This window comes from Microcebus murinus, chromosome X (genome assembly GCF_040939455.1).
Source record: "Microcebus murinus isolate Inina chromosome X, M.murinus_Inina_mat1.0, whole genome shotgun sequence".
Classification (NCBI taxonomy): Eukaryota; Metazoa; Chordata; class Mammalia; order Primates; family Cheirogaleidae; genus Microcebus; species Microcebus murinus.
Window position 1 is genome coordinate 114460969 of NC_134136.1, and position 144179 is coordinate 114605147.

The 144179-nt window shown below is 45.0% G+C and overlaps 2 pseudogenes; both read right to left on the bottom strand.

Moving 5' to 3' along the window:
• Positions 1-15919: 15919 nt before the first annotated feature.
• On the bottom strand, positions 15920-17047 carry LOC105880623 (Y-box-binding protein 1 pseudogene; annotated as a pseudogene).
• Positions 17048-18408: 1361 nt separating this feature from the next.
• On the bottom strand, positions 18409-67638 carry LOC105880616 (ADP-ribosylation factor-like protein 6-interacting protein 6; annotated as a pseudogene).
• Between the last annotated feature and the right edge of the window lie 76541 nt (positions 67639-144179).

Below are 144179 nucleotides of genomic sequence, written 5' to 3' on the forward strand. Positions count from 1 at the left end.
TTCCATTCCCAGGCCCTTTGCGCCTGCCCGCTGGCGCTGGAGCAGCAGTCGCAATCAAGGCTTTCCGCCTTCCGGGTCTTGTTCAAGTACAGCCAATCCTCATTATTTGTGGAACCTGAATTTGCAAATTCACCTACTCACTAAAATTGATTTGTAACCTCCAAATCCATACTCACAGTGTGTTTGCAGGCACTCTCAGACAGAGCTGTGGAAAACTTGAGTCACCTCACGCTCGTGTTCCCAGCTGAGGCCGGGCAAGGTGCTCCTTTGCCTTCTTGTTTCAACTTTCGTGCTGTGAACAAGTGTCATTGTGGCAGTCTGTTTAGTGTCATGTTTTTGTGCTTTCTGTTGGTGGTTTCCCTGTTTAAAATGGCCCTGAAGGCCAGGCGCGGTGGTTCACGCCTGTAATCCTAGCACTCTGGGAGGCCGAGGCGGGCGGATTGCTCGAGGTCAGGAGTTTGAAACCAGCCTGAGCAATAGCAAGACCCCGTCTCTACTATAAATAGAAAGAAATTAATTGGACAACTAATATATATAGAAAAAATTAGTCAGGCATGATGGCGCATGCCTGTAGTCCCAGCTACTTGGGAGGCTGAGGCAGGAGGATTGTTTGAGCCCAGGAGTTTGAAGTTGCTGTGAGCTAGGCTGATGCCAGTGAGACTCTGTCTAAAAATAAATAAGTAAGTAAACAAAATGGCCCTGAAGTATAGCATTGAAGTGCTAATGTTCCTAAGCTCAGGAAGGCTGTGATATACCTTATGGAGAAAATACAGGTATTAAGTAAGCTTTGTTCAGGCATGAGTGATAGGGCTGTTGGCCATGGGTTCAATGTTAATGAACCAACAATATATATTAAATAAGGTGCCATTAAATAGAAACACACAAAACACAAGGTTATGTATTGATTGGTTCACAGAAATATCACCAGAAACTCTCAGGAACCTAACCCTGTATTTCTCCTAGGAGCAATGGTTCAGTGCTGGAGGAGACTTATAGAACATAACTACTGTGAATAATAAGAACCAACTGCACTTCCATTGGTAGAATCTAACTAGTAACCCATTGGACAAGGAATGCTGGAAAACGTAGTTCCCAAGCTTCCAGATGCTGCAATACATGGAAGAGCATAGAAGGGGAAAATGGTGCTAAGTTGCTGGCAGACAATCCAGCACAGTATGTTAAACCATTTAATGCTTTAAAAACGTTTTTGATGGTTGCCACAGGCTTTGTAATACACATGTTTAATTAACTAATGTCAAATAATATTATGTCATTTCACATGTAGTATTCATGTAAAGACCTTATAAAAGTATACTTCCAATTCCTCCCTCCCATCCTACATTTTACATGTACATAGCCTAGAAACACAGAATACATTGCAGCTATGCTGGTTTTAGACAGTTATCTTTTCAAGTAATTTCAACATCTTTAAATGAATTTTTTTTTGCCTTATGTGTTCATTTCTAGCCATCTTCATTTATTTGTGTAGCTCCAAGTTTGTATCATAGTTCTTCTACCTATACCATTTCTCATAGAGCAGTTCCACTGGCAATTAATTTCTGTTTTTGTTTGTCTGAGAGGTATTTCTCTTTTAATTTTTAATTGAAAAAAAATTTTATTTTTATTTATTTTATGATTATTTTTTTGAGACAGAGTCTCACTCTGTTGCCTGGGCTAGAGTGCTGTGGTGTCAGCCTAGCTCACAGCAACCTCAAACTCCTGGGCTCTATTTTTAGTTGTTTGGCTAATTTCTTTCTATTTATAGTAGAGACGGGGTCTCGCTCTTGCTCAGGCTGGTTTCAAACTCCTGACCTTGAGCTATCCTCCCGCCTCGGCCTCCCAGAGTGCTAGGATTACAGGCGTGAGCCACCATATCTGGTCGGTGTTTGGCCACCCCTTTGAGAAGGTCTCTCAGATTAGGGCCTTCTTCATGTTTCAAGCATGCCTCTGTCATTGTACTTGTTGGGCTGTTTTCTGATGAGCAGTCTCTTCCACAAGGCTTTACAATGCCTCGTGTGAGTGTAGCACCCACTGCCAGTGTCCCATATCCTCCCAGCACTTACCATTTCTGTGCGCAGCTCAGGGCAGGAAAGTGTTGGGGACTTAATGCCTCCTGAGAGCCGCTCTCCACCAATGAGTGGTGGGAGTCGGCATATAAATACCCCAGCTCCTTTGCTCCTTGGGTAGATAACACTGAGGCACGTTCTCTACACCATTGCGCAGAGGTTCCCCGTGGGAATGAACTCCCGTGCCCACAGCGGTAGCCAGTAAAGCCCATCTTTTCCTGGCTGATCTCACTTTCTCATCTCACTTCTCCACTTCCCTTTTGGTGTTCCTTGCACCTCCCAAATAAACCTGAAACTAGCATTCATCTGCTTATCTCAGGAGCTGCTCTGGAGAAATCCAAACATGGTGGTACATGCCTTATTTGTCTCTGCAGCTTTCCACAGCACCTAGTTTAATCCCTGACCCAAAGCAGGTCCTTGATAATAATTTGTCCACTAGCTGACTGCTGTGTCTGTGTGTCTGACTGAATAACCGAACTAAGTAATGGTTGGAATGACCACTTTTCTGGCATTATCCCTTATCCCTCTTGTAGTAGACAGAGATGTGTCACCAGAACTACCTTCAAGAAAATTCTTGTTGCCCATTCATGAGGCGTGCAAAGAGCAGACAGCCGGTCTGTCTCAGCTGCGGAGAGCCACCCCACTTCAGGTCACACCCTCCCTAGGGCAGCCTACAGCTGGGGACGAAGTACAAAGGCATGCTTTAGTAGAAAGTGTAAAAAGGGTATAACGGTCAGGAAAACGCTGGCGGATGAGCCTTGCTCTGGAGCTCTCTGCTGGGTTGGCCGAGGCTTCCTCAGGCTTGCATCAAAGCTCGGCTTGTCAGTAGCCCTATCCTGCCTTCCTTCATTCCTTTCACAGCCTTTAATCCCTAATAAACATCTTGCACCTCAAAAGCCATCCCTTCATCTGCTTCTGGAAAGTCCAACATATGGACACTCGTCTTCCATAGTGGATTAGTCAGGATTTTCCAGAGAAACAGAACCAATGGGATATGTATGCATATGTACCTATGTATATGCATATATATGGAGATTTACTTATTGTGGGAATTGGCTCATGCAATTATGGAGGCTGAGAGGTCCCGTGATCTTCTGTCTGCAAGCTGGAGACGCAGAAAGCTGATGGTGTTAAGTCCTGGTCTGAGTCCAAAGGCCCAAGAACCGGGAGTGCCGACCATCCGAGGGCAGGAGAAGATGGATGTCCCAGCACAAAGTGAGAGAAAATTCACCCTTCCTCCACCTTTTTGTTCTCCCCAGGCCCTCAGTGGATTAGATGATGCCCACCACCTTGGTGATGGGGGAATCTTCATTACTCAGTCTACTGATTCAAGTGCTAATCTCTTCCAGAACACACTCACAGACACACCCAGAAGTAACATCTTACCAGCTGTCTGGGCATCTTTGCGCCCACTCAAGTTGACATGTAAAATGAGTCGTCACGCATAGATTCCATGCTTTAGTCACCCCAATTCCCTGATTCACTGTCATCTCCATACACCACACACTTTGTGCTTTTCTGCCTCCACTCCATTTTTTGTACTTCTGTCTACTCTCTACCATGTCATAATATCTGGATTGTAGTCATAATATCTGGATAATGCTTTGTACATACAAAGTATTTCCCCAGACAACGTCAGAGTTAGTCCTCACGATAGCCCTGTGAGGTAGGTGTTCTTATTCCTATTTTTTAGCCAAGGAGACTGAAATTTAGAAAAATATAGGGATTTGCCCAAGGTTCCCAGCTTCTAAGTGGAAACTGGAACCAGAAACCATTGGCAAGTACAGGAATGTCGCAGATGATCTCCTTCCCTCCTGGTGGGCCTCCGGGATAGGGGTCTGGCATTGCCTAGTAGGTGGGAACTAAATTGCCTATCTCATGCCTCTGTATTCAGACATTGAAGATCTCTGTGGAATATTTCCTGGGAGCAGTGATGGCTCCTAGTCACTTAAACTGAATTAACACGTGTGATTTGCTAGGAGTCATCTATGCAGAAAGGGCCAGGGCTGCAGGTTTGGCGGAGTTGCTGGTGGACGCCCCCTAGTGCTTGTGGGTGACGGTGGGCACTGAATGGGAGGAGGAGATCTGTCGTGACTGTGTGTTGCCCCTGCCAGTGTCCCAGCAATCTCTCCTGCCGAGCACTGCCCGGTGAAGAGGAGGTGGGGGGATTCCTACCTGGAAGCTGACAGTTCCTCCCTCAGTTGACACAGGGGAGGGTCCCTGTGGAAGTCAGGTGGCAACTCTCCCCCTGGTTGCTCCAGACCTAGGATAGATTGATGCAGAAAATGTCGGGTGCCAGGACACGGCGGATTGCAGCCTCCCCGGAATGCTCCAGGCCCAAGTGCTGGGGCCTGTTTCTGGCCACGCTGCTTAGGTGATCCTGATTGGGTAATTTTTGAATCCCACTGTTTTTGATTGGATGATAAGGCTTGTTGTTGATTGGATGTTGAAGCCTGTTGCCGATTGGATGTTAAAGCTTATAGTTGATTGGACGCTTCTTGAGCCCTACCAAGGGTATAAAAGCAGAGGCAGAAGGACAGGAAGGGAGAGAACATCGGGAGGACATGCGCAACAATAGGTGTGCTAAGCTTGCTGTAGAAGAATAAAGGCTGATCTCCAACTCTTGGTGTGCCAGGGTTCTTTCCCTGGTCAAATGAATAAGAGCTGTAACACTGGTTGTACATACTGCTGCAACAAGATGAATGGGTGACCTAGGTTGGGAAGTACCCAAGCAAGCATCCCAGCTTAGATAAAGTCTCACAGAGGGTAGCTTCAGCCTGATTTGGGGGTGGGGGGGACTGTGAAGTGTTAGTTGCAGTTCAGGGGGGTCCCACGCTGAGGCAGGGGAGCTAGCTTTGTTACCCCTCCCTCCAACCCGCCAGTCATTGGCTAAGGACTGCACTGCCCTGGGGAGATGTAAATTTCCAGACAGTTTCAGCTGCTTCAGTATCCAGAGGGCAGGCCTTCCAGGAAGTGACGTACAGGTTTTGGAAACAAAATTACGAGGAAGCCAGGCGGGGCTCAAAAACATATAGAGGTACCCAACGGAATCCAGAGGCAGCACAGACATTTGCAACAGTAGTTCCTTGTAAGGAACAAAAGGTTGTGCTGCACCCCCTCAGCATCTCTGACTTGTTAGAATCATCTTTACTCTTGCTGTGAGCTCCCTGGGGGCAGAGACTGTGCAACTTTGTATCCCCAGTATGGGCACAAGGCCTGGTATGTGGTGTGCTGGAATAACTGTTGCCAGCGGGTGGAAGATGGAATGTTTTGTACAACAAGAACATAAACCATGGATGCAGGGGGTCAAGACTGAAACATAGTTTTCTGGTACAAGGCAAAGGTGCAGGGCCTGAAACTCAGCTGGCTCTGGAGTGATGGTTTTGAACCTGGGGCCATTCAGCAACTTCTCCCTATATACTAGCCTCTGCATTCCAATGAGTGATGCCTTGTAGGGATGTGAAATATCTGTAGTTGTTGATTTTTTGTGCACCAGATGGGGTGGAGGGTTAAGGAACAAAGGTGCCTCCCAGCAACCCTGGGAGAGCTCAGGTGTTCTGAGCTTACAGAACAATGAGATCTTCAGGGTCAGAGGGAAGCAGACTTTTAGGTTAGGTGAGAAGTCTCCAGGGCAGAGCTGATTGAATTCTAAAAATAGCTGGGGGAGGAGTGTAGTGGATGCATTAACCAATGCTGCATGCCACCCCCCCCCCATAGTCCCTGAAAGTTTTTGTGTCTTAATCTTTTTAGGCCTGATTGTTACTCTCTTTCAGAAACAAGAACCGCCCCCCCCCCCACTGACTCACGTTAATTAAAATCACATGAGATTGGTATTAAAGCCCCGGGAAGTCATTATTAATTTATAGTGAGAAATCCACTCGTTTCTTCATTTATTTATTTCATAAATATGCATTGAGTGTTGACCTAAGCTAGCTTGGTTATGCATAACCCTAATGTTCTTTCTGGAAGGTAACATAGCTTCCTATATTAGGCAGGAGACAAAAACCACACCAGTTGTTTAACAGAGAGGATTTAATATTGAGAATTGTTAGCTAGGTATAAGAAATTATTAACTAGTGACTGAAGAACCAAAAAAAGCAAAAAGAGAACTCTAAGGTATCACAGAGGTAGCAATTTTAAGAAGCAGCTACCACCTCTAGGGAAACAAGGGGGCAAGAGTTGGAATGATTAAAACCTAGAAACTTGGAGGAAGGATCACATGGGGATGAAACTCCGAAGTCTGAGGAAAGGGTACCTGCTGGCTGGCACTGGTGTCTCTGAGCTCAGAGGAGGGGGCCTCATGGAGGTGGGACCCAGACCTGTGAGGAGGGGTCTTGGCCAGCTGGCATCTCTGGGGCAGGAGGTGGCGAGGATGATTCTGTGGGTATCGAAGAACTGCAAAGCAGATTTAGCTGCTGCTACAGGAAGGAACTGCTGCTGCCGGGGTGAAGAAGCGTGGCATTGGGGGTGCTAACAGGAAAAAGCCTGAGGAAGCCAGCAGAAGCCCAAAGGAAAAAACAAGTCCCTTCTTCCTCCTCTATCCTTGTGTCTTCCTCTAACACCTCCTATGGGCAGAGCCTAACAGGGAGCAGCTGGCAAGGCAGAAATGTGGTTCGCAGAGTCCTGGCCCCAGCCTCATAAAAAGGGGTGAGTTTGGAGCTGAGACAGTCTCTTCATTACTGATACATCTCCAAAGAATCTTGAGGTGAGCAAGGATTAGCTACCTTCCCCAACACCTCACCACCAGCTCATGCAAAAGTCTCTGACAAAATTCCATCACGTTTATTAAACGAGTGTTCATTAGCAAACTGGCACAAAACTCATGCAACCTGTTCTTTAGGCCTGAGGAGGTCCCAGCTCTCACCCTTGCTTGAAAGTCCACTCAAGGCAGATTCAACATCCCAGAAGCATCAGGGAACCAGAAATTCTCTAAAACTAAAGGTTGAATCAAGCTTCAGGTGCCATCTCTAAGGTGCAGGGCACAGGCCTTGCTAGATTCTGATAACCTCTTCATCTAAAGATAAATATTATCTTGAACATATTTAAGTGAATCCATAGATCCTGAATACAGATTTCACCAAGAGTCTAACATTCATCATGTTAATTAACAAGCCACCAATTTCATCAATGAAAACCCATTTCTGACTTTCACTTTGCTAATTAGCAAAGCCTCAGGTATTGATGAAGCCCATGTGATCTTGCATTCGGATGTGGCCTTTCTGATACAAAGCTAGCTGATTAGCTGGAAAGGGGATTTTTGATGAGGCCACATGACGGTCCCTGTGTAACCAAACTGAACTGGGTCTGTTTGTGTGCAATGGAAAGCCAAACACCAAAGCACCAGTTTTTGTAAGAGAAATTTATTACAAGGGTGCTGAGCAAAGAGACAGGAGTCTATCTCCTCCAGTTGGAGGCTGAGGCAGGTTTTATAGGCAGAGGGTAATGTGGCATGATCCAATTGGATCTTGCAATGAGATAATGCTAGGAGGCATGATCTGACTGGATTATACCCTGGGGTGATGCCAGGGCTCGATCTGATTGGATCACAGATCATGCCACGTGGTGTCCGCTTCTTAATTCAATCCCTATTCCATGGTCTGAACCCTTAGGTTCTACCCATGGTTGTGTTGCAGCAGTGTGTACAGCTAGTGTTTACAGCTCTTGTTCATTTGACCAGGGAAAGAACCCAGCGGCACACGAAGAGCCGGAGAACAGCCTTTATTCTTCTAACAGCAGGCTAAACACACCTAGTGCTACAGCTCTACTTCGTGTCTTCCAACGTTCTCCCCTCCCTGCCCTTCTGCCCCTGCTTTTATGCCCCTGGTAGGGCTCAAGAAGCATCCAATCAACTACAAGCTTTAACATCCAATCAGCAACAGGCTTTAACATCCAATCAACAACAAGCTTTGACATCCAACCAAAAACAGTGGGATTCAAAAATTACCCAATCAGGATCATACAAGCAGTGGCCGGAAACAGGCCGCAGCACGCGGGGGTCCGGGTAGGCTGGGCGCTGCAGGGCCTGGCCCTAGCAGCGTGCCTCTAACTGGCCACGCGCAGCACTGGCCCCCGGAGATGCGGAACTACGGGGAGGTGGCAATCGGCCGGAGCCCGACATTTTCCGCATCAGTTGCACACTTGGTTCATCTGGGCATGCTCAGGTTACTTAGCTTGCAACCTAGGGATCCATGGCAACTGAAAGACAATTCACCATTTTATTACACAAAGTTGGATCAGATTGGGCTGGTTCTGCAGTTACACCTGGAATCGGAGTTTTAACTAACACAGGCATAACATCACATTGTTCAGGTGGAAGTACTTCAAAAATAAAATGCAGACATTGTAACAAGTACTGTTTATACCAGATGCTACTGTGGTGGCAAGACACAGTCCTTGCTCTCAAATGGCTCCCAGCCTGGAAGAGAAACGCTAAACAGGTGATTGCAGTATGTGCGGAGGGCATGGGTGGGGGCAAACCAGCTGGGGCTGGGTGCCTTTCAAAAAACATCAGGAGGACCAGGTTCTGCCATTCAGTTGTCAGCGAACTTTCCCTGTAGGTCGAGTTGCCAAATAAAATACAGAACGTCCAGTTCAATTTGCATTTCAGATAGACAATGAATACTTTTTTAGTATAAGTGCTGCATTTTATGTGCTAAATCTGGCAACTCTACTTCTAGGCAAAGCTAGAAGGAAAGCCAAACAGGGCAGAAGTCAGCTCAGTGAGTGTGGCAGGAGAATGAGATAGTTTTAGGTTCTGTGCCTGAGTTATCCATTTCCATCTGCCTCCTTGGAGAAGCCCAAATGTTCTTGAAGACAGGGGGTCTGCTTCCCTGAGCAGTGCTGGTCCCAAGCCATGTGTGATCTCTCCGGGATCCCCTTTTATAAATGCCATACACGCTCTTCTTGAGCAGATGCTGCGATGATTAATTTTATGTGTCAACTTGGAGGGTGTTTTTGCATGAGATTGACATGGAAATCGTGAACAGACTGCTCTCCATACTGTGGGTGGGCCTCATCTAATCAGTTGAAGGCCTGAATAGAACAAATGACTAGCCTCCCTGAGCAAGAGGAATTCTCTAGCAGGCTGCCTTCAGACTTCATTGGCAGCATCAGCTGTCCTGGGTTTCTGCTTACTGGCCTACACTGCAAATTTTGGACGTGCCAGATTCCGTAATCACATGAGCCAATTCCTTACAATGAATCAATCTCTCTCTCTCTCTCTCTTTCTCTCTCTTTCTGTATATGCTTTTGGTTCTGTTTCTCCGGAGAACCCTGACTAATACAGACCCCAAAACAGCTGATTATGTTTAAGCTTCCATAATGATACCACCATCTTGTGTCCTTCTTCTAAACAGGTCCCCTGAATGGGATTTGTTTGCGTATAGCCTTCATCTTTCCCCCACTAACAGCTGATATCATTTTTCCCTTAACACACAGGTTAAGAGACTTGCCCAAGGCTAGCCAGCTGGGACTTCATCTCAGAACCTCTGGCTTCACAGCCTGTGCCACTTCTGCTGTTCGGTGTCAGTCTGTATCTTGGAAACTGTTCCTCGTCACAGGCAGGTAGCTATTGGGTAAAGTAAAGGATGATGGCGCTTGAGTCAGAAGACTTGGACCATGTTCAGTAGCGGAAACATCCCAGACGGGGTCAGCATTCTAGGGAGGGCGTTGATGCTTAGGAGCTACACAAGTTCAGCAAATCCTGTGGATTGATGCAACAGAACCTCTTGATAAACCTAAACTCTGAGCATGCAGAGCAAGCCAAGGCCAGGCCTCGTTAGTGATGTCCCAGCCCCAGGTGGCACAACAATTAAAGGAGCAGCTTTCTGGGCCAAAGGCAGGAGATTCTGCCAGTGGGAGCTTAGGACAGGTGAGGATCCTACTCGATCTCTGCAAAACCAGCTCCATTATTCTTGCCCTGTCCCCAGGCAATGCCTATGCTCATCTGGAATATTCAAGGGGATGGAGGGCAGATTCATTATTCTAAGGCATCACAATTCACAAATCCACCAGACTGGGATCAGGAACCCATGGCAGGGAGGGGGCTGGAGTTAAATGAACACAGTCTTAATGGCCAGCCAGGTGGCAACTTAACATTTTTCTTTACTAGCTGTGTTCTAGGGTATCATGGACTAAATGTTTCTGTCCCTTCAAAATTCATATGTTGAAGCCCTAACCCCCAATGTGATGGTGTTAGAAGGTGATTAGGTTTAGATGAGGTCTTGAGGCTGGGTCCCCCATGATGGGATCAGTGTCCTTATAAGAAGAGGAAGACCAGAGTGAGTTCTCTCTCTGCTATGTGAGGACACAGTGAGAAGGTGGCGATCTACAAACTAGGAAGAGACCCCTCACCGGAGAACTGAATAGACCAGCACCCTGACTTCGGACCTCCCTGCCTCCAGAACTATGAGAAATAAATGTTTGTTCTTTAAGCCCCCCAGCCTGTGGAATTTTGTTATAGCAGCCCGAGCAGACTAATATAGAGGGTGACTACACAATCTCTCTTATTAGCAGTTTTCCTGTGTCAAAATATCTTAGAAAATGTGCACTGCTTTGTGTACATGTATGCTCCTTTTATTTTGAAAATCAACTTTATTGATGTATAATTTACATGCAATAACACATACTTATTTTAAGTGCACAGTTGGATGAGTTTTGAGAAATGTTTACACCCACTTAACCACACCCCATTCAATGATATAGATCATTTTCGTCACCATCAAATTGCTCGTGTTCATTTGTAGTCAAATCCTTCCCTCCACCCTAGCCCTAAGCAACACTAATCTGCTTCTCCCGCTGTAGATTCGTTTTGCCTGTTCTTGAATTACATAGACATAAAATCATACAGTGCCTACTCTGTTGTGTCTGGCTTTTGTTTAATATAATGTTTTTGAGATTCATGCATGCTATTATATGTATCAATAGTTTATTTCTTTTTATTGCTGAGTAGTACTATATTATATGAAGATAACACAATTTGTTTATCTGTTCTGTTGATGTATTTTTTTTTTTTTTTTTTTTTTTTTTTTTTTTTTTTGAGACAGAGTCTCGCTTTGTTGCCCAGGCTAGAGTGAGTGCCGTGGCGTCAGCCTAGCTCACAGCAACCTCAAACTCCTGGGCTCGAGTGATCCTTCTGCCTCAGCCTCCCAGGTAGCTGGGACTACAGGCATGCGCCACCATGCCCGGCTAATTTTTTATATATATATCAGTTGGCCAATTAATTTCTTTCTATTTATAGTAGAGACGGGGTCTCGCTCTTGCTCAGGCTGGTTTTGAACTCCTGACCTTGAGCAATCCGCCCGCCTCGGCCTCCCAAGAGCTAGGATTACAGGCGTGAGCCACAGCGCCCGGCCTTCTGTTGATGTATTTTAAATTTATGTATATTCTGTTATATATCTCGTTCTGGTTTTTAGATTTTTCACGAAGCATAGCTTTAAGATTCACCCATGTGGCTATAGGTACGTCTAATCCATTGCTACTAAATGCTTTGTTTTTTGTGGTTTTTTTGAGACAGAGTCTCACTCTGTTACCCGCGCTAGAGTGCTGTGGCATCAGCCTAGCTCACAGCAACCTCAAACTCCTGGGCTCAAGTGATTCTCCTGCCTCAGCCTCCCGAGTATCTGGGACTACAGGCATGTGCCACCATGCCCGGCTAATTTTTTCTATATATATTTTTTAGTTGTCCAGCTAATTTCTTTCTATTTTTTTTTAGTAGAGACAGGGTCTCGCTCTTGCTCAGGCTGGTCATGAACTCCTGACCTGGAGTGATCCTTCCGCCTCGGTCTCCCAGGGTGCTAGGATTACAGGTGTGAGCCACCTAGCCCGGCCCATGGCTACTAAATGCTTTGCATTACTCCATGGTGGGCAGCCCCTGGATTAAAACACTGTCCTGAGCATGTTTTACATGTACCTTGTGAATCTCTGAATTTTCATGGGATATATACCCAGCAGGGGAATTGCTGGGTCATTTTCCATGTTCTTATTTAATTTATGTCAGAGGTGCCAGTTTCTTCTCTAGAATGGTTGCACTAGTCTACATTCCCACCAGCAATGCAAGAGGGCTCCATGGCCTCACAGGTTCCCAGCACTCGGCATTATACGGCCGTCTAACTTTTGCAGTAGAACATACAAAAAAGTGATATCTCATTTTTGTTTTAATTTGCATCTGTCTGATTACAAATAATTTTGAGCACTTCTCCAAGTGGGTTTCTCTTCTCTAAACTGCCTGTTCGTATTTTGGGGGGTGTGGTTTCTCTTTGTGTTTGATTTGCAGGTGTTTCTCACATATTTGATATGTTCATTTTTCATTGCTTTTATACATTGAAAACATTTTGTTCCATTTTGGCCATATATCTATTCCCTTTGTGGTGTCCTTCAATAAACAGAAATCCTTGATTTTGAAGCCATCAAATTTCCTCTTTTGCTTTATGAGTTGTGCCTTCGAAGTTTTATTTAAGAAGTCTTTTCTCTGACTGTAGAGATCATAAAAATATTCTTCTACATTTTCTTCTATTAACTTTATAGAAATAATAATTAATAATTAATAATAATTAATAATAATTAACTTTGTAGGTCCTTAATCCACAGGGTCTTCATTTATTGGTGGTGGTAGATTGGGATCCAGTTTTCATTTTTTTCCATTTGGCACACCGGTTTTTTTTTTAACTTCATGTGGGTGATCTCCAAAACCTTGCCTCTAACATGAGTAGTTTGAAAAAAGAAATCTCTTATTTAGAATTTGTTTGGACTTTTTATTCAAGTATGGCATACATACATAAAAGTGTTCAAATCATAAGTCATTTGATGAATTTCCACAAAGTGAAAACACAACTAAAATAGAATAATGCCTGCACCGCAGAAGCCTTCCTCCTGCCCATTTTCATCCAATACCCATCATAAATTGGTTTTGACTTTGATTTTTTTGTGTGTGTTTTGTTTTTTGGCTCATATAAATGGAATAATGCTTTATGTGCTCTCATGTCTAATAGCTTTCATTCAATATTATGCTTGTAAGATCACCCACACTTTTGCATCTAGGTGCAGTTTGTTCATTCTCATTGCTGTACAGTGTGGCATTACGTGATTATACCACAATTCATTCATTCCACTGTTGATGGGCACATGGGTAGTTTCCAGGATTTGGCTATAATAAACAGTAGTGCTATGAAAACTCTTGTACACATCTTTTGATGAACTTATGTGTACATTTCTACTGAGTCAAAAGGTATGCATACATTCAGATTTAGTAGTTTCTGTCAAAGAATTTTTCAAAGTGGTTGTGCTAATTTACCCTCTACCAGAATGGCATGAGAGTTCTAGTTGCTCCACATCTTTGCAAATACATAGTATTTTCCACCTCTATTTCATTTTAGCTATTCTGGGGGTAGGGGAGAAGTATAGTAGTATTCATTGTGGTTTTAGCTTGCATTTCTCTAATGCAATAATGAAGTTGAACACCTTCTCATATATTTGCCACTTAAACATCTTCTTCTTCTTCTTCTTTTTAATAGAGATGAGGTCTTGCTTTGTTGTCCAGGCTGGCCTTGAACTCCTGGCCTCAAGCAATCCTCCCACCTCAGGCTCCTGAGTAGCTCTATAGGTACACACCACTGCACCTAGTTTACTAACATCTTTTTTTGTTTGTTTTTTTGAAGTGTCTACTTAAGCCTTTTGCCCATTTTTCTTTCGGATTGTCTTTTTCTTATTCATTTGTAGCGGCTCCTTGTATAGCCTGGATATGAATCCTTTGTCTAATATATGTACTGAAAATATCCTCTTTCACTCTGTTGGTTGCCTTTTCATTCTCTTAATGTCACATAGTCGAACTTACCATCTTTTACTTTCATAGCTAGTGCTTTTTGTGTTCTGTTAAAGAAATCTTTGCCCACACTAAGTCATGAAGATGTTTTCCTGTAAAAAGCTTTATTATGTTGTCTTTCCTATTTAGATCTACAATTTTTCTGGAATTGATTTATATGTATGGTGTGAGATAGGGATCCAGAATCTTTTTTTTTTCCCATTTAGACATGAAATTAACCCAGTACCATTTATTTAAGAGACTATCCTTTTTTCACTGTAATAAATCAGGTGAACTGAATGTGTGTCTGCTCTAAATTCTTGATTCTTTTTCATTGGTCAGTTTTTCTATCCCTGTGCCAGTACTTCACTGTATTCTCCAGAGATGGCTTGTGTATTCTTGATTAAGTTAATTTTAGACACTATAGTTTTGTAGCTATTGTAAATAATTTCATTTTTATTATACTAATATTTTGTAGATTCTGGTTATTTCTGGAGTAAAGAGCTGCTACTGATTTCTGAAGGTTGGTTTTCTAGTTAGAAACCTTATATACATCTCCTATTAAAGAGTTTGTTGATTGTATTTTTATTTCTAGATAGATGATCATATCACTTGCAAATAGCAGTTTCATCTTTTTCTTTCCAAAAATTATACCTCTGTGATGGTTAATTCTATGTGTCAACTTGGCTAGGCTATGATGCCTAGTTATTTGGTCAAACACCAGTCTAGATGTCACTGTGAAGCTATTTTTAGATGTAATTAATATTTAAATCTACAGACTTTGAATAAAGCAGATTACCCTCTATAATGTGGGTGGGCCACATCCAATCAGTTGAAGGCTTTAAGAAAAAAAGAATAATATCCTCTGAGGTAGAGAGAATTTTCCCTCTAGATTGCCTTTGGACTTGAACTGCAACATCAGCTCTTCCTTGGGTCCCCACCATGCTGGCCCACCCTGCAGATTTTGGACTTGTTAGCCCACATAATCCTGAAAATCCTTAAATCCTTAATCAATCTCTCTCTCTCTCTTTCCCTCCCTCCCTCCCCCCCCATCTCTCTCTCCCCCCCTCCCCTCCCCCTTGCTCTCTCTCTCACTATCCACCTACATACTATTGGCACTGTTTCTCTGGAGAACCCTGACTAATACAACTTCTTAATTATTTTCATTTTCTATCATTGGCCAGGATTTTCATGCTATATTAAACAGCAATAATGTCTAGGACATCTTAGTCTTATTCACAGTCTTAAAAGGAATGTGTCTAAAGTTTCTCCATTAAGTAATTTGCCATAGGCTTTGATACATAATCTTTTTCAAGTTAAGAACATTTCTTTACATTCCTAGCTTGCTAAGTATATTCAGTATACTAATACTGAACCATTGTTGAATTTCTGGAAGAAAACCTTTATCATGATGGATATTTTTTAAAAATCCTGTTGAATTCAGTTGTACAAATCCCAAACAAAATATTTGCTATTTGTTTTCATAAATGAAAAAGCCCTATAAGTATCTTTTTTAAAAAAAATTGTCACTGAATGGTTTTGGGATTAAGATTATACTGGCCTCAAAATGAGCTGGATAGCTTTCACTCTTTTTCTAAACTATGAGACAATTTGTAAAACAGGAATTAAGCATTTCTTGAAAATTTCAGAGAACTCACCCATAAAATCACTGGGGCCTGATATCTGGGGCATGAGCTATCTTTTGACTACTATTATAATCTCTTCATACTTGTTGGCCTAAAATTAGCTATCTTCTTCTTGATCAAACTTCGGCATTTTAAATATTTATAGAATTTTTTTCTTTTTTCTTTTTTTATTATTTAAGACCTTTATTAACAGGTGCTTGCAGTTTATTGACTTTTTTCAAAAAATCAAGTTTGTGAACTTTTATTACAAATTAAAAATGAAGTTCTTAAAAATCTCAACTTGACCAGATATGAAACAATTTAAAAACCTTTAAAGGCATAGAGAAAAACCAGGCTTTTTTAAAAAACCACATTTGTTATTACCAAAAAAGACATCTTTAGGTAAAAATAATAAAAACCCCATGCTGCATAGATAATGGAGATAGTTCTAGTTATCTGGTCAAGGGGCAAAAAGCAAGCACTTAAGGTCTTCAGTTCCAATCTTTTCTTCATTTCTTATTGCTGGAATTTCATATTCATTTCTTGTTGGATGACTAAACCGGACGATGGCAGAGATGGTAAGCCGGCATTTACTCAGCCCCGCCCTGCTCAGCCTCGGGAGCGGACGGATTCTCAGCTGGTGGATCGGCTGCTTTTGTCTCTTTGCCATCTTGTGGTTTAGGGTTTTCTGGGCGTCTGCGTTGGTAATTGAAGTTGCGGCGGTACCGACGTTGAGGCGGCTGCTGACCTTGGGTCTCATCTCCTTGATTCTCTTTATCCTCTTCATTGCCGTCCTCTCTGGGCTGTCTTTGGCGAGGAGGGCCCCTGCGGAATCATGGTCTGTAACCCCATACATGTTCTGTCTTACTGGTGGTCTACCTGGTTCTCCTGCACCCTGGTTTTCAGCGCCCTCCATCACTGCTCCCTGTACAGGAGGGTTGGAATCCTGTGGTCGACGCCCATGGGGTCTCCGCGTGTAGTAAGGTGGGGACCTTCGCCTGCGGTAGGGCCGGTGCTGTTGGGCCTGGCCTTCAGGAGCACCCTCCGGTCCCTCATTCTTTTCCCCACTGTCACTGTTCTGATAATTCTGCTGATAATTGCGTAGAGGACCCCTGCGACGTGGATAGCGTCTATAATGGTTACGGTCTGCTGCATATTTACTGCCTTGAACTGGAATTCCACCAGGGCCTGCGACATTTGCTGCCTCCGTGTCCTTTTCTCCTTTAACAACATCAAACCCCACAGTCTCTCCATCCCCTGCACTGCGAAGGTCCTTCCTGGGGTTATTCTTCTTTATGGCAGTCTGGTGCACAAATACATCTTCCTTGGTGTCATTCCTGTTGATGAAACCATATCCGTTTCTTACATTGAACCATTTTACTGTCCCTAAAACCTTCGTTGCGATGATCTTTTTGTCCCCAGCGGCAGGCGCCACCGATGTAAGGCCTCCCGGGCCACCGCTCCCTGCGCCGCTGCCCGTGGTGCCCGGCTTGGTGTGGGCCGCGCTGAGGGCGGGGGCCCCGGGCGGGCGGCTTCTGGGTGTCGGCGTCGCTGCTCATGGTTGCCGGGATGGTGACTGGGGCTGATGGTGACTAGGCCGGCGGCGGCGGTGGGGCTGCACAGGGCACTCTGGGGTACACTCTCTGCTCCCACTACCGATCGAACTCTCTTTTTCTTTTTTCTTTTTCAATTTTAGTTGTACAGAGTTATTCATAACGCTTTTTTCTTTTATAAATCATCACTTTTGTGTCTGTGGTTATTCCTTCCTTTTCTTTCTGTATTGTATTTATTCATATATTCTCTCTTTTATTCTTTTTTCAAATTTCTCAATATTTCAGTGACTTAGATAATTTACCCTTTTCAGTCATTTTTTGTTAAAAATAAACTTACTCAATTTTAAACGTAGGCCATGTGCTTTTTTGCTTTTTCTTAAAGGTGGGTTTGTACCACTAAGAGATGATGTTTATAGTTGTCTAGATGTAATAATTTTAAAAAATACCAATTCAATATATATAGTGGAAAATATGAAAAAACAACACAACAGGAAATGCCCCATAAAAAATGAATTCACCTTCTATTGATTATATGAATATCAAAAATAAATATTTTGATTTAAAAGTAGCTTCTATAAAATGTTGGCATAGTAGGCATCTTTTACTTCCGTAACATATAAATAAGATATTTGTATCTCAATTAAACAGTAATATTAGTATCTTAGCAAAAAATGTGATACACATGTGGAAAGGTAGGCATTGTCCTGGATTCAATTTTTTTAGTTTTATTTCCATTAAAATGTTTTCTACAACTTATAAAAACTACACACATAGGCCGGGTGTGGTGGCTCACACCTGTAATCCTAGCACTCTGGGAGGCCGAGGCGGGAGGATTGCTTGAGCTCAGGAGTTCAAGACCAGCTTGAGCAAGAGCGAGACTGTCTCTACTATAAATAGAAAGAAATTAGCCAAACAATTAAAAATAGAAAAAAAAATTAGCCGGGCACAGTGGCGCATGCCTGTAGTCCCAGCTAACTGGGGAGGCTGAGGCAGGAGGATGGCTTGAGTCCAGGAATGTGAGGTTGTTGTGAGCTAGACTGACGCCATGGCACTCTAGCCCTGGCAACAGAGTGAGACTCCGTCTCAAAAAAAAAAAAAAAAGCTACATGCATAAAAGTAAAAAGATGAGATAAACATCTTATACTTTTAAGAAAGTACTTAAAACTTAACATTCAGATATTCCCCATTCCTAGACTCTAGAACGATGCTTTAAAAGGTCCTCCTTAATGATGATGATTATGACACATATCTGAACCACATAATGAACAGCAGGGTTTCTGGTCTTCTGAGTAGGCAGTGATGTTCTCTCTTGTCGTTACAAAACAATCATGACTAAGTAGTATCAACAATATTGCTTCACTGTGGATTTACATAAGGCACCGTGCTCCAGTAAGGGCAGCTACAATCCCATTCCAAATTGCCATGCTATATATAGCCCGTGTGGAAAGAATGACCAGTCAGTTTCTGGAACCTGGCAGGTAAACATGGAGTAGGAGGAAACATTCCTGGTTCAAAAGAATCAAAATAAGTCACTGTCCAAAGAAAGCTGCAACAGGAAAATCCAGCAGCTACGGATATCATAAGCAGAGTCCAGAATCCTGATAGCCCAGTGTCAATGTCATCTTCACTCTTCAAATTCTCAGCATGCAACTCTTTAACGATCAGACAGGCGGCGGCGAGGAGGAAGGCCAGAAGGATGGCGAAGAGCAGCGAACAAAGACTAGAGAGGACCTGGACCGGCCACCAGCGAGCCTGGGCTGGGATGCCCATAGCCGCCAGGAAGATGCCATTGCACTTATTGGGCAGGACAGGCGACCCATCCCCGTCCGGAGGGAGTAGCGAGGTGCTTCAGGGCTCTGATGACGCCCCGGCCAGAACTCCGCACACAGATCGCGGGTCACTTGGTCGCATCCCTCCTCCTTGTCAGCTGTCCCCCTGAGCAAAGGTGAACTCCGAAGGCGGAGGGAAAGGAGCCAGGAGCCTCCTGCTCTCCACAAACGACCTGGCAGGCTCTCTTTTATTACTGATAACTCTTGCTGGAGGTCTGTATTTAAAAAAAAATCTTTTCATAGAACCAGCTTTTGTCTTTTAAAATAATTCCCACAGTTTTCATTGCTGTTCTCTGTTTCATAAGAGTTCTACCAGGGTATTTGCAATTGTTTTCATTAAGAGTTGAGCACGGAAGCTGAAGGTCAACTCCGGTTTCAATTTATCAATAATTGGTAACTATGTCTGTCACAATATAGTCTCATGAAAACCATAATTATTCTAGAAAGATGGTCAAATTGTTACCTTGCCCACAGTACATTTAGATAAGGGAACTGTTCACAGGAAAATATGAGGATAGATCCTAATACCAGAATGACAACAATATTGTTGATACTGAGTTTCCCCCAAAATAAGACCTACCCATAAAATAAGCCCTAGCAGGATTTCTAAGCATTTGCGCAATAGAAGCCCTACCCCGAAAATAAGCCCTAGTGATGGGCGTGGCTACGCAGCGCATCCGCACAACCCATGCATTATGCTGTGGAGAAGTAAAGAATACAAGCAGCCCTTCTCATCTGCCCCATCGTGACAGCTACTATCCCAGAGGTGACTGGAAAGGTGCGGGCAGCCCCACCAAGGTTGGCTCCCCCTGTCAGGTCCCAGCCATCCTGTGTGTGCTGCAAGCTGAGGCTTTGAGGGGAAAATAACACATCCCCTGAAAATAAGCCCTAGGGTGTCTTCTTGAGGAAAAATAAATATAAGACCTTGTCTTATTTTCAGGGAAACACGGTACATGCCAGGGCTTGCAGTATATTTGGCAAATGTACCTTCTTCTCTTTAGGAAGGGCTGTGAAATCCCCAGCCAAGAATTTGGTAGGACCAATCCAGAGACATGACTTTTTATGCTCATTGTTCCATCTAAGACCCCTGCTTTCACGTGCTTAGGTCTTCAATGAGTGATTTATAGTGTGGGCATTGCAACTCACTTATCTCTGCAAATGGGTCTGCCTTTGCCCCAGTTGAATATAGAGGATTTACAGACAGAAACCTTATCCCACTGTCACGATCCTCCCCCATTCCCCAGATAAGTGGGCAGATGAAAAGGCTGGTACAGAGCACTAAGGATGCTCTGAAGGAAATTACTGGAAAGATGAGCTGTAAGACATGCCAGGTTTCTCGCTGCTCAAAATGTCACACACTATTCAACTTTTACAGCCAGTCCTGCTGAATTATTGTGGGACCATCCATCAAGAATGGTTTCAGCTGTCTCCACACAGATAAATAAGAATGACATCTGAATGCCATTCTGTCTCCAAGTGTCTTTTCCTTATTTTACCCTATGAGTTAGTCTTGTGGGGTTAGGCCCAGGGTAGAGGCTGCTGCTACAATAATTAACACGAGGACCCTCAGTGCAGCTCGGTCGGATTGGCGTTGTCTAATTGATCAATGGCGAAATCTCCCTCCCAGGGTAGCTAGAGGAAGACAGACCAATAGAAATGTCTCCTTCAGAGTCGCTGGTGTTGATTTTTCAGACTCATGAGGATTCCTCAACGCTGTAAGGGAGGAAGCAATAACTCCTCAGCACTGCAACTACACCCAGTATTTCACTTGGGTAGTGCCCAAGAGTACTACTGTAAAACAGTTTGTCACAGGCCTGGTTTCCTGGGAAACAGACTCCGAGACAGAGATTTGCATGCGGAAAGTTTATTGCGGAGCGCTGTCAGGATCTATCTACACCTCAGGGGCACGAGGGATGCAGAAACAGGCAGAGAGAGACGTTGAACTGTGATGTGGTTGCACCCAAGGCTCAGTTGACCTCACGGGGAGCTCTGGTGCTGGGATGGTCCTTTAGAATTGTCCCCAATTGAGAGGAGGGAGCCAGGCCTTTGTACTCCCACATTGACCTGCCATTGTATATATGAGCTGCCCCTGGGACGGGGACGCGAATGAGGCAGGTATATTCAGCTGAAGGCGGTCCCCAGGGAGGGACTTAGCTGCGAGCTGTCAGCTGCCAACACTTCCAGCAGCAGGGGGAATGGGTGCTTCAGTTCTGATGTGGGACATTTGGGCAGTGTGCCACAGTGCACAGCATTATGCTCAGACCCACTTGCTTCCTAGAACAAACGTGGGCGGCAGCAGCTTCAGCACTCAGGTGGGCTTCGTTTCCTGGAAGAACTTACAAGAGCAAGGTTGGTGAGATAAACAACAGACCCAGCTACTACAACTGGTCTTGAAGGCTCAACTGATATTTGATGTCTCCTTTCTCTACTACCCATTCTAGATTCTCTTCGTCCTTGGAAAGCAACTGTTGGTGTGGGTGGCTTACCTGGTAACACGATGCAGATTCTCAACCCTGAGGGGTCTGAGCCCTGGTCACCGTGCCCTTTTCAGGTCAGGGTTGCCACACTTGTCTATTTCCTATCAAAACTGAGCAAGGAAGTATCAAGAGATGGCAAAGAATATCATCTGAATGTCAAATATAATCCTCCTATCTCCATTGTGTAACGGAGCCCTACCTCCTCGTGAAGATTAAAGTCAATTAAACCTACCAGGACAATGACTCTTGTTGCCTGCTTGACTCTTAGAGTGTGAAGCCTAAAATGACTGGGTAGAAGGGATAGTTGAAATTTTAATAGGACTTTTTCTGAGCCTCTGATGGAAGAGTTACCCCTTTGGGAGCCAGAACCTCTAAACCTGCAGATCTGAGAGTTGCTGGACAAGAAGCACAACTTCCCCAAGTGGGTTATGGAGAGTAATGGTACACAGGGCCACTCCTACTTTCACCCTTTCTCATTGGACTCTTATTGTTCACTGACCGGGGACGCAGCAGCATATAATGGTCATTAATTTAAGGTATATGTAGCATCCTGGAGGATGACAGAGTATCATTTCTAGCACCTCAGCTGTGCCTTCAACAAGCTGTTCCATTTCTGTATCAGGCCAGCAGCTTCTGGGGGGTTCAGTATGTGATAGGACCAATGGATGTCCTTTACTGTACCTCCTTTACTGCAAAGTGGGTCCCCTTGTTCCAATGCAGTGTTCTACAAGACCCCATGTTGATAGATCAAACATTCTGTAAGCCCTCAAATAGTGATGCTAAGACCCTGGAAGGAGGAAAGATAATTCCTTATCCTGTAGATGCATTGATTCCAGGCAAGATAAACTGCTGTGCATTACAGGGTAAAAGTGGTCCAATGTAATCAATTTGACACCCAGTGAATAGTTGGTTTCATTGAGGAGTGATGTTGTTATTGGGGTCTCAGCATTGGTCTCTGTTGTTGACAAGTTGGACATTCAGAGATGGCAGTAGTATGATCAACCTTGGTGAATGGGAGCCCATGCTGTTGAGCGTGGGCATAATCACCATCTCTCCTACCATAGCTACTCGTTCATGTGCCTGTTGTGCCAGTACTGGGGTAGCAGTACAGATTCATGACAGAGACTGGCTGACATCAACTTGTTGAGTCATTCTGTCTACTTGTTTTTCTGGTTCCTCTCCTGTAGTGCATGTGCTCTGGTGAGCATTAACATGTGCTACAAAGATTGTCACACTTTGTGTCTACCCCATATGTCCATACACATGCCTCTTCTCTTGACTTCCTTATCCTTAATCTTGTAATCTTTCTCCTTCCACGAACCAGTCATGGAATTCATCACTCCTACGAGTCCATATGTATTCCAACCAGGGACAACTTCCCTCTTCTCAGGAAGTGGATGAGTAGGTGCATTTCTCAAGGTCTACCCTATGGAAAGATTTCCCCCTTTTATTGAGGTGAAATTCACATAACACACAATTAAGTATTGTACAATTTGTTGGCATTAGTGTATTGAAAATGTTGCACAACCACTACCTCCCTCTAGTTTCAAAGCCTTTTTATCACCCCAGAAAAACACCCTACATCCATTATACAATCATCCCCCATTCCCCCACCCCCTGGTGACCACTAATCTACTTTCTGTCTCTATGTATTTCCTATTTTAGAGATATCATATAAAAGGCATCATACAACACGTGACCTTTTATGTCTGGCTTCTTTCACTTAGCATAATGTTTTTGAGGTTCATCCAAGTTGTAGCATGCATCATACTTTTGTTCCTTGTTATGGCCAAATAATATTCCATTGTGTGAATATACCATAATTTACTTGTTAATTCATCCATTGATGGGCATTTGGATTGCTTCCACCTTTTGGCTATTATGAATAATGCTATTGTAAACATTCACGTACAAGTTTCCATGTGGACATGTTTTCATTTCTCTTGAGAGCATGTACACAGGAGTGGCATTGCTAGGTCACATGGTAATTCTGTGTTTGACTTTTTGAAGAAGTGCCAAAATGTTTTTTACAGCACCAATACCATTTTACATTCCCACCAGCAATGTATTTTAAATATGAGTATCCTTATTTCTCCACATCCTTGTCAACATTTGTTACTTTTTAAAAAATTAAATCCATATTAATGATTGTGAAATGATATCTCATTGTGGTTTTGATTTGCATTTCCTTATTGATTAATAATGTCACACACATTGTCATGTGCTTTTTGTATATCTTTCTTTGGAGAAATGTGTGTTCAAATCTTTTGTCCATTTTTAAATTGGGTTGTTTGTCTTTTTGATTATGAGTTATAAGTGTTCTTTATATACTCTAGGTGTTAAACACTTATCAGATACATGATTTGCAAGTATTCTCTATTATCTTATAGGTTATCTTTTCACATTCTTGATAATGTCCTTTGATACACAAAAGTTTTTAATTTTGATGAGGTCTAACTTACCTATTTTTTTCTTTTGTTGCTCATGTTTTTGGTGTCAAATCTAAGAACCTATTCCCAAATCTGATGTCATGAAGATTTAACCCTAGGTTTTCTTCTAGTAGTTTTATAGTGTTAGCTGTTATATTTAGGTCATTGATCCATTTTGAGTCAATTTTCATATATAGAGTGAGGTAGGAGTCCAAATTGATTCTTTTGCATGTGTTTATCAACAAAGCACCATTTTTTGAAGAAACTATTTTTACTCATCAAATGGCCTTGATATCCTTTTTGAAAAATAAATTGGTTGTAGATGTTTGAGTTTATTTCTGGGTTCTCAATTCTTCTCATTTATCTTTATGTCTGTTCTTGTGCCAGTACCACACTGTTTTGATTATTGTAGCATTATAGTAAGTTTTAAAATTAGGAAGTGTGAGTCCACAAACTTTGTTTTACTTTTATAATGTTGTGGTTATTCAGAGCCCCTTGCAGTTCCATTTGAGCTTGAGAATCAGTTTTTTTCATTTCTGTCATTGGAGGTCATTGAAATTTTGATAGTTATTGCATTAAATCTATAGATCTTTTGGGGGAGTATTGCCATATTAATAAGACTTAAGTCTTTCAAACTATTAACATGGAATGTCTTTCCATTTATTTTGGTCTTCTTTAATTTATTTCAGCAATAGTTTTTAGTTTTCTTTACTTTTTATAACATGGGATAGACAGATTAGGATGAGTGCAAATGCAGACACAGTTTATAGATTTAGTGGAAAGATGATGAAGAAATTCCAGCCTCATGGGATCCATTTTTTTAATGAGATATGAGGCCAGGCTGTCCGTTCACAGTGGATGTGTGATGTCAGAAGAAGGGACAATAAACAGAAGAAAGGGACAGGGTGGGGGTGACCAACTATCCTGGTTTGCATGAGACCAAGAAATTTCCTATGACTTGGGACTTTCAGTGATAAAACCAGAATAGTCTCAGGCAAGATGGGAAAGGATGCTTATTCTAGAATCTGGGCAGGGTGGAGGAGGCATGAAATAGTCTTTGTATAGAGTAAGGGTAAAATTTACTAGAGAAGAAAGTAAGATTGCTAGTGTTGAATTGCCCAGTCTAAGTTGGTGACTATGAATTTATAGTGTTAACTGTATATTGAGTAAGACTTTGACTTTAGACCACAAATAGTGCCTCAGGTGGAAAGGCTCACAAAGTTTCTTGGTTCATGGTACACATTAATTTTTTCACTGTATCCCCTAAGCAATTGTCTGGTCTACTTGTCTCTCTGCTCCACTAGACTCTGTTAGGGACTATGACTGTCTTGTTCATTTAGCATGTATTAGAAGCAAAAATATAAATTGAATTGAATTGATTTGTAAATTGTAAGGATTAAGTTAAATAATGCATGTGAAGCTCCAAGTTCTCAAAGAACGATAACAAAAAATATCTATTGTTATTCATATTTGTATTGTGGGCATAGCTCCTGGCTTATACACATTTGGATTGCAATAAATACTTGGTTTTTTTTGTTTTTGTTTTTGTTTTTTGAGACAGAGTCTCACTTTGTTGCCCAGGCTAGAGTGAGTGCCGTGGCATCATCCTAGCTCACAACAACCTCAAACTCCTGGGCTCAAGTGACCCTCCTGCCTCAGCCTCCCAAGTAGCTGGGACTACAGGCATGCGCCACCACGCCCAGCTAATTTTTTCTATATATATTAATAGGCCAATTAATTTATTTCTATTTATAGTAGAGACGGGGTCTTGCTCTTGCTCAGGCTGGTTTCGAACTCCTGACCTTGAGCAATCCTCCCGCCTCAGCCTCCCAGAGTGCTAGGATTACAGGCGTGAGCCACCACGCCTGGCCAACACTTGTTGAATGAAAAGTTCAGGCTGGAAATAAGGTCCTGAAATATGTCTACCGGCAACGAATCCCTCAATTGTTGGAGATTTTACTTTTACTCCCCTAAATGCTGTCCTCTGAAACTCCAGCTTATGTTGTGCTCTTTAAAAAAATAAAAAGAAAGAAATAGAAAACAAAATCCAAGCAAGTAATTGTAAAATGCCATTACAGAATGGGGTTTTGAAAAATAAGGGTAGTGGGAAACCATAGAGATATTCTGAGATGAGTAGTAATACGTTAATAAGAAATTTGGGCCAGGCACAGTGGCTCATGCCTGTAATCCCAGCACTTTGGGAGGCTGAGACAGGAGGATCACTTGAGGCTAGGAGTTTAAGACTGTCTCTAAAAAATTAAAAAAATTAGCCCACCATGGTCGTGGCGTGCACCTGTAGTCCCAGCTATAGGAGGCTGAGGTAGGAGGATCGCTTGAAGCTTTGAGGTTGTGATGAGCTATGATGATGACACCACTGCACTCTAGCCTGGGCAAATCCTGTTCTATCAGAATGTCCTTCTGAGCTGTGGTTGTTCTAGCGTTCACTTGTAAAGGCACTGGGACACTAATCTGTTTTGTAGTTTTCAATGTATAAGTCCTTGGTTAAATTTATTTCTAGGTATTTTATTTTACTTGTAGCCATTGTAAATGGAATTGTTTTTTGAGTTTCCTTTTTGGATTGTCCAGTGCTGGTATATGGAACCACAATTGATTTTTTTTTAGATTCTCTGTGTTTGCTATTATAAGTTACACTTTCAGTTTTTTATCTGGTCCTTACTTTAATGAACATGCCTTTTTTAAACATCTCAAATTTATTCTCTTAAAGTGATGGAGATCAAAAGTCCAAAATGAGTTTTGTAGGGCTAAATTCAAAGGGTAAGCAGGACTACATTCCTTCTGGAGGCTTTAGGGAGGAATACATTTCCTTACCTTTTCCAGCTTCTAGAAGGTGACTCCAGTCCTCGACTTGTGGCCTTACCTCCATCTTCAAAACTCAGCAGTGTAGCATCTTCAAATCTTTCTCTGTCTCTGATTCTGTTTCTACTGTCATACTTCCTTTATCTCGGACCCTCCTGCCTCTTCTTTTTTGTATTGTGGTAAAATATACATAATATAAAATTTGCCATTTAAATAATTTTAAAGTGTATAGCTCAGGCATTGAGTACATTCACATTGTTGTGCAGTCATAACTGATTTTTGTATGTTGATTTTGTACCTGGAAACTTTGCTGAATTTGTTTATTACCACTAGTAGTTTTTTGTGTGTTCTATGGGATTTTCTATATATATTATCATCATCTGCAAACAGAAATAGTTTTACTTCTTTTTTTCTAATTTGAATGCCTTCTATTTCTTTTTCTTGCCATATTGCTTTAGCTAGGACTTCCAGTACAATGTTTGATAGCAGTGACAAAAGCAGCATCCTTGCCTTGTTCCTGATCTTATGGGAAAAGCTTTTAGTCTTTCACCTTTGAAGTATGAGATTAGCTGTAGGTGTTTCACAAATGACCTTTACCATGTTAAGGAAGTTCCCTTTTATAATTAGTTTGCTGAGTGTTTTTTTTTTATGAAAGAGTGTTGAGTTTTGTCAATTTTTTTGCAGCTATTAAAATGATCATTTTGGTTTTTTTCCTTTGTTCTTTTAATGTGATGTGTTATTCTATATTCTTGTGTAGAACCACCTTTGCATTCCAGGGAAAAATCCCACTTGGTCATGGTGTATAATCCTTTTATGTTCTGTTGAATTTGTTTTGCTAGTATTTTGCTGAGGATTTTTTTGTTTGTATTCATAGGGGATATTGATCAATAGTTTTCTTTTCTTGTGGTATCTTTGTCTGTCTTTGTTACCAGGTATTAACCTGGTTAAATGTTAGTAACCAGGTTAAAGTGTTCCCTCCTCTTCTATTTTTTGGAAGATTTTGGTTAGGACTGCTGTTAATTTTCCTTTAAATGTTTGGTAGAATTCACTACTGAAGACATCTGGTCCTAGACTTTTCTTTATTGGGAGGTTTTTGATTACTGATTCAATCTGTTTACTTGTTAAAGATCTGTTGCTATTTTATATTTTTTGTGAGTCAATTTTGGTAGTTTGTGTGTTCCTAGGAATTTGTCCATTTTTTCTAGATTGCTTAATTTGTTGGTGTACACTTGTTCATAATATTCCATAATCCTTTTAATTTCTGTAAAGCAGTTTTAAATTTTCTGATTTTAGTTATTTGTGTCTTCTCTTTTTTTCTTAGTCTAGCTAAAGTTTTGTAAATTTTACTGATGTTTTCAAAGAACCAACTTTTGGTTTTGTTGATTCTTTTGATTGTTATCCTACTCTCTGTTTCATTTCTCTTTGCCGCTATCCATTTTTAGTTCATATCAATATTCTGAGCTTTCCCATTCATGAACCAAGCTTGGCTTTTTTCCTCTTCCATTAGCTGGTCACAAGGAACATCCCATGAAGCCATAGGTGTGAGTTGAGGCAGAAGCACAGGTAGAACAGTGGTAGAAGGTATAGGGTCTGGGTCACTTGCTTACACAGCTTGCTTGTGCTCTCTGGCTCTGCTTGGAACTGATTCAGATATACCACGTTCATCTTTTGAAGGACTGCTTTTTGGCCTTCTCAAACGTATGACTTGGTGGGTGTGACAGAACTGGGCTCAGGATGGTCAGGTCTGGCTGCGTGATTACTTGGTGCCACTTGGTCAGGCACTTGTATCTACGAGGCACCCACCTTGCTTTGAAAGTTAAGTGTCACAACCTGCCATCTATCATTTTGGGATTCCATTATTCTCATTGCTAGCAATGAGCTCCATTCTATAACAGCATATCCACCTATCATCCTTGGCCTCTGGAGGATGATCATTGAGTTTGTCAGTGATGCTGGCTCCCTGTTACGTGTGAATTTCTTATTGCTTTGGTAAAGAGTATCCTTGGAGGCTGGGCGCGGTGGCTCATGCCTGTAATCCTAGCACTCTGGGAAGCCGAGGTGGGCGGATTGCTCGAGGTCAGGAGTTCGAAACCAGCCTGAGCAAGAGCGAGACCCCCGTCTCTACTATAAATAGAAATAAATTAATTGGCTAACTAAAAATATATAGAAAAAATTAGCCAGGCATGGTGGCGCATGCCTGTAGTCCCAGCCACTCGGGAGGCTGAGGCAGCAGGATCGCTTGAGCCCAGGAGTTTGAGGTTGCTGTGAGCTAGGCTGACACCACGGCACTCACTCTAGCCTGAGCAACAAAGTGAGACTCTGTCTCAAAAAAAAAAAAAAAAGAGTATCCTTGGGGTCCTCCTGTGAAACATAGCCATCTGGTGGTCTTTCTAGCTTTATATAGCTCGTGATTAGTTGCTTGGGCTGCCATAACAAAAGACCACAGGCTGGGGGGCTAAAACAACAGAAATTTATTTTCTTACAGTTCTAGAGGCTACAAGTCCAAGATCAAGGTGTCCTCAGAGTTGGTTTCTGGTGAGGCCTCTCTTCCTGGCTTACAGAGGGCCGCCTCTCACAGTGTCTTCCATGGCCTTTCCTCTATGTGCACTTGGAGAGAGGGAGAACTCTCTGGTGTCTCTTCTTTTTCTTACAAGGACACCAGTCCTATAGCATCAGGGCCCCACCCTTATGACCTCATTTAACCTTCATTACCTCCCTAAAGGCCCTATCTCCAAATACAATCACATTGGGGATTAGGGTTGCAACATATGAATTTCAGGGAGACACAATTCAGTCCGCAACAACCGCCTTCACATGCCTATTTTTCTGTGCTTTTTGGTCTTTCTTCCACAGCCTGCCATGGCAATTTTAGCATTTCTACCTCACTTAATAGTGCCCGTTGATTTCTCCAAGCTTCCAATAATGTGTGTAACACTATCTCCCAAGGGTTCTGCCAAGGTTTTTAATCTTGTATCGTAGAAGAGTAGGCACACATCGATAAACTCTCCCTTAGCCAACTTCATGGTTTACCCCCTGAATTAGTTTACTGGGGCTGCTATAACAAAGTACCACAAACTGAGTGGCTTAAAAGAACATAAATTTATTGTCCCATGGCTCTGGATGCTAAATGTCTGAGGTCAAGGTGTCGGGCAGGGCCATGCTCCCTCTGAGACTCTGGATAGAATCCTTCTTTGCTTCTAGCTTTGGGTGGTGCTGACAATCCTTGGTCTTCCTCAGCTTGCAGCTGCATCTATTCAATCTATGCCTCTGTCTTCACATGGCCTTCTCCCTGTGTGTCTTCTTCACATCATCTTCCCTTTGTGTGTGCCTGTGTCCAAATTTCCCCTTTTTAAAGGACACTGATCATTTTGTCCTCATTTTAATTTGGTTAAATCTGCAAAGACCATATGTCAAAATAAGGTCACATTCTGAGGTACTAGGGGTTTGGACTTGAACATATCTCTTTTGGGAGACATAATTCAGCTCATAACACCTCCCTTGATACAAAATCCTCAGAATCTCATCCATATTCCCCATCCATACTCTCTAGGCTTTTGCCATTATATGTTTGTTAGCTCCTGCATTCTTTGGAAATATAGCTCCTCTTCTCTCTTAGCAGGACCGCCACTTCAGTGGCTGGGTTACATTATGACTCAACCCTAGTTATTGAACTAGCAGCCAGGAAGGAAGGTTGGGGTAGTTCCTGGTAGTGGGTAGATACATGTCATCTTGCAAGGTAGAGGCCTCTGCATCATGTACAAGCAAAGGGGGAACATTAGCCTTAAGTATAATCACTCCAGCTCCATTTTTGGTTACTGTTTGCATGGGATATATTTTTCCATCCATTTACTTTCAATCTATTTGTGTCTTTAGATCTTAACTAAATCTCTTATAGATAGCATATAGTTTGGATCATGTATTTTAATCATTCTACTAATCTCTGACTTTTAATTGAAGAGTTGAATTTGTTTCCATTTAATGTAATTACTAATAATAAAGGACTTACTTTTGCCATTTTGTTATTCGTTTCCTATGTCTTACCTTTGTGTGTGTGTGTTTCTCAATTCTTCCATTATTGCCTTCTTTCATCTCAGGTGGATATTTTCTAGTGTATCACTTTGATTTCCTTTGAATTTCTTTTACTATATATATATTTTGAGTTATTTTCTTAGTGGTTGTCCTGGTGATTGCAATTAACATCTAAAACTTATAACAATCTAGTTTGGGTCAATGCCAACTTAATTTTAGTAGTATACAAAATCTTTTGTCCTATATAGTGCTGTCCCCCACCCCCATGTTATTATTGTCACAAATTACATCTTTATACACTATGTGCCTGTTATCATATATTTATAATTATTGTCCCATGTAGATGTCTTTTAAATAAGATAGGAAAAAAGGAGCTAAACTAAAAATACATTAATATTGACTTTTATATTTATCTATGTAGTTACCTTTTCTGGTCTTCTTTATTTCTTTGTGTGGATTCAAGTTATTGTCTAGTGTTGTTTCATTTCATCCTGAAGTGCTCCCTTTAGCATTTCTTGTAGGGCAGGTCTACTAATGAACTCCCTCAGCTTTTGTTTATCTGGGAATGTCTTAATTTCTCCTTCATTAAAAAAATCAATTATTTAAATTAGTTCTTTTAAAAAAGAATTTATTTTTCCTCTGTTCCATTAGCTTAGTGGTCAGCTAATAATTGGAGAGAGATTTTTCTTACATTCCAAGAACCAAAAAATTCTCTCAGTCTTTGCAGATGAGCTCTGTGTTTGTGCACTGGGACATGCCTTCAACACTCAGCCAGGCAGTTTAAAACTCTGCCTTAGCCTTCATTTCCTGCTTGTGTAAAGCCTCAAGGTCAGTCTGAGATGAAAGCTTAGGGCCTTCTCGGGTCTTTCCTGAGCAGGCAAACAATTCTGGGCATGCATGTGGCCTTTTAGATTCCCAGAAATATGTCAGAACTTTTCAAAGCTCTTATTCCCAAAGCACCTCATTACCTAGCTTTCCCTCTAAGATTTTTGGTTAGTCAATTGTTTGCCCTGACTATTATCCATTGCCCACACAGCAGTGACTAACATAATTGCCTATAAATGTTTTCAACAAGCACTCTCCAGGTAGCCATGCCAGCACTAGAAGAGTTCTGAGTTAGGCACATAAAGGCAAGCCCTTTGAGCTAATCCTGCAGGAAGCCACCAGACATCTCAAAACAAACAACCACAATTGTTTGTGAATGAGGTCCACTCTTATCCCTCAGGTACTGGTACTGGTACTACCGTGTTTACCTGAAAATAAGACCTACCCATAAAATAAGCCCTAGCAGGATTTCTAAGCATTTGCACAATAGAAGCCCTACCCCAGAAATAAGCCCTAGTGATGGGCGTGGCTACACAGCGCATCTGCACAACCCATGCATTATGCTGTGGAGAAGTAAAGAATACAAGCAGCCCTTCTCATCTGCCCCATGAGAGCTCTATTGCTCAACATGAGAGATTGGGGCCAATGGTTCTAAAGGAAATAGAGTTGCAGGAAATTCAGGATGGAATTCGGGGTTTGGAGAGTTATGATGATGTTCCATAAGAAGATGACTTAACTATATTTGAATAAATGTAGATTGTTGTACCGTACTTAAAAAAAATAACACATCCCCTGAAAATAAGCCCTAGGGTGTCTTCTTGAGGAAAACTAAATATAAGATCCTGTTTTATTTTCGGGGAAACATGGTAGAAATGTGAGCTATTATTGTCAAGGCCACTGCCAAGCTGGAGAGTGGATAATGGGATCAGAGTAAGTTAAAATGCAACAAAGCTCGCCTCACTGTTCTTACTAAGATTCAATCTATTTTTCTTGATTAAGTATTCCCCTGGTTGCTACAACCTTTGGGTTAATTTCCAGAGTTCTGAAAAAGTGGATTTTGACAGTTTTTGCCAGCGTTTTCATTGCTTTTATGGAGGTATGGACTTTTGGCGTTTCTTACTCCACCATTTCCACTAGGCACTAGCCTTTAACAGAGAGGAGTAGGCCACTCCTGCAGACCCAGAAGGTTTGGGGATATATGGTGAGTTAAGATTTTTTTGATTGCATTGATGCAAATGTCCATGTTCCATATCTCAGGGTCCCACTCCTTCCCAATCAGGTCCCTGATGTTTGTACAGCAGACTTGCTGGAGTTGAGAATTTAACTTTCTCTGGAGCTCTGCAGCTCTTATTATGAAGTCCTGGGCCTGACTCTTAGCTTTTTCTGTCCACTGATAAGAGTCTCTTTTAATGCAGCTGGGATGGGATACTAGTGGAAAGAAATTCACTGATCTGGTACAATGTCTCAGGTATTTAAGAAGGTATAGGGGAAATGGGGAAGTAATAATTATAAAGACTAAGGAAAATTTAAAATATATAATACGAAGAGAATAGATTTCAAATGTCTCATCATAAAAATGATAGGTAAGTGAGATAATAAATATGTTAATTAGCTTGATTTAATCACGCCACATTGTATACACATATCAAAACATCACGTTGTACCCCATGAATATATACTACTATGATTTGTCAATCAAAAATAATGTTAATAATAAATTTTTTAAAAAGAGATACATTAGCAAAAGACTATGGAATTGGAGGGATGTTTCTGGAAGCAATTGATGCATTGGAGAAAAACAATGAAAAGTTGAGGGTGATTAATCACCAATTAAATCCTAAGGGTAAAGGCCATAGAACCTCCTTAATAATACTAATAAATTAAATAATACTAAAAACTGCTAAATTGATCCAAATGAAGGTACAAAAGGAGAGAAAAAAAGAAATATAGAACTTTCAGGACAAATAGAAAGTATTCAGCAAGAGGATAAACTTAAAATTAAATATAACATTAATTACATTACGTGTAAAGTAACAGGTTATATATATATTCAAGTAAAACACCAAAAGAAAGGTGATGTGACTACATTCTCTGGCAAAATGAGCTTTATGGACAAAAGTATTACTACAGATAAAGAAGAAAACTTCATCATGATAAAACAATGTTTGATTCATCAAGAAGACATACCAGTTCTAAATGAGTATGCTTCTAATAAGAAGTCTCCAAAGTAAAGCAAAAATGTAATTACAAAGGGAAAGCCCAATCCTTGATAATATATAGATTATAATATACTTCTCTCAGTAACTAATGGTACAAACAGACAAAAATATCAGTAAAGATATAGAACATTTGCACAACTCAATTAACAAACATGACCTAATAAACATATAAAGAACAATGTACCCAACACCTGTGGAAAATAGTGTTTTTATCCACTCTAATGAAGTAGTTATAAAAACTTAACTGTAGATTGGGCCATAAAGCAAGTTTCCACACATTTCAAAAAATGATGACTGACCCAATGCTAATAAGCTAGAAATCAATAATAAACAGATAACACAAATGTCCCCATGCATTCAGATTAAGAAATACACTATTTTATTTTATTTTTTTGAGACAGAGTCTCGCTTTGTTGCCCAGGCTAGAGTGAGTGCCGTGGCATCAGCCTAGCTTACATCAACCTCAAACTCCTGGGCTCAAGCAATCCTTCTGCCTCAGCCTCCCGAGTAGCTGGGACTACAGGCATGTGCCACCATGCCCGGCTAATTTTTTCTATATATATTAGTTGGCCAATTATTTCTTTCTATTTTATAGTAGAGACGGGGTCTTCCTCTTGCTCAGGCTGGTTTTGAACTCCTGACCTCGAGTAATCCGCCCTCCTCGGCCTCCCAGAGTGCTAGGATTACAGGCGTGAGCCACCACGCCTGGCCAAGAAATACACTTTTAAATGACCAACTAAGGTCAAATAAGATATCACATTGCAAATAAGACAATATTTTAAACTGAGTGACAATGAAAATGCTATGTACTAAAACTTGTGAGACATAGGTAAAATGGGTCTTTTTTAAAGAAATTTATACCCTTAAATGAATATATTAGAAAAGGAGAAAACCTGAAAATCAATGAGCTAATCATCCATATCAAGAAGCTAGAAAAAGAGGAAATTGAAATCAAAGAAAGTAGAAGAAATGAAATACCAAAGAGCAGAAATCAATGAAATAAAAAATAAAAATACAACAGAGCATTTCAATGAAACCAAAAGTTAATTTTCTAAAAAGAAAGATGAAATTGATAAATCGTTATCAAGACTGATATAGAAAAAATGAGAGCAGATTCAAATTGTCAGTGTCAATAATGAAAAAGATATCATTATAGATCTTGCAGACAACAAAGATAATAAAATGATTTTCAATTTTATGGCAATAAAATTTAAAATTTGGATGAAATAAACAAATTTCTAGAAAAACAAAACATCAAAAAGATGCAAGAAGAAATAGAAAATCTGAATAATTCTATAACTGTTCAATAAATTGAATCTTTTAAAACTACTCCACATCCACTTCGTCACTCCATCTCCTACACAAACTCTAGATGACTTGACCCAAGAACTCTACCAAACATTTAGAGAAGAAATAATACTGATATTATAAAACTCTTCCAGGTAGTAGAAAATGAGGGACCATGCCTGTACTCCTCTGGGAAAGTCCACTTTACCTAGATAAGGAAACACAACAAGAATATTATGAATAAGAAAAATTACAGGAGTGTCTTTCTCAAGAACATAGATACCAACTATCCTAACAAAATATTAGCACACTAAACATAGCAATAAAACATAGGGGAAAAATAAAAGAACAATATACCTTTATCATATAAGATTTATTCCAGAAATGTAGTTATTTTGATAGTAGAAAATCAACTAGTAGGATATGCCACATTAACAGAAAAGAGAAGGAAAATCATACTATCCACTTTATGAATGCAGAAAAAAATGTTTTATAAAATGTAACATTCATTTATTGATAAGAACTCTTGGCAAACTTCACCATTCTGATCAAAGTATCCACAAAAAAACATAACAAAAATTATGCTTAGTGGTGATATGTAGAATGTTTTTCTTTGGGATCAAGATAAAGATAAGGATCACTACAGTGGTTCTAGTTACTTCTGCAAGGAGAGAGAAAAGAAAATAAATAAAACGTATAAGAAGTAGACATGAAGAAATTATTTGTAGATAATGTTACTGGGTGCATAGAATAGAACAACAAACACAAACTGAAATTTGATGTCATTTACAATAGCATCAAAAAATATCCAGTACTCAGGAATAAATTTGTGTAAAAAGAGCACAAGCTGTCCTGCAGAAAACTATTAAACACTACTGAGAGAAATTTTTAAAAACTAGATGAGAAATATACCATATTCCAGAATTGGAAAGTATTATTCAATACTATAGAGATATAAATACTCCCCAAATTGATCTTCAGATCTGACGCAATCATAATCAAAAGCCCAACTAGTATTTTTGTTTGTCTGTTTGTGTTTGTGGAACTTGACAAATTGATACTAAAAGTTTACAGAAATTCGAAAGGCCAAGAAGAGCTGTGACATGCTTGAAGAATGGGGTAGAAGGACTTGCTTTACTGTGTATCAAGACTTTTTGTAAATTGACAATAACTAAGACAGTATGCAATGGGTAAAAGATAGAAAATAAACCAATATAACATAATTGAGGATCCAGAAACAAATCTTTGCACATATGGAAATTTGATTTATGAGAAAGGCAAACTTGCCGGGCAGTGGAGAAAGGATGATCTTTTCAATAAATCGTGTAGAGAAAAATGGATACCTATATTTACAAAAATTAAACTTGATCTCTACCTCACAACATATGCGACAATCAATTCCAGACAGATTAAATACCTGAATGTAAAAGGCTAAACAATAAAGCTTTAGATGATAACATATGAGGATGTCTTCATAACCTTGGGGTAGGGGCAGATTTTTTTAAACAGTATGCAAAAGCACTAATAATAAAAGAAAATGGTTGATAAATTTGACCACATTAAAACTAAGATTTTTCTCTTCATTAAAAAAATGCCATTACAATAGTAAAAAGTCAAGCTATAGTGTGGGGGAGGATATTTGCAATTCATATTAATATATCTGACAAAGATATATTGAAGATATATAAAGAACTCCTACAAATGCATAAGCAAAAGACAGAAAAGCATAGTAGAAAAGTGAGCAAGAGGTTTGAACAAGCATTTTAAAAGAGAGTGCAAATAAATGGACAAAAGGTGCTCAATCTTATTAGTAATCAAGGAAATGGAAATTAAAACCACAAAGAGATACCATTATACACCCACCAGAATAGCTAAAATTTAAAAGTGACAATACTAAGTCATCTTGGCAAGGATATGGAACAATAAGAACTTTCATGCACTGCTAATGGGAGTGTAAAATATCTTAATAACATTTTCAAAAGTAATTTAGCATTATCTACCAAAGGTGAGGATATGCATAACACTATGAACCAGAAATTATTCCACTCCAAGATTTATACCCATCAGAAATGCATGTATGTAGGGGCGGGGAGCGGTGGCTCACGCCTGTAATCCTAGCTCTCTGGGAGGCCGAGGTGGGAAGATTGCTTGAGGTCAGGAGTTCAAAACCAGCCTGAGCAAGAGCGAGACCCCATCTCTACTAAAAATAGAAAGAAATTAATTGGCCAACTAAAAATATATGGAAAAAATTATCCGGGCATAGTGGCGCATGCCTGTAGTCCCAGCTACTTGGGAGGCTGAGGCAGAAGGATTGCTTGAGCCCAGGAGTTTGAGGTTGCTGTGAGCTAGGCTGATGCCATGGCACTCACTCTAGCCTGGGCAACAAAGCGAGACTCTGTCTCAAAAAAAGAAAAGAAAAGAAATGCATGTAGATGCATAGGAATACTCATAGCAGCAAATATTCATCAACAATGGAATGGACAAGTACATTTTAATATACTCATTCAATGGAACACTACAGCAATGAAAATGAATAAACTGTAGCTTACATTCAACAACATGGTTGAAGCTCAGAAACATGATGTTGAGCAAATGAAATCAGACACACAAAAAAGTTTATATAAAATATAAAAACGGGCAAAACTGAACTAGTGTGTTTGGAAATGCCTACATAGGCTGTAAAAATAAAAGAAAATGCAAGGAAATTATTATCAAGAAGTCATGCTTTTACAGTATACGATTCAATTCCGTTAAGTACATTCACAATGTGGTGTAACAATCACCACTATCTGCTTCCAAAACTTTTTTTTATCACCCTAAACAGAAACTCTGCACACATAAGCATTAACTCCTCATTCTCCTTTCTCTCCAGCCCCTGGTAACCTCTATTGTGCTTTCTGTCTCTATGAATTTGCCTATTCTAGTTATTTTATATAAGTGGAATCATATGATATTTGTCCTTTCATGTCTTGCCTCTTTCCCCTTGCATAGTATTTTTAAGATTCATCCATGCTATAGCATGTATCAGAAGTTCATTCCTTTGTGTAACTGAATAATATTCTACGATAGGAATACTGTATACAGTCAGGCCTCCATATCTGCGGTCTCTGCATCTGCAGATTCAACCAACTTCAGATCAAATATATTTTTAAAAACCAATTAAAAAACCAGTATGACAAAAACTAATACAAATTAAAAATAGACAATAACAAGTATTGACATAGCATTTACATTGTATTAGGTACATTGTAAGTAATCTAGAGATAATTTAAAATATATGGAAGGATGTCTGTAGGTTATATGCAAATACTATGCTTTTTTATATCAGGGACTTGAGCATCCTAGAATTTTGGTATCTGTAGGGGTCCTAGAACCAATCCCCCATGGATACTGAAGAACAACTGTATCATGTTTTGTCCATCCATTCATTTGTTAACGGACACTTGGGTTGTTTCCACCTTTTGGTGATTGTGAAAAACACTTCTACAAACATTGGCAATATTGACATACTCTACTTGAGTCCTTGTTTTTCATTCTTTTGAGTACATACTCAGGAGTGAAATTGTTGGGTAATATGAGTATATTAATTTTTTTAGCATTTTCTACATGTTTTATGCTTCATAATGAAAAAGGAGGGAAGAGAAAAGGCAATTCTTTTGAAGATTTTGCTTTTTTTCCCCAGAGATGAGACAGAGTGTCACTGTGTTGCCTAGGCTGGAGTGCAGTGGCTGAATCATAGCTCACTATAACCTTGAACTCCTGGGCTCAAGCCTCTCCAGTAGCTAGAACCACAGGTGTGCTCCACTGTGCCTGAAAAAATTTTTTGTAGAGATGAGATCTCACTATGTTGCCCAGGGTGGTCTCCAACTCATGGCCTCAAGTGATCTTCCTACCTTGGCCTCCCAAAGTGCTGGTATTACAGTCTGACCTAAATATTTTGTTTCTATGGGAAGCAGAGAAATGGAGCTGCAAAGAAGTGGGCTCAAGGGAAAGTTTTTTAAGATGAGAGAAATCAGAAATGTCTGTGCTATACTTTGGATATTTGACTCTCCAAACCTCATGTTGAAATCTGATCCCCAACATTGGCAGTAGGCCTGATGGGAGGTGGTTGGGTCTCAGGGCCAGATCCACCAATCAGCTCCTTGCAGTTATGAGTGAGTTCTCACTCTATTAGTTCCCATGAGAGCTGGTTGTTAAAAAGAACCTGGCACCTCCCTTCCCTCTCTCTCTCTCTCTCTCTCTCTCTCTCTCTTGCTTCCTCTCTCGCCATGTGATCTCTACACACACGGGCTCCCCTTCACTTTCTGCCATGAATGGAAACAGCTGCAAACCTCACGAGGAGATGCTGGCACCATGCATCTTGTACAGCCTGCAGAACTGTGAGCTAAATAAACCTCTTTTCTTTATTATTAATAATAATCCAGCTTCAGGTATTCCTTTATAGCAACACAAATAGACTAAGACTATTTGTATGCCAATGAGGTGATGTAGTGAGGGAATGATTAACAATATAGGAGGGAGGAGAGAATTGTTGGAGCAGTCCTTGCATGGATGTTGGCTTGAGCTAGGAGCAGGGGACAGTTCATCCCAAGTGGCAAGTGGGAGGGCAGGTCGGTGGGTAGATGCAGTGGTGGAGGCTGCCGAAATCTTCTTCTAATAGCTTCATTTTGTTGGGTGAGCCAGGAGGCAAGACCATTGGCTTCAAGGGAGGAGGAGGAGGTATTGGATGTGCACAGCATGGAGGAGGTGGAAAGTTGTCACCTCGGAGAGAAGGATGGGGAATGGACTGAGGAAATATAGGATGATGGCTGGGCAGCATTTAGGGTGCAAATGAAGGTCATGGTCATTAATTTAAAGTGGGCCCAGTCAGCATGCTTGGGGGATTTTCTCCACGTGAGTATAGGCCAGAGTAGGTGGAGGCCTGTGGGTGACCAAGTTGCAGTTTTGCCTGGTGAGAGAGAGGTAAGGGAGCTGAGGGTGTCTGCCGAGGAGTGATAGGAATGCATTTTGGCTGCGTAAGGAGGGGATAGAGGCCATCAAGTGGAGGAGAGACAGTGAGGAGACATGGGAAGTCCTGGTGTCATGGGAGAATTGAGATCTGGGATGTCAGGAGGCCACAGTCAGGAAGAGAACGAGGGACACTGGGTTGAAGGCGAAGCTGTAGCTGTCTGGTACAAAGTCTAAGGCTTGGCTGCAGAAGTGTGTGGCTGAGGAGAGTGGGGACAAGCTCAGCGGAAGGGAGGAAGTCAAGGAATGGAGAGGCTGGGCTGGTGGAAGATTCATTTCCCCGTGGCTAGACCTGGCTCCCTCTTGGATTAATTCCCGCTTTGCCAGACATCCTCAGTGCCATCAACGTCCTCAGCGCCATCAACGAAGGTCAGGTAAAAGTCCTGAGTACTTTGCCCTCCCCGAGCAGAGGTCAAAAGATGGCTGTGGGCCTGGGACAAAGATCACATGCCCCCAAACCTTCTGCCCCACCCCTTTCATCAGGGATCAAGAGAGGCCATTAAGTGTCAAATATTTATTGAGCAAGCCCTATAAGCCAGGTGACGAAGCCCATTTACTTACTGTGTGCATGGTGCTGAGTTCCTCTCATTCATTATCTTGTTAAGCCCTTTCAATAACTCTATGAGGAAAGTACTATCAATTGGCCCCTTTTACAGATGAGAAAATGGAGGCTCAGAAGATTTAAACCCTTGTTTACCAATTCCAGATTCTGAACTCTTAAACCCTGGCAGGTGATCTAGAGATAAACTGGATCAGGCCCTGACCTCAGTTGTATAAACAAAAAATTGAACTCTACTTCACACATTTATTCTTTTGCTCTGGTCCTCCCAAGCCTCCTCCTACTTCCTGTCCATCCAGACCCCACCCTCTCTCTGTCACCCCAGCTAAGGTAACCAAATGGCCAGTTTGCCACGGGACTGAGGGGTTTCCTGTCATGAGAGACTTTCAGTGCTAACACTGGGACAGTCTCAGGCAAACAGAGGCAATGTGATCTCTCTAGCTGCAACTCACCCACAGACTGCTCCTCCTGGTTTGTTGGTTTGTTTGTTTGTTTCCCCAGTTCCTTCACTGTTTTTGCTCATTTCATGCACGGCATTTGTTTGACCTCCACTACCTCCTTGGGGGTCATGAATACTTCCTAGGCACCTTCTGGGAGCCCAGCACTCTGGTTGGAGGAGACTAGAGGTTGCAGTGAGGGTTTGGAAAGGGCATTTCTTGAGCAGGGCCTAGTACTCAGTGTGCTCATAGTCAACCTAAACATCACCCCCAGCCAGACACGTCATTGACATCAACAGCTGGGATATGCCCAGCTCATCTGACACCTGGGAAGAAAGAAAAGGGCAATCCCTCAGGCAGGTACCCCTTCAATTCATTCATTCATTCAATACTTATTGAGCACCTACTATGCTCCAGATTCTGTTCCAGGCAGCAGTGAACAAGCCAGGTGGAATCCTTGCCATCATGGGGCTTATGTTCCTGGTCCCCCTGTCTGTGTCTTTGGTAAAACATCTCAAGGCAGGCATGGGATCTGTTATATAGATGTTCAATATATGTTAATGAAATGCCTGTTTGAATGAATGCATGAATGGATAAATGAGTTACGGTAATGCTTTAAGTTCCAGCCTGAGAGGTCCACTAAAGTCTTCTCATTGTAGAACGTGAGTATCACTAGGAAGGACAGTAGCCAACTGTGCTTAGTGTGAAATTGATGGCTGATGGAAGAGTACGAGTCTTTGGGGGGCTTGGGTGGAATGTCAAAGCAAAGGGGACTTCAGGGGAGCCAGGCCTGCATGTGGCCTTGAATAATCAGGGGCAGCAGAAGGCATTGAGCAGTTTGGGGAAGAGACTCTGGATGAAGGTGACCACAAACTAACAGCACCCACGGCCACCATCCCCTGCACTGTTTCGCAGGCCCCGGTGTGGGGAGCGGGCGGTGCTGGGAGGAAGGCGCTGGCAGGGAAAAGAGCTCAGGATTTTCCTCAGAACCAGTCCTGATGCCTACACTGACCTGCACCTGGGAAAGCACAGGGCTGTGTAGCAGACTAAGTGGTTTCACACCCAGCCCCAGCATTGATTGTGTTACACAGCTGCTCTGTGCCTCGCTTTCCCCATTTCTTAAATGAGGGTAAAGATGCTGCCCTCAGGGTTGTTCTAAGGATCATCTAGGCTAAGTGGTGGTGAAGAAAAAAATGTCCTATCTAAAAAAGTTGATCTCATGGAAGTAGCGAGTATAATGGTGTTTATCAGAGGCTGAGGGTAGGGAGAGGGTGTCAGAGAATACACACAGTCAGATGGGAGGAGTAAATCCCAAGAGATCTATTGTATAGCAAAGTGACTATAGTGAATGACAACATAGAGCTACTCTTCGTGCATTTTTTTTTTTTTTTGGAGACACACCCTTGCTCTGTCACCCAGGCTAGCGTGCTGTGGTGTCAGCCTAGCTCACAGCAACCTCAAACTCCTGGGCTCAAGCAATCTTCCTGCCTCAGCCTTCCGAGTAGCTGGGACTACAAGCATGCACCACCATGCCCAGCTCATTTTTAGTTGTCCAGCTAATTTCTTTCTATTTTTAGTAGAGACAGAGTCTCGCTCTTGCTCAGGCTGGTCTCGAACTCCTGACCTGGAGCGATCCTCCCACCTCAGCCTCCCAGAGTGCTAGGATTACAGGTGTGAGCCATCACACCTGGCGGTGCATTTTTAACTTATGATAATTTCAATTTATGATGTGTTCATTGGGACATAACCCCAGCATAAAGCAAGGAGCATCCTTAATTTGCGTCGCTTTTGCATCACCCAAAAGTCAAAAAACTGTAAGTGGAACCAACATGGGGACCGGATGTATTGTATTTTTGAAAAATGTAATGAGAGTGGATGTTTGGTTTTATCTCTCTATCTCGCCTTCATTTCTGAGTGAATGTTTGCTGCTATCACCACAAAATAACCATGAGGCCATGCATGTGTTAATTGACTAGATTTTACCATTCCACACTGTATGTATACTTCAAAACGTCATGTTGTACATGATAAAATGTTATCTGTTAATTAAAAAATATAAAATACCGTATTAAAAATATTCAGTGACACTTGCTAAAGCACGCTAAGCCAGACTTCATTCAGGACCATAGTGATAGGTGTAGGGACCACGGTGATGGGATTTTGCAGTCGGGGGGGGGGGGGGAGGAGGGGGGAGGGGAGATTGGGCTCCACTTGGAATACAGTGTGGACAAGTGAGAATTTATAGCCAAGAAGCAGGGTTTGGTGCAGGGTTGTTGGCTAGGAAATGACTAAGAGGAGACATCAGGGCTAGGGAGGTTAGCCAGAACGGCTGAATGAACCTAACAGCACTCTTGCTGCAGTCAGGCCGGGGTGACCAAGATGTCACCAAGGGATGTTGGAAGATGAGGAACCTGATCAGACATCCAGGGTGGGGGGCTATTACTGCATTTTACAAAGACCTGCACAGATGGGCCTCGGAGAAGGTTCAGGAGCCTGACCAGCATTTGGCCAAGCAGAGCAGCTTTGTCAGTGGTTCTCATGTGGTCTGCAGCCCGTCCGCCTCACCTGGGAACTCGTTAGCAATGCAAGTGCCCAGGCCCTGCCCCAGACCTGCTGAATCAGAAAGCCAGCGCTCTAACGAGGCCTCTAAGGGACTCTGATGCACGCTCAAGTTTGAGCACCACTGTGCTGTGTCAGCACTGAAACAAAGCCTTTGTCAATGAGAAATTCTTTTTCTCTGCCCTGATGACAGAAGTAGGGGAGTGGGTCTCAGGACTGCTGTCTGGGTGCATCGTAGAATCACCTGGAGAGCTTCGAAATCTCCCTAAGCCCAGGCCTCTTCCCACACCAATTACTTCTGAATCCCTGGGGCAGACATGCAGACAGCAGTAGTTTTTCAAGCTCCTCAGGTGACTCTCCAGCCTCCAGCACCAGAAGCCCCCAGAGGGCTTGTTAAACCGTAGAGCGCCGAGCCCACCCTAGAGCGGCTGATAATGTAAGTCTGGGCTGGGGCCTGGGAGTGTGCATTTCTAACCAGCTCCCAGGTGACGCTGTTGCTGCTGTAGGGGTTAGATCAGAAAGGAGATGTGTGGGAGCTGAGGGGGCTGGGGGGAAACCACTGCTTCCTCTGTCCACCCTTCTCTCTCCGCACTGAATTTAGCTCGGGGTAGCTGGGTCTGAACTTTGCACCTCCATTTTGTTTATTACTGTCTGCACCGAGGGATGGAAAGGGTGGGCTGACATTCGTGGAAAAGCTAAGCTGTGGCATGGACCTACCTTGGAAAGAACAGGGATTATCTCCCCCCAGGAAAAGAAATCTAGTGGAGCCGCCTGGGCTAGGATCCCTTGGGTGGCGTGCGCAACAACTTCGTGGACCCCCGACTTCCACCCTGGCCACCTTGCTGATATTTTCTTAGGAGAAGATGCTTTCTTTTATGGTTGTATTTCATTTCCCCTGGCTCCCAAGCTCCCCTAGTGTGGAGGGGGAGAGGGAGTCAAGAGACAAGAGATTTTTTCTGTGGGGTTTTCGATCGCTCTGAATTCATTCTTTCATTCAACGTGCACTTCATTCAACAGATATTCATGCAGCTCTTAGCACGACAGGGAGTTTTGTCTGTTTTGTTCACTGTTATATGCCCAGTGCCTGGCACATGGTAAGTTTTCAATAAATACTTATTCTGTGATGGAGGGCCAACTATGGGCTAGTCCCTCCATTGGGCAAGGAGGACACAGGCCCTGCCATCAAGAGCCAGAAGAGAAAGGCACCAAACCAGCAACGAGAGCCAATGCGACAGGCGTGGTCACAGCCAGGAGTCTGGTATGGTTTGCCGGTGAGTGGCCCCATCCCAGGCTTTGGAGGGCCAGGAAAGGGCTCTCAGGGGAAGTATTGTCTCAGCTGAGGCCTGAAAGATGAGCAGGAGGTGGCCAGGGAAGAAGGACAGGAGCAGGAAGGTCCAGACTGACTCTCAGACACTGCTGCTGGCGTGCCATGGACTGACATGCTCTAGCCACCGGATGAAATAAAGCACTACCAGTGTAGACGAAGCTCCCTGTTGACCTTCCTTCCTGATCACGTGCCCCTCCCACTCCAGTGGTAACCATCATATGGAATCTGCTGTTCCTCATTTCTATACGCGTCTTGCTATTTTCATGCCATAGCTGTGCATCGCTATGTACAACGTGGCGATGCGCGTGCGCACACATCTTGTGCTCCCCGTTCCCTTGCTGTATTTCTTCTGCTGCTGTCTTAGCTCAGCAGTGTGTGTGTGTTGGTGGGAATGCTCTCTGCCAGCATGTGGGTCTCTACCACCTGTGTGTCCCCTGCTGTTTGGATTGCATGGTGGGATGGCACCACAATGAATCGATCTATTTTCCTCTGCTAAACTCGTTCCACCGGCATCTCACTGGATCCTCAGAAAGACCCTACGAGGTAAGTGCTGTTATTAACCCCACCTTACAGATGAAGAATCCCAAGTGCAGTCCAAGCACAGCTGGTAACTCGTGGGACCTGACTCCCACCTGGGCCTGGAACCCCCTTTTTGCCTCCTCCCTGTGGTGCCTTGGTTTTCCACCCCCCCCCCCCATTTGGGCACTCACCCTGCATCCCCTTTCACTCATTTTGGTGGCTGTGGGGCCTCTCCCAGTCCCTCGCCCCAGAAGGCAGTGCTTGAAGGGTGGGGATGAGGCAATTTCTCATCCTGGGCAGCGCCCCTGGGGGAGGCGGACCTTCAGGGAGCTGCCTGTGCCTCCAGAATGCCTGGAGCCCTGGAGCCCTGGAGCCCTGGACCTCCGTCGCCAGATCTCCTGGGCTGCTCTCAGCTGGGCCATCCAAGGTCCCTCTGCCCACAGGGCCAGGAGGTCCCCAGCTGGCAGAGCAGCGAGCGGGAAGCAGGAAGGATGGGCCTGGGGTGAAGTCTGCCTCTGCCTCTAGCTATGTGATCTTGGGCAAGTTACTTCCTCTCTGGACCTTAATCTTCTCATCTGAAAAAATGGGGCCTCTGCTTTGGTGTCCAAGGTTCCTGTCTAAGGAACCGGTTCCTTCCGGCTCTAAACATCTTCTTTGCATCCCGAGCTGCGGCTGGGATGGAAGGAGAGACACTGGGTGAGCCCACAGGGTTTGGAGGTGAGGGGCTCCTACTGGGGGAACTTCCCTGCTCTATTGCTAAAGGGACCAAAGGAGTCTTCTTAAAAGGAAGATAATACTGTGTCCTTTTGGATTGTCATCTGCCAGGGGATGTCCCAGGCAGGGAACCCACCAAGGTAGCCTGCCATGCTGCATAACTCAGAACTGCTTATACTGTGTTTCCCCGAAAATAAGACCTACCCATAAAATAAGCCCTAGCAGGATTTCTAAGCATTTGCGCAACAGAAGCCCTACCCCGAAAATAAGACCTGGTGATGGGCGTGGCTACGCAGCGCATCTGCACAACCCATGCATTTCCTGGTAGAGTGGGAAAGAAGACGAGCAGCCCTTCTCATCTGCCCCATGAGAGCTCTATTGCTCAACATGAGAGATTGGGGCCAATGGTTCTAAAGGAAATAAGAGCCGCAAGGAATTCAAGATGGAATTCGGGGTTTGGAGAGTTATGATGATGTTCCAGAAGAAGATGACTTAACTATATTTGAATAAATGTAGATTGTTGTGCTGTACTTAAAAAAAATAACACATCCCCTGAAAAGAAGCCCTAGGGTGTCTTCTTGAGGAAAAATAAACATAAGACATTGTCTTATTTTAACACGGCACTCCTGTCTTGATGAATCAATGGGCCTCGGCACTTGAATCACAGTGAGAGGAGATGGCCCGTGAACAGGGACACCCAGGACGATAGATGGAGATTGCAGCCCAGGCCTATCCCAACCACTGTGACTCAGGCATGCCCGGAGGGGGTGGCAGGAAGGAGAGAGGTGGCCCCTGCTGCTCAGGACAGGGGCTGGTGGACAGCCCTCCCTCCCACCTCAGGGTTGGCTCCCGTGGGGGCATCTTGCCTCTCCCCTGGAGAATTTCCCTCCCTATTCCGACTACCCGCAAAGTGGACCCTCTACAGCCTGGCTGTGTTCCTGTCACATTAAAAGTCCTTTGTCAACAGAAATGGTGGAAAGGCTTTCCATGCCATTTAAGGCCTTGTCCAATCCAGCCACACCCACATTTCCAGCTTACCTTTCCCCGCCCCACCATCCCCGCAGCCCCCACCTCCACACTCACTCCCCCACCTCAGGGCCTGGCCTTGCCAAGGCTTTGCCAACATCCTCTTGCCTGTGTTGTCTTGGACGCCTCCCCTGACCAACTAGAAACCCCACTACGTCCCTGCAGCCCCTGTACAACTTCCCAGCTCAGCCCCCAGGTGCGCTAATGCCCCGTCTTCTCTCCTGACCGTCACCTGATGACAACAAGCCACACTGACCTTCAGTGCTGGCTCCCAGCACCGTGCCTGGCACAAAGCGGATGTCCGATAAATATCTGATACATGAGCCGACTTTTCCTGTACAATAATCTTCAGTTCCTGTTTAACACGTGAAGAAATGGGAGCTTAGAGAATGACTTGCTCAGGGTCAGACAGCCAGACATGTGCAAAGTAGGTCCACCTGAGCCCTGATAAATAATCTTAGCACTGCAGAGACTCCCTAGAAAGTGCTCTCAACAGTCTCCACAATAGCATTTGCCAATGGGTGGCAATAGCATTTGGGTGGGTAGTATTTGCCAGTGTAGCTGAGTAATATCTGGGGAATTTTTTTTTTTTTTTTTTGAGACAGAGTCTCACTTTGTTGCCCAGGCTAGAGTGAATGCCGTGGCGTCAGCCTCGCTCACAGCAACCTCAAACTCCTGGGCTCAAGCGATCCTCCTGTCTCAGCCTCCCGAATAGCTGGGACTACAGGCATGCGCCACCATGCCTGGCTAATTTTTTCTATATATTTTTATAGTTGGTCAATTAATTTCCTTCTATTTTTAGTACAGACGGGGTCTCGATCTTGCTCAGGCTGGTCTTGAACTCTTGAGCTCAAGCGATCCTTCTGCCTCAGCCTCCCAAGTAGCTGGGACCACAGACATGTGCCACCATGCCCAGCTAATTTTTTCTATATATATTTTTTAGTTGGCCAATTAATTTCTTTCTATTTATAGTAGAGACGGGGTCTCGCTCTTGCTCAGGCTGGTTTCGAACTCCTGGCCTTGAGCAATCCACCCGCCTCGGCCTCCCAGAGTGCTAGGATTACAGGCGTGAGCCACCGCACCTGGCCTATCTGGGGAATTTTGAAGTATGTGTGTGTGGATGTGGATGTATGTACATCGGTGTAGGTGTCTATGTGTATACATATGTGTGTGTATTTGTGTATGTATGTGTGTGTTTGTGTTTCCTTCCAAGAGTTTTCCATCTTCCCATTCCTTCCCTTCACTACTTCATGGCCCCTAAGGACCATGGCTAAGAGTTTGTTTCCCAAAACTTAAGGTGCCTAAAGATATCCTCTCAGTGCCTGGGTGGAGGTTTTCAAAGAAGCTGGTGCAGGGACCCCAGAGGGACGCTGGAGAAGCATATGGGAAAGGGAGGCCCCACCAAGTACTTGGGGCCTGGAAAGCTGGGCCCTCGAGGGAGAAGAGGGAGACCTGTGTACCCAGGAGCTGCTGCAGCAAGACTGTGTGATGCTTAATTGTATGTGTCAACTTGGCTGGGCCATGGGCTGCCCACATAGTTGGTCAAACATTATTCTGGATGTTTCTGTGAGGATGTGCTGGGATGAGAATAACATTTAAATTGGTGGACTTTGAGTACAGCAGATGGCTTCCTCCAATCAGTGGAGGGCCTGAATTGATCAAAAAGACTGGCCTCTCCCAAGCAAGAGAGAATTCTCCAGAAGACTGTCTTTGGACTTTATCTGCAACATCAGCTCTTCCTGGTTCTACAGTAGATGGCCTTTAGATGGAAACTGCAGCACTGGCTCATCCTAGGTCTCCAGGCTGCCAGCCCACCCTGCAGATTTTGGACTTGCCAGCCCCCATAATCACATGAGCCAATTCCTTAGAATAAACTTTTCCTAACATAGACACATCCTATCGGCTCTGTCTCCCTGAAGAACCCTGACTAATATTGCTTGCTTCCTGCCAGAGTCTAAGATGTCTCCAGGATTCATGCCTCAGGCCAGGAGAGAAGTCTTGTACCCAGTGTACAAAGACAGGACTTAAAACCTTGCCTGGAGTGACAGGTTTTGGAACGATTTACCTTGGAACTGGAGCTGCCCTCTTCAAACTGAGAAGCTGGTCATTTTCTTTGGGCCATCCCTCCCTTTGTCACCTGCCAGCTTGCCCTCAGACTCCAGAGCCTGGATATGGTTGGAGCCTCCTGTTCTGTCCAACCTGCTGGGCCCAAATCTCAGCAGGAGGCTCTGCTCTTCCCTGCACCCTGGGGGCCCAGTCCTGTCCCTGTTGCCTTTGAAGGCATGGGAGGGCATTCTTTTTGGACATCCAGGGGGGCCCAGACACCCTCTGTCTTAGTCTGCTAGGGCAGCCACAACAAAATAGCACAGGCTGGGTGGCTTTTAACAACAGAAATTTATTTCTCACAGTTCCGGAAGCTGGAAGTTCAAGATCAAGGTGACAGCATGGTCGGCTTCTGGTGAGGGCCCTCTTCCTGGCATGTGGGTGGATACCTTCTTGTGTCCTCACATGGCAGGGAGAGAGAGAGACAGCAAGCTCTCTGGTGTCTCTTCTTATAAGGACACTAATCCCTTTGAATCAAGGTCCACCTTAATGACTTCATTTAACCTTAATTACATCTTCAGAGGCCCTATCTCCAAATACAGTGACATTGGGGGTTAGAGTCTCAACACATGACTTTTAGTCGGGGGAGCATGATTCATTTGATAGCATACTTGCAAATGAATTCCAGCCCTCTCGTTACTAACAGGGGTGGGCTCCCAGGGCCTTTGCCTGGAGAAAGGACACATGCCTTGAAGGGTGATCTGGGTACTTTATGCTAAAACCACTTGTAAATTACCAGTGAGCTGAGTCTGCCACTCACCCCTCCCAGGTGCCCCCCTAGCCGCAGTCACACTCCCAGGACCCACCCTGACAGCAGGCACATCAGTGGTGCACAGTGGGTGTCGTGAGGGTCAGATGCAGGACTGGGTTGGGATCAGGCGTAGGGCAGGGGTGGTTTAGTCAAGGGACTAGACAGTCACTCTAACCCAAGTGGGGAGCAGAACTCTGTGTGTGTGTGTGTGTGTGTGTGTGTGTGTGTGTGCATGAAGACTCAGGAGACCTCGCCCATCATCTAACCCCATCCCCTCACCTCACAGATGATGACACCCAGGTGCAGCGAGTGCAGGGGACACCGCACAGGAGACATGTTGCTTCACTGCATGAGTCACAGAGTAAGTGCGTGGTGAGCAGCAATAGATAACTAAAACAGTGTGTGTGCGTGTACGGAGACAGAGATAATGGGTGTATGTATTCATGGTGGAGGAGGGTGTGCTACCTGTGCACAGACTCTTAAACAGTGTTTTACAGATGGATCTTTCATCTGAAGGGCATTTTTCTTCCTCAAACTTTCTGCTCGCTGGGCTCGGCAAGCAGGCCAGCAAGGCCTGCATTGTGGGAGGGGCAGTTGCTGTCTCCGAGACCCCTGGGAAGGAAGCAGGCATTGCTCACACCTACACTGGCAGATACTCCTGCCGCTCCACCTTACTCATTGCAGGGGTTTCACTGCACAGACAATTTTTCCCATATGGGCCTTTAGGAAGAGCTAATCTCACCTGGTCCCCAGCTGCCCGGTGGCTTAGGGCAGGCTGTTTAGTAACCTCTGTTCAGCACAGGGGTATGTGGACACCCTAGAGTATGTAATTTTATAGAAGGGGGAAGAGAGTTTTAGTTAAAGCTCAGGGTTTTTGGTGACCTCAGCTCATGCTATCTTTCAGGGAGACCCATAACAGGGGTAAGTCCAAAGGCGAGTCCTCGTTGGACTGAAGGCCATAGAAGTGTGGCCTCCAATGAGGGAGAGAGGAGGCTTGTAGGAAAAAGCACAGGCTCAGCCTTTTGCTAGCAAAGTGAGTTGGGATAGTAACTTTGCTTCTCTGAATCTCAGCCTTCCCTTCTTGGGAAGCGTTCATACAAATATCTACCTTGCATATGAGTTGTAAGAGTTCAGTGGAAATGATATATAAAAAGACCTTGGCATGGTTTCTGGCCATGGGAGCCAAGAGAAGGGGAGCTGCCGGGACCTCAATGGTTCCAGGTACTCACAAGGTACTCTTTCAGGCAACATGTTTATGTTGGCTCTGATTGTAGGAATAAGGTGGACAATATCTCAGTGGAATCTCCAGAAATAAACCATCCCAGAATATTTTAGAAGCATTGAGTTCACTATGTGCACACCTATTTACTTATAAGAGGGAGAAGAGTCAATAGACTGCAGTTAAGGAATCCAGGCAAAAATAGGGTCTATAAAAGAGGGAGAGAAAAAAATACTGTGCACAATCTTGGAAGAGTGAGTCTTTTTTTGCACATGTTTTTGGGTAAAATGATTCAGTGGCAGCTGGCAAGGAGGTCAGTCTGGGTTGTCTGTCCTCAAGCAGGCCAAGTAGAGAAGCAAAGAACAATTGCAGTTGTTTATAAGTTCTCCTGAAAACCTCAAGAATTTAGCCATTGTGGTAGGCAGAGCTCTGAGAGGTCCCCGAGGATTGCCATCCCCTGATGCACACCCTGAATAATCCCTTTTCCCCAGTGTGAGTGGGATTTGGGAATACTATGGGATATCACTCCCATGATTATGTTACATGGAAGAGGGATTTTGCAAGTGTAAGTAAGGTCCCTAATCAGTTGACTTTGAGTGAATCAAAAGGGAGATTATCCCAAGTGGGCCTGACCCAATCAGGTGAGCTCTTAGATAAAGTCAAGGAGGGTAACGCATCAGTGAGGCTCTCCTGCTGGCCTTCAGGAAAAAAGCAGAGTCATGTTGGGAACTGCCTATGGAGGGGGCCACAAGGCAAGGACCTGAGGGTGGCCTCAAGGAGCTGAGAGAGGTCCCTGGCCAACAGCTAGCAAGAAAATGGAGACCTCAGTTCTTTAACCACAAAAAAATGAATTCTGCCAACAACCAGTGAGCCTGGGAGAAGACTCCAAACTCCAGAAAGGACGACAGTGGGAAGACACTTGGATCGCTGCCTTATGAACCCCTGAGCAGAAAGCCCAGTTCTGTTGGGCCTGGACTTTGACTTACAGAAACTGAGATGAATGTGGTTGTTTTAAGCTGCTAAGTCATGGTAATACATTCCACAGCAGTAGAAAAGGAAGGTAGCTGTGGAGTATTTCAATGGGCTCCAGGCTGTGTGTATATACCATCTTCCAGTGCCCTACCAGCACCCCTACTTTTTCTGTACCATTTCCTCCATCAGAATTTCTCAATAGGCACTAAACGAATCTTCGTTGCACTGTCCTTTCCCAAACTCTTCTTTCCTAGCAGATCTTCCTCCCAACCTACAACTATATACAGGTCTCCCTGTTCGAAGAAACTTTCCTTTAAACTCTGCCTCCTCATCCCAGTTAGTGTCATTTTTTTTTCCACAGTGTGAAATTTCTTGAAAGAGTACACCTCCTCCTGCCCACTGCAGCTGGCATTGCCTTCTTCCCAACAGAAGGTTGCCAATGACCTTCTGATGACCACGTCCAATAGTCTCTATGCACTCCTCACCCTCCCAGAGCAGATCGTTGTGGCTGACACTCATTACTTGCTTGCCCGGCTTCCATTCACCTTTCATCACAGCATCTACACTGTCTTTTGCCGACTCCTTTTCCCCCATTGTATAGCCACTGTGCGATTTGGGAGGTATTGACCCTCCCTCCTATGTGGACTGGATTGGCCAGTCGGCATGATACTGTCTCTTTTACCACAAGTAATTGGTTCAAGGATGAGCAGGGGCAGATGAAAAGAAACCAGGTCCTTGGTGATAGTATTAAACTGCTAGATCAAACTTGCCCTGATGCCTATTCTGATTATGCACTTTCTAGTTATGTGAGCCAACCAATCTCTTCAAGGCTTATGCTAACTTGAGTTGTCTTTTCTGTTACATAAAAGGTCCTCACTGACACCTCTTTATAGCACTCAATACTATTGACTTCTTTCTGTTTGAGTAATGGGGAACCCAAGTAATCATGGCTTAAACATGTTAGAAGTTTTTCGTTTTGTTTTTTCTCTGTGTAATAATTCTGAGGGGAATTGGTTGCTAGTGTGGAAGTCATTTCAGCAGCTCAAAGATGTCAGAGCAATTTTCTTGGCTTTTCCCTCATAATCCCAAGATGGCTTCTGTAGGTACAGCCATGTCACACTTATAGTCAAGACTGAGAGCAGGAGGGTAGGGCAGGAGAGGCGCCATTACTAATGTCGCATTGGACAAAGCTGTGTCACATGGCTACCGCTGGCTGCAAGGAAGTCTGGGAAGGCAAGGTTTTAGCTTTCCAGACCCTGTAGCAGAGGCGGGCTGCTAGAAGGGAGTTAGAGTGGGGCCTGAGTGAGCCCACCTGGAGTAGCCTGCTCAAGCCCCCAGAGCTTCTTCAGTGTACCTTCTACCCTCCCCCATAGCTTCACGGGTGGTTCCCAGGCACCTTCTCTGGACCTCTGCAATCTTGGGCAAGCTGGTCTCTGCTGGAAGACTCCAGATGTGTATCTCCAGGCCCAGCCTGTCTCCTGCACTGCCCACCTGTTTGCTCAGCTGTCTGTGCATCTTGTCCACCTGGTGTCCCACAGGTGCTGGCCCTTTGCACGGCTCCCCTAGCATCACAGGTAAGCCAAGGTCAACATGGCCTCCCCAGTCCTCGTCAGACCACTTACCCAGAGTCCACCACAATACTCAGCATCCGGCAAGCTCCAATTGTGCCAGGTGCTTGAGATTCTGGGGTGTAGGAGAGCCACCTGCTATAGCTGCAGACAGAGGGGCGGCCAGAGGGGGGATGGAGGGGAACTGACGCAACTGTTGCTATGGACTCTGTTTCCAGTTTTGACTGAAGTTCTGAGTCCACGGTGAGATTTTTTTTTATCCACCTGCCCTCTAGTCTTGGAGGCCCTGCAACAACCCCAGGCACAGGCCCCTGATTTCCCAAGGCCTGGTCAGAGCTTGTGGCTTCAGATCATCCCCAACCGCCACAGGGTTTGAGGAGAGCCAGCCATGCTTCCCTGGCCTTGCTCAGAAAGCAGCACAAGGCAGGCGCCTCGACATGTTAAAAGAAGGGAAGGCAGGCAGGCAGAAAAGGAAGGAAGAAAGGAGAGGAAGGAAAGAAGGAAAGGAAGGAAAGGAAGGAAGAAAGGAGAGGAAGGAAAGAAGGAAAGGAAGGAAAGGAGGGAGGGAAACAGAAAGCGGGGAGGGAGTAAATGAAGGAAGGAGGGAAGGGGGAGGAAAGAAAGGAAGGAGGAAAAGAAAGAAGGAAAGGGAGGAAGGCAGGCAGGAAGGAAAGAAAGAAAGAAAAAGGGGCAGAAGCCGGCAAGCGGGAGAACCCCAGGCCTTGCCCGGCTTTCCTTCTCTGTCTGCAACCCCAGGTCACTTCCCTCTGTGGGCCTCAATTTCCTCTTCTGCAAAAAGAAGGCCTGGATTAGATCACTCCCCAGGCCTCTTCTAGCCTTGACATTCTGTGATTTTCTAATTTCCTTCAGACGTCAGGGGCCTGCGGACCCCATGCTAATGTGTATGAATAAAACATGGACATCCTAAAGCTCTAAATATTGCAAGTATTTGCTTTGGATTTGTTCTCCCTTAACTGTGTGCTAAGCAGTTCTCCCTTAACTGTGTGGACAGCTGGGGCCCCACAGCCTCCTGTTTGGACTGTTCAAGTGTGGCCCGGCTCCCTGAGGAGGCTGATGGAGCATGGGGCTTGGGGGTGGGATCTAGCCTCCCTCCCGGCTGTGCCTCCGCCCTTCCCACACACTGGCCTTAAGGGGGCTTTGTTCTTAGGCCTCTACTCCAAACCCACCTCACCAGCTCCCCTGAGCAGTGACACTCCACACCCTAATCCCTACCGCATGGGGGGCATTTCCCTTGGCTGTCTGCCCTGGTACCTCCCCATTCACACTCCCATCTGTCCACACTGGGAGACAGCCTGTCCTCCTAACATCTGCCCTCTGAGGGCTGCAGCAATATCCTCTGCATCTTCTGTGGGAGCTCAGTGGATATCACCTTGTTCTTAATTTTTTGTTTTGTTTTGTTTTTGTTGAGACAGGGTCTCGCTCTGTTGCCCAGGCTGGAGTGCAGTGGTGTCATCATAGCTATAGCTCACAGCAACCTCAAACTCCTGGGCTCAAGCGATCCTCCTGCCTCAGCCTCCTGAGTAGCTGGGACTACAGGCATGCGCCACCATGCCCGGCTGATTTTTCTAGTTTTCATAGAGACAGAGGTCTCGGGGGTCTCATTCCTGCTCAGGCTGGTCTTGAGCTCCTGACCTCAAGCAATCCTCCCACCTCGGCCTTCCACAGTGCTAGGATTACAGGTGTGAGCCATCGTGCCTGGCCTATGTTTTTTTTTTTAGAGAAGTTTTCAGTTTATAGAAAAATTTCACAGGAAGTACAGAGAGTTTCTCTTTCTTGGCCTCAGTTTCCCCTATTATTAACATCTTGCATTAATATAGTATGTTTGTTACAATTGATAAACTAATATTGGTACATTATTATTTAGTAAAGTCCACGATTTACCTTGGGGTCTACTCTTTGTGTTGTACATTCTATGGGTTTTGCCAAAGATATTATACTGTCATACAGAATAGTTTCCCTGCGCTAAATTGGCTTCTTTCACTTACTAATATGCATTTAAGCTTTCTCTATGTCTTTCTGTGGCTTGATAACTCTTTACTTTTTATCACCTAATAATATTCCGTTGTCTGGAGGAATCACTTAGCAGATATAATTTTTGATTGTTCGATTGGTTGAAGAGACCTAAATTACTAGATGAACAACAATCCTCCAAACACAAAATCTGTAAGAAATCTAGATTTCAGGATAGTTTTGAGTAATATATGCAGTGTGTCTAACACAAAGGAAATCCAACATAGAGTGTAAGTTATGAAGTGATTACTTGTATTACAGAAAAGTTCTTTCTTACATAATTGCACTTTAAATAGGATTCAATTAACAATTTTTTAACAATTTAGGCATGCATTCACACTATATATTATCTATAACCACATTAGATGTTGTACAAACAGGAACACTTTTGAGAATAAAAGGGAGGTGCTATTAATAATTATGCCTAGACAACAGGTGCAAACCAGGACTATCCCAGATAATATATAGTCTTCCTATTTATAACTGGGATCTGTCTTCTTAAAATAGTAGCTGAGGGAACAGAGAATATTTTTGTCTTTCTCCAAAAATATTAGATGGTGTAATGGTTAAGATTACACTAGCTGCGGTAACACATAAAGTAGCAAATCTCAGCATGTTTTTCACCCACATAAAGTCCCAAACATGTAGTGCTGATTGGCAGGGATGGGGGTGGGGTGGAGGGAAAGAAAGAGTGGAGAATGGCAAGGGGGTGGGGGGTGGGGGGTGGGTTTATGGGACAGACCACTCACCACATCTTCCTACCTTCTATTGGCCAGAACACAGTCTTGTGGCCACACCTAGCTGCAAGGGAGACTGGGAAATGTAGTCTAGCTGTGTGCCCGAAAGGAAAGGGAAATGAGTTGGGTAATGAGCTAGAGATCTCTGTTATGGAGAGGAATTAATAATGTCTTCTTTTACAAATCTCTTCTTTACAATCTTAGATGAGATTGATGTCTTTGTCAGTTAGAGTATGTCTGGCAGGGACCAGTGACCCCTCCCTTTTGAGACTGAAGTCTCATTTGCTTGCCTAGCAGTCAACACTGTTCTGCTCTGGTTTCCACGTGGCCCTCTGCCAATGGGCAGCCTCGAACACTCTGGGCTACTGGGAAGGTTGGGGCACAGTATTGTGGAGGTGACACTTGGCAGCCACAGAGATCCCCTAAAAGAGAACCAGGTCACATATACAAGGAAAGCAGGGAGGTGCCACATTGGAGGGTCTGGTTGTGCTGCAAATTAAAAACTTATGGTCTGTGAGGCTACTCCAATGCATTCGAGCACCCACGTTGAATATGTAGCAATGTCATTAGTCTTCAACATGCCTGCTGTTTCCTGGCCGAAACCGTCAGTGGGTCATTTCATGCAGCTGAGCATTTCCGTGGCAGTTAGTGCACTTCACAATCATTAACTCTCTGAGCATCCCCGAGAAGCGGGTTAGGGCTGTTAACCCAGGCTGGGGCAGGCTCCAGTCTGCAGGGTGGTGCCACATGCTTGACTTGTGCAGGCTCTGTCTTCCCCTGGGAACCCTTGATGCAGCCAGAGACCAGATCTGGGCGATCGTTTTTCAGGTGCTTGACTCCAGGGCCTCAGACAATTGATACAGGCCATCCTTGCCTTCCCAGGTGAGGGGAGTTTGTGCTGGAGAAAAAAAATGATGCTATCTTCCCTCATTTCCCCGCGTGGACACCTCCTGTGAGGAGGCAAGGCAGAGGAGCTAGTGTGCGTGTGAGTTGACAAGAGGAGCCTAGGGTTTCTGCATCCCCCAGCCAAGGGACCAAGGGGCTTTCTTTTCAGAGGGTGGGCTTGGAACACAGGCCTTTGTTTCTTAACTCTTTGAGGTCGCAGGCTCAGTCAGCCATTGTATTAATTTCCAGTGGCTGCTGTGATTAATTACCACAAACTTGGTGGCTTGCAGTTCTGGGAGCTGGAAGTCCCAAGTCAGTATCCCTGAGCCAAAATCAGGGTGTCCATGGGGCTGGGCTCCCTCTGGAGGCTCTAGGGGAGAATCCATTCCTTGCCTCTTCCAGCTCCCGGTGGCTGCCAGCATTCCTTGGCTTGTGGCTGCATCACTCCATTCTCTGCTTCTGTGGTCACATGGCCTTCCTCTTTTTTTTTTCCAACATGCTCATCTCAAAGAGAGCCAGGTATACTCTTGTGTTCTGGGGGTTCCATCTACCTGGAACAGCTTTGGCAAATGGATATATAACTTCTTCTTTCGCTCACTTCTATTCTTTGCTCATATTAAGCTAGCACCTTCTTAATGAGGTCCACTGTGATCATCCCATTTATAATTTTAAGCTACTCACCTTTCTCTATTCCCCTAATCTAGTTTTTCTCTGTTTTCCCCTAATGACTTGTCACCTTCTAGCACATTTTTTTAAAATTTCAGCATATTATGGGGGTACAAATGTTTAGGTTACATGTGTTGCCTTTCCTCCCCTTCCCCCCGCCCAGAGTCAGAGTTTCAAGTGTGTCCATCCCCCAGACGGTGTGCATCGCACTCATTGTATGTATATACCCATCCCCTCCTCCCCCCTCCCATCTACCCGACGCCTGATAAATGTTAGTCCTATATGAGCACTTGGGTGTTGATCAGTGAAACCAATTTGCTGGTGAGTACATGTGGTGCTTGTTTTTCCATTCTTGGGATACTTCACTTAGTAGAATGGGCTCCAGCTCATCCAGGAAAATACAAGATGTGCTATATCACCATTGTTTCTTAGAGCTGAATAGTACTCCATGGTGTACATATACCACATTTTATTAATCCACTCATGTATTGTTGGGCACTTGGGTTGTTTCCACATCTTTGCAATTGTGAGTTGTGCTTCTATAAACATTTGAGTGCAGGTGTCTTTTTTATAGAGTGTCTTTTGTTCTTTTGGGTAGATGCTCAGTAATGGGATTGCTGGATCCAATGGTAGATCTACTTGTATCGCTTTGAGGTATCTCCATATTGCTTTCCACAGAGGTTGCACTAGTTTGCAGTCCCATGCCTTCCTCTTATAAGGATACTTTTGATAACATATGGGTCCTCCTGAGTAATCCAAGATAATCCCCCTAATCTCAAAATCCTTAATCACATCTGCAAAGTCCTTTTTTGCCATATAAGGTATCACAGATTCCAGGGATAAGGACATGGACAGCGTTGGGGTTTTTTTGTGGTTTGAGTTTTGTTTTTTCAGGCACTGAGGGTGAGGGACAGTGCCATCCATTTTGAATCTGTCAGCCTCCCACAGCCACTATGGCACAGAATACTTCAGTGTGAGACCCTCTCCAGGGATGCATGGTGGATGGGAAGGAGACCAACCCACTCTGTGATCTTATTTAATTCTTCCAGAACTCCGTGAGCAGGGATTATCATTTCTACTTGGCAGTGTGAGGCCCAGAGAGGTTAAGCAACTTGCTTAGTAAACAGTGGGTAAGAGATGAAGTTGGACTTAAACAGGGCTGTCTGACTCTAGAGCCCATGTTCCCTCCATGGAAACACAGGAAGTTCTGTGAGAGCAGGAATCACTCAGAATGCAGATGAACAAACACATTTACACACGTGGGCCAGATCGACCATCTCCCCCATGAAGGGGTGTCTGGCCTTTTTACTGTCTCTGGGATAATCCCTTTAGCTGTGTGCTAACCTGGCCTGACCGCAGGCCCTGATTGTAGACACAGCCAACCGAGATCCCAGAGAGGTACCAGCACCTCTTTCATGAGCCTCTTTTCACTAACATTGTCTCTTGGTTTTCACAAACCCCTTTCCTCTCCTCCAACCTGATCAAATCATTGCCTCTTTTCATCTCTAGTGCTCCAGAAAGTTCCTTCTCTTGCTACCGCTGTGTGTTTGGTAACTTCTTTGTTGACAGGAAAATACACAAAAGGCCATAATATCCAATATAAACAAGTGAATCCATGCGTGTGTAGACGCATACTGCCTTCGCATGAGTAGACACACTTTTGAAGCTTGTTTACTAGTCTGGTGCTTCAGATGTGAGGCCGATCGGAGTGAAAGATGGAGAGCTTAACTTTCTGGTTCCTCTCTGGACTTCCTTTAGAGCAAATCAATTCTTTCTCGGTTATCTTCTTTTTAAACCAATGAATAAATAAACCTAAGCCACCCACCACAGCTTTTTTTTTGATGAGAGATGGGGGTAGAGAGATGAGCTAACTTTTGTATTTTAGCATTTGTGGACTTATTGGCAAATAGATTACCATTTGCTAGAAGAAGTAGGTAGTTAAACGCTACATGTACACACATACACACACTTGAGCTGACTAGAGGAGCCTATACAGTAGGATTGTGGGCTTCTCAGACCCTCTTTTAGACAGGAAAGGCCAGGCTAGGCTGCAACAACAAATAAACCCTTGACATCTCAGTGGATGAGCACAACCATAACTGGTTTCTTGCTCATAAAAAGTCTGATGCAGGTTGCCAGGGCTCTTCTCTTTCCAGTAATTCAAGGATCCAGGCTCCCTTTGTTTGAGGATGCCACCATTTTAACAGAAGCCATGAAGAAGAAGCCATGTTTGCCATGAAGAGGCAGACACAGGTTGGACAGAGAGAGGTTGGAGACAGCATACTGTTCTTACACGCTTTGACCTGCCACTCACATTTCATTGGATGGAATCAGTTATATGGTCCCACCTATCTGCAAGGGTCCTGGAAAGTCTGGTGTTCTCATGTACTCAGAAAAAAAGGAGGAAAAATGAATATAGATACAGTCAATTCCAATTATTCATAGTAATAGTTCTATAAACTCTCTGGGAACATGAAATTAGTGAATATGGAACCATTGTTCCTAGGAGAAATACAGGGTTAGGTTCCTGTGAGCCTCTGATCACATTTTTAAATTTTTTTTATTTCAGCATATTATGGGGGTACAAATGTTTAGGTTACATATATTGCCTTTTCCCCAAGTCAGAGATTCAATTGTGTCCATCCCCTAGAGGGTGTACACCACACCTGTTAGGTGTGTATATACCCATCCCCTCCTCCTCCCTCCCATCTGCCCAACATTGGATGAATGTTATTCCTATATGTGCACTTAAGTGTTGCTCAGTTAATACCAATTTGCTGGTGAGTACTGGTGTTTGTTTTTCCATTCTTGCGATACTTCCCTTAGCAGAATGGGCTCCAGCTCTATCCAGGAAAATACAAGAGATGCTACATCACCATTGTGTTTTGTGGCTGAGTAGAACTCCATGGTATACATATACCATATTTTATTAATCCATTCATGTATTGGTGTGCACTAGGGTTATTTCCACATCTTTGCAATTATGAATTGTCTGATCACATTTTTGTCAACTAATAAATACATTATCATGTTTTATGTGTGTTTCTGTTTAAAGACACCTTACCTAATATATATTATTGATTCATTAACATTGAACTTATGACCAACGGCCCTATCACTCATTCTCTAGTGAGTTACACTTATGTAATGCATGTATTTTCTCCATAAGGCACATCACAGCCCTCTTGCACTTAAGAACACTAGACAGCATTTCAGCTCTACACTTGGGGGCCATTTTAAATAGCAAAATCACCACCAACAAGGCAAAAAATCCAAAAAAGGTGGCATTAAGTAGACTGCAAAAAAGAGCAATCGTTTAAAGTATGAAAGCTGTAGTGAATTCTTAAAATTGTATTTGCCTTGGCATCCATTTTGAATATGTTGGACTTTCTCATACCAGAATCAGAGCTTAGTCACCCTTGACACGGTTTTCAGTTCTCCATCTCCTGCCTGTCTCTCAAAGTGGTCAACCCAGGTATCTAGCTTAAACAACCTCCTCCTGGTGACCACCTCCCTATGGGACAGCAAGATACAACCTACCTGACCAGCCCCCCAGATCTCCACGCCCCACACGGACTGCTCAGATATGCCACAGTGACCACCTCTCAGCCACGTGTGACTCCACGGAACTCCTGCCTGCTTGCTGTAAGCCTACCAGTCAGAGCTCCCCATGGGAAAGCTGCTTGGGAATGACCTGGACCCCAATAAACGCTTTGCCCCACAGGTCCCTCATTCTCTCTCTTTCGCTCCCCACTTACTGGTTGAGCTTGTGTGTCCCGGGCGGCTCCCCTCTTCCTGTTGGCCCTGCGAGGCGTGCTGCCCTCTTCTCTCTGGGACCTGTAAGTCATACACTGCTGCTGTTACGTCATGGCTTTTGTTGAGTTGCCTCCTCTGGGTGGCACCTGACCAACACACCCAAACCTGACTTTGTTCCCAGTCAGGGCTCTGCTGGAGAGTGGCCATCTTGGTAGAAATAGACTGGACACAGGTGAGACAAGAGCCACAAGGGCATCCGTCTGTATAAACAAGTTTCCTGTGAGAGGGACCCCTGCCCATGGGTTGGACACTTAGGCATGGGTTGGACACTTAGCCACTTAGGTGGCTTCATCCACCAGGCTAAAGAAGTATCCCATGAAACACACATTGTAAACATTCATGACCACCTCCCCTGGAACCCCCCGTCAGGGCAGGGCTAAAATTTATAGTCACTCTCCAGAGACAGAGGTCAAGACCAAATTAGAGGCCGGGTATGGTGGCTCATGCCTGTAATCCTAGCACTCTGGGAGGCTGGTGCAAGAGGATCGTTTGAGCTCAGGAGTTCGAGATCACCCTGAGCAAGAGTGAGACTCTGTCTCTACTAAAAAAAAAAAAAAATAGAAATTAGTTGGACAAAAAAAAAATAAAAAATAAAAAAATATATATATGTATATAATTACCCAGGCGTGGTAGTGTGCACCTGTAGTCCTAGCTACTCAAGAGGCTGAGGCAGGAGGATAGCTTGAGCCCAGGAGTTTGAGGTTGCTGTGAGCTAGGCTGACACCATGGCACTCTACTCAGGGCAACAGAGTGAGACTCTGTCTCAAAAAAAAAAAAAAAAAAAAAAAAAAGACCAAATTAGAAAAAAATACAACAAGAACGAAAACAAGGAGGCAGAGTATCACCTTGTTTGACCTCAGCTGGGAATGAGCACATTGGGTGACTAAAATTTGTAGCTACTCTGCACGTGTCCACAAATGACCACAAAAGCATCATGGGTGTTGAGTTTGGGATTACAGATAAATTTTAGTGAGTAGGTGAATTTACAAATACAGAATCTACAAATAATGAGGATCAACTTTATATTAGTTATCTATTGCTACAGTACAAACTATCCCAATAATTAGTGGCTTAATGTATCAACATATATTTTGCTCAGGGATCTACAATTGGGCAGGGCTCAGCAGGGTCAACTTACTTCTACTCCATTTGGCATCAACTGGGGCACCTCAAAGTCTGGGGGTTGAAATCATCCAAAGCTTGCTCACTCACACGTCTGCCTCCTGGCTTGGGATTACCCAAATGGCTGGAGGCTGGAACAACTGGAGCCCTTCAGGCATTTACCTCTATGTGGTCTCTCCAACATGGAGCTTTCAGGGAAGCCACACTTTCTAACACGTTGGCTCAGGACTCCCAAAGCATGTGTCCTGAGAAAGAGCCTATAGCTGTATTTCCTTTTATGACTCAACCTTGGGAATCACATAGTGTCACTTCTGCCATACTCTTGAGGCAGTCACAAAGTTGCACCCAGGTTCATGGAGTGGTGACATAAACTCTATATGGTGATGGGGCAGTGGCAAGGTGATATTATACGAAGAGTATGTAAGATGGGCAATATCGTTGGGACATTTAGGAATTAGGAAAATAAAATCTGCCACAATGGATGGGTACTAATAAACTACTACCATCAGTCCTCTGGTTAACAAATATTGGTTCATTCTCTTCACTCTTCTTACCCCCAAAATAACATATTTACCCCTTTCCCCAAAAATTTAACCTGAAGTCCTATCCAGCCACTGCATCTAGCTCAAAGGTCAGGATCTCTGGGCGTGATAGTCTTCATATATGGCCTTCAACAATTTCTCCTATCCCTGTGCATGCGTGCCATTCACCCAGCTAGAGGTGGAGTCTTTCCCCTCCCCTTGAATCCAGGCTGGCCTTCTGACTTGCTTTGGCCAATAGCATGTGGCGGAAGTGAATCTATGTCAATTTGGGGCGTGATCCCTAAGAAGAGCTGACAGCTTCTGCCTTTGTGCTCTGGGAAGCCAGGGGTATGCTGTAAGGAAGCTCAGTTTAGACTACCGAAGACTGAGATGCCATGTGGAGAGAGAGAGGCACATGGTAAAGTATCAAGGAACCAGACACACGAGTGAAACTTTCTTGGCCTAGTTACCTGCTAAATGCAGCTAAGTAAATAATTCCCGCCAATCCCAGGTGGAAAGAAAGATCCACCCAGGTAAGCCCTGCCTGATTCCTCACCCAGGGAATTGTGGGAAATAGTAAATCATTGTTATTTAAGCCAGTAAGTTTTGGGGTACTTTGTTACTCTGATAGTCCCCTGAAACACTGGATGATGCATAATAATCTCATCATCAAGTCCAGATGTTGCTTCTTTCAGTCTGGCAACCTATGAGCCATACAAGATAAGTTATCAGCATCCCGCACTCCCGGCCTCCATCTTAATGGTGGAAAGGGTGTCAGGATAACCACAGCAAACACTAGTGTCCTGAAAGGGGAAGGATGGGACTCACTAGTCCATAGTAATTCTCAGATCCTATTGTGAAGGCCTCATACCCCTATGAGTGGAGAAGTGGAGAAGATTTCTTTATTAGGCCCCAAGTTTTCTCCCAAAAGAGATCCTTTGTCCATTTTTCTCCCTGACTCATGGCTTTGCCCCCTAGTTGGTTCTTTCTTTCTATCATCTTCTTTGGCTGCATCTAAATGCGAAGTAAGGAAATTCTTTCTTAAGGGTTCACAGAACTTTCTCTGTTCATGGTGGGAGCCCAAAGATGGTTTTGTCTCCATAACTAACTAAAGAAAGATTTTTTAACCACTTCGGTATGGCGCTCACCAGCCACAAAACCTTGCCCACAGGTGGCACTCATAGTCCACACGATGGTTTGTGCTGTGCATTGACGACAAATCCGTTTTGCTCTTGTGTGATGAGGAAAGCTTTAAAGCACTGAAAGCTTCTTTTACTTTACAGGCAGTGACGTGGCCCGATTATAGGACGGGGGATGACACAGAACACAAAATAACGACACAGACACACATGGACATGACAATGATTTGAGTGACCAATGCACCGGTCACTTTATTTTTATACCCCCCAGACCCAAGGTTAGTTCCTTGTACGTGAGCATCTGTGCATACCAGCGATATCAGTCAATTCTGGAGTTGTTTCAAAAGGGAACAATTTCCCATGGTCTCAGACCTCAAAATGGTTACTAAAGTTAAGATGCCGGACAGAGCTCAAAAGCCAAGGCTGAGATAGGCAACATAAAACAATGCAGCCATTAGAAGTGCTTCTTGGTCTCAACCCCAGGTGGCGGATCCTTCCTGGCCTCCACGGTTGTGCGTGTCTTAGGTCGCCCCCCTCCATGGGGAGTCTTACCCGTCATTGACTACCAACCATCAATCGGGGGGCAGTTCTTGGGAGAGTTCTTCTTGTTCTAGTTTCCATGGCCTCCAGACTCCCACCACATGAGCCCTCCGTGTGTGAGTTGGGAGCATTTGCTTATGTGCAACAACTCAGGCCTCTTATCAAGTCACAAGGCAGCAACCGTGTCTGAAGAAAATGCTGACTACTGCTGTGCCAGGCAGCACACGTACATTACAGACTATAGTGAATGATTAGTATAAGGCACAACACCAGAATCAGCCCCCAACAAGGCAGCTTTACTTGTAATGTAAATCAGAATAGGTAACATATACATATATGTTTTCATTATGTTATTTTTAAATGTTCACAATTTTATTTTGATAAATGAAAGGTTAGAAAAGTCATATCACGGCTGTCGGCTAAAGTCTCTGTGTGCATTCATCTGTGGCTATCGACTATAGTCGACGCTGGTACTGAAGTAGTTAAAGTACAGTCTCAAGGTTTCTTTGGCAATACAATTCCCTTAAAAATGTACTGGATTACTGATGTATTTGCTTCTAGTCACTTCCATAGGCTAATGACCACATCCACAGTTCTTTTCAAGATACAATTTTCATAGCTGCTATATTTTTTGCTTTCTCATTCTATATATCTCTATCCTAAATACACAGAAAAACATGTATTTCTGCATTTAATGGAAACCACCTTAAGGCTTCTGAGAATTTAGGAAAAGGCCACACCCGTAGTCTGATCTTTGCTTTTAGTCATTTTGCCACTCAAAGTTTTTCTCATTCCCATCTCTTAATATTTGCGAGTGAAAGTTTGACTGAATATTTTCTCACTTTATAATACTTTATCAACCCCTGATGTCAATTTCCTCACTGCCTGCTGCCTGAACCCATACTTTAGGGTTTGATTTTAGTAAAACCCATTTCTGGTACCAATTTCTGTATTAAGGTAGGATAGGCTATGCTGAAAAAACAAATTGGTTCCCACATCTCAGTGGCTTGAGCAAACAGAGGCTTATATGTCACTCATGTGAAGTTCAGTGTGTTGGGCCACTCCCCAGGACAGCTGTCAGCCATGTAGTGAATCTGGGATCTCAGATACTTCTATCTTACCATCTCAATATATGGACTCTACGGTTGTGGCTGAAGGTGACAGTACAGCAGGGAGATTGTACAAGAGGTTTTTAATGGCAAGGCCTGGGGGGAGTGGTTTATATTATTTCTACTTACATCCCATTAGCCAGAACCCAATCAGATGACCTCAGTCCAAGGCCAAGGAGGGCTGGGAAATGTAGTCTTTCTGTGATCCCAGAAAGAAGAAAATGAAGCTGGATTTGGTGAACATACAGGATTATTTCTTTCATGCATCCTTTTCAGAGCTCTCCATTCCTGTTCATCTGTCCCTGTCAAGTGCCTAATGCTCCTTCACTTACCCCCTACATCAATATACCTCTCCAGGTTTCATTTGTACTAAGGAATATAAATGACTGCTAATAGCCCCCTCTTAGAGAACATGACCCCTCTTAGAGATAGTTGCATGTGAAAGCAAATGTAAGCATTTGGCTAGAGGGTTAATGCTGTGATGAAATTTCAGGCATGAGTAGACCAGTAGAGGAAATATTTTGGGATTCCTGAAATGACAGACTGAATGGGTCCTACGTGCCATCTTTTGTGCTATTTTGCCACTGCCTAGGGACCACTAGTGTGAGACACTTTGGAGTCAAGAGACAACAAGCTAACAGTATGAGTGGCCATGTTATTAGATATGACCAGACCATTACAGCATGATTTTCATCTGGCTGTCTAGAGGTATTGATGTGAAATAGAAATTATTGTCCACTCCAGGAAATTGGTTTTCAAATCATCCATCTCCCATCCTTTATTCCCTCCCTCCCTGCTATAGATGAAAGAGGCTAAATCCAGAGTAGGTTTGTCATGGGCCTAGAGAGGGAATTAGAGGGGCTTTCTGTAAGGTTCTGAGAAAACTGAGGTCTCCTGAGTTTCTCACTGTCAGACTCTTGCTCATCCATGGCTATTTTTGCTCCTCTTGGCTCTAGTTCAAGCAGAAAGGAACAGAAAGCTCATTATGACCACTTCTTTCATTGGCTGCACCCATCCCCTAGCTCAGGTGGCCTTTGCACCATGGCCACCTAGTGAAGCTAGAATTACATTTCCCAGAATCCCTTTCTCTGCATGGCTCCACATTAGAGTTGGCAACAGAAGACATTTGTGTGTGATTTGGAAGGCAGAGGTGAAGCAGCAGCCACTTTTACACTCTATAGCTTGGTATGAGTCAGGCACAGTTGCAGCTTACACATGTTGCTGATCTCCTGGCTCTCCTTTTTGGCCAGGCCTGTGCCAGCTCTTATTGGATCTTCTTCTTCAGCATCTCCAGGTCCTGGGACAGGTGCATATACAGTCACATTTAAGGATGCCAGCTTTTCCTGCAGGTTACCCATATCATCAAAGTTGGACGTGGTGAAATGTGGATTCCAGCTGTCATGTGAGTTCCAGCTTGTCTTTGCACTTGCCCACACACATTTGTGATAGGTGGTCTCTAAGATGACCCCAAATGATCCCCACCTCCTGGTATTCACACACTTAAATAGTCCCTTCTGCATTGTACTGAGTTAGTCCATGTGACCAATATGAGTATGGCAGAAGTGATGGGATGTCACTTCCAAATTAAGTTATAAAAAGTACTGTGGTTTCTATCTTGATCTTTATCTCTCCTTTTGCTCTGAGATCACTTGATCTGGGGAAAACCAGCTGCTATGTCAGGAGTAGCCCTATGGAGAGGCTCATGAGGTGAGAAACTGAGGCCTTTGGCCAACAGCCAGCAAGAAACTGAGGTCTCCCTTCAACAGTCATGTGAGGGAGCCATCTTGGAAGCAGATTCTCCAGCCCCAGTCAAACCTTCAGATGATCACAGATCCCAACTGACACATGAAATGCAATCCCATGAAAGATCCTGAGCCAGAACCATCCAGCTAAGCTGTTCCCAGATTCCTGACCCACAGACACTGTGTAAGATAATAAATGTTCATTGTTTCAAATCGCAAAATTTAGGGGTTATTTGTTACAAAGCAATAGGTAGCTACTACAATGTCTAATCTTTCAGCCTAGCTTCTGGTCCTGCTACTTTTAGGTCCACCACCAGACACAGGTCAACATTCTTACCCAGATAACTTAACCAGTTCCCACAATTGTGTCAGGCCCAATTCCACAATAAATCCCTTATTCTGTGTCACTCAGAGTGGTTCTGCTTTCTTGATCAAGCCATGCCTGATTCCATAAGGAACTAAGGGGAGAGACTCCCCAGTCCTTTCACCATTGGTTTCCCCTGCAGCAGAGGTTTTCAACCTTTGATTGGAACCACCCAGAGAGCTTTAAGGAAAATACTATGGCTGGGTCCCACCTCCAGAAATTCTGATTTAATTGGTCTAGGGTGAGGCCTGGGCAGTGGATCTCTTAGAGCTTCCCATGTGCTTTTAATACACAGGTAGGGTTAAGAGCCACTGATCTATAGCCTGGCTGACTCAACTGGTCCTGCTAGATCCCCCATTTCCCAGCCTTCCTTGGGCTAGGACATGGGCATCCAATCCAGGCACACATGGCAACTTCGAATTAGGGGCTTTTGACACCTAGAAGTAGGGGTCACATGGAATCTTCTCACTGGTGGTGGTGGCAGCAGCAATATTGAATTACCAGGGTGACAGCACAATGTGGCAATGATGGGGTCCATTTCTGGTTCTTTAACTCAATTACCTCTGCCACCAATTCTATGAGAATTACCCAGTATCTTCTTAATTACATTTTTGTCCTGCTTAGAACAGAGGACCTTGAAGTTTTGCCCCAATGCTGAGAGTCTGGATGTAAGAACTAAATATTACTCCCTGAGTGGCCTCAAGAGTCTCCAGCCCCTCCTTGGGCCTCAGTTTCCTCAGCTGTCAAGGGAAGGGCTGTGTTAGATGAGCTCCAGACTCTTTTTCTTGGGTTGCATTGCTTGGAAACGGGCTCTGAGATGGAGATTTCTATGCAGGTGGTTTCTGGGGGTGTGCTTTCAGGTGAATACCTATAAGAGAATGAGGGAAGTAGTGTTGGACAGAAAAGGAGTTGAGCTGTGCTGCAGTCACAACGGGTGGTCTCCCGTGATCTCCTGGGAGCCTTTGAATAGGGAAGACCCTTCAGAGATGTTCCTAGTTGAGGCAAGGGCCTGGGCCTTTGTACCCCCCAATAGACCAGTCATTGAATGTAGTCTGCCCCAGGGAGAGAGTGTGACCTTGGGCGATGCAGCTTTCATGGACTGAGGGCAATTCCCAAAGACTCAGCTGAGAGCTGGCAACTGAAAGAACAAGTCCATTGGTCTTGATAGGGGTGTCTTAGTGCATTCAGGCTGCTATAACAAAATGCCATAAACTGGGTAGCTTATAAACAATAGAAATTTCTTTCTCTCTGTTCTGGAGGCTGGGAAGTCCAAGATCAAAGCACTGGAAGATTCAGCATCTGGTGAAGGCCCACTTCATAGTTCATAAACAGCACTCTTCTCGCTGTATCCTCACATAGCAGAGGGGTGAGGGAGCACTTTAGGGTCTCTTTTATAAGGACACTAATCCCATTCATGAGGGCTCCACTCTCAGAAGTTAATTTCCCCCCCAAAGGCTCCTAATACCATCACTGTGGGGGTAAAAATTTCAACATACAAATTTTGGAGGGCACAACAAGTATTCAGTCCATAGCAAGGGGCATCTGAGTGATGCACCCCAGTGAGCACTCATCCTTCCAGTTCAAAGATTCTGTGATTACAGCTCCAGCCTCAAGCTTATCTATAGAGAAAGGGATATATTTCTTACTCTCTTTGGCTAGGCATGGCATCAGACACCCCAGGAGAGTAGCTGGAAGGTTCCGGGAGACCAAGAGCTTGATTAAAGCATAACAGCTCTCCTTAAAACCTCCCTCATCATTAGCAGAGGGAGAGCCATTGGGAGGTGTAAAGTCAACTTTCTCCAAAGAAGCAAGGCCCTGGGGAAAAATTAAAAGTCACTCCTGGAGGAAGGAGTGGCTTCCAGAAGGAAACTCTCCCAGGTATAACACTCAATTCTCCAGAGCATGGAAGATAACGGAGCTGCAAGGGACTGTGGTCGCCATGGTAATAGTATCTTGAATTCTAACTGAATGTGAGCTACTGGCTGGCCTGTCAATCACATGGTATCTGCATTTATAGTGGAACCCAGACCCAGGATTAGGCAGGGGCAGGTAGGGAAAGAGACCTTGTGTGTGCACACAGCAGGCTCATGGGAGCATTTGTGCTCAGGTGTGTGTCTTCACATATATGATTCTTTATAAGGGCTTCTGTGCACATCCTTGTGTTCATGAGCATGGAAAACTGAGTCCTACGCATGTGTGTATTGGTGCTCGGCATGGGGGTCTGGCTGCTGGACCCTCTGCCTGTGGATGTCAGACAGAGCAGATTACCCCACTTAAGAGACATGATTTTAGGGCCTCTTCACCCTTCTTCATATATCAACAACTGCCATTGTCTGTTCATCATTAGAAAGTCATTTCTTTGAAGAAATTTTCTACCTTTAGTAGCCTCTTTTAAAATGTAAATAATTGTTAGTTACCGGTCTACCAAGCATGGTTGGGCATCTCCAAAAGATGAGGAGACAGAGAGCTGAGTTGGACCTGCCATGAGAGAGGAGGACCCTAGCAGCCTCTCGTATAGTGGCTGCCCAACATATTTGTACAGACTTATGAATGCATGAATAAATAGAAAGCTATGGTAGGGGAAGGGCAACCATGAGAGAGAATGTTCTGATGGAGAAGTGGAAGGGTTCCTGAGATCAACTTCAAGTCAATTCAATTCAATTTATTGCACACCTTCCTGTGCAAGGTATTGGGTTGGGGTGGCTAGGTAAATAATGTAGATTGGGCCCTGCCCTCCAGTAGCTGAGTATGTGGAAGGTGGGGGATTATCTTAGGTCTGTTTGGGCTGCTATAATAAAATGCCACAAACTGAGCAGCTAAAAAAAACAACAACAACAACAACAAAACCCTGAAATTTATTTCTCACAGTTCTGGAGGGTAAGAAGTCCAAGATCAAGGCATCAGCAGATTTGGTGTCTGGTGAGGGCCCGCTTCCTGGTTCATAGATGGCCATCTTCTTACTGTGTCCTCACGTGGTGGAAGGGGTGAGGGAGCTCTCTGGGGCTTCTTTTATAAGGGCACTAATCCCACTCATGAGGGCTCCACTCTTGTCACCTAAACACTTCCCAAAGGTGCCGCCTCCTAATACCATCACATTAAGGGGTTTGGATTTCAATATAGGAATTTGGGAGGGACACAAACATTCAGCCCTTTAGGAAGACTCCTTCAGGGGTTTCCTTGGTGCTAGGCCAAGGCCATAGTTCTTTAGTGAGGCCGGGACCCAGCCCAGTCAGGGCTTCTGAAATGTTTGCTGACTTGAACTGACTGGACTGCCCCAGCCAGCCATGGGCCACAGAACCCGGCAAGCCCACTCTGCAGGGAGCAGAACTGGTCTCATTCTTCCTTGACACGAGCTCAGACCGTAGCCTGTTGGCCCAGGGCCTTGGTCCCAGGTCCTCAAGAGACATTTGCAGGAGTCTCTGCTCCCATCCCCTGCCTACCCTCTTTTGTCTGCTCCTGATTGCCCGGCCAGGATCTGACATCCTTCCTGGACACCAGGAAGTACTCTTAGTGTATTCTACTCTCTTGGGATCCAGCCCCCTTCTCTTCCAAGGCTTTTCTACTTGACCTCATCACCTGTTTGGGGAAAGGCCTCTGCATCCCCTGCTGTGCTCTAAATTTAGAGGAGATCTTTGCTTCTTAGACTATAATCGGCTCCACCCACTCCAAATCCTCCACCAAAGGGATTAAGGAGAGAGAAGGGTAAATTAGCAGGTGGGGGCTGAGGCAGCCTCCCTTGGCTTAATCTCAAGTTGCTAACTTTCCTACTCCATTCTTCTCGGATTCCCACCCGTTTTCCAGACTCCATGGATGTTGAATCCAAGTCAACAGCTTCCAGAGGATGTTCTGTGAGTCCAGGACTGTACCAAGCAAGCAGGGATTAGAGGGAAGTCCAGCCAAGCCCATGACGCTTGCCTGGGGGGCCACTTCAGCATTCAGCATCTCTGATAGTGACACATCTTCTTTCTTTGGCTTTTAACCTGTCAGGGCCAAAGCTCAAAAAATCCTAATGACCCAAGAACATACTGGGTTTCTGAAAATCAGAAGATGGGTCCCAACCCCATCTTGAGCTAGATGAACTAGCTCAATCTGTGGGGGCCTTGAACTAGCCTAAGGTGAAGCCTTGGGTCAGTTAGTATCATATACAGGAGGAGTGCATTGTTTACCAAGGTGGTGAGGGGGTACAGTCTCCATCAAGGCGGACGGGGGATTTCTGGTTGCTTCCTAATCTGCAGGCTCTGGTGTGTTGCTCCCTAGCTCCAGTCAGCCCATGGCTTCTGCTCAGCAGTTTGGTGCTGTTGCTGCATATCCCTGAGTCTTTTGCAGAAGGCCCGGCAAGAACGTGTCCCTGTCTTTCCTCTGTCCATGGTGAAGCAGAAGTGGGTTGCCATCTGCTTTTATCACGTGGGCTCATGAGAGTCCTACCACTAACCTCAAGAGAAGAGCTTTGCCCACAAGTAAACAGTTCAGAAAGGAACCAACGTTTGTTGATTGTAAAATAAAAAGTCCTCAGTAGCCTTGCCACAAAGGTCTGGCCACCATGGTATTAATAAGGTCAGATAATCATGGACCATGTGTGAAGGCTCCCAGGGGATTAGAAATACTTTAATGCAGACTCCTTACTCTGCCACCAAGAATCAGACCAGGGAGATCAAAACCTATGGAGACAGGAAACACAGAAACTTTAGGGAGCACCATGGAAGGGGAAAAAACATTTATGATTCTTTTGTGCAAGCCTCCTTTCGCAACCCCTCCCTGCAACCATTCCTTTCCTGGTGCCCAGTAACAAATATCTAACATTATAATGGTGTTGAAAGTTTTCATGATGCTTTCACAAACATCATTTTATTTCCCTGCCCAAGCACATTCTGGGATCTGTGGAGTGGACCTTATGATTCCCATTACACAGATGAGGTTATCCACTGAGGCTCAGAAATTCCAAAATATTTTGCCCCAGAGTAGGTGTGCATTTCAGTTACGATTATATACAGAGACTCAAAATAGCTGTGATTTAAACAAAATAAAAGTTTATTTTTCTTTCCCACCAGAGACTGGAGCTAAGCAGCTTTGCTCCACAAAGTCATAAGGACCAAGGATCCATCCATTGTTCTGCCAACCCTAGGATGTGGTCCTTACCTTCATGATCCAACATGGCAGCTAGAGTTCCAGCCATCACGTTGGCATTCCAGACAGCAGAATGGAAGAGTAAGTGAAGAATAAAAATAGGGAAGAAAAGCATGCCCCTTCCTTTTAAGGCTATTTCCTGAAAGTTGCACTCAACACTTCTGCTTTCACTCCAGAACTTAGTCACATGACCACACCTAATTGCAAGGGAGGCTGGGAAATGTAGTCTTTATTCCAGATGATCATGTAGCCAGGTAAAAATTTGAGGCTTTATTTCTATGAAAAGAGAGAGACTATAAATTTGGGGAGAACCAGTCATTTCTGTGACAATGACTTTGCCATTGAGGGGAGGAATCAGCTTTTAATTCTAGTTTTTCTAACTCAAATCCTGCCATTTTTCCTGTCCATGTCATGTAGTATTTCTTGTGTATAGTTTGATTCACGGAACTATAGAATTTCCTCACTGGCAAGGACTTTGGGGATTCTCCTTGTCATCTCCCGGTTGGATGCCTGAATTAGCTCTAAAACCTCCTAGACTAACAGCCATCACGTCTCCCAAACATCCATGTAGGCCAACCCATTTGGAAGCAGTGGCAATCATTAACAAAGATCTTTCTGTGACTGAATCTAAACCAGATTCACTGGCTTCCCTGACCATTGGTCCTCCCCTGTCCTTTAGTACCTCTCAAAGCAGAAAGCATCTAGTTTTCTCTTCCCTTCTCTCAAAGCAGCCCTGTGGGATGTTTAGAGGTGACCTTTCTGTACCCCTGAGTCCTTTCTTCTCCAGGTTAAATGTTCCATGTTTCACCAGCCATTCCTTGGGTCTTGGGTCTGTCATCATTCTGACCTCCTTCTCCTGGACATCCTCCTGTTGGTGGATGCTCCTGTTAAAGCATGCTTTCCACACTTAGGGCACACTAGAGAGGTCTCCTTGAAGATTAAGCTACAGGGTACTCAACCCTCAACCAGTTCAGCAAGAGACTCATGTAGGGTAAATGCAGGGACTATTAGAGGTCTCTGCTCACACTCTCAACTCTCTGTGACATGAATGGTGTGGGTGGGGCCAAAAGAGGGGACTCTGGGATGCCATATTTGCATCTGAGATGCTCTTTTAAGGCTGTTTTAGTCTCTGGGATTCTAAGCCTTGCAGGAAAAGCACAGGCCCAGGGATGATATCTGGATGCTTGCATCAGTTAGGATTGAATGTGGCTGCAGGTAACAGTAACTCAACCAACAGTGGTACAAGCAATAAAGATTTCATCTCTTGGCCAGGCGCGGTGGCTCACGCCTGTAATCCTAGCACTCTGGGAGGCCGAGGTGGGAGGACTGCTCAAGGTCAGGAGTTCAAAACCAGCCTGAGCAAGAGAGAGACCCCGTCTCTACTAAAAATAGAAAGAAATTAATTGGCCAACTAATATATATAGAAAAAATTAGCCGGCCATGGTGGCACGTGCCTATAGTCCCAGCTACTCGGGAGGCTGAGGCTGGAGGATCGCTTGAGCCCAGGAGTTTGAGGTTGCTGTGCGCTAGGCTGACGCCACGGCACTCACTGTAGCCTGGGCAACAAAGCGAGACTCTGTCTCAAAAAAAAAAAAAAGATTTCATCTCCTGCAACAAGAAATCCAGGTTGGTGTGACAGTTCAACCATGTCATTAGGGACCCAGCCTCCTTTTATTTTCTTGATCTTCTATCCTTAACATGAGGCTTTTATCCTCATGGCTTCAAGGTAGCTGCTGAACTTCCAGGGATTGCAGCTACATTTCAGTCAGGAAGAAAAGGGAGTGCAAAAGACAAAGGATGTTTTAAAAGAGAAATGTTCTGTTTCCCTGGAAGCCCCCAATGTGTGAGTTTTGGTTATAGCTCATTGGCCAGAGCTGAGACACACATCCTCTGCCCAGCTGCAAAGGAATCTGGGAAGAGAAGGATTTTAATTTGCTAGCTTCTATTGTAGAAGACAATCCCACTTCTACTCAATCCCACTTCTTTCCAGATGGGATTGAGTAGGAATGAACTAACTGCTGAAATGCTGCTTAAAGTAATAGAAAAAACACAAAACACTTGAAGGATTTTGTCATCGTAAAGCCTGGAGTTTGAATCCTGGCTCTGTTGTAACAAGCTGTGTGACCTTGGATAAGTCACTTAACATCTCTGAGCTCTACCTGCTTTAGATGTAAAATGGGTATAATAATATTCAGTTCCGAACAGTGCTATGAAGGTTGGGGTCCCATGCCAAGTTCCTAGCACAGAGATGGGCATGTAGTACCAACTCATCACAATGGCAGCTGAGCCACGATGCTGGCTGATGTGTCTCATGTTTCCATGGGGAACCAGGGTCCTGCTCAAGCTTCACTCAGAGCTGGAGCTGCCTCCTCTCTCCCTTTCCCCAAATAGAATCGAATCAAAGTCACTAACGGTGACCAGTAAGATCCACATCATACTGTGACCCTTGAGGTAGCAAACTAATTGGTCCTGGCAGCGATAACTTGGACCACCCGGGCAGGCAGCTCAGCATGGATAGAGGCCACCTGAATGGATTTTAAACATTCACAAAACCAGTACAGTGGAAATGCTGGCACCGCTCTGATTAAAGCGGGGCTGGCGGTGCGGAGACCATGCAGACGAAGTGTGGCTCTCGGCCTGAGGGGCTGCCACTAAGGTGGCACCAGAGGTGGTACCCTGAGCCTACCCTGAGCCAAGAAATGCCTCTCCGGTGCAAGGCCAGGGTGCTGTCTCTGGGGAGGGAGCCCCACGTGCGGCGATTGTAAGTTTCTTAAAATAGAGCCGGAAGGGCTCCTGCTGCCAGCGCGAGGAGCTGAGGGCTTTCCCCTCTCCTGCTGAAGGTTGTAATTCTCCTGCCACGACTGGGCTCCCCTTGCCAGGACTACTTAGCATTACTGGCTGGTCTGAAGGAGGCTCCGGCCCTTTGATGACACCGCCTGGTGACTCAGAGCTGAACCGGGCTTGGAAGCGCTAACTGAGCGGCTCGGCCAGGCAAGCTGGGGCTGTCCTCTGCCCTCTGAGGATCTATGGTTTGGGCTCTGCTGTGGGCTAAATTGTGCCCCCCACCACAATTCGTGTGTGGGGGCACAATTCCCCTAATCCCCAGGACCTCAGAATGTGACTGTGTTTGGAGATAGGGTTTTTAAGGAGGTATTAATAATAAGTTAAAATGAAGTCTTTATGCTGGGCCCTGATGCTATGACAGGTGTCATAAGAGGAGGAGGTTGGCCAGGCGATGTGGCTCATGCTTGTAATCCTAGCACTCTGGGAGGCGAAGGCAGGAAGACTGCTTGAGGTCAGGAGTTCGAGACCAGCCAAACCAGCCGAGCAAGAGCGAGACCCCCGTCTCTACCAAAAATAGAAAAAGTTAGTCGGATGTGGTGGTGCGCATCAGTAGTCCCAGCTACTCGGGAAACTGAGGCTGAAGGATCCCTTCAGCCCAGGAGTTTGAGGTTGCTGTGAGCTATGATGATGCCGCTACACTCTAGCGAGGGCGACAGAGTGAGACTCTATCTCAATCAATCAATCAATAAAATAAGAAGAGGAGATTAGAACACAGACATGCACAGAGGAAAGACCATGTGAAGAGACAGGAAGAAAATGGCCACGTGCAAGCCAAGGACAGAGGCCTGAGAAGAAATTAACCCTGTGACACCTTGATCTAAGACTTCTAGCCTCCAGAACCGTGAGACCATAGATTTCTGCTGTTTAAGCCCCCAGTGTGTGGCACTTTGTTCAGGCAGCCTTAGCAGACTAATGCAGGCGTTTACAGCCCCATTCTGTGCTTTCATCAAGAAGGGCACCAGTTTGAGCTGATTGGCATTTCTCATCTGTCTTCTCATATGGGATGCACTAAATGGGAATGCACTGATGGGAATTGCACTAAATAGGATTTATCGGAATTTGTGCATTTGTAGGGCACAAAATTGTAACAGTCCTACAAACACTAGTAGCATCTGTTTGAAAAGCGGTAAGTTTTATGCATCCCATAAAACTGCCATATGCATGATCTCTGTTATGATCAGGAAATATTAATAATAATAGCCAACAGGAAGCAATTGTGGCTAATACTGGGGTCTGAACTCTAAACATTTTGGAGGACTCTCTTTTTAAAATGATGGCCGGGCGCGGTGGCTCACACCTGTAATCCTAGCACTCTGGGAGCCCGAGGCGGGAGGATTGCTCAAGGTCAGGAGTTCAAAACCAGCCTGAGCAAGAGAGAGACCCCGTCTCTAATAAAAATAGAAAGAAATTAATTGGTCAACTAAAAATATATAGAAAAAATTAGCTGGGCATGATGGCGCATGCCTGTAGTCCCAGCTACTCGGGAGGCTGAGGCAGGAGGATTGCTTGAGCCCAGGAGTTTGAGGTTGCTGTGAGCTAGGCTGACGCCACGGCACTCTAGCCCAGACAACAGAGTGAGACTCTGTCTCAAAAAAATTAAAAAATTAAAAAAAATAAAAATGAATATAAAATTGCAAATACAAAGCATACTCTGAAAGTGGGTATTTAAATGAGAAAAGAAATGACAATTATAGAATTTAAAAGTTCACAAAGACCTCAGATTTCATAAAATCTAGACGAATATATAGTATTTTTACTAATTAACTGAACACTTTTTTCAATTTTTTCTTTTAAAAAAAATAGAGACAGAGTCTCATTCTTGCTCAGGCTGGTCTCAAACTCCTGAGCTCAAGCGATCCTCCCGCCTCCACCTCCGCCTCCCAGAGTGCTACCATGTTTCACTGAAAATAAGACCTACCCATAAAATAAGCCCTAGCAGGATTTCTAAGCATTTGCGCAATAGAAGCCCTACCCCGAAAATAAGACCTGGTGATGGGCGTGGCTACGCAGCGCATCTGCACAACCCGTGCATTTCGTCACTGAGCAGTAAAGAAGACGAGCAGCCCTTCTCTTCTGCCCCATGAGAGCTCTATTGCTCCACATGAAAGAATGGGGCCAATGGTTCTAAAGGAAATAGAGTCGCAAGGAATTCAGGATGGAATTCAAGGTTTGGAGAGTTATGATGATGTTCCAGAAGAAGACGACTTAACTATATTTGAATAAATGTAGATTGTTGTGCTGTACTTAAAATAACACATCCCCTGAAAATAAGCCCTAGGGTGTCTTCTTGAGGAAAAATAAATATAAGACCCTGTCTTATTTTCGAGGAAACACAGTAGGATTACAGGCAAGAGCCACCACGTGCCGCCTAATTAATTGAACACTTACGTGATTCCTTTCTTCTACTTTTTCTAGGCTATGCCTCTTTGATGGCCTTTTCATAAGATAATGATTTTTTAACATTGTTTTCTATAGAGACAAGAGAAACATCATTCAGTCTTGCCTCAAGTGTGCTTTGATCTCCCTTTTATAAAATTATTGATAGTGTTGTAAAGTTTCTTTCAGATCCACTAGTTGTCATTGGTAATTAGTTTCCATTGTGATGTATTAAGAGAGTGACATTTTGAATTGTCTGTAGATCTCCTTCCAGTTTATGTTTTCAGCTACTACCAAGATCCATCTGCCTTCCTATCCTATTTGAATTTTGGTATAATCAGTAATTATATATATATATATATATATATATACACACACACACACACATACATATATATATACAGTGAAATTAAGTTGCATATATTGTGTGCATAATTGAATAATGAAATAAAATTACTCTAAAGCTACATACAGTGATGTGTTGATGAACCTGTGCAGTTTGCCACTAGAGCATTTGCTTCTTCAGGCTGCATCAGTAGCAATTTTTCGTGCACTTTTGTTTCTGGATCCACCAGACTCTGTCAGGACAAGATGTGCTAAGATTCAATCTGAAACACTGGGATGCATAAAACTTACTGCTTTTCAAACAGATGCTACTTGTGTTTGTAGGACTGTTACAATTTTGTGCCCTACAAACGCACAAATTCCGATAAATCCTATTTAGCGCAATTCCCTTCAGAAAAGAAATAAAACTATATGGTGCATTATTAATTGCATACACTGCATTATTGAGTATATTCCTGACAGAAGCCAATTTCCATTTTGACTAGGGAGATTTTCCACAGACTAGCTCCTAGCTCCATACATTTCAAGCTTTGTTTCTCCAGTTACCTACATACTTTCAGAGGCTGGGAGCCAGAGGACACTGTGGCAAATTGTATTTTTCAAAATGGTCACAATCAGATCTTCCACACCACGTGCTCTTCTTATAATGGGATATTGACATCCCTCTTGTTGAGAGGTAAGGTCTGTCTTCCTTCCTCTTATCTGAGTGGGTCTGTGACTACAGCAGAAGTGACACTATGTGACTGCCAAGGTAGGTCATAAAAGGTGATATAGCTTCTGTCTGCCCCTCTCAGAACACTCACCCTTGGAACTGAGCCATGTGACCAGGCCACACGGAGAGGCCACAGCTAGTTAGCTGAAGTCTCAGCCAGCATCAACCACTAGATAAGCGAGTGTGGAAACCCCCCCCCCCCCGAGAATTCCACCCTCCAGCCTTCGAACCACCCCAGCTGATGCCATGTGAAGCCGTGACAAGCTGTCTCTGCCAAGCCTTGCTCATTGCAGATTTGTGAGCAAAACAAATGACTGTTGTTGTGTTAAGCCACTGAGTTCTAGAATAACTTGCTATGTCACAACAGATACCCAGAACACACACATTTAAATTGTGAAACAACTTCTGGCATGCACCTTTAAGTCACAATACTGGGCAAGGCAGCCCAGAGGGCAGTAGGAGTATTCCTGAAGGCCATTTCTGACTGCCACTGTGATGGTTTACACCAACTTTCCATGGAAGTGACTGCAAACCCCTAAACAAAAACTAATTGTATCCTCACTTCAATTTCCCCTTAGCCAGATCCCAAATATGCCCTCGGCTACTCTTACACCATCTGACCCAATGGAAGGCATGACGGAGGGAAAGTCAAACTGGAAACAGATGGTGGTTTGTACAAAACATCTAAGCACCCTACTACCCCTGAGCCAAGCTTGGAAGGGGCCAGTGCAAGTGAGGGGCCTGAAGCTGAAGCTTTATTAAGTTCACAGTAAATCCACTTCTGTAGCCAATATTTACTGAATGCCTAGAAGTGCTAGGTCCTGGCTGAGCTGTTTACATATCTGGTCATATTTGAGCTTAAATTATGACCCTTTAGGTCAGTACTATTCTTATTCCTATTTTACAGATGAGAAAACAGAAGCCCAATATAATTCAAATATATTCAGCATGTACTTATTGAGCACTTGACTTCAAAACTAATAACTATTTGTGTACTATCTTAATTGGGCAAAGGCTATGCAAGTCCATTATGGGTGTTATACTTACAATGCCCCTCCAGGCACAGTTCTTATGTCCATTTTATAGACATGCAAACTGAGGTGAGGCACTGAACTGGGGCTGTGGTGAATATCAAGAAATAGGAGATGCGTTCCTCACCCTTAGGAGTCTGGATTCCTCAAAAGGGCTAAGAAATACTTTTAAGATAGAGAAAGTAACCAAAGATACAGGGGATGTTAGTGTCACACGAGGGAGGAGTCCTGGAGCACCGTGGGTAATGGGTAACAGGACTTGAGGTAGAGTCTAAGATGTGCTCTCCCGATCATTTGAAATTTGAGTATCACCCTACCACTTCATCTACTAAGGATGTATTTCCCCTTCCGGTGGCCTAATGTGGCCTCTTTGGGTGAAGTCATGGATCATCAGCAAACATTTACTGAGGGCCTTTTGGGTATACGATTCTGAGCTAGATTCTGGTCTTGCCTTCGAAGAGCTTCAAGTCTTGCCAAGAAGAAAAGACAAGTAACAACAATAATGTCAACAGCCACTCCAATTCTTTCAGAATGGGTCACTCTGCTAGGCACTTCCCACCCCCACATTATACTGTTCAAGCCTCAAAGCAATCTTGGGGAGATGAGAATTATTCTTATCCTTTTTAACAATAGAGAGAACTGAGGGACTGAGAGTTGCCCATGTCCACAGGAATTAGGTAGCAGAAGCAAAAACTTGCTGTGTCCTTGCCCACACACTTTCCACTCTGGGGAACACTATAGAGTTATAATCTAGAAAGGGTCCAAGGAGGTGTCCTGGGAAGCCAGAGTGCAAAGGGCTGGAAGGCATCTGTTGTGGGGCAGAGTCAGTTCCACAAAGAAGGTAGAGCCTCAGACACAGAACATGGGGCTGATTCATCTCGGTAGAGAGTTGCAGGGAGGACATTTCAGGGAGGGAGTAGCATGAGCAAAAGCAGAGATTGACAGGACATTGGGGTAGTGCACAGGAGGAGTCTCGAACAGAAGGTGTGTTGTGACAAAGGGAGATGATTTATTCCTACGTATTTGATGGTTTTTTAAATGCTATTGTCAAATGATGTATTTTTTTATGTTCCAATTTTTTGTTGTTAAGATATAGAAATGCAATTGGTTTACCATGTATCCCATGACTTTCCTAAATTCATTTATCAGTTCTGGTAGTTTGTAGATTTCCTTGAATTTTCTACAGACACAATTAGATCAGCAGAGGACAAACAGTTTTATTTCTTCCATTGCAATTTTTATGCTTTTTGTTTCTTTTTCTTGCTTTATTACACTGGCCAGGACCTCCAGTACAATGTTGAATAGAAGTGATAAGAATGGACATCTTTGTCTTATTCCCAATCTTACAGGGAAAGCAATCACTCTTTTATGATTAAGTACAATATTAGCTGTAGGTTTTTGTAGATGCCCTTTATCAAATTGAGAAAGTTCCCCTCTATTTCTAGTTTGTTGAGAGGCTCTATCCTGAGCTAGTCAACTCTTCTTAAAATTTATTAGCTATTCTCAGTTGTGCCACAGGGAATTACGGAGGGTGGTAACTTTTTATTCATTCGCAGAGGAATTATCGATCTGGATCAATGCTCTCAATTGGAAGATTGGGGAGGCAGACAGCAGCAGTCATCAGCAGAATATGGCCATGTCCAGCTGAGTGGAGGGTTAACAGCCAACAGAGAGAGCTGCATGGTGACTGGACAGAAAGGGCTGAGCAGAGAGACCACAACGACTGGTTCCAGGGCACAGGTGAGGCAGCACTGTGGGAAAGTCTAGAAACAATTGGGGGTGGGGGTGGGAAATGGGAATGCTTCTTCCAGTAAGAGGGCCAATGGGGACTTGCCCTGGTCACTGGATTTAAAAAGGAAGTAGAATTACTATTAGAATTTAACTGGGGAGAGGAAGCAGTAGTTCATTTTACTTCAGGGTGTGGCAAAATTTTAAAGAAATAATTATAAATTTTAAAACATAGGGGAAAGTTGAAAGAATAGTGCAAGGAAACATCTGATCACCCTCCCCACCTGCTATGGTTTGAATGTTTGCCCCCTCCAAAACTCATGTTGAAATTTAACTCCCATTGTAACAGTATCAAGATGTAGGACCTTTAAGAGGTGATTAGGCCATAAGGGCTCCATGGTTGGGATTGGTGCCATTATAAAAGGGTGAGTTTGGGCCCCCTCTTGCTTTCTTTTTGCTCTTCCATTCTTCTGCCACATGAGGAACAGCATTCCTGTCTCCTGGAGGATGTAGCATTCAAGGCTCCATCTTGGAAGCAGAGAAAGAGCCCTTACCAGACACCAGACAGGTGTCTGCCAGCACCTTGATCTTGGACTTCCCAGTCTCCACAACCATGAGAAATAAATTATCTATTGTTTGTGAATTACTCAGTCTGTGGTATTCTGTTATAGCAGTACAAATGGACAAAGACACTACCCTGTATTCAACAACTGCTAAGATTTTGCTACATTTGCTCTATCTCTTCATATTAGGTTGAACCACATGAATTTGCCTTTTTTGTGTGTCAAAAATGGTTGGATATCAGAAATTACATGTGGAGTAACCTAACACATAAATACTTCACGTTCTTGTCAAATCACTTGAAAGGTGGATCTATCACTACACTTCATCCCTAAATACTTCGCATGTATCTGCTAAGAACAGTAACATTTTCCTACAAAACCACAATACCATTATCACATTAAGAAAATTAACATTATTTCATATATGTGGTAGTCCCACCTCCTGATATTCACACCTTTGTGGATTCCTCTCCCACAGTGAATAGGGCTGAGCTGGATAACCAAAAGGATGTTGAGGAAGTGATGGAATGTGATTTCTGAGGCGAAGCCATAAAAGACATTGTGGCTTCTTCTTCCTTGGTCTCTGGAATCTCTCACTCTGGGAGAAGCTAGCTGTCATGTTGTGAGGGTACTTGGGTAGCCTATGGAGAGGCCCACATGGCAAAGAACTGTGGCCTCCTGCCAACAGTCTGAACCAACTTGCCAGCCATGTGAATGAGCCATCTGGAATCAGATCCTCCAGCCCCAGTCAAGTTTTCAGATGGCCACAGCCCCAGCCAACATCTTAACTGCAACCTTAGGAGAGACCCTGAGCCAGAACCACCCAGTCAAGCTGCTCTGGACTCCTGGTGTTAGAGGCAAGGACCCTCAAAGACCCTCAACTCCCCTATGACTCGTCCTACACACGGACTTCGCCCTGGAAAATTCCAGCTATAGCTCCGAGAAGAATGCATTCCATGACGTGCTGACCACGGGATGCTCCAGGGTGTGCTGACTGCAATTGTTCCCGACCACCTGCCAGGTTGGAGATGAGTAACCAGTCAAAAACAGGATACTGATAAGACGCTGATTGGGGCTGATTAACCCAGACCCAAGCCTCATCGTCAACACTCTATTTTTTTGTTTCTACTTCCTTGTTTCTGTATGCTTATAAAACCTACTAAGAATCCAAGTAAAGTAGACCTTGACAATCATTCGCTTGGTCTCGTTTCTTTCTCTCGCTCATCTCTTTCAGGCACGGTCCCCCTCGCCCCCGCGAGTAACAGAAGGTCCCGCGGGTCGGGACATCCTGGCCCACAGAAACTGGGTGATATGATAAATGTTGGTTGTTGTTTTCAGCCACTAAGTATTGGGGTAACTTCTTACTTAGCAATAGATAGCAATTAAATAGCTAATACATCATATAATATCTAATCCATATTCAAATTTCCCCAATTATCTCCAAAAGTATCTTGGAGGTTTTGGGGTTTTCTTTGTTTATTTTTGTGACCATGTGGGAATCAAGGTTCACACCCTGCATTTGGTCAACATGTTGCTACAGTCTTAGTGTCTGGGTGGGAAGTACCTGCATGAGTGAAGGAAGAGTAGGACTGCCCCAGGTGTGTCAGGCACAAGAAGATGAGACTTAGGTGGGTGATTTATCCTGAGGAATGGTGGGACATAAGGTTGAAAGGATGAGGAATGCTTATCGGGTATTTACCATATGAGGTAAGCGCTATCAGCATCATCCCTATTTACAGGCGATGTACCGATGTATCGTTGTTACAGCAAGTGTCATGGTGGGTCGTCCCAAGGACAAACTGAGCAGCACACAGAAAGTCAGAGAATCAAAGTTTACTTCGTTGGCAGGCTCAGAGGGGCCTTGCCGCCAAATTCTGAGCACCATCTACCCAATTTTTCCCACTTTTATTAAGTTGGGGTGGTCTGAGGGGTGGGGTACCAGGTGTAGGTTAGTTGATGTATCAAGCAATAGGTTAATATTATGTTGATGCGCCAGGCAACAGATTCAGTGTTATGCTGATGTCAGGCAATAGACTAGTTGATGGGCCAGGAAGCAGTTAGTATTATGCTGATGTGGGTCTTCCATGAGGGGTGGGGTCTCCCTCCGGTGCCTGATTCCTGATTCGCCAAGTAATAGATGGGGTTTCCCTTATCAGAAACACTAAAACAAATTCTACTTTATAACACGGAGGAAAACAGGTGGACGCACACAGGGGGGTAGTTAACCATTTCAATGTGTATATAAAGCAAAGAATGTTGATTGGTTTCTCCTCATCTTTGTAAGATCTGACACAGATCTGTCAGAGGAAACGCTGCTTACTTAGCCTCATCTAGAGAGTCTGTTCACATTGAGGAGGAAGAGCCAGATGGCTCTGGGGCAGGAAAGCTCTCTGGGTGGGAAAGTTTAAGTCTCATCTCCCAGCTGTAGAAGGCTGAGCTCTGTGACCTCTTAAGGTCCTGTTGAACCCAAGGATTTCCTGGGCTTTTGTGCCCACTTGTGACTTGTTGCTCCTCCTCTATCTGTCTCTAGCAGGCAGGCACTATGGGTACCCCACTCACCCATACCACCTTCAGCACTCATATCTCTATACTCGGAAAGCTGTGCTGTCCAATAGAACTTTCTGCCATCATAGCCATGTTCCATGTCTGTGCTACCTAATATGGTAGCCACTAGCCGCATGCGGGCAGTGAGCATTTGAGATGTGCCCAGTACTGACTGAGGAACTGAATTTTAAATTCCATTTCATTTTAATTAATTTACATTTAAATAACTACATGTGCTAATGGCTACCCATTGGGCAGCACGGAGTTTCTGAAGGTTGTTTACTGTGGACACCTGCAATTCTTTGCCTGAGGGCTTTCGTTCTGGCCCACGGAGCACCCCTGCCCCCAGACTTGGGCAACTTTCAAAACAAACTGATGAGGCTGCTTGCTTGGTTGGGATAACCCTGAGGCAGTCTTGCAGTTCCCTCAGTGGGCCCAAGCCTTGTTAGGTCCAGAGCCGAAACACACACACACACACACACACACACACACACGCACGCACGCACACACACGCACGCACACACGCGCGCGCGCGCACACACACACACACACACACACGCGCACGCACACACACACACACGCACGCACACACGCGCGCGCGCGCACACACACACACACACGCACACGAAGCCTCCTGAGTAGCAAAATGCTGTTTATTTTGAGCATCTGGGTGCAGATGGGTGGAGGTGAAGAAGCATCCACACTGAGGGCGGGGAAAGCCTTGGGTTTTATAGAGGGTGTCTTAGTGGGAAGTGAGTCCCTGGGCCAGGACAGCCGCCACAATAAAAAAATTTTTTAAACAATTTCTGGAACCTCTGCATCAGTCTCATCCTGTAGAGATATGGGAGGGGGTAGTTCCGTCTTTATCAGGGGGGATAGGAATGGCTGCAGCTGTCTGTTAGATTTTACAACCTCTGGGGACACTCCAGACCCTGCAGCTACTGTTTCACAAACCTCAGTTTTCTATTAACCGCATTCCATCCCATACATACTTTTCGAGTTCCCACCTGCAACAAACCTAACAAGCCCCATGTGTCCATTGTGGTAGATGACTGGATATTAATGATCTTATATTGGTGGTGGTCCCTTCTCTGTTTCACTTCCCTCCCAAATAAACTACTTGCTCTTGAATCTGTCTCAGGGTCTGCTTCTGGAAAATCGAACCTTAGACATGGCTGCTCTTGGCTAAGCTCAAATCAAAGAAATGAATGCCCAAGGCATTTGCATTTCTGCTTACACACAAAGGAGGAAATGATCTGTCCTTCCTTAGTTTAGAATAGAATTGATATGCAACTCTGCCTTGATGGTGACAACTGCTGGGTAGAACTCCATTTGCCCTGAGGGCCCCAGGCTGGAAGGAAACCCGGCATTTGCCTAGACCTCACCGAGGTCTCTGCGGATCTCTGCCAGGAATGCTCAATTCTGCAAGTGTGGGTGGGGCCTCGGTTTCCTGGTTGGGTGTTTAGCTTCAAGGTCAAAGTCAAGCTCGGTGAGAGGGCAGGGTGTCTCTGCAGTGGGTAAGAGTAAAGCCACCTCTGTGGAGTCAGTCTGTGGCAAAGGGTAGTTGGACTAGGTTTGCATTTGATTTTTAAACCTTTTCCCTCAACATGACCCGTATCAAGGGGTGACTCAGCTGCAAGGTGAACATTGAAAACTTTCAAATCAAAAAGCCTCCTTTGGCCGGGCGCGGTGGCTCACGCCTGTAATCCTAGCTCTCTGGGAGGCCGAGGCGGGCGGATTGCTCGAGGTCGGGAGTTCAAAACCAGCCTGAGCAAGAGCGAGACCCCGTCTCTACTATAAATAGAAAGAAACTAATTGGCCAACTAATATATATAGAAAAAATTAGCCGGGCATGGTGGCGCATGCCTGTAGTCCCAGCTACTTGGGAGGCTGAGACAGAAGGATCGCTTGAGCCCAGGAGTCTGAGGTTGCTGTGAGCTAGGCTGACGCCACGGCACTCACTCTAGCCTGGGCAACAAAGTGAGACTCTGTCTCAAAAAAAAAAAAAAAAAAGCCTCCTTTATTCTGTCCCGCGTCTCCTTCCCTGCCCTGCCTGACCCCATCACTTTACTGACTTCCCTTATGGGCAGTGGACTCCCGGAGCCCTCTGACACATGGCTGTGCCTATTCTCGCCTGTCCCAGGAATCTTGAGATAGAGACCTTAAAAAGAGGGCTTGTCCCTTCCTTACATTCTATACAGCTATGCGCCCTGAACGAAAGCATGTCTTGGACTTAAATGGTTTTTATACCTTATTCTACCTTTTATGAAGAGATTTTTATAAAACTTTGTTGTGACAGACAATACCCGTTGCTTTCTCATAGTTTATTTCTGCTAGACAGTTCAGCCAACGGGCTGGAATTAATAAAAATGGTGTTTTTCCTAAAGGATCAGGGCAGTCTGTTTGACAGGATCAAGTGACCTTGCAGAGGTTTTGTCTGCTGCTTCACCCGGAGCGAGTGCGGTTCTGGGGGCCCAGTGATTACCTCGCGGCCGAGGTCAAAAAAGAGCTTCTTTCTCTGGCAGAAGGGCCCCGTCGCGCCGGCTGAAGAGCTGACCGACCCACCACGGAACACACTGGCTGAACGTGGAAAATTTGGAGCTGGTGTAATTGCTTATGTAGTTTTAATTGCTCATTCATCATGCTAACAGGCCCAGAGTGCTGATCGTTTGCAACGTGCTTAGTAATTAAAAGACCAGGGGTGACGTAGGGTAATGGGGGGTGGTGGGGTGAAATGAGGTGACCCAAAGCCAAGCTGTATAGCATAGGAGGAAAATAGGGGATGACACTTGTCTCCTTTCTGACACCAAATGAAGGCTTTTCCACACCAGCGTCTCACAATTATTGGTTTTAACCGGGAGTAACATTGCTCTCAGCTCCCTGGGAAGAGAACCAGTCCCACGACAGCCCTTTTCAGTTGGCAAAGCACTTCCACCCACGTCGTCCCATTTCCTCCTAGACGACCTTGAGAGATCGATATGATTCGGCCCCACAATTTTCAGGCAAGAAAAAAGAGGCTCCGTGAAATGATTTGCCCAAGATGACTCAGCAGCCGGCCACCGGTGGAGTTGTCACCCAAACTCACCTCTTTCCATTCCGAACGTCTGGCTCTGTCTTCCTTAGTTATGGACAGCAAAACATGGCGTTTTCTCTTGATTCCATGGACATTGCCACAGTAGTTGGATTCTGGGACGAATATCCAATTGTCTGGGGGAATTTACAATAAAAAAATGATTCCTAGTGTAGGGCAGAGGAAGGGCAGAGGAATTTGTAGGACAGAGGAAGGGCAGAAGAATTCTTCCAATTGTCGGGAATTTACTTGGGTGGGGCAGTGAGCTAACCGCAAACTTGCTTCTGGTCATTGCTTGCTTGCTACACCGCTGTAGGGGGAATTATGGTATGAGGTCATTGAAGCACGGGCGACTGGCCCATCAGGCAATAGAGGACAACCAACCCGCCAATTATTTCAAAAGGCAATAGTGGGCAACTAATCATTTTAAAGGTCAACGCATGATCCATGCGTAGTCGGTTTGTGCGCAGCTTGTGCACCGTGGGGATAAAAGGCATGCCGTTGTTCCGGTCGGGGTCCTTGCCTGCGAGAGTGGCCACTGTGTTGACGCTCTGGGGCTTGGACTCTGGCTAGCCAGAAAATAAACCTCCTCTTGTGTGATTGCATCCTCGATGTCTCTGCTTTTCTGTCCGGTGGGGCTGTGGAAGGTCGGTCCCTAACACTAGGCCTTGTGGCAGGTATCGTGGTTTGGATTCCTTCCCTAGAAGCATATCCTAAGCCAAGGATTTGAGTACAAAAAGGTTTATTTGGAAGGTGAAGGAAATGCTGGAAGGGTTGGGGGGAAAGGAGACTGGGAAGGAAAGACAGAAAACAGAGGGTATGTTATCAAGCAAGTGACATCTGTGGGCAACTGGGGCTTAATCCCATTGGGGGATTCTGGAGGACAGTTTAGAGCATGCTTCGCAGCTATCTCGCCTGTGGGGTGAGGGGCTGCGGTGTTTATACTCCAGGGGTGCATGGCTGTTAATTCTCTATCACTGTCACTTTCAGCCTACCCCACAGGGCAGAGCAGGCTCCAGCCCAAGAGAAAGTCCTCAGGCAAAAAGATGAAGATTCTGGCATTTGTAGGTTTCGCTGGTGTGTGTGCACTACAGCGGAAGACCCCCAGGGATCCAGAGGGGATGGGGACAGTGTCTCTACAGCAGGCATCTGCCATACTGCCACAGGGGAAGCTCCCGAGAGCCCCTGTCCCCAACCAACTGTGATGTTCATCTGCCTTCACTGGCAGCTCAGCTGCTTCTTGAACAATTTGCAAGTTGAAATAGTGTTCCCCTAGGGGAGTTATTTATGGATTTATTTTCCTTCTCAGTTTTTTCTTATCCTCACACCAAAAGGGAAGATCCCTTGGCCCTGAAAGCCAAAAGGGACTTAGTGACCATTACTGGTAAGAAGGCAGTGGGTGGGAAGGGACGCTTAGGACATCCAGAAATCTGTGTGTGTGTGTGTGTGTGTGTGTGTGTGTGTGTGTGTGTGTGTGTGTGTGTGAGAGAGAGAGAGAGAGAGAGAGAGAGATTCATTGTATCCACGATTCAGAGAACATTGTCCTTGTTTCTAGTGAAAGACACAGACAGATGATGTTGACATTGACATGCACAATCCTCTCCAGAAAGTGAGCCCAGGATTATGGCCAACTTCTAGCTCGATGACTGTAATTCCACAACTTTCTTTTCCATTCAAGAAAGTATATCGGAAGGCAAATGAGTGCGAATAATGTTATCTGAAGGCATTCTCATTTATTTAAGCAAATAATTTGAGATTTATATATTTTATTGATAATAACGAATTTTGTGGGAGGCAGCTCAGCTGATGAAGACATAGTCATAGAGAAGCACTATTCTGTACCATCAAGAAGTGTGTTTGGGTTTTTTTGCATCAAGGGCAGCAACCTCACTGGAAATGGTTTATTTGCATGCATAGCTAACTTTCCATCTCTTGATCAATAAATCAATGAGCAAACATTGATTGTCTATATTATGCAAGGTATCGTGGGGGTTTATTGTAAATATAAACATAGTCCCTGCCTCAAAGGAGCTCACAGTCTAATTGGGGGTAAGATGTGTAGACATGAAAGGTAACTTATAATGCAAAGCAGCACATAAATGCTGAATGAGTGGTGTACATTGATTGGGTTTGGAAGAAATCAAGGAATACTTCTTGGAGAAAGGGTGATTTCAGCTGGGCCTTGAAGGATAGGTAGGAATTGCACAAAAGAGAAAAATAGAAGGCATTGCAGGCAAAAACAGCCCTGCCAAGGAGCAAATATCCAGACCTGTTCAGGGACTAGGAAGGGATCTGCCTGGCTGCAGTGGGGTACATGGATGGGACAGGCCCTGCCCAAGCTGACTGTTGAGTCACCCCCATTCAAAGAACCACTGGTCCTCAGTGTTGGAACATGCTCACTTTCTACCCAGTGGGAAACAGCTGCACCCTGGCATGTTTATCTGTGCTCAGCAAAGCAGACAAGTTCCAGCCAGGGTCTGTGGAGCTGGCGACAGTCCCAGGGCCCCCTTGAGCCATGCCACTCAGCTCTGCTAGGGAGGCCTGGCCTCTACTACCCTTTCTGGAACCTATAAACTTTAAGCAACTGCAATCCTCTTGGCATCAGGGGTATGCAGGAGGGAGAGCCAGGCTGGGATAATGTGCCCCATCGCCCCCACATGCCTCCCCAGGCCATGTGGAAGGAGGGCTGCCAGATGTATTAGTAGCAAATAAAAATACAGTTATATTCGAATTTCAGATAAACAGCAACTAATTTGTTAGTATAAGTATATCACATGCAATATTTGGAACATACTTATACTAACAATATTCATTGTTTATCTAAAATTCAGGCCGGGTGCCGTGGCTCATGCCTGTAATTCTAGCAGTCTGGGAGGCCAAGGTGGGAGGATTGCTCAAGGTCAGAAGTTCAAAACCAGCCTGAGCAAGAGCGAGACCCCATCTCTATTAAAAAAAGAAAGAAATTAATTGGTCAACTAAAAATATATAGAAAAAATTAGCCAGGCATGGTGGTGCATGCCTGTAGTCCCAGCTACTGAGGAGGGTGAGGCAGAAGGATTGCTTGAGCCCAGGAGTTTGAGGTTGCTGTGAACTAGGCTGAGGCCAAGGCACTCTAGCCTGGGCAACAAAGTGAGACTTTGTCTTAAAAAAAAAAAAAAGAATAAAATTCAGATGTGTCCTGATATTATCTGGCACCCCTATATGGGAAGGCTTATGACACAAGGGTGGCCAATCGGAATACTCCATGCTCTTGGTCACAGTGCTTGGTTCTGGGTTGGGCATGTGACCTAAGGTAACTCCACCCCCCCCCCTCTCATTTTGACTTTCATTGGTGTTTCCAGGACTGAAACTGCAGGAGCTGTCAGGATGAAGGAAGTCTTACAGTTAGGGGAGGCTTCCCCTGGGAGGCGCCTGTCTGACGGTGAAGCTCACGCAGAAGGAAGTAGAGCTGAGAGAGGGAAAAAAGGATTCCTAAAGACATTACTTGATTCAGCTTCACCCCTTGAACTTCATGAATATGTGAGTCTTTTGAGTTGTAGCAATTTGATTGGGAATCCTTCACTCGGAGTTCCGGCCAAATCTGCCGGGCAACAACATCCCCTCAAGCCCACAGGAACCAAACCTGGCTAAATTCAGAGAGAGGGCTGCTCCTGAGAGCCCCCCGTTTAATCTCTGTGCAAATAGAGGTTCCCTGGCCCAGAGGGCAGCGAAACAGCTCAGCTGGCTCCTCAGGCACTCCGGGACTCCTGGGTGTGACTCTGAGGTTCCTCCACTAGGATCTATTGTCACCTTTGCCACTCCCGTGCCCCGTGCTGACAGCTGGCAGAGGAGTCCTTTGCTTCTCATCCCTCACAGGGTCTTTTCTGCTCTTCATCCCCTGAGATCCAGCTCCTGTGTCTTTAGAGGACTTTCTTTGCCTTTTAAGAGAGCCTTTTCAGCCACGTCTTTCTGTTCTTTCCTTCCTTACCTTTCCCTTTAAGGATACAGCCTAGAGACTCTCTAAACCACAGAAGGTCTGCTGATGCATCCTGCACATCACCCGGACTATGCTACAAATATTCCAGCTGGAGGGACATTAGGACTGATCCAATCCCTTCCCCCCCCCCCACACCACCATCCCTATCTCATAGAATAGGAAACGGAGGTTCAGAGCAATTCCATTGTAAGTTATAGGCAGGACAAAGAATAAGAGGAAAACTACTCGGTTAGGGGGAAAGGTCCTTGGGTTTGGCTTTAGAAAGCCTGTATGGTCATTTGGGCTCTACCACGCTTAACCTGTTTCATGTCCATTTCTCCAGCTCGAGAACGAGCTTAAATGCCAGCCCCATCCACCTCACCGTGACTTTGTGAGGCTGACAGAATTACAAAACGCCAAATGAATGTGCTGGACAAAGGCCACACGGCATTAGTGCTGTCTGTGTTACTGTTATTATTTAACAAGGCTAATCCACCAGTGAAGGAAATGAGCACACATCATGAAATTAATTATAGATGTTTTTTAAAATGACTGTTTATATTGAAAGGAAGGCCTCACATTTGCCGCACAATTTCAGGATAAGTCGTGTTTTGGAAAAATATTAATATTCAGAGCCGTGTTGATTAGCTTCACTCCTGTTGCTAAGCAACAAGGTCCTTTGTAGCCTCTGCAGTGTTGGGTTTTTTTCTGGGGCTGGGGGTGGGAAGGGGGCTGGGGGATTAGGGGGAGGAAACTACATTACAGTAAATTATTCTGCTGGTTCAGCCAATTCTGAAGTTGCCTTAAAAAAAAAATTATTCCTTTAACAACCTGTGATTATAGTTGTTGGATGAGGAAAACCAAACCTCGGCCCAGAGCTCACCACTCACCCATGACTTGAGTTTCAGGTTTGGCAAGACCTGTGTTTACTAGACCAGGACTGAACCACACGTGGCCCGGGGCTTGCCACACTGACGTTCATCACGAGTCCGGTGCAGATTAGGGAGGGGTCGCCTGTGAGGGAGGCTGTCATGAATCACATGATCCAATCTCATTCAATAGCTGCCGTGGCCTTTCAGTCGAATTCTACCACTTGACTAGGTGCCGTGCTGGAATAAGCCAAAGTGCATGTTATCTGGACCCAAATGGAGACTCATGAATACTAGAAATTCATTGAAATTCCAGAACAGGTGACCCCAGCAATACATGTAATTAACCTTATAGAGCACCTACTGTGTGTTAGGCGCTTTGCAGGGTTAGCTCATTGACTTCTGGCACCAATACTAGGAAGGATGTGGTCCTGTCCCACTTTGGGGACTGGGGTTCGAGGAAATTAAGCAACATACCCAAGGTCACCTTAGCCAGTACAGGGCAGGGCAAGGATTTAAACTCAAGCCTTTCTGGCTCTGAGTGCCATAGGTTGAGTAGCTCTCTGATTTCATCACAGACAGCTTTATTTGTGGTACTCTTCCAGTCACTATTGCTGCATAACAAACCACCAAACTTAGGGGCATTAAACTACATCCATTTTATTGTGCACAAGGATCTGTGGGTCAGGAATTCTGTTAGAGCTCAGCTGGGTGGTTCTTTTGGTCCTTGTGGCATCTACCAAGACCACCTGTGGCGGGTGGGCTGTGTCTGGAGGGTCCAAGACGGCTACACTCACATGTCTGGGGCCTTGGCAGGGATGAGCTATCACCAGGAGTGTCTTCATGTGGCCTCCCCAGCACAGCAGTCTTGAAATTGTTGGACTTCTTATGTGGCAACTGGCTTCCACCATAGCAACTGTCCCAAGAGAACCAGGCAGAAGCCACCTAGCCCTTTCTGACCCAGCCTTGGAAGTCACACAGTGTCACTCATGCCATAGTCTATGGGTTGAAGCAGTCATGAGCCCACTTGGATCCAAGGGAAGGGGACATAGACCCCAATTCTTGATGGGAGGAGTATCAGAAAATGTGGGGGCTATGTTTTAAAATGGCCATAGGTACCAAGTTCCTCATACCAATGAGAAATAGGTAGTAAAAAAATTTGGATGCTTTGAAAATTGTGGAAATGTATGAGCAGTAGAAATTTTGATATTCAATACTGTGAACCTCACTTGTTTTGATGAATTTAGGGGATTGCCAGTTTAATAAAAGGTAGGCTTAACTAAGAGCTTTTGTTTGTTTTGAGTTTTATATCCAGATGTTGTCATCAGCTGAGGAGACTATGTCGATGACCAGCTAAGGACTCATTTGTAATTAGTGGTCTTATTTGCATACTTTTAAAAACCTTCTTCATTCCAACGTAATCATATTTACAATATTGGTTTGGTTAGGGAAGACTTTTCTCATTGTAGAAATCAGATAAGATGATGTAGGTGAAAGACGTTTTGAATATTCTAATGAGCTCTGCAAATAGGGGAGATGATGACTCTGGTCAAGTTCCCAATTGAAGTGATACGCCTTAAAGGGTTTTATTTTAACATGTTAATAAAAAATGGGCCAGGGAGTGCTGCAAACTGGAAATCAAACAGTATTTTGAGAATGGATTTTCAGAATCAAGGAGCTGACACTTGAACTTCATCTCACCTGGCCTCAGAAGAGTTCAGAAGGGTCACCAGGTAGCAAATATCGGTGCCTCCTTTTCATTAGAGAGAGGAAATAAGGGATGAAGGCTTTGCCTCTGTTTTCCTAAGAGTCAAGGGCAAGGGCTGGCCTAGGGCCCGCAGGCCCTGCCCTAGTCCTGCAGGAAATGGAGACAGAAAATAGACAAAGGGAGGTGCCAGCCTGAAAGCAGAGCAAGGTCAGGCACTGAGCCCTGGGATGCCTGTCGTTGCTCCGCATCCCCCCTCAAAACTTAATGGCTTAAAATGAGTCTTTGTTTCTCAGGATTCGTGAGTGGACTGAGCAGTTCTTCTGCTCCACGTGGTATTGGCTGGGGTCACTCATGCAGCTGCAGTCAGCTGGAAGCCTGGCTAGGGCCAGAACATCCAGATATGGCCTCCCTCGGGTATCTGGCACCCCAGTCACTGGGATTGAAATGGCTAAGGGCTGACTGGGGCTCAGTTTCTCTCCCTTCCCAGTCTCCTGTCCCCCTGGGCCACTCTCTCTCCACACGGTCTCACTCCATAGCACAGGAGCCAGACCTCTTTCTGTGGCAGCTGGCTGCCAAGAGAACAAAGGCACGAGCCGCCAGGCCACTTAAAGCTGAGGCCTGGAATTGGCACAGGGTCACTTCTGTTACATTCTATTTATCAGAGCAAGTCACAAGCCTAGTCCAGATTCAAGGGGAAGGGAAATAAGTCTTTACCTCTTGATGGGAATTATTGGCAGCCATATTTGGCGACTGGACACCAACCACATTTTCTAAGTTTAGATAAAGGGACTCTGCAATCAGAGACCTCAGACCCAGACACTGCTTACTTAACAGGTAACATCTCAGTTTGACCATTTTTTCATTCAACACCACCACAATAAAAATAGTAGCTACTACTTATATAACACATACTATGTACCAGTCACTGTTCTAAGGGCTTCACATTGATAAACTCATTTACTCTTCACAACAACCCTGTGAGGCCAGTGCTATTATTATCCCTATTTTAGAGACAGGAAAACTGAGGCACAGAGGGCTTAAGGGACTTGCCCAAGGTCACACAGTTTGTTAAGTGGCAGAAGTGGGTTTCAAATCCAGGCAGATGGTTCCAGAATCTGGGTTCTCACTCATTATGCTATTTCACCTCTCATTCCTTGATGTTGTGTGTCAGACTCTCCATTGGAGCTGTTTAGAATATTGAGATGCACAAGATCATCTATGGAAGACACTGTCCCCCAGTATACTGCCTCCTCTTCTTAGATAGTAATCAACCCCCAATTTTAAGCTGGCCACATGGCCACCTAGAAGAAAGACTACATTTCCCAGCCTCCTTTGTAGGTTAAGTGTGAGCATGTCATTAAGTTCAGGCTATTGGGTTATAAGTGTAAGTGTCATGTAGTTGCTGCCAGGAACCTTCCTTAAGAGATAGCTGGTATTTGACTATTGCCTCTTTTAGTTTTCATCTCTTACTGCCTTGAATGTAGATGTAATGAATGGAGCTCTAGCCACCATCATGGACCATGAGGACAAGGGCTTCACTTTCATCAAACTTAGGAATGTAGAAGGGCAGGTTGGAAGGAGCCTGGGTTTCTGAGTTCTTAGAACAACAGCCATTCCCATGCTGAACTACCTACCTCTGGACTTTTACACTTTTGACAGAAACCTCTGTCACATTTAAGTCATTGTAATTTTGAGTCTCTGTGGCTCCTAGCCAAATCTGATTTTAATTGACACAGTCCCTATCCCTAAGGAGCTCCCAATCTACTGGAAGAGACATAGTACATAATTATGATCAAAGCAAAATGAAATAAGTGGCCTAATCACATCGATCACATTTTACAAGCCCAAACCGAGGGTGGGTGGCCTAAATACGGGATTATGGGGGTCACTTCCGATGATGAGAAATAATCTGAAAGATGTTTTGATGTTGAAATACTGGGATTTCTAGGACATTTACAAGGTTTGTGGAGACAATGTGACATTTCTGAATTTAAGGCTAGCCCAGAAAATGGAGGACACATGATAGGTACGTAGCAATGCCAGGGTCAAAAGGAACATGTCACGTGAGCCCTGAGGAAGGAGCAAGGATTTCTAATGAGAAAATTCTAATCAGATTCATGGCAAAAGAGGTAAAAACTTTAAGTTGGTTTTGAATTTGGGGATAGCATTCTAACAGAGAGAAGATCAAGAGCAAAGGCCAGGTGGTGTGGAAATGTATGGGGAGTTTGTAGACGGGTCCACGTGGCTGGGCAAGAGGCCAAAGTGGGGAGTCCTCCTCGGTGGGGAGGAAAAGGCAGGCCTGGGGCAGCTGTGTGGGCCTGGGACGTTTAGTGAACGATGCATAATGGGGGTCTTGGAAGCCACTCTGCTGTGAGTGTATCTTTGAGCTCATGTAGCTTTTAGCATTTTGAATTCATTTTTGTGTATGGAGCAAGATAGGGGTCCAGCTGTACTCTTTGGCTTGTGGATATCCAGTTTTCTTTGCCCACCTTTTGCCTTTTGTGCCCACTGCCTGGATTAAATGTTAAGGTCCTTGATTATGGGACAAGCAAGAGCCGCATCTTTCAAGTGAACAAAATGTAGAACAGGTGCAGAGGCCAGGCCACGCTTTTCGGTGCTGTCGTTCCCTTATTTTGATGTGGGCGGTTTCGTTTTAAATATTGATGATCTCAGCCGGTACAGTCTAAGAAAGGTCCTGCTGCGAGTTGTGCAATGGAAAGAGCTCCTGGAAGCCCAAGCCTCTCTTTAAGTGCTTCTCCCCAGAAATCTTTTCTTTTGGCTTGGTGAGGTTTAACAGGTTTGTGGATTAGCAGAATAAGAATCAGCACAGTCCTGCTGAGAAGATGGCCAATTGCCCAGAGCCTCAGTCCACAAAACCTTTGATAATAATATGATGTGGGAATAGGGCAAGAGACATAATAATGAGGTTCTTAATAAAACCTTTTTTCCAAGATTGAGTTTGTAAAATATTTTTGAACAATGATGATAATGCCTTAAAACATTGAAGGAGTTGGTGCACCAGACCTGTTGAATATTAGCTCTCCAAACTTCTGCCTTCCAGGGAAATTTAAAGGGCAAACAGCCAGGGTAGGGAGTCAGTAAAGGAAAGCAAAGACTGCACCTTGAAACGTTGGTGTAGATGACCTAGGAAATGCTCATTTCCACAGAGCTCTTTTCAGAGGCAACCAACCATTCACATAAGCACACATTCATTCATTCACAGCACATTTTCTTTTGTTGAGGTGAAATTCACATGACATAAAGTTAACCACTTTAAAGAGTACAATTCAGTGGAATTTAGTACATTCACAATGTTGTACAACCATCACATCTGTCTACTTCCAAAATATTCCCATCACCCCAAAAGGAAACCCTGTACCCATTAAGCAGTATAACCCTATACCCTATTCCCTCTGCCCCAAGCCCCTGGCAACCACTAATCTGCTTTGGGAATCTACCTATTCTAGATATTGCATATAAATGGAATCAAACAATGTTATTTTGTGTCTGACTTCTTTCATTCAGCATGATGTTTTCAAAGTCTATCCATGTTGTAGCATGTGTCAGCACTTCATTCCTTTTTATGACTGAATTATAATCCATTATGGATACACCACATTTTGTTCATCTGTTCATTCATTGATGGACATTAAGTTTGTTTCCACCCTTCACCTATTACGAGTACTGCTGCACTGGACATTTGTGTACAAATATTTGTTTGAATAGCTCTTTTAAATGTTGGGCAGTGGCATGGCTGAGTCATATAATAATTCTATGTTCAATTTTTTGAGGATGATTTTGGAAAACCAAACTGTTTTCCACAGTGGCTGCACCAGCAATGTATGTGGATTCCAATTTCTCCGTAACACTTGTTAGGTTGATATTCAAATGGTTGAATATCTTTTCATGTTTTTGTTGGCCATTTGTGTATCTTCTTTGTAGAAATGTCTATCCAAACCCTTTGCCCATTTTTAAATTGTGTTGTTTGCCTTCTTGTTGTTGAATTATAAGAGCTCTTTATATGTCGTGGATACTAGACCCTTATCATATATGTGATTTGCACATTTTCTCCCATTCTGTCTTTTTTACTTTATTGATAACATCCTTTGATGCACAAAAGTTTTAAATTCTCATGAAGTCCAATTTACTTATTTTTTCTTTTGTTGCTCATACTTTTGGTGTTGTATCTATGGGTTTTGACAAATGTATAATGACATGTATTCACCATTACAGCATCATGCAGAATAGTTTCATTGCCCCATAGATCTTCTGGGCTCCACCTATCCACCCCTCCTTCCTCACAACCCCTGGAAACCACTGGTCTTTTCACTATCTACATAGATTTTCCTTTTCCAGATGTCATAATTGGAATCATACAATATGTAGTCTCCTCAGATTGGCTTCTTGTACTTAGCAATAAATATTACTAAGTAAATACCATTTTGCGTTTCCACCAGCAATGAATGAGAGTTCCTGTTGCTCCACATTTTCGCCAGCATTTGGTGTTGTCAGTGACTTAGATTTTGGCCATTCCAATAGCTATGTAGTGGTATCTCATTGTTTTAATGTGCAACTCCCCAATGACACATGATGTTGAGCATCTTTTCATATGCTTATTTGCTTATATGCTTTTCATATATCTTTTTGGGTGAGATGTCTTTCAGATCTTTTGCCCATTTTTAATTGCATTGTTCATTTTCTTATTGTTGAGTTTTAAGAGTTCTTCGTATATTTCAGATAGCAGTCCTTTATCAGATATGTCTTTTGCAAATTTTTCTCCCAGCCTGTGGCTTGTCTTCTCATTTTCTTAACTTAATTTCATTTTCAAATTGTTCATTACTTGTATACAGAAATACAACTAATTTGTATGTGTTGATCTCATATCCTGCAATTTTGCCGAACTCGCATAGGTTAAAGAATTTGCAAATTGTAGAAAGACCCAATTCAAACTGACTTGAGCAATAAGGGAGATTTATTGGCTCACATGATCTAGAAGTCCAGCGGGTTTTAGGCATGGTTTTATCAAGGTTCTGGCTCCGTTTCTCTACACTTTTGCATCAGTTTTGTGCTCAGGTTGACTTTTCTCATGGTTGCAAGATTGCTGGCAACAGAAACTTAGTCTTCAATATTCTTCAGTCACATCCCAGGAAAGAAAGAGAGCATGTTCTTTCCCTCAAAAGTCCTGATCATCTCTATGATTGGATCATCCCTTTCATTTTGACAAGGGAGATTGAATTGTTCAGATTAGCTTAAGCCATGGAGGTAAGGATGGCTTCAAATGAACCTAAACTGCATGGTTGCTACATAATGGGGGTAGGAGTGGGAGGAGGAGGCATCTTTAGAGGAAACTTTCAGTGCTGTTAGGAAGAAGAAAGTGTCCATCAAAGTGATGAAATTTGTACTGTGCCATGCAGTATTCAATGAACATTTGGTGAGTGAATGAATGGGAAATCCTGCTAGTTTTCTCACTAATGCACGGTTCCCTGGGACTGTGGCAGCCTCCATTCTGGTAATGGCCAGCCCTTCAACCTCTAGAAATCACCTACTGAAATACCAGCCTCTTCTATGGGGAGAAAAGAATTCTGTCTATGAGTCTTGTAACTTCTCTGATTTCTGATCAGCAAGACCCTGGCAGAAAAGACTGGGAAAACTGAGAATACTGGCAAATCCACATATTGAAAATGAGTAGGTGGGCTTTGTGAGTTAATGGTGTGGCTTTGAAGTTATCATCCACAAATTTCTCCCCATGCCTGGTGCCTGACATTCTACCTTTAGGAATTCAGTCCTTCAGTTGAAGTTTAAAAGGCTTTTTTCACCTTCAAGCCCCTCCCCTCCCACTGGGACTTTGGTTTGTGACCAAACATCCTAACTGATTGAGTAGGGGCCCACCGTTTTACAGTCTAAACCACAGCAACACTGATGTACTCTGAAGAGTATGATCAGTGATGAAGGATGATCTACACCAGAGAAACAGAGTCAGGGATAGGGGTCTCAGGAGCCTTATGTCCTCATGACAGCAGCTTGGGTCCAGTTTCATCAGCTATAGACCCAGCCCCTTCTCTGATTAACACTAAGCTCCAATGTGGCAGGAGGTATTTTCCAAAGATAGCTGCAATAGTATCTCCTGTCCCACATGCCTTATAGAAGCTTGCCACTCTTGCCTCAATAGATGGAGTCCATGACCCTAACCTTTAAATCCAGGTGGCCTTTTTTACCCTTTTCACCCACAGGGTGTGGCAGAAGTGACACTATGTGATTTCTGAGGCTAGGTCATAAAAAATGTAATGTACACTTGCCTTACTCTCTTGGGACACTCACTCTTGAACACGCGCTCCTGGAATCCAGCTAGTACGCTGTGAACAATCCATGGAGTGGAATCAAAGCTCCCAGACTACAGCCCCAGCTGAGCTTCCAGCCCACAGCCAATACCAACTTGCCAGTCACATGAGAAAGCCATCTTGAAAGTCAATCTTTGTGATAGGCAGCATCTAAGATGGGTCTCAATAATGGTATTCGTGCCCTTGTGTAATGACCTCCCCCTCAATGGAGGCTACACTGAGTACCTAGCTTCTAACAAATAGAGTATAGCAGAAGTGATAGGATGACTCTTCCAAGATTAGGTTATAAAAAGGCTGTGGCCTCAATCATATCTCAATAAAGCTAGGGATAATAAAATGACTGTGGCTTCCATTTTAGACACTCACACATTCTCTCTCTCTTATATTGCTTGCCTAGGGGAAGCCAGCTGCCATGTTGTGAGGCAGCCCTATAGAAAGGCCCTTGTGGTGAGAGACTGAGACCTGCCATTGACCACATGAGCTTGGAAACAGATTCTCCCACCAGTCAAGCATTCAGATGAGAATGCAACTTCAACTGACCACTTAACTGCAACCTCATGAGATATCTCAAGCAGGAGACACCCAGATAAGAGGCATTCAACTAAAACACATCTGGATTTCTGACCTACAGAAATGGTGTAAGATAATAATTGTTTGTTACATTTTTTTTTATTGTTTATGAACACATTTATTTGTAATAAAAGTGAAAATCATATATAGGAAAGGTACACACCAGTTTTAGGATAGTAGTTACTTCAGGGATCCAAGGGATGGTGGAGGGATATATATGTAACATTTTATTTCTTACAAATAAAACATTAAAATATTAATAAATATGTACAGCATATAAGACAAAATAGTAACATCTGTTTAATTTATTTTTATTTTTTTTCATCTGTTTAATTTTGTTGGTGGGAAAACCCCATAAGATTTGATACTTAAAATTTTTGTTACCATTCAGTTCAAAATATTTCTAATTTAAATATAATCTAGGCTGGGCACAGTGGCTCACGCCTGCAATCCCAGCACTCTGGGAGGATGAGGCGGGTGGTTTGTTTGAGCTCAGGAGTTCGAGACCAGCCTGAGCAAGAGCGAGACACTGTCTCTATGAAAAATATAAAGAAATCAGCTGGACAACTAAAAATATATTCAAAAAATTAGCCAGGCATGGTGGCGCATTCCTGCAGTCCCAGCTACCCGGGAGGCTGAGGCAGGAGGATCTCCTAAGCCCAGGAGTTGAGGTTGCTGTGAGCTAAGCTGCCCCCACGGCACCCTAGCCCGGGCAACAGAGCGAGAACTATCTCAATAAATAAATATATATAATCTATAATTTCTTTATCTTTTAAATCTTTGATACCAGGCACAGTGGCTCACACCTCTAATCCCAGCACTTTGGAAGGCTCAGGCAGGAGGATTGCTTGAGGATTGAGTCCAGGAGTTCGAGGTTACAGTGAGCTATCATTGTGCCATCGCACTCCAGTCTGTGCAACAGAGTGAGGCCCTGTCTTGAAAAAAAAAAAAAAGAAAGAAAGAAAGAAAAGAAATCTTTGAGTTGCTTGAAAATCTATTTTTGTTTTTTGTAGAGGTGGGATCTTGCTATTTTGCCCAGGCTAGTCTCAAATTCCTGGCTTCAATTGATCCACCTGCCTTGGCCTCCCAAATTGCCAGGACCACAGGCAGGAGCCACTGTATCCAGCTGGAAATCTATTTTAAAATTTCCAAGTACACAAATATTTTCTAGTTTTCTTTGTGTTGTTTGTTACTTTAAGCCACTAAATGTTGAGATAATTTGGTAGGCAGTAATTGGTAACTACTGCAATCTTTTTTTTTTTTTTTTTTTTAGAAAGGATCTTGCTCTGTCACTCACGCTCGAAAACGGTGTCAAAATCATAGCTCACTGCAGCCTCAAACTCCTGCGCTTAAGCAATCTTCCTGCCCTAGCCTTCAGAGTAGCTAGGACCACAGGTGCATGCCACTGCATGGGGCTAATTTTTTTCATTTGTTTATCATAGAGATAGAGTTTCACTATCTCTATGGGCAAAGTGAGAAGAGCCTCACTGCCCAGGCTCTTCTCCAATTCCTGGCCCCAAACAATCCTTCTACCTAGGTCTACCAAAGTGCTGGAATTACAGGCATGAGCCACTAAGCCCAATCACTAATGCAGTCTTGTATTCCCCAGTCAAGGCAACCCAGCTAATGCCGCATGGAGGAGAGACAAGATGTCCCCACTGAGCCCCACCCTAATTACAGAATTGTGAGTAAAATTAAACATCGTTGGAGTTTTTAACCCACTGAGTTTTGGAATAGTTTGCTATGCAACCATAGTTCACTTTTTTCATTGAAAGTCGTATGACAGGTCCTGGGGAGACAAAGCAATATACAAACCAAGCCCAATTTTCTTTCATCTACCACAGCCTAGCGTATTAGTCTACTTGGGCTGCCGTAACCAAATACCACAGACTGGGTGGCTTAAACGACAGAAATGTATTTTCTCAGTTCCGGAGTCTAGAAGTCCAAGGTCTAGGTGTTGGCAGGGTTGGTTCCTTCTGAGACCTCTTTCCTTGGCTAGTAGATGGCTATCTTCTGTCTGTGTCCTCACATGGTCACCCCTCTGTGTGTGTCTGTTTCCTAATCTCCTCTTCTTATAATAACACCGATCATATTGGACTGGGCCCCTCCCCTCAATGGTCTCATTTTCACTTAATTGCCTCTTTAAAGACCCTATTTCCAAATACAGTCACATGCAAGGTACCAGGGGTAAAGGCTTCAACATAGGAATTTGGGGAGGGCACAGTTTACCTTATAAGCCCTAGTCAACCCAGTCACTTTAAAAATTTCTCAAAGATTAAATTTCCCAAGAGATAAAGTATGTCCTTCTCTCTTCTTGCTGAAGCATTTTATAATTATACCATTTTCAGTCTTCCCAAAGATTTCAAAACTCACTTCTGCCTTTAGGAAAGCAAAACCACCCTCCTAGTAATTCCTTCCACCTCCCTCCCTGCAGGTTTCTGGGCATCAGTGGTCCAGAGCCCACGTCACTGGAGGCCCATGGCAGACATAAGCTTGGGGCGGTCACAGGGCCTACGGGAAAGGCTTAGGCAACCCAGGCCTGTGGCAGACATGAGCCCACAGAGGTCATAGAACTTACAGAAAACACAGGCCCTCAGCACTCACTGGGTTCAGAGCCCAGGCAAATATGGACTCCAGGGGCAAAACCCAAGACCCACCTTCCTAGTTTTGTGGTGGCTTTAGTGAGTCAGAGGAGCTACTTCCTGGTCTCCACACTTTGGTAGGACTAATGACACTGGGAGAGCTGATGGCCTGAGGGCAAAGCAGAAAGCTGTTATCCTCAGTGCAGCATTAATTCCATTGTTTCTCAGGCCAGACACTTCTTCCCAGGTTGCTTTCTGTTTGCCTACAAAATGGGAGGTGGAAAGAGGGGCAAGTTTTTCCACTATGGGGCGTCATTCCTCTCCAGCAGAGCTCCCTGGGGGAAGAGGGCATGGGATAGGGCAAAAACTGTGAGGCCGGTGGTCATCCTGACTGGGAGAAGCTTCTAGAAGGTGCTCCTGGTGTTGGGGATCTTTGCTGGCCCTTTCATCCTTCTTTCTACACATCTTCATTAGCATGATCAGGGGCCAGGCACTGTGCTAAGTACTTAATTTTCTTCTCTGACTTGGGTTTCCACTGCTCCCAGAAAGCCCACTAAGACCTTCCTTCCCCTCCACCTATGAACCCCAGCCTTGTTCCTAGACGACTTGAAGCCCCCCTCCCCCCATTAAACAGGCTTTCCTGAAGGTTGTGGTCCTTTTTATGTAGGGCAGGTGGGGTGAAGGAAGGTGGGCGGGGGCTCTGGGCATCTGTTTCCCATTTGAGCTGTCCACATTAGGGGGTGAGTGTTGACGGCACAGAAAGGCAGCCTTCTCCATAGGGTTCCTGGCCGGCTTTCCTGCCGGGCTTTGCCAGGCTGCTCTCAGGGAGCATACTCTGCCAGGGAAAACAAAAACTGAGGGCTCAGGAGAGAAGCCACTGTGTACAGAGCACAAGCCTGTACATGGCTCTTCAGCTCCAGTCTAAACCTCAGAAATGTGACTTTCAGGTAGGACAAAAGCTACCGTGGAGCCAAATTGGGACAAATATATAACAATGCAGGGATCCTGTAATTCCACTTAATCGCAGGTTTATAAGGAAAGTGGCCTTCATTGCAGGCTTTCAGAGTGCCCTTTGGGGGCAAGGTTTCATTTTATAGAGAGGTCCCATGAGTCATCTCCCCACAGGGCTTAGGGGTCGAGCAGCAAGAAGGCCCCATCCAAGGAGGACTGGGGGCCTTCACGCCACCATGATCATGGGCAGACCTCCAGGTCCCAGTCCTGTCCTTGGCTGAGACTGGAAGATCCTGATTAACATGAAAACAGAAGCCAGTTCAGCGTCCTCAGGCAGCTGGCGCTGTGTCTGAGGGGAAGGGAATCGTTCTATCACTGTCTTTCTTGGCCAATTAGATGATTCAGCATATTCCCGGCCTCTCTCTTGGCTGAGGTGATTTATAGTGAGCGCTGCAGGCCTGGAGAGAGCGAGTGCGCGCGTGTGCGTGCATGCGTGTGCACACTGTCCACGTCACGTACGCAGCACTGACGGGGGTGTGTGTGCAAGAGAGATGAAAACATTTGCAGCCCTCTCCAGCCACTCTGGTTCCTGAAAGTTTCTACTGGAGAAATTCTCCTCTCCGGCAAAAGTATTTACTTAGGGGTGTTCCTCTAAGATCATTTTTTTAGATGAGGGGTAGAATGGGAGAAAGGAGAAGGGCAGGATTTTAGGGCTTAGTCTGCACAGCTGTTTCAAGTTAAGATCTCCTGGGGAAACCAACGAGAAGGTGCTTGCTTTGGAGGAGGCAAATGGGGCTGGGACAATTTGCCTCTGATGTCTGAACTCGCTTCCCTGACGGCTGCAGTGGGAAATAGGCCTAGTGCTGGGGCAGACACGACAGGAATGTGTGCATGCATTCAGGACATGCACAAGACATGCTTCTGCATCAGCGTTCAAGCATTTCTCATAGACGTTTTGATGGCACTCTGTAGCTCTGTCCATCCTGGAGTTTGGATAGATTTTGGATCTCTTATGCCAGGATGGTGAAGGAAGCTATGTTGTATCTTTAGGGGTAAGGAAGCCCCAGCCCAATCTTTACAAGGAGTCAAACATGGACTATGACAGTTTTTTGGCCACTATAAGGAGAAGTGGTTGTTTCAGGCACCTGTCTTCCCCTAAAAGATGGTCTCTGGGTTCTGTAATGGAGCCTTGATATCCCCCATAAAACGGTGACCTTTCCCAGCCCTTTTCTAAGTTGTCCCTTTGAAGTTTGGGCACTCTGGCCTGACATTGCTTACCATCCTCATCACTGTCATCATTAACACCATCAATGTCATCTTCCCCCCTGTTTATTAAGTGCCTAGTATATGCCAGCCATTATTCCAGATGATTTGTGTACCCCATTTATTCTCCAAGACAATCCTTTGGCAAAACTGTTAGTATCCTATAATGGTTAATTTTATATGAACTTGACTGGGCCACAGGGTGCCCAGACATTTGATCAACCATTATTCTGGTTGTATCTGCAAGGATGTTTCTGGATGAGATTAACATTTGAATTGGTGGAGTAAAGAAGATTGCCCTCCCTAATGTGGGTGGGCCTCAACCAATCAGTTGAAGATCAGAATAGAAGAAAAAGGCTAAGAGGGAACTTTGCTGGCCTGATTGTTTGAACTGGAACATTGGTTTTCTCCTGCCCTTGAACTGGACTTACATCATCGGCTCCTGGTTCTCAGGCCTTCAGACTTGGACTGGAAATATACCACTGGCTCTCCTGATTCTCCAGCTTGCAGGTGGCAGATCAGGGAGCTTCTCAGCCTCCATAATTGTCTGAGCCAATTCCTTATAACAAACCTCTTTATTTTTATCTACCTATCTATCTTCTATTTCTATTGGTTTGCTTTCTTTGGAGAATCCTGACTAATACAGATTTTGGTACTGAGTGGTTCTAGAGGAACAGAATTCTAAGAATGAGGTTTCTGGATTAGTTCTGGGGTTTCTGAAATTGGCTCTCTAATCTGACTAGATTTTAAAATGCTAATGATTCTATTTCTAGTAGTAAAGAGATCACTGATAATCTATGGTGTGATCTGGCAATAGCAATACACAAAATCACCCTTGGATGCTCCTAATCAACCACTTATAATAAGCAAGGAGCTGAGTGACTGTGTATATAATACTTTTGAACGATTTTTTTCAAACTAATAAATATAATGAGATTAACTGGTTGCTCCTAATATTGCTGGACAAAATAGGAGGAGAAAAGGATGAGCTCAGGGATTCAAATTCCCAGCTCAGGCCAGGCATGGTGGCTCACACCTGTAATCCCAGCACTTTCTGAGGCCAAGGCAGGAGGATTGCTTGAGCCTAGGAGTTTGATATCAGCCTGGACAATGTAGCAAGACCCCATCTCTCCAAAAATATTTTTTAATTAGCAGGACATGGTGGCATGTGCTTATAGTCCTAGCTACTCAGGACTAGCTACTCAGGCTCAGGAAGCTGAGCCAGAAGGATTGCTTGAGCCTGGGTGTTGGAGGTTGCAGTGAGCTGTGATCATGCCACTGCACCCCAGTCTGGGCAACAGAGTGAGACCCTGTCGCAAAAAAAAAAAAAAAAAAAAAATCCCAGCTCAAGCACCATATAAATGATCTGAAAGCTTCTATGTATGCTCTGAAGGAGACCCTTAAGCACAGGGCTGAGATTGCTGCAAATCAAGTCCAGAATCTCATTATATAATTAGCTCAATTACAGTGCAAGTTGAACTTCCAGCCTCATAGTATGTCTACAGTTAAAAGGGAGGCATTGATTGATTAAGAAGGAATGGGATCCTGAAAGTTGGTTTGGGGGTGTGTGGAAATACCCTAATGAAGCTGGGGACACTGAGACCCTAAATTCTGCTGAGCCTTTTTTGCCAGTGGAAGAAGTCTCCCTACTCCCAGTGGGAGCAGCCTCTCTGCCCCCATCTGTGGAGATTAACCCTACATTGCCTGAGGAAATTGTAATGGCTTCTCCTGAGGCAGTTGTTGTGCACGACAATGGTAATTCTCCTCAGGACACACTCCAGCCACCCCTCTTTGTATCTAGCTATATAACTAGACTCAAGTACCAACAGGCCTCTAAAGGTGAGGTGCAAAGTGTGACCCACGGGAAGGTACACTATACACCAAAAGAACTACTTGAGTTTTCTAACTTAATTTATACAGACAGAAATCTGGGGAACATGTGTGGAAATGGATACTAACGGTGTGGAAGGAACATAAAGTTGGATCAGGCCCAATTTATTGATATGGGTCCACCAGGCAGAGATTATGCATTTAATGTTGCAGCTCAAAGAGTTAGAAAGGAATCTAACAGTTTAGTTGGTTGGTTAGTTGGTTGGCTGGAACTTGGACCAAAATGTGGCCTACGGTGAGCGAGTTGATCTGCCTTGGTTTGATGTAGAGGAAGAGATTCAAATGCTTAAGGAGATTGGAATGTTAGAGTGGATCTGTCATTTAAGTCCTACTCACCCACCCTGGGAGGGTCTAAAAGACATATCTTTCACCAACACTATAAGAAATAAATTTGCGAGGGGAACCCTGGCTTCCTTAAAGGGCTCTGTGGTTGCTCTTCTCTGTAGCCCAGACCTTCTAGTGAGAACTGCAGATCCCAGAGTGGCAGGGGTCAAATGGCAGGCACTCAATTGCCAAAGGCAAGGTGGGCATTGTTACCATAATGGCCAACAGAGTCAAAGCAGCAATCAGAATAATCTGACTCACTATGATAGGGAGCCTAAGTTCTTACTTGATCTGTAGAAGCAGAAAAGTTCTAGGTCAGATGTACAAAACTCTAACACGAATTATGAAAACAGAGAGTCATGGCCCCTCAGTCCATTCCCAGACTTGAGCCAGTTTATAGACCCAGAACCCCCTGATTGAAGGGGAGGCAGGGTTTCCTTGAGGAAGGACCACAGTACACTGCCAAAATTTTATACTAGTATATTGGGTGTTTCTCTTGAGAACCTTGAATAATACAAATGGATAGGAAAACTGAGGCCTAAGCTCTTTTTTTTTTTTTTATTTTTTTTATTTTTTTTGTGTGTGTGTGTTTTTTTTTTTTGAGACAGAGTCTCACTTTGTTGCCCAGGCTAGAGTGAGTGCCATGGTGTCAGCCTAGCTCATAGCAACCTCAAACTCCTGGCTCAAGCAATCCTCCTGCCTCAGCCTCCCGAGTAGCTGGGACTACAGGCATTCGCCACCATGCCCGGCTAATTTTTTGTATATATATTAGTTGGCCAATTAATTTGTTTCTATTTTATAGTAGAGACGGGGTCTCGCTCTTGCTCAGGCTGGTTTTGAACTCCTGACCTCGAGCAATCCTCCCGCCTCGGCCTCCCAGAGAGCTAGGATTACAGGCGTGAGCCACCGCGCCCGGCCGATAAGCTCTTATTAGGAAGTTAGGATTTGCACCCAGGTGGTGTGGCTCCAAGGCCCAAACCACTAGTTCTCCCGCTCTCTGGCTCCTTAGATTCTACACATTCAAATAATTCCTCGGGAGATTCAGTGTGGGAGAATGAGCTGAGAAGCCTGGGTCCTGGGCTGGGCCACTAACTACATCATCCAAAGCACCTGGGCCACATCACAGAAGGCTTAGCGAGAATACCTGAGACCTCGCTTGCCACATCCTGGGTTAGAAAACCTCAGTCACTGTGCGAAGACAGGTGATGTCGTGGAAGTGGGAGGTGGGAGAACCGGCTTCTATTTGTGCCTGGCCATCCACTTGCCACATAGCCATCTCTTTGCACCTCAGTTTTGTCAGCTGTGAAAGGGAGGTGTAGTCTCGATTATCTCTGTTGATCCTAAATCCTGTAATTCGGCAGGGCTGTGGCTTTTCAGATGCGTCATAAAGCAGCCCTAAGGAAGAAACTCGGCCATTGCACAATCTGAGCGCTTCACGGTAAATAGACCCAACCGCAGGGGAAGGAACTTGGAGCTGGTAACAGTTCCGGGTTTGAAGCCAGGCTCCGCCTTTTACTGCAGGACGTTGGGCAAGTTCCTTAACTTCTCCGAGCCTGTTTCTGTAAAATGGGGATGATGAAACCAACTCCCGGGATTTCTGAGATATTTAAAGAAGACAACACAGGCACCGTGCTAATATAAGTGGCCAGGCAGTCTGTGTTTCTTCCTTCCATTCCTAACTCAATTCATATCAACATGGCTCATTTCCCCAGCTGGAGGAGCAAGTGTTATGCATTTCTCTCCCCTTTTCTTTTCAGGAGCCTGAAAAAGCCTTGAGAATACCATCGGATCTTTTAAAGGGTCAGGCTTGCTTTCTCTCTTGATTTTCTCCCCCTCTTCCTTGTTTCCTGGCTCCTTTCCCTGATTTCTTTCTTTTACGCAACAAGCAGTTGCTAAGAAACTCTCTATATGTGCAATTGTGCTGATTCTTTGAAGGTCACATTTGGCCGGCTTTCTGCATGTGAAGCAAATGGCCTCCCTTCATCTCAGCTGGGCATCGCACGGCTGCTTAAGGCAGGGAAGAGGGCAGAGGCTGCCTTCGTGGGGCCATATATGCATGTACATGCAGAAACCCACCCATGTGTACTGTGTACATGAGAAGACCCACGTGTGTATATATGTACATTCACATGGACACCCACGTGTGTGCGTGTGTGTATAAACTGACACCCATGTATTCACCAACACCAAAAAATAGTTCTCTAACACATGCACAAATGGGTCTGATAAAACCCTTTTCCTACCCTACCCCCAAAGTATAAAATTGACAATGAAAATCAAGTCAGCTCTAATGGACTTGAAGGAAATAAGACGTGCCTGGGTAAATGGAAAGAATCTGTACCGACAGTGCTTTCTTCATTTTGAGCCAACATCTGGAGATTGCCTTCTCTCAGAGAGGGGAGGAAATTATCAAATTGAACAAACATAACAAGATGAGGATGACATACCAGGTCCATGGATTGTATTAAATGAGACTTAATGTAGCAAGGATGCCAATTCTCTCCCAAATCAATCTATGTAGTTACCACAATTCCAATCAAAACCCCAGCAGGATTTCTTGTACGTATAGACAAGTTGATTCTAAAATGTATATGGAAAAACAAAGAAATAAGAATAGCCAAAAAATTTTTTGAAGGAAAAAAAATAAAGTTGGAAGAATCATATTACTTGATTTTAAGACTTACTATGAAGCTACAGTAATCAAGACAGTGTGATATCAGACATAGCTTAGGATTAAAAGAAAGAATAAATTTTTAAAAATTAAAAAACAGAGAGTGTGGTATTGATGGAAGGCCAGACACATAGATCAATGGAACAGAACAGAGTCCAGACATAGGCCAATTGATTTTTGACAAAGGTGCAAAGGCAATTTGATGGAGAAAGGGTAGTCTTTTCAACAAATAGTGTTGGAACAATTGGTTATCCATATGGAAAAAAATGAACCTCAGCCTAAACCTCATACCTTATATAAAAATTAACTAAAAATGGATCATAGATCTAAATATAAAATGTAAAACCATAAAACTTTTAGAAGAAAACATAGGAGAAATTTTTTATGACCTAGCGTTAGGCAAAGAGTTATTAGAGATGAGATCAAAAGCATGATCCATAAAGGAAAAATTGATAAATTGGACTTCATCAAAATTTAAAAAGTAAAAACTTTTGTCCTGTGAAGGACACAATTAAGTGAATAAAAATACGACCTACAGGCTGCTCATGGTGGCTCATACCTGTAATCCAGCACTGTGGGAGGCTGAGGCAGGAATTTTGCTTGAGGCCAGGAGTTTGAGACCCTGTCTTTACAAAAAAAAAAATTTTTTTTTTTTAATTATCCAGGCATGGTGGCACATGCCTGTAATTCTAGCTACTCCGGAGGTTGAGGCAAGAGGATCATTTGAGTTTAGGAGTTTGAAGCTGTAGTAAGCTATGATTGTGCCACTGCACTCCAGCCTGGGTGACAGAGAGACCTTGTCTCTAATTTTTAAAAAAAGAAAAGAAAGAAAAAAAAAACAATCTACAGACTGGAGAAAATATTTGCAAATCATATATCCAACAAAAGACTTATATACAGAATATATAAAGAATACTCAAAACTCAACAGTAAGAAAACTAACAGCCCAATTAAAAATGGTCAAAAGACTTAGACATTTCACCAAAGAGGATAACAGATGCCAAACAAACAGAAAAGATGTTCCATATCCTTAGCCATTAGAGAATGCAAATTAAAACCATGATGATATACACACCACACCCCCATCAGAATGGCTAAAATAAAAACCACGGACCATATCCAGTGCTGACAAGGACGTGGAGCAACTGGAACTCTCATACATTGCTGGGAGGAATGTAAAATGATACAGCCACTCTGAAAAATGGTTTGGCAGATTCTCATAAAGTTAAACAAGCAATTTCCACATGACCCAGCAAGCAACTTGACTCCAAGGGAAATGAAAATGTATGTTCACCCAAAAATCTGTGCATAAGTGTTCATAGCAGCTCTATTCCTAATTGCCAAAAACTGAAAACACCTAAATATCCTTCTCTAGGTGAATAAACCAACGAAGATATATACATACAATGGAATACTACTCAGCCATAAACAGAAACAAACTACTGACACACACACAACTTGGATGTATCTGAAAGGCATTATGTTGAGAGAAAGAAGCAGTCTTCAACAGCTCACATTCTGCATGATTCCATTAATATGACATTCTGGAAAAGACAATACTAGAGTGATGGAGACTGGATCAGTGGTGGCCAGACATTAAGGGTCAGGGAGGGCTTGACTAAAAAGGGGTAGCACAAAGGAGTTTTGGGCAATGATGGAACTGTTCTGTATCCTGATTATGATGCTGGTTATAAGAATCTATACATGTATTAAAAGTCAGAGAACTATATAAATGTGTATATATACGCATGTGTGCGCACACTCATGCAAGTTGAAGGATATCCTTTAATGAATTAAACACCCACTACCATTTGTCTTTTTTTAAAAAAATCATGATTCTGTTTCTCTTTTGAAAAGGAAGACTTGATACATTTATAGGTGTTGCATGGACACATTTATCACCTTAGAAGTTGTATGTTCAATATTTTGCAAAGTTCCCTACCACCCTTCATCTAGATGACACAATCTCATTTTGTCACCACTTTATCCAACCTGAACCTTTCTCTTCTATCACAATGTGCCCCATAACTCTGGGGACTGTATTTTTAAATCCTAAGTGAGCCACGTGGTCTTCATAAGAATGACGATACTTATGGACACAACTGAACAAAACGTTTGAACTTGAGACTGGTTGTGGGGTACCCAGTCCCCATGGCGTTCCTGCCCTCACAGTGTCTCTGACTTACCAGTGACTTCCGGTAGCTGCTGTGTCTGTCCCATTTGAAACCCTCTCCTCTCTCTCTCTCCTCTCCTCCCCCCTCAGAAAAGGAGATAGCCATGGTGGAAATACAATTCCTGATAAACAGATAAGCAGATTAGGACTGGCAGAAATTAGGCCCCTCAAAGCAATCAGGCTGAAGATAAAACAGAAATTTAATGAAAATTGAAAATACAATCCATATTACATAGCCATTAAAAATGATGTTTACCAGGAATTTGTAATAGCATGGAAAATGCTTGTATCACCACATTGAGCAAGAAAAGAGCAAATTACCAAATTGCATGTACAGTTGATCACAATTATATTTTAAAAGATGTATAGTAAAAAGACTAGAGCTAAATACACCGTAATGCTGGCAATGACCGACTTCAGTGGGAGGAGGAGCTTTCCCCCACCGTTCTGTACTTTAATCTGTATATTCCAAATATTTTCTAGAATGCCTGCATGCATCTAATTTAAATTAATCTTTAAACTTAGAAAATAGAATGTTGGAACTTTATTTTAAAAATACAATTTGGAGCACCGGTGCTGTGCTCGTAAATGATCAAATATTTATTCAGCACCTATCATGTCCTCAGAATCCTTTGCATAATAAAACCATCACTGCCAACCTCTCTCCCACCACAGCAGAGCCTCTGCAATCTCCCTCCCCCTACCGCACACACACAACGTCATCGTCTGTGCACTGCATTTGTGACTAAGCGCCTCATAGAAGACCTAAGGCAAGCCAAGGAGCTGGCACAGGCGGCATTGACGAGTCGGTTTCCTTTTGGCAATTTTGCCAATACAGACACTTTATAATAAATCCATTCCTGGGCCTGGCAGGTCCGTAGTTAAAACCCTGGTGTCTCCTACGAAGTCGCGGGCTCCCTGCCACTCTGGCTCAGCCTCCTCCCATTCCAGCCCAGCCCCCAGAGCTCATCAAACATCTCTCCTTTTGTATCTCAGGCCACTCTTTCACCGCCAGCTTCTCCTGATTGACAGAGTCCCCCTGTCAATCACAGGCCCCGCTCAGCGGCCTTTGAGGAGTTAATGGGGGGCCCCTTGGCCGGCCTGACGGAGTTAATGCCTGCCGCCCCTGACATGGGCATTCTTCCCCTCGGGGCTAAGACCTCTCCCAGCGTCCCTGCCATGCCCCAGGAGTGTCCTGCAGGCCTCTCACAATGCCTGGCCGCCTTCATTAGCCCTGTGGGTCTTCTGGGCCCCTTCCCAGTGCAAGGCGCCATTCACACTGATCCCCGCCTCCCAAATTCAGTGTTAGGCCACCTGACCCCTGTCGGCAGCAATTTCTGTGACACGGCTCAGTGTGGGAAAGGCCAGTGACACCCTTTCTAGACGGATCGGGCCCCACACGGCCTCCCTTGACCCTGCCCCTCTCCCCTCCGGCTCCCTGCCGCAGAGGCCAGGATGGTGGGTGGCATGCTGCAGGGACCCGGGGCGTGGAGTGCCGGGCCTGGAGTGCACACCCTGCTGGGGGCTGGCCTTCAATTTGGGGTCCCCAGAGAGGATTCCAGAAAGGGCTCTGGCATCACTTGTCAACCACAAGAGAGGTTAAAGTCAATAAAGGAGAAGCAGGCATAGGGTTGACTCTATGACAGTAAAGAGAAATGGAGAGAGAGAGAGAGAATATGAATGAAAGAGAGAAAGTGTCTTAAGAGACCCAGGTGGAAGCTTCATGGCCTTGGCTGACTTAACCTGAGAAGTCATTCAGTGTCACTTGCTGTGTGTTCTATCAGTTACAGGTGGGTCACTAGGCCATCCTGGATTCCAGGGGAAAGGACATAGATGACACCTCTTGATAGGAGAAGTGTCAAAGAATTTTCAGACTTGTTTAAAACTGTTCAGAACGATGTCTATAGGCCAGTCCTGCCCCCCTGTAATACACTGGAGGCTTTAGTTTTTCATGGCTACATTGAAAAGAGAAACCCAAGGGTTCCTGATAGTACCATTGATGAGTTTTTTATAGGAAATGCCCAGATCTAAGAGTCATGCATTACTTGAATGACAGCTTGAACCAGTAGTAAGTTCTTTCCAGAGGGAGCTTAATGTGCGTCAGCTCAAATACATGTCTATTCCATGTGTTGATGGGAACAGCAAATTCACAGGGTAGTGCAAATAGGCAGGAGAGGGCGAGAGGGGCATTTCACTAATTAGCAAGATGGGAGTGTTTGTCCCCCCTTTCTAGTCCCTCTTAATAGAATAGCCCTAAGAGGGGTCAGAAATTGTTCAGGACGTAAGGTTTGGCCAGCCCCATGGCTTCAGACAGGTCACTTTGGCTTTCTGGCCTCTGTTGCCTCAACTGGAAGATTGGAGGGCGAGATGAAGGTTCCTGAGGTTAGTCCTGGTGCCAACGCTCCATGATTTTAACCAAGGGAAAGGCGTCCAGTTTGGCAGGGCTTTGCCAAGCCCGTCAGCTTGGGTCTGGGTGAGAACCAAGCCAAGCAGAAGCTGGGTCTGTGCCCTCAAGCTGCTGCGTGTCCGAGGTCCCTTTCTCAGCCAGAGTGGACAGTCACCAGCAACCCAGCACCATAGTTTCCTGGCCGCCTTTTGTGAAAAATCATATCCCAGGGCACTGTCAAAGTTGATATTAAAAGGAAAAAAAAAAAATTCTGCACCTGCAGTGCAACTTAGAAAAAAAACTTGGCAATTATTCTAAGCTGGCAAAAGAGCCACGTGACAGATGGTTTTGAAAATCCTGAGTGCAGTTCCTTGACACACCCCACGTGGAGTCCTGGCCAGAGATGTCCTCCATGCCTGGATCAGCTCACTCCCGAGCAGAACCAACACACCACTGGCATCCTCCTGAGGCCTGGGGACGAGATGCACGAAGGCTGGCCCCATTCCCCTGGCCTCGGGTTTCGGAGCTCTGGGTCAGCACCCAGGGGGAAGGCAGAATCTCAGCTGATGGAAAAAAACCAACACATAAAACAGACAGGGGAAAGGGATTTGGTTCCATCAGGGTAGGGCCCAGAGTCCTGGCCACCTGGCATTTCCTAAGGTCCCTCTGCAGACACCCAGGCTGCATCCTTGTAGAAGATGATGTTTTCCAAAGATGGCTGCAACAAGAGCTCCCAGCCATCCCCCGTGCTCTTCTTACAATGCAACGTCGAGTGGGATCTGTGTGCCCTCCACCTTGAATCTGGTGGCCTGTGATTATGACAGAAGTGACTCGATTTGACTTCTGAGGCTAGGTCATTAAAGGCCACCCATGTCCATCTGGTTCACTCCTAGAATCCAGTGATTATGCAGCAAAGAAGCCCAAGACACACGGAGTGGCTCACGTGTAGGTATTCCAGCCAACTGCCCCAGCTGAGGTTCCAGCCAGCGGCCACCATCAACCACTGGGCATGCGACTGGAGGAGCTTTCAGAGGATTTCAGCTTCCGGCCTTTGAGACACCCCCACTTTAGAGTCTTCCCAACTGAAGCAATTGACACCACGGAGCAGAGACAAGCTGTCCCTGTTATGCATTTTCCAATTTCCTGAGCCACAGAATCTGTGAGCAAAATAAAGTGGTCATTGCTTTAAGCCAGTAAGTTTGGGACTGTTTGTTACACAGCAATAGCAACTGATACACCTCTGAAATGGCTGTATAGCTGTGTTTCTCCAATTGTAGTCCTTGGACTGCCTACCACAGAATGGGGGAAGATCTCTTCCACAGTGTGTTAAAAAAATTTTAAATAATAATAATAAAAAAGAATGGGGAAAGAGGTTGTTAAAAATGCAGGTCGTGGCCCTACTCCAGACTCAAGGAATCAGAATTTTGGGGGGATGAGATCACAAAAATTAATGTTTTAAACAGACACTTCCACATGATTCTTAGGTATATCAGAGTAGGCAACACCACTGGTGCAGGGCTGAGGAAACTATTTTGATTGTAATTTTCTCAGTTGTTTTGGCTGCAAGTTATAAACCAACTCTAGCTAACTTAAGCCCCAAATGAGACTTTCTGAGTGTGCACAGACACACCTCTCACCTCCTATCTCCCTCTACGTGGCTCCTTTATCTTTCCCTGTCTTGCAGACCAACCATCTCTCTTTCATGCCACCTTGCAGCCAGGTGTGGCCAGGTGACTAAATTGAGATGTAATGGGAAAAGTCCCATGACAAATTCCTGGGAGCCTTCCTTCAAAGATAGTTGGCACATGTCCTTTGCCCCTCTTCTTGTCCTCCATTCTGCTGGCTGGAATATGGACATGAAAGCTGGAGCTGCAGCAGCCATCTTGGACCAGGAGGTGACCTCAGAAATGGAGCCCATTGAGTAACAAGATAGTAGGATCTTGTTAGCCCTAGGCATCATTCCCCTAGACTTCTGCTTTTGAAAGAAATAAACTATCCTGTAGGCTGCTGTGACTTTGTTTGGGTCATTGTTGCTTGCAATTAAACTTCACTTTAACTGGTACAAATGGCAAATGCCATGAGGGAAAATCCCCAGATGATTTAGTGCCTAGGGCCAAGAGCTGTTTGGGGACTGCCAGCATTCCCTGACATGGGCCTTGAACACGCTGAGACCAGAAATCCCTCCCAGGTCTAGAAACACACAGGAGAAGCCTACTAGCTGTTTTCAAGCTCTTTCCACAGCCCACAGGGTTAAGACACTGGTGACAGACAATCTGCTGGTTCCAGGCTCCCATAGGGAACTAGGTATCATCTATCAAAGCCAGCTGGGTTCTAGGTGCCCAGGGGAGGCTGAGGTCTCCTGGTGGCAGGTGCTGAGAATCTAGCTTCAAATTTAGGTCTGTGCTAAAGGTCTCATCAGGACTAAAGTTTTATCTAATTACTCTAATATTTGTTTATAATAATAGATGCCTATATTATCTAGGCAAAGTGCTAAATGCTTAGCACTCATGATTGCCTTTACTCTCACAAGTCTGTATGAAGAGGAGTCTCTCATTAACAGTGTGAGAAAACAGGCTCAGAGGGGTTAAGGGGAAGGAGCCCGTGGTCACACAGCTGGAAGTGGAAGAGCTGGAATTTGGATGCAAGTTTCAGTGATCCCGAAGTCCAGGGGCAAACATTTCGGTGATTTTGTATAATGAAAACCAACTTTCCCGCTCCATCCAACTGGAGACGGCTCTCTGAGCTGACACGTCTCCTTCCCTCAGGGGGCAGAAACCTGGGACACTCCCAAAGACCTGGCAACTTCTGCCTTGGCAAGGTTATTTGGCAAAGCCACAGATGAAGATGAAAGAGAACATGCCAGAACAGGCTCTGGCAAGTGGGCAATGCCCCCGAAAGGGGTTTGTAAAGGATCACTGGTCCAAGGCTCATAGAAGGGTGGAGAACAAGTGCTATTGGCCTAAAGCCACAGAAGCCACCTGTGAAAAAAACTAGGTGTATGTTTTGTCAAGCAGAATGGGGAGTATAGCCAACAGGGGTGACTGCCCAGGGGGTTTCTCAACCTTGAAAGTGCCCTGCTTTCAAATGAGTGATTAGTAATCACTCATTCTAGAAAGCTAGCAGCCCCTCTCTCCTCTCACCTTCACCTCAGTCTCCACTAAACTTCTTGACTTGTGAACCACCAATTAAGAGGCCACAGAAACTACTAGCTTCTAATTAATACTAATTAACCGGGCTTCTTAAATAAATGCTATTTAAAAAGCCAAAAGTGTTTACCTATTGCCCAGTTAAGTTGGAAAGGTCATGCTACGGTCACTTGGCTGCCCTGATGTCTCCCATTCATTGCTTTCTTTCCAGACCCTTCCTTTCCCTCTGGCCACTGCAGGTGCCACTCTGATGTGTTTCCTGTTGAAGACAGAGACCCTGCATTTATTGATGGTTGGTCATCAGCCACCTTCTCCACCAGGCCTGGAATGCTACACCAACACAGGGATGTAAACGAAGCTGGACTTTGAGGGTTTTGGCACAGCACAGTCTGTCAGGGATGTTTGTGGCGTCAAAAAACCTCAGAGAGTCTTCCGAAGGTGGTTTCAAGTCTGGATCTTGCAGCCCAGCCTGGACACCAGCGCCTCCAAACCCTCAGTGCCCTGGAGCCTTTATGCATACGAGCAAAGGCATTGTGGAAGCCAACTCAGGGATGTTCACTAAATAGTTCCAGCTCTCTGTCTTCCAGGCCCATGGTGGAATTGCACTTCCTGGTCCCTTGTGGTTGAGTAAGGCCATGTGACCTGATGAGACCAATGAGTTATGAGCAGGAAGTGATACGTATCACTTCCAGGCCAGGACAACTTTGTCGTTGAGGTGAAGCCTTCCAGAGGTTGCTTTCCCTCTGCCACTATGGATGGCAATGTTCTAAACAGCGGCCCCTCAGCCCGTGTTCTAAAGAGAAGGCCAGATACTGCGGCATTCCTGGCCAACCCCAAAGGGGCATGCTGTGTGTGTGACAAATAAGTCTGTGTTGTGCTAAGTCACTGAGAGTTTAGGGGCCCGTGTATTACCGCAGCACAGCCTGGCGCTTGCCACAGGGATTCCCAACCTGTTGCTGTTTGGGGCAATTTTCCAATTTGGGAATTCTTTTCAATAAACTTGAAGGAATTAGAAATCTCATGCAACACTAAACAAGCTGGCAGTGGGCACAAGTCTTTCCCTACTGCAGTTTTTCTGTGTCTTCACCACGGACTGCAGCTATCACTCTTCAACTCTGTTCACTATTTGCCCTGATTCTTCTTGTCATTTGGAATTTTTTAACTGATATATTATAGTCGTGCATATTTTGGGGGTATATGTGATATTTTGATAATGCATACAATATGTAATGGTCAAATCAGGGTAATTGGGGTATCCATCACCTCAAATGTTTCTCTTTTCTTTGTGTTGGGAACATTACAATTTTCTTTTTTTTTTTTTTCTTTTTTTTTTTTTTTCCCTATCTTGGCTATTGTGATACAATTTTCTCTTCTAGTCATTTTAAAATAGATAATAAATTATTGTTTAACTGTAATTTCTCTACTATCAAATACTAGAACTTATTCCTTCTATCTAACTGTGTTTTGTACCCATTAACCAACTTCTTGACTACTGTCACCTTCTTTTCTAATGTCCCCATGGAGGAAGTGCTCAACCATTCCAGAGAATCATGACTCCCTCGGAGCTGGTTTCAGGGGTGCCACACCTCCTTCCCACACTTCCAACCTCAATGCCTGACCTGCTCGGGACAATGTTCCATCTGACCTGGTGCCAGCAGAATCTCATCCTCGACAGTAACTCACTTGCCACGTGGAAACTCACCTCCATGCAACAGTGGCCTCCGGGTACACTCCCAAGCAAGCTCTATCTGGCCCCTTCTGTAGAACATGGGCCGAGGGGCCACTGTTTAGGACGTTGCCATCCAATGTGGTAGACAGATCACATGGCAGAGAGAGGCTCACAAACCAAGATAAAAAGCTTGAATCTCACGGTGCATTAAGTCAATTGAAAACACGCAGCGAAAAGCAAGGAGAAAGAGGTGGGATGGGTTCACACACTTAGGATGGGGTGCAGGTGGGTGGAAGGACCACGCTGCCTGAATCCAGGGGCCGAGCACAGGGGACAGCCCCGTCTGTCTCTGCTGCATCCATCCGCCCTCGACACTAACTGTGCTTAGGAGATCAGCGCTGAGGTTTGAAGTCCGCAGACGTCTAGAAGGTGCCTGAGGCCAACAGCGCAGGCTCGCTGGGCTCTATCTCAGAGAGATGCAGAGAGATGCCACAGCTGCACTTCTCCAATTAGTCTGAAGAGCAGCCATGGATGTTATTTGCATTTCCTGGGCAAAGGACACATGGGGCTAGAATGAGTGTCACCCATGGGTGGCTGAATATTGAATGCCTGGTATGCTTCATGTATATTTAGTTTATCGTGAATATTTAGTGCCTCAGGTGCCTTAAATATATTTAGTGCCTCATGAATATTTCGTGGCTCTTGTATATTTAGGACCTCATGAATATTAGGACTCTTGCTCCTTGTATCTCTATCTGTGTCCCCACATGTGCTCGTCCTCATCTGTCTAACATTTCTCCCAGGTTACTAACTTATTTATCAATGGCAAGTTTCATCCATCCCATTTGTTTTCTTGAACATTCTCAAACAGCACAGCAAATATACATTACATCCGTGGGAACAAAAACGAAACTATCTGTTCTTAGTCAGGATTTGTCACACGTCTATGAGGGTTCATGGGGCACGGGGTGCCTCAGTACATGGTCCTACTCCGTGGCAGACAGGGTTAGAAAGTTGCCAGAAGCCACACAGCTGGTAAGAAGCACAGTCAGAATTTGAACTCAGCTCTGTGTTATAGTCTCGCCACTGAATCACGCTTTTGAGCATTGGTCTCCACGGGGAGGTGGTTGACATTCTGTATCAGCTTGGTGCTTCCTATCCTTGCACTCTGGTCCCAGCTGGCTAGCGCTGTATGCCTGGACTACTGCAGCACCCAACTCTGACCCCCCACCCACTAATTCAGTCTACACGTGACTTCCAAACAGACCACTTAACAACACAAATCATACCCTCACTTAAACCCTCCAATGGCTTCCCATTGCTCTTCTCCAACTAAAGATCAAAACCCTCACTATGACCTACAACTTACGACCAGGCCAGCATGGTCTGGCCCCTGCTGGCCACCTCAGCCTCTCTCTTGCCACTGTCCCCCTTGCTGCCTTCCAGCTATGCACTGATCTTCTCTCACTGACCAAACATGCATGTTACCTCCCATCACAGGATATTTGCACATGCTGTTCCCTGTCTGCAATACTCTTCCCTTCCTTCCTCACATAGTCAAGTCCCACTTATCCTCATAGCTCAGCTTGTGTGTCCCTTCCTCTGCTCTCCTGACCCCTCTAGTCTCCATTTCCTAGTTTACAAATTCCTTCCCTGCAGAACACTGGTGTCAGCTTATAATTATATTTGCATTGGTGTAAATATTTACTAGCCTCTGTACTAGACCTATAAATACTCAGAGATCAGGGCTTTTGCCCCCCACTTTATCTCTAGCTCCCTTTCCATAAGTATTTGTTGTTGGTCAGGAGTTCGAGACCATCCTGAGCAAGAGCGAGACCCCATCTCTACTAAAAATAGAAAAAATTAACCAGGCTTGGTGGCTCATGTCTGTAGTCCCAGCTACTCAGGAGGCTGAGGCAGGAGGATTGCTTGAGCTCAGGAGTTTGAGGTTGCTGTGAGCGAGGCTGACGCCACAGCACTCTACCCAGGGTGACAGAGCGAGACTCTGTACCCCCCCCCAAAAAAAGTATTTGTTGTTGTTGATATAGATTCTTTTCCAGAGAGCCGGAGCCCTTGCATCCAAAACATCCTTAGCTAGACCCTCTCCCAAAGTCTTGCCTTACCTGGGACCAAAACTGATGGCCATGTGTAGTGAGACCTTGAGTGGCCTCAGGAGTACCCTCTCTGCCATTATTCTTTTGGAAAAGTTCACCATGACAAAATGGTGCCTTTGAGATAGAGTCTTCTGTGAAAATGCAAATCTCTCTGGGAGGGCTTCCACATAAAACAATAGCTCAGTTAGAATCAGATTCCAGCCCCATTTATTGAGCACCTACTGTGTGCCAGGGGCTGTGCAAGGCACTTACCACCAATATGGCATGTTAGTTACCTATTGCTGCATAACAAATTATCCCAAACCTTAGAGTTTGGGATAACAGTCATTATCTCCCAGTGTCTGGGGGTCACTGTGGGTGTGGCTTAGCTGGGCCCTCTGGCTCTGGGTCTGTCATGAGGTTACAATGAGGGCATGGAGGAGGATCCACTTCCAAGCTGACTCACAGGGTTGCTGCTGGCAGGCCTCTGGTCCTCACTGACTGTTGGCTGGAGACATGAGTTCCTTGTCATATGCCCCCCCCCAACAGGACAGCTCACAAGATGGCAGCTGGCTTCCTTCAGGGTGATTGAGCGAGAGAGCAAGATGGGATGGGCAAGATAAAAACCAAGACTTTTTATAGCCTAATCCCATAAGTGACATCCCATCACTTCTGCCCTATTCTATTTCCGTTCATTAAAAGCGAGTCAATAAATCCAGCCCACACTCCAGGGGAGGGGATGACACAAAGGCATGAATACCAGGAGGCAGGGACCAGGGTGCCATTGCAGAGGCTGCCTACCACACATGGTTTCTCATTTTATTCTCCCAACAACCTTGTAAGGGACTTTTGTCTCCATTTCAAAGGGGGAAAAGCAGGTTCCGAGAGGGTATGTGTGATGGTTAAATTTTATATGTCAATTCAGCTAGTCTATGGAGCCCAGTTGTTCGGGCAAACTTTACACCAGATGTTGTGAAGGTATTTTGTGATGTGATTAACATCTGCAATCAGTTGACTTTAAGTAAAGGAGATTACCCTTCATAATGTGGGTGGGCCTCATCCAATCAGTTGCAGGCCTTAAGAGCAAAACTGGGGTTTTCTGGAGAAGGCATTCTGCCTTAAGACTATAATGTAGAAACCCTGACTGAGTTTCATTCTGCTGGTTTGCCCCGTGAATTTCAGACTCCAGGATGCAACGTCAGCTCTTCCCTGTGTTTGCTAGGCTAGCAGCTTGCCCTAATAATTTCAGACTTACCAGCCCCTACATTCAAGTGAACCAATTCCTTAAAATAGATAAACAAAGACACTGGAGGGGCTCAGGACACACTATCCCAAGATAAGGTGCCTTGGCATTTTGAATATTTTAAGTTGAAGGAATTTGAGAAATGGCAGTTGCAGGACAGACTCTCCAATTTCCCCTTTCTCCTCTGAAGCAGGTCATGAGACCCCCATGTGAGAGGTGCCCTCCCTAAGCCCAGAGGAAAAGAGCACTCATATTTATCTCCAAAGATGGAGGGAAACTGAGAGGAATCCAAAGGAACAGGCTTTGCTAAGTGCCCCCAGTTTACTACCCTTAGTTCACACCACTTTGTCCTACCATGTTTTTCCACGGCTCTCCACTCTTCATTAAACTTAGTATAAAAATGCTCAGGTTTAACCACATCTTTGGGTCTTCATTTCCTTATTAAAGCTCTCGTGTCATATAAAACTTACATTAAAGAAGTGTGTATGCTTTTCTCTTGTTAATCTGTCTTTCGTTGGTCTAATTAACAGGACCCCATCCAGAGAAACAAGGAGGGTAGAGGAGGAAAGAATTTTTCTTTCTCTACATTAAACATGCACACACACACACCCACACACACACACACACACACATCCTACTGGTTCTGTTTCTCTGGAGAACTCTGATTGATACAGTAAGTTTTCCCAAGTCATGTAGTTGGTAAGTGGCAAAGCAGGGAGGCAGAGAAAGAAGCTGAAAGCAGGAAGCTGTCATCCAATCGACAAATATGTACTGGGTAATGTGGCAGATTGTGTTTTCCAATGATGGTCACCACAACATACCCCATCCACGTGCTCTTCTTAGAATGTGATGTTGAGACCTTTTCCATCAAGCATTGGGGTCTGTGTTCCCTCCCCTTGAATCTGGGTGGGTGTGTGACTGCAACACAAGTGACACTATTTGATTTCCAAGCCTAGGTCTTAAGAGGTGGCACCACTTTTGTCTACCCTCCTTGAGATGTTCACACTTGGAACTCAGCAGGCACACTGCAAGGCTGCCCTAACTAGCCCACATGGAGAGAGCACCTGGAAGGGCCATGTGTAGGTGTTCAAGCTGACAATCCGGGCCACCAGCCAGCATCAATGGCAGGTGAGTGCACAAGCCTTCAGATGATTCCAGCACCAGCCTTTGAGTCTTCCCAACAGAGGCCCCAGACACTCTAGAGAAGAAACGAGCTGCCCCTGCTATACCTTGTAAAAATACATAACACACTGAAACTTTGAAGAATTAAAAAAAAAAGATTGCTGTTTTAAGTCACTAAGTTTTGAGGGTGATTTGTTACACAGCAATAGATAACTAGAATATCTGGCATGCACCAGGCCTGGTTGGAGCACTGGTGAGCAAGATGGATATGGTCTAACAGTGTTTTGTATTAGTCAGCTAGGACTATAACAAAATGCCATAGACTGGGGTGGCTTAAACAACAGAAATTTATGTCTCATAGTTCTGGAGGCTGGAAAATCCAAGATCAAGGTGCTGACTGATTCAGTTTCTAGTGAGGACTCTCCTTTGGACTTGTAGACAGCCATCTTCTTGCAGTGACAGAGAGAGAGCTCTCTGGTATCTCTCTTATAAGGGCATCAACCTTGTTAATGAGGGCTCCGCTGTCATGACCTGGTCACCTCCCCAAAGCCTCATATCCTAATACCATCATATTAGGGGTTAAGATTTCAACATACGAATTTGGGGGGAACATAAACATTCAGCCCATAACAAGTTTACCTTCTGAATTGGGGAGACCGCTCATAGCCACATAAACAAACAAGTAGATAACCTCAACAGTGCTATGGAGAAAATCAAACGGGCGATGTGTTCCAGAGGGACTGCACGAGCTGGGGTGGTCAGGGAAGGCCTCTCTGAAGTGGTGCCATTTGAGCTGAGATCTGTATGATGGGAAGAGGCAGATGAGCAAAAGAGCAGGGGAAAGGGATTCCCAGCTGAAGGGACAGCAAATTCAAGGCTCTATCCAAGGACAATCTTGAATGGGGGCTCTTTGAAGGATGGCAGCAGCTGGGAGGTAGCAGAGGGCTCCAAAGGGTCCGGCAGAGGTGGGCCCCACTGCCTGATGCAGGGCTAGGGGACTTCTTTTGTTGATAATGAAGTACCAGGACTATTACATGCATCTCCTCATAGCTAACCTGGGGGAGGGTTGGGGGGGAGCACAGGTCAAATCCAGTGCTCAGCGAGTGGGCCCTGGGAAGGGTCGAGCTGCCTCGGAGTTGGCCCAGCCCTGCCCGAAGCCTGCCCTGAGCTAAGCTGGCCTCCACTCCTGGCCACAAGAAGGGAGGGAGGGAGGGAAGGAGGACGGGGGCTCCCACGCATATCAATGTGTCCTTTCTCCTTTCAATGAGCTCTGCAGAGCCCTGGCCTTTGTCTGGGGCCCCTGCTCCGGGGGCAGATCTCATAAAGGGCCTCAAGCTGCAGGCAGGGGCTGAGGACAGGGCAGTCCGGGTAGTCCTCACAATGGCAGGGTGAGGAGGTTAAAGCCTGGTGTCAGCTGCCCAGAATCTCATCCCTGGGGCTTTTCCTGCTTTTGTTGTTCCTGGTCATAGGCCTGATATTTGATTTGATTTGGGCCTCTTTGCAGTTAACTGCAGAAGAAACTTGGGTGGGGTGTGACAGGGCTGGATTGGCCACGGTTGCAATGGACTAGTGAGCCAGGGGACAGGCGGGGAGGCGGGGTGGTAGGGAGAACACAGGGAGGAGTACAGTAGTCTCTGGGCTTTCAGACACCCAGCACCATGGGCTCCGTGGAGCTCATCCATTTGTCTTTTAGATCGCCACTGTTGGAGGCAAGGAATGAACTGCCTCATCTTGCGGGCAATTCTTACACAGCGCGTCTGGTAGAGAATGACCTTTGCCATGCAATAATACTGCTGAGGGACTGAGGAGATTCACTCCTGGGCTCTCCAGGAATTGTGAATTAATGTTCCCAAACTGTACGTCCTCATCAACAGGAGGAGGGTAGATAAATGGTGGCATAATCACACAATGGAATACTACACAGTAATGAAAAAGAACAAACTACTGAAACCTCAATAACACGACATAGGTTGCGCAACAGAAGACAGCCACAAAGGAGTAAAAAGGCTATTGGATTGCATTTATATGAACTTTAAGAACAGGTGACACCAATCGATCATGCTAGAGATCAGAACAGTGGTGGTTTATGGGGATATTGACCAGGAAGGGGTACAAGGGAACCTTCTAGGGTGGGTGCTGTCACACGAGTCAGAGGAAAGTGCTGGGTTTTAATTAGCCCAAGAATGTAGGGACTGTCCAGGAAGCCAGGTTCTGGCTGTACTAACTGAGGAGTTCAAGCCACATTTTCAAAATGAGACTTTTGCTAGTCCCTGTCTGTCAATTCAGTTCCCCTGTGCCTGGCGCTTGGGGAGGGGCTGCCCTGGACCACAGAAGCCAGAAAGCCCTCTGACCCAACTACTGCCTCAGTCTGCCTGGGCTGCTATATCAAAGTGCCATAGACCGGGTGAATGACAAACCACAGAAATGTGTTTCTGACAGTTCTGGGAAGTCTGAGATCAGGAGGCCAGCATGGTCAGGTTCTGGAGAGGGCCTGTTTCTGGCTAACTTCTCCTTTTGTCCTCGCGTGGCAGAAAGAGGGTGAGACAGCTCTCTGGGGTCTCTTTTATAAGGACATTAATACCATCACACTGAGAGTGAGGATTTCAACATGAATTTTGGGGGAGATGCAAGTATTCAGTTCATTGCACTAACCCTCCTCATTGCACCTGAACTCACATGGGTGAGGGCCAGAGGCCTTTGCTCTCTGAGTTCTCTGTAGCGCCACCTTTGCTGGACTTTTTGTTCACCGCTTCCTCCTTGCAGCAAAGAGCTGGCTATGGCTACGAGACCATGGCCCTCCCCCCGGAGTGCCTAACTTTGCTAATTTGGGCTCCTGAACACATTTGCTGTTTTGATTGAATCTCTTGACTTTCTCTGGCCTGTCCATCTGTCTCCCTGCTCCTCCCCTCTCAACTTGAATTACCTTCCCTGCATGTAATCCACCCACTGAGGACACAAACACATCCGCAAAGGTACACACACACGCCCTTCCAGAAGAAACTCCAGGCAGATCTGTCAACAGGCAGCTTGGGGAGGTCCTCATGCCTCTTCAGATCTTGAAACCAACAGAAAGTAAAGACTAAAAACAAACATGGGGGTAAATGAGTCCCTCAGCAAGTGACCCTCACACTGGCCCTGTGAGCTAAGGCAGAAGTAGGAAGCAGGGCCTGACATTTTCTGAGCTGGGTTGACACTCGCAAGGGCAACAGACATCAGTGCTTGGGTATGCTGTATGGTGGGGACGGGCAGTCCTCCTCAAACGCCTCCTCCAAATCGGCCATCCCACAGCCATCTCACCACTGTAACCCCAGCCGCGTGGGTTTGGTGGGATGCTGTGCAAATCTGTGAGTATTTATGCTGCATGGGATTGAGTGCAAATCTGTGAGAAATACAGAACATAGTTCCTGCTGCTGGAGCACCTCAACATTTATTGAGTGGAAAGAAAATAGATAGATGATTTCCAATTAGCCACAAAATGCTGAGCACACTCACATGCCTCCACTGTTTCCCACAAAGCCCCACTAAAATGACAATAACAGGATTGAAAAAAAAAGATCTAAATCCATAAGGACGGCCGGGCGCAGTGGCTCACGCCTGGAATCCTAGCACTCTGGGAGGCTGAGGTGGGCAGATTGCTCGAGGTCAGGAGTTCGAAACCAGCCTGAGCAAGAGCAAGACCCCGTCTCTACTAAAAATAGAAAGAAATTAATTGGCCAACTAATATATATAGAAAAAATTAGCCGGGCATGGTGGCGCATGCCTGTAGTCCCAGCTACTTGAGAGGCAGAGGCAGCAGGATTGCTTGAGCCCAGGAGTTTGAGGTTGCTGTGAGCTAGGCTGACACCACGGCACTCACTGTAGCCTGGACAACAAAGCGAGACTCTGTCTCAAAAATAAATAAATAAATAAATAAACAAATCCATAAGGACAAAAAAAGTGAGAGAGGAAAATACAACCATTGAAAGATGTCATTTTGGAAGCCAGAAAGCAAATGGACAAAAGGCAACTGACTTAGCCAACTGGGAACCCGAGAGTGCTGAAAGCTAAGTACATATGTGGGTAGAAGCTGGGAGAAGCAGGCCGGTTCAGGCAGCAGAACCCCAGAAAAATGAAGGAATCAAAAGCAGCAGGTACTACAGAAAGCACAAATGGGCTGAAGACAAGACTGCTGGCATGTCTGTTTAAGAAGCAGTTAGATTCTGTCGCTGCCCCCCCGCCCCCCTCCCCCCACCCCCACCCCATCAGAGCCTGGGATTCACTTTCTGGAAGGATTGAACATGAAGGACTGTACATTCAGGACACCATGGTCGACTGCAAGGGTGCCACACAGGAAAACTAGGGTACCTTACTGGAAAAGTTAATAATCATTGTCATTTTAAGCCATTAAGTTTTGGGGTGATGTGTTATGCAGCAGCAGATAACCAATAAAGAAAGTAAACTATGGACATGGAAAGCACGGGGTTAGGAGAACTGGGAGATCCCACTTATTGGAGGGAGGCGGAGAGAATTCTCACTTTGATGCTGAGGGGAGTTCCCAGGCAGATCTCGGGACAGCAGCCCAGAATGGAACCGGGAGACGCAGCGGGAGTAGGAGCGTACGGGATTCTGGAGTGGGGGTCTCAAAGAAAAACAACCAAAAAAGCTGAGGGGCTTGCTTGACGGTATCCAGAAGGTACATACACTTCTTTGGGAGTAAATTCAGATCAGGTACACAGAGAGCGAAATAAACCAAAAGGGGGCAAGAGAAAAACATTAACTCTAAGGAAAACAAAAATTTGTACAGTAAAGGACATGTATTCAAAGCATACTATATGAAATGACAGTGAATAAATTTACATACTTATAAACACTGAATGTTGACTTAACAGAACATCGTGATCTAATTGTATTAGGAGGATGGGGGCAGCGGAGACAGCGGAGCTGGATGTGTGGTGGGGGGCAAATTTGATTTTCAAGTAAAAAAACCAATGGTAAATTTTTTTTTCTAGGGCTGCCACAACAAAGTAGCACAAATTGAGTGGCTTAAATGACATGAATGTATTTTCTCACAGCTCTGAAGACTAGAAGTCCAAGATTGAAGAGTCAGTAGGGCCACACGCCCTCCAAAGGCACTAGGGAGGGATCTGTTCCAGGCCCGTCTCCTGGTTTCTGGTAGTTCCTTAGCTCATGGCGGCTTATCTCCCATCTTTACATGGTGTTCTCCCTGTGTGTGTGTGTGTGTGTGTGTGTGTGTGTGTGTGTGTACAAGTTTCCCGTCTTTATAAGGACACCAGTCATATTGAATTAGGGGCCCATGCTACAGCATGACCTCATCTTAATTAATTACATCTGCAATAACCCTATTTCCAAATAAGGTCATATCCACAGGTACTGAGGGTTAAGGACTTCAGCATCTTTTGAGAGGACACAATTCAACCCACAACAGATGGATAATGTGTAAATTAATAAATCAAGACATACCAGTATAAGCACATTCTTTACAAATACAAAGGTAAATATGAGAAGAAACAGATCAAAGGGTCAAAAGTCATTCCCTCTGGGTAGCCGAATTTGGGCTAGAACCAATGGGGCTGCTGGGTTTTCTTTCTAAGTCTGAAAGAACTGCTTTGACTGTTTAAAACGTGTACATTTCTCACCCACTCTGATTATCACACTCATCACATGTCATTATAATTCGATTACTCATCTGTGTTCTGCACAGGACCATAAACTCCCACAAGCTAATAATAATCATAGCCAATATTTACCTAATGCTCACTATGTGCTCGCCACTATTCTAAGCAGCTAAGTACCTGTGAAGGATGTACTATTATTATCCACCATTTCAGATGGCAAAACTGAGGCACAAAGAAGTTAAGTAATTTGCCCAAGGTCGCACAGCTATCTGGAATAACCTGGATTGGAGAGGTGACACTGCTTCTCCTATTTCTGATCCATTTTGGCATTCCCTACACTGATAAGTATGGAATCACACCCACAGTAGGAGGACAATATCTGTTAGAGGTACAAAGAATGGGATGGAGGGGCCTACACATCTTCGATGAGTGTGTGGATCTATTTGTTTCCCCCTATTCAAGCCTCATTGTGCCTGCACCCCCAGGCTCTCCTCTTAGGGACCCTGTCTGCCCCCAAGATATGCCATCTTGGTAACCATGTTCTTTTCCATGTAGTGCAATCCAGCTCTCTGGCGGCAACTGATCAGACCAGAAAGGGCTCCAGACCTGGGACCAGCCTATCAGAGGCTTATCTAGGACCCATGGCAAGGCGTGGTGTGGTGAGGAAAGGCACATTAGCCAGTCCAGTACTCCCTACTTGGCAATGTTTCACTTGGTTACACAGAGAATCTGAGCCACTCAGCCATAGACAGAAGGTAGCATCAGCCTGTCCATGGCTGGTTAAGTTGTGAGGAGCAGAAAATCAATGGTGGAGAGAGAACAAAGGGAAGCAAAACCACCTCGCCAATGCAAGAGAGAGGCAGAGAGATGCCTAGGAGTAGCTCAGCATCCATCAGCTGTCCAAGTCCAGACCTCATGATGCCTCATAAGCAATCTCGTTCTCTTGAGACAACCTGAATCTCTTCTGATCTTGTAAACCAGCGGTCCCCAACCTTTTTGGCACCGGGGATCAGTTTCATGGAAGACAATTTTTCCACCCCAGAGGGAGGGCTAGGGGGAGGCAGAGCTCAGGCTGTGATGCGAGCGATGAGGAGCGGCTGTTAACATAGATGCAGCTTTGATCCCTGGCCCACCTCTCACCTCCTGCTGTGTGGCTCGGTTCTGAAGTTTCATAGAAGACAATTTTTCCTCGGACAGGGGTGGGGGTAGTGGTGGGAGGCAGAGTGCCGGTGATGATGCGAGGCCCCGTGGTTGGGACCCGCAGTTGTAAACACACTCTCGCTGTCTGCAATGGCCTGTGCCTTTGCATCTGGGCATTTCTCCTCACTTATCTGTATGTTTCTCTTTCTTTTCCAGATGTTGTCCTCTAAGTGTCTTCCTCTGTTTCTCTCTTCTCACCTTTTTATTTCCCTCTGTCCCTCTCTAGCGCTCTGGCTAACCAGATTACATTTTTACCGTGCATTGTCTTTCACAAAATCATGGACCGTCAACGCCGCAAGGCACCTTGTAGATTAGTGCTGTCCAATAAAACCTTCAATGATGGAAATGTTCCATATCTGTGCTGTCCAATACAGTGGCCACCAGCCACATATTGCTATTTAGCACTTGAGATGTGGCCAGTGCAACTCAGGAACTAAATGTTGTGTTTAATTTAATTATAATCAATTTAAATTGAAATAGCTACCTGTGGCTAAGGGCTATGGAATTGGACAGCACAGTCTTGCAATCATCTGATCCATTCCCGTTTTTTTACAGATGATTTTCTTGTGAGTGTAAGAGCCTTGGATTGTCTCTTATCCCAATCACGCTTATCCTTAGATTACTGCCCAACTATAGGACACAGCAGCACAGCCCCTGGAGTGACTGGGCACCTGTTGGAAGTTGAGTAATTGCTGTCTCATTGTTATGCAGGCCCAGTGGATTCTCTGAGGCTCTCCATCCAAGAGCCCATGTACACACCAGGAGTTGAAGGACAAGTCAGGTGATTTTGTTGAAGCAGGACATCATAATCCCAAATGCAGGGCCACTTTGCTGATTTTAGGTGTCTCCTCAGAAGTCCAGTCATCCTGCTTTCTGGTGGCCCAGCCCTTCCATCCCCTACTCTCCACGCTTTTCCCCAGAAGCCCTTAGCTACCGTGCAAGCCAAATATTTCCATCAAGATAATCTTGTTTTGTGCCCTAGTTCCTCAAAATCTCTCTCTGTAGCAGTGAATAATGAGTTTTGAGACCAGTAGTTTACTATGGTCCATGTGTTAGCCCCTGGAAAAGAAATGAGCTAGTTCCTTCCCAAAGTCATTTTGCTGGACTACATTTCCTAGCCCTCCTTGAAATTAGGTGTAGCCACGTGACCTTGTTCTGGCCAATGGCACTGGAGTAGAAAAGATGGATGGCACATCCAGGTCTGACCCATAGAAACCTCTCATGTGCTATTCCACTTTCCACACCTTGATACAGATGAGTCCAGCAGAGCTACGAGATGGAAGGAACATGGAACCTTGAATCAACTCTGGAGAGGAGGGCCTCCTGCCCTTCAGGAACACCCATTTTGGACTTTGTGTCAGTGCCAAATAATCTTCTGTTGTGGTAAGCTACTGGGTCTTGGAGGTTTATCTGTTACAGCAGCTAGAGTTTCCCTAACTACTACACCCCCAGGAAACTCATTTCCTTCAGAACAGGTCCTCATGCTGTGGATGGTGGGGTTGGAATCATTTTGGCAGTGGGGTGAGGGGAGCGTGGTCTCATCAGTTGCTAGCTAAGATCTCCAGTGGCAAGGTGACACAGTGATGCTCCGCCACTCGGAAGTGGCTGAGTCTGGGTGGGGCCTTCCTGCTCGTTTGCAGCCTCTGCTTCCCGCAGCCACATCCTGACGGGCTGGTACTTGCTCCCCTTGTTCTCCCTGGTTGCTGAATGGAAAGTCTCTAACTGTTGCCCACAAGGGAATGGAATCCCACAGAACAAACTCTCTGAGGAGCTGATGCTCTCCGGCCTTCACAGGGATGGTACATGGGCCACGTGGGACTTCCCTCAGGGTCCTTGGGCTGGACTAGTGAGCCTCACCATGAGGGACAGGGAGCATCTTAGTGCCAAAGATCTCATGTGACTCATTCGAATGTGAGCAGCAAGGAGAAAGTCAAGGAAACTGGAATCACAATTTGAGTGAGGCCCAAGGTGGGTATTTCCTGGCAGAGGGATGAGAAACGCAGCCAGAATTCCCTGCCAAAATTCCCCAGCTCTGAGAGTCACAGATGAAGGGCACAGAAACTTTCTGCCTCATTAACGAAACTAGGGAACACAGAGGAGGGTCAGGCTTGGAAGGGGATACAGCGAGATCTCTTTGGGGCATACAAAGTTTGAGGGGTCTCGGGGGCACCCACATAGATGCTTCCAGCAGCTGGATGGGAATGGGGACCTGGGAGGTCCAAACCAAAGTGCTAGCTTGTGTCTGGAGAGAGGCAGTGATGGAAACCACCATGTAGCAGGGATTGCCGAGAGAGCGAGGAAGAATGCAAGGAAGAAGCTTGGGGAGCAAACGAAGTGCAGCACTTGAGTCCCCAGGAAAGCCACACAGGGAGACAAACGAAAAGCCGGAGGAGAGGGAGGAAGAGAAGCAGGAGAGAGGGTGTCAGAGGAGCCACACGGGGGAGTGTGAGGAAGGAAGGAGTGGTCAGCCACGTGGGGCAGCGGGAGGACAAGGAGTGGGATCTGGTGACACGAGCTCATTGGCAGCCGGCAAGAACAAAAGTTAACCCAGAAGGACACTCACTGGTTGGCTAGGGGAAGCCAGGTGGAGATTCAAAATTTATGGCAGAGAGTCTGAAAAAAGGATAAACTGCCCCTTCGGGACTGTGAGCTAATTGTATCACGTGGCGCGCCTCAGGCAGGGACAGTCTAGCAGCACAAAACAGAAGCCCACTTGCGCAAGCTTAAGTAAAAAGGGAGAATTTATGGGAAGAACATGAGGCCATCTCAGAGATTCAAGGACAGGAAGTGCAGCCGGCCTCTGGGGACTGGCAACTGGGGAGCCAGCAGGAAGCTTGGCAGCGCTGCACTCTCCGCTCCTCTCTTTCTGGTGCTCCGAGTTCCTCCGAGCTTGCTTCTGTCCTCGCTCTCAGGCTTTTCTGTCACTCTGTGCACACGGTGGAAAATGGCTGCCTCCCCGGTCTGCTCATTTGCGTCTCCCCAGTGCCCAGAACTGTGCCTGGTTCAAAGCGTCTTCTTAGTTCAAGTGGCCAACAAAGACTGCCTAGAACTGCAAAGATGTCCTATGGCCAAATTCCTGGCACAGCATCTGATTGGTTCAGTTGGGTCAGATGCCCATCCTTTATCCAATTGGCTGTGGCCACGCAGAGGGTCCTGTGCCCTCCGGCCCCCTTAGAGGGGCTAGAAAGCAGGATGTTTGGGAAGGGGACCCAAGCAGGTTCTTGAAGAAGAGAACTTGGTGGCTGTCATACTCTGATGTTCCAGACAGCCACAGGCCCCTGGCTCCTCCTGGGACAGAAATAGTCTCATGAGGTCAGATTCTTCTTTAATGAAACAAACAACGCCCATGCAGGACACGAGGGGTGAGGTATGTGCATGCACAGACAGGCAGCATTCCTGAAAATGAAACTTTCCTGTGCCTCCCTCCCACCACCCCACCCCTACCAACAGCCCCCATGTCCCCAAGCCCAGGGATACTACCCAAAGAGCTCCTAAGGGGCTGTCAAGACATCTTGATTTCTCCAGCCTCAAATCTCATCTTCTTGGACATAGCCTGATTTTTCTTTGTTTCTCTCAGGTAAAGCCTGAAATGAGAAGGGGACAAAAAGGGCTGGATAGTAGGGGACTGTGGGGCAGGTGGAAGCAGCACTTGCCCTGCCTGGAATGACCCTTACTTAACCGCATGGCACTTAGATTAGGTTGGGTCCCAATAGGAAGCAGTTTAGATAGTTTCAGAAGTATATTTACAAAGGGGCCATCAACAAAGATATGGAGGGTAGGGGAACCTCAGGGATAGTATAAGAAGCAGGAGCAGTGTCCCAGACCCAAAGGGACAAGTAGAGGTAGTGGCTACCAAAACTTAAAAGGGGATAGAGTTGAATTGAGAAGGCCACTTTAAAAGGAACAAGGGACCAGGTGTGGGGGCTTGCATTTGTAATGCCAGCTACTCAGGAGGCTGAGGCAGGAGGCTCACTTGAAGCCAGGTGTTTGAGACTAGCCTAGGCAACACAGCTGACACCCCATCTTTTTAAAAAAAACTTGAAATTAGCTGGGCATGGTGGCGCGTGCCTGTAGTCCTAGCTACTCGGGAGGCTGAGGCAGGAGGATCGCTAGAACACAAGAGTTGGAGGCTGCAGTGAGCTATGATCATGATACTGCTCTCCAGCCTGGACGATAGAGCAAGACCCTGTCTACAAAGAAAGAAGAAAGAAAAAAGGAAAGACAGAAAGAAGGGAGGGAAGGAGGGAGGAAGAAAGGGAGAGGGGCATTCAGTGGAAGGCTCAGTCAGCCCAAGCAGACTTCACAGGGAGGAAGATGGAGAATAAATCCTTCATCTCATTCTCCTCGGCCCTCTGATCTCTTGATGGGGCTTCCCTATTGGCTGGAACTGGCCAAAAGGAGCCAAAGGGTGGGGAGCCCTTTGAGATGAGTGCATAGGAATCAGCTTCCTGGGGCACAGGGCAGGGGGTGGTGGAGGATGGAGGGTAGACCTGGAGGGGTGAATGGAAGATGTGAACATCTGCTTACATATTGGGTCATGCTCTACAGTGTCCCCCTCGGGGACAAGCCATTTGGCTTCTTGGCCTTTTTGTCTCTGGCGCCCAACCCGGTGCATGGCTCATGCTTCCAACCGAGGTTTGTTGACACCCTGAATGAATTCTGTCATGCCTCTTTGTTTCTCTCATTAGCAGTGTAGTGGTATTAATGGCATTTCACTGAATGGAGTGAGAACTCTTCTCGAGGTGTAGGTTTGGAGGGTGAAAGAAGGAAAAGAGAAAGGACCCCCAGAAATGCCCCAAAGATGAAAGTTGAATGATGCTGTAGCTATTTTTCACTTTCTCCTCGGGAAATGTGAATAATGGACTACACTTTCTTCTTCCGGTTTATAATGGCCTCCATACTAGCTATAAAAGCAACGGCGACTGGCACATGCAGTGCTTCCGAGTCTACCACGTGGTTTATATGCATTATGTCACCAGATCCCCTCAACAGCCCTGTAAGGCACACTGTATTATCATCCCAATTTCATAGACCAGGCTCAGAGAGGTTAGGTGGCTCACCCAAAGTCACCCAGAGAGTGTCGGTGGGGCACAGCTGGGACTTCGAGTCCATTTCTTCTGTCACTTGTGCTCTGCTGCCCTCCTGTCAGAAGGCTTCTCAGGCCTGTTCCTCACTGGGCAGGCTGTCCCCATTCAGAAATTCCTGCTTTTAAGAGGCTGAACAGCTGAGCGGAACCGAACTGGAGCAAACGGGGGCAGGAGAAGGGGAGGAGCCCTGCAGGGCACAGTGCCCCTTTGTTTTCTGCTGCCACCTCCTGGCTCATCGACACCAGTTCTCCGTGTTCTTCTCTGCTTCCGATACAGGCTAAACTAAGAGGGGATGCCCTGTCTACTCATTGCACAGCTGTATAATAATCTTGAACATTTTAAACTGAATTCATTTAAAAATGTAGGAAATTCTGACACATGCGACAACATATGATTGAAAACATAAGTGAAATCAGTCAGTCACAAAAGCACAGATCCTGTATGATTCCACTCATATGAGGTACCTAGAGTGGTCAGATTCATAGAGACAGAGAGTAGAATGGGGGTTGCAAGGGGCTGGGGGAGAAGTGGGAGTTGTTTAATAGGTACAGAGTTTTAGTTTTGCAAGATGAAAAAAGTACTGCAGATGGATGGTGGTGATGGTTACACAGCAATGTGCATGTGCTTAATGCCACGGAACGTTAGTTACACTTAGAAATAGTTAAAATGGTAAATTTTATGTTATGTATATTTTATGCTTTTATTTAACCACATTTGGCAAACATTTAATGAGCATCTACCCCGTGCTCTGCGTAGGCATTCAAAACCACGAAGCCTCAGCCCTACCTTCAAGGATCTGTCAGTGCCATCAGGCAAAGTGACACAGATGTTCTCAGCGCCGTGTGAAAAGTGCAACCATGGCAGAGTGCACACAGGACTGAAATAGCACCCAGGAGGAAGAGCCAGTTCTGGTATGGGGCGGGAGGGGGAGGAGGGTGTCGTGAATCTTTCCCGAAGGAAGCAGTGTTTCCCAGAACCGAGATGACTTCACGTGTGCGAAGGAGGTTGGGTGGGGAGTGGGGTTGCCAGGGACACACAGAACATTCCAAGCAGAGAAATAACACGAGGAAAAACCGAGAGGTGTGAAACAGCACATTGCCGAGCCTCCTCTCCAATTCCTTTCCTTTATTTGTGGGGATGTAACTAAACCCATATCTCCTTATTCTACACTCATAGGTCTGCAACAGCGCTTCTCAAATATCGTGACGGATCAGACTATATATGTGCGTGTGCACGTGTATGTGTATTTAATTTCCAGTCTGTCATAGACTAATATGTGGCCCTATTTCATATGACCATTATGGAGCTCATGCCACATGTGATTTACCATGGAAGTTGGAACTGATTTATTTCCTGTTCAGCAAGAGTTCACTGACCACATGCTTGGATATCACAGCAACATCAAGTTGCTTTCAGGGTTTCTGAATGGTCATTATCAACTTCTCATTGTGAACCAGCACTGGTCCTCGGACTATACTTTCAGTAGTGCTGGTCTGTAAGATGGTCCCTTCGAGGGAAGAAACATATCTTTTCATTGTACCTGTCCTTGTGTGTGCCTCCAGATTCTTAGCAAACCCACCCCAAAGAAGCCCTCTTCTTGCCCAGAAAGGGATGCCCACTTGTTAATTAGCTAGTGTTTTCCCAGTGTTTTGAATATGGAAAGCTCTGCTGGTATTAAATACTATTATTATTATTAGCCTCGTGTCCACTAAAGTGGATGTCATTTAATTAGAACTGCATAATAGGCAAATCTGCCTTAATTGGCTGGGATGTGGCTAAGAAACCATTTCATGTCTGCTCTGTGTTCTCTGTTCTGTGGCCATCGCATGGCGTTCTCTGGCAATGGGTCATTTTGGAGACCTTGGGCAGGGTTCAGGGAAGGTTATCTGGCTACTGATTAACACTTAATTAGCACCTTTTTCATGTATCACAGCAGTGACTTTGTAAATTTAAAAATTTCAGGGGACCACTTAATGTGGAATTAAAGTACAAGTGCAATATTTAAGATGCATGAAATTGTTTTACGCATTACAGCATTAACTAGCTCTTAATTTATGCACTGCATGCCAGCAAAGGGCAATTAAAATGTAGCAGGGAAAAAAATTATAGATCTCTACGTTGTCCTGTCTTTTTCCCTAACGATGTTTTTGAAGGCTCTTGCTAAATTCATATCTCAACTCCTGTTCTAGATTTAGGAATAACTGCTAAGTTCTGACACTTGTTTGCCCCACAGGAATTGGCATTATCTTTAAGCTGAAGCCATCTCCAACCAGTATCTGTCTTCCAGGATCTAGAAATCCACTCTGCTTCAGTGATTGGTCCAGGGATAGGCACAAAATCCAACTAGCACCAATGAGATGTCTGGAGACTACAGTTCCCAACTCCCGGGCTGTGGACTGGTATCGGTCTGTGGCCTGTTAGGAACTGGGCCACACAGCAGGAGATGAGAGGTGGGCCAGCGATCAAAGCTTCATCTGTATTTATAGCTGCTCCCCATCACTCGCATCACCGCCTGAGTTCTGCCTCATGTCAGATCAGAGGTGGCATTAGATTCTGTATTATGGTGAGTTGTGTAATTATTTTATTATATATTACAATGCAATAATAATAGAAATAAAATGCACAATAAATGTAATGTGCTTGAATCATCCCGAAACCATCCCCCTCCCCACCTCCACCCCCATCCATGGAAAAATTGTCTTCCATGAAACTGGTCCCTGGTGCCAAAAAGGTTGGGGTCCACTGTCAGGAGACATTTGCCGGGGCCTTAGGGGAAAGTGATATTAACAATGTCTTCCTTGGTAGCTGTTGGAGGAAATTGTTCTCTTTGCCTTGGCCAGTGTTGTGTGAGGGTGTGAGGTCTGGACCCATGGCAGCTGTTTTGTAAGCAGCCTGGTGCTGCAGGGAAGCCAGTGTTTGGAATCTGGGGATGAAATGAACACCACAGGAGGCAGTATGGCAAGATAAAGAGAAGCCCAACCCTGGAAGACACTGGATTGGGATTTGTGCGAAGGCAGTCTGACCCTTAGACTGTTAGGTTGGAGCCTACAAATATACTGCATATTCCCACCTCCCCGCCTTGATTCATGTTGTTTCCTTTTATTGGAATGCTCTTTCCTTCCTTCTCCATCCTTTAAGGCCAAGTCCAAATACCACCCATTTAAGAAGCTTGCCTTGATCTGAACATACTTGGGAATGGTCAGGATCACGCTGGCTAATGCCCCTTGTTTGAACCTCTCCTTCAGCAAAGAGCACGCACTGCCCTGAAAGCATGAAGCTGCAAATACCCTGCGAGGACCCAAGCTCTTGCTTCTGTCCCCAGCATTAGTACGGCACCTGGCACACTGAGTCTGCAAAGTGCTGAAAAACCGTTCCTAGAAAGGAATGTTAACTATGCTAGAATGGCATAGTCGGAAGAGGAGAAAGTAGATACGAGCATATGGTCTCCTGAGCTAAAGCCAGACGAAAAGAAAATGGGTAAACGCTGCAGCTGGGTGGATTCCTGGGCTCCTGCAGCTGCTGAGAGCATGCGAGGACTTGAGATAAGGAGGAGGAGTCAAGGATATAAGCCAATTAGAATATTTGTCTGTTTCTCTGTTTATAACTTATATATATGGGTACAGTCACCATACACAAAGTCAAACGCTAGGAAAGTACAAGTTTCCCTGTCACCTCCTCATCATTACACCCCGAGCCCTCTGTGGCAGATGTGGAACTGAGCTGCTCTGATCACCCTTTGGGAAAGGACTGTCCAGCCACTCCGAGCATGGTCAGCTGACAGCCTGAGGGTCCCCTCAGCCCTTCCCTGGTGGCTCCCAGCCAGTGGCTGAGCAAGGCAGTGGTCCACAGGGCTGGCCATTTCTGCCTAATTCAGGGCTCCCCTGATGGGCAGCTCTTACGAAAGTTGTTGCTGGCCTGGTGCTAACTTTTCAAATCTGCATTGCCTCCCAATGGCTGCCCCTGCTCCATCCTGACTTCTCCTTCTACAGGTGCTACTTCCCCAAAACCCCTGGAACTCCTAACTCACCGCAACTCCTGCTTCCCAGAGAAGCCAATCTGCGATACCCTCCCCAGAGGTCAAAACCATTAATCTTGAGGGTGTATTCTTTTTCAGATATTTTTTCTATACAATTTGTGTACATGTATGTACATATATCACAAAAAGATTTATGATTACTCATTTTGTTTTTACATACATTGTACTCTGTGAATGGTTCTACAGCTTTTAAAATTCTAACACGTCTTCATGAACACTAGATATCAGTGCACGTAGGTATGTCTTCCTTTTTATTTGCTGTATAGTATTCCATAATGTGGAGAGCTCATTGTTTATTTAACTATTTGTATACTGATGGACATTTGGGCTGCCTCCAATTTCTATTATAATTAATAATACTGCTAGAAATATGCTATAAAGTGGATTTCAAGTAACAATAAGCTGAACATTATTCCAATCAGTATAAACCATGCACACTGGGAGGCTAAAAGAGGACCTGTGTCAGCCACGTGTCTTATTTTCTGTGTTCTGGTGCTTTGTCACCTGGGGTCTTGCTGACCCAGGAGGGATGGTCCCCTCCTGGGGTCAGCCAGTTTCTAGAGATAGCATGACATAAACAGCTCGTGCCTCTCACATTCTGGGCCACTCTTCTCCTGCCTTCATCACCCCAGGGCCCTGACAACTTGAGACGGCCCCACCCACCCCCAGCCCACTGAAATGCTCCAAACTAGCCAATCCTAAACCTGCTTGTGCTGCCTCTCCCATTCCTCCTTCTCAGGGAAACCACAATAAAGGCACTCCCCTCTCCCTTTCCTTCTCTCCCTCTGCTTCCTGGCCAAACCTGGTGCTTCCCCGTGTGACACCCCCCTCCCGCCACCCCCCACTCCCCCCCCTGCCACCATGGAGTGACATGCCCTCTCCTCTTAGGATCTTTGAGTACAGCAAACTATCTTTTCAATGGCAATTGTCTGCTGATCTGTCGGCCTCACCATACCTGAAAAATGATAAAACTTCTATTTTAAAACAGGACCTAGCATTGGCATGGTAGAACAAACATTTTCTTTTTCTCCCTAAGGTTCCATAATGCTTTCATTTGTGAACCCTTTCTGGGCAAATGCAAAGTGCTAAACGTGCTGTGTTACTTAGGTCAGACATAAGAAAGAACTTCCCGCTAGTAAGCGTGGCCACCTGAATTAATCTATTCCTGGAGCATCTTTAAAATGATGTCGTCCACAACAACAGCCCTGGTGAGCTAATTCCCCACAGAGCAGAGGCAAGGAGGAGGCGGGTAGCCTGTCTCCCACTGGCTTAAGGCTTTAGGAATCTGCCACTCGGAACAGCCCCACCCCTTGCTGAAGGCGGCTGTGAGGTTCCCTCCAGGCCAGGGCGGGTAGTCCCTGCCGACAGCTGATGTCATCCTCACCTGAGCAGGGAGGAGGGGTGGGATTACTGCCCTGTCTGTAGCCCTGGGGCTCTGGGCTGATGACGTGGGGCATCCTGGCAGGGGCTGGCCTGTGTTCACAGCTGCCTGCCGGGAGCTGGAGCCTGTCAGCTCGAGCAGGGGCGAGGGAAGACGTTTCTGACACAAAACCCCAGGGGAACGCATGGAGGAGCTGGGCTGTCATTACTTATTAACAACGGGCCTGATCCTCAGCCTGGCAGGCCCAAGGAAAGAGCCTGTGGGGAGGCCAGCCTCCCCCTGCGAGGCAGATTAACACTTTCAGGGCAGGAGGGAGCCGTTTGGAGGGTCCAATTGTCGCATTTTTGCATGGAAGAGGGACCATTCTTTATGTATTAGAGGCAGGAACGCTCTTTTTCTCATCTTCCCCTCCCCTCTCTGTGTCTAAATTCTTCTCTTCTATTCTCCTGCCTTTTCAGGTTTTAAGCAGGCAAACCCACAGGATGTAGGAGACTGCTCAGAGGGAAAAGGAAGATTCCAGAATGCACACAACCAGAAACCCAGGTCTAATGAATGCCTTCAGAGAAGGCCTACCAGTGCCGGAAGAGGGAGGGAGAAGGCAGCCAAAGCCGAGGTCAAGGAAAGGTCTGCAAACTAGCTGGTCATTAAAGCAGGTTGCTGCCTCTTTATCTCGCTCGAGGGGTCCCGTGCTCTAGTACCAGCATGCTCCGTCCAGCCCGGCAAGCTCAGGTGGACACAGTGACCCGCTCGTGCTGTTGCAAGTTGGGTTTCCCCAGGGAAACAGATGCTGACGTGGAGATTAGCAGGTGGGACATTTTTGAGGGAGCTGTCTTAAGATCAGCACCTGGGCAGGAAGGGAGGGGGAACTATAGTGCAAGCCCCTGGGAGGGCTCTAGAGCTGGGGTGAGCCTTCAGAGCTGTCCGGAGTTGGGGTGGGGGGCGAGCCTCTGTAGCCTTGCATGGACCAGCATCTGCACGTGGGCTGCCGCAGACGCTGGCAAGACCCTGGGCAGGGCAGTTTCTTCAGCCCTGGGGAGGGGCTGGCTCCAGGGAGTAAGTCCTTCTTTCCTGAAGGGGGAGCACAGAAAGCCCCACCCCCCACCCTGCGCCTGCCTCCTGGAAGCCTGTGAATGGGGGTTCTCCAAGTCACGGCAGGGGCATTCCTTTCGTCTATGGGCATGAAG